Raw genomic sequence first — 104,874 nt, 5'->3', positions numbered from 1 at the left:
ACAAGGCCGACCTCCAACTAGAAGTCGCCAGCGCTCCTGCACCAACCCAGCACCATCGTCAAACCCGCTTGGCCGTGACTGTGAAGGTGACAACATCCAAACTGAAAACTGTGACCACCTGCCTCCCTGCTCAGGTACACCTGCTTGTCCATCTTAGTGTGTCCTCCAGGACTATAACCTTGAACATAACTAACATGCTCAGTTGTTCACGCAGAGCTAACACCAGAAAACTGCTCTTACTTGCTGAATGTGACTCTAAACTTCACACCAACTCTAAGTAAGACTAGCCATAACTCTGAGACTTCCACTAGGGACAACAGCTAAACCCAACTGACCAGGTGGACTCCTTACAGCTCCCAGCTGACAATGTCCACTTCCAGGTGTCCACACTGAGATGTTCACATGAAGACAGAGACTCCTCTGTGTTCATTGTTCTAAATCTCGCTCTTTTCCCCAGTGGATGGTAGTTGGGGTCCTTGGTCGCCCTACACTTCCTGTCCTGTTTCCTGTGGAGTCGGCCTCCAGGAGTCTATCAGGAGATGTGATAGTCCCACTCCCAAACATGGCGGCCAGCCATGTCGTGGAGACGACAGACGAACCTCCATCTGCTCAACCCAAGTCCACTGTCCAGGTAGATGATGTTAAAGCAAGTTTCCTGAAATCTGCAAAGTAAATTTTTGGAATCTTTCTCATTGATTGAATTATTTAGACACCAGTAAATCTGATGTAATGTAGGAAATTTTTTAAAGTAAAACTGCTTGGAAGTGTTCTGAGATGATCTCCACACCGTTTGACAACATTACCTGCTGTGGGATGGTTCTGTGTGTCTGCAGTCCATGGTGTGTGGTCCGAGTGGTCCGAGTGGGAAACGTGCAGGTATGCATATGGTACTAAAGACATTAGATGCCTGAAAATAGGTGGAAAGCAGAAAAGAGAGCGGCAGTGTCTCCATCGAGCTCATAATGGATCCTTTTGCGCTGGAGACAAACAGCTGGACAGCCGGGTCTGCTACGATGTTGACAAATGTTATGGTGAGTAGCTCTTATCCTCACCCCTCCAGGCTCACAAGTCTCCACACAAGCATTACTGACCAGATGTGTTTCAGTGAAAGGCAGCTGGGAAGGCTGGGGGGAATGGGGGTTTTGTAACCCACCCTGTGGACCAACTTCTAGACGTGTGAGGTCTCTGATCTGTGATCCTGATTACATGGCAGCCGGGTACAGGTTCGTATATGCACTGGAATTACATCAGGAATGAAAAACTTTTGCTTTTACAGGCTAACGAACCGTTATCTGCAGAAAGACAACATTAAAAGCTGCAATACCAAATCTACTAGCTAGCTTTTAAACACAAATTAACATTGAGCAGAGAACCTCCCACACCAGTGGTGTTCTGTTGCTAAATACGTGAGTGTGTAATGAGTGGAGGACCCGGGTATGTGGCAGTGTTGTGGTTCAATGAGATTGACTACCAGATGGTCCACAGGGAGCCTAATGCCCAGAACACACCAGCTGCGAAGCACAGTGAAGTGGATCCATCACGAAATTCACATGCCGCCCATTGCTCCTCTGTCCACATCAGGCGAGAATTTTCGACAAGCGCTTCTGCACACGCCTGTTTTCCAACTCCCCCGCCACCCCACCCCTGTGCCCTTGGTGTGTGTGTGTGTGTGTGTGTGTGTGTGTGTGTGTGTGTGTGTGTGTGTGTGTGTGTGTGTGTGTGTGTGTGTGTGTGTGTGTGTGTGTGTGTGTGTGTGTGTGCGTGTGTGTAACCAGTTTGCCCTGCTTGGTATCAGAAACTGCGCTGATCCTGCTTTTGTAGACCAGTTTATTTCTAAATAGTTAAGTAGTGTTTGTGGTAGTGCACAATACTGCTGTATATTTACCTTTGAAATAAACGTATTTGTTTGTATTCACATTTATTAAATCCATCTTTTGCTGTAAAAACTGCTTTTAAAATTGTGGAAACGCTTTGTTTCTCTGCAGGAGTGTGTGTGTGTGTGTGTGTGTGTGTGTGTGTGTGTGTGTGTGTGTGTGTGTGTGTGTGTGTGTGTGTGTGTGTGTGTGTGTTCATTTTCATCTCTCTAGTCTGTTTAGATACACAGAAATGATTGCATTTATCAACCGCAGTGTTTTATTTTCAAAATTTTCTTTATTCTGTAAAATTTACCTGCCTGTCTCTTCTGCTTTGGTTTGATTTCCTGCCAGAAATGGCGCGGTTCACTCACGGCTCACAAAAACTTTAGAGCTCACACCCAAACGATCGCTGCATGGTGCGCCTTCGCAGCACTTTGCAGCTGATGTGACCGAGAGTGTAGGTTAACAAGGGTGCCGATTAGAAGCGCTCATCGTTTCATGGCGCTTCGGTGTGCATGGTCGCCCGTCCGCGTCTGGTGTGTGCCGGGGCGTAAGTCTCCTCCCTTTCCGGTCGGCTCATGGGTCCCTGAAAGAACAAAAAATAAAGAATGCAAGTGAACGGGGCTAAAAGAGCTGTTTTCTAACCCACTTTGCATTAGGCCCTGGATCACACACATGCTGTATACTGTTATTTAAATGAAAAGTAATGGTGGGTGTTTCGACCACGCCTGTCATGTATTTGTAAAAGTTGGTAATTAGCATGACTATAAATCAGACAACAGCATGTCACATATGTGACGTCACCACACAAGCTCCTCCCCCAGCGTAGCTGCTACTTACCACATGTCAGATTTATGGTGGTTCTTTCCTCCTGAAGGAAGCATTGGAAGTTTCTTGAACTTACAGCCATTTTCCCTGTTTTCTCCATGTCTGGTTCGATGACGTCACTTTCATGAAGCACATTTGTAGTCCTGGACTTATTTTTACACAAAACCTAAAATAATGCTTCCCCCATTTAAAAAAAAAAGTGCTTTCTTGGCATCCACATGTGTCTTTAAAATTCACAAACATCATATGAGAAATCCACAGCACATAACAGGCGTAATTAAAAAATAGTGGTTTTAGCATCGTTGACTTGCATTCATCTTTTCGTTCTTCCGGGACCTGTGGTGCGGAAGTAGGTGGGTGTGACTTCGGCTCCCTATAGTTGGTTTGGGTACAAGCCGTGTTATTGGCAAAGGTTTTTAGACAAACTCCAGAGTTATTTTTTATCTCTGCAGCTCTACAGTATATTTATAGCTATACTATGCTAGAACTTTAAGAGGCATGAAAAAATGTTTTACACTAGCTTGTTCTGTAGATTTGCTATAGCAGCTTTAAATCACAGAAAGGAAATTGTTTTGTTGACGAGATTTTGCACTACAAAGGGACATTGTTCAGGGACTTTTGTTGATTTGTGTCTTTGTGGATTTACAGACCAACAATCGGCCGTCAAAAAGATAAGGCAACGTTTGTTGGAAAACCTTCTTATGACTGCGGCACCCTACCTGAAGGAATAGCAAAGAAGTACGAGATCCAAAGTTGCAAAAACGCTCCTCCCTGCCCCTGAGATGATGTTAACCAATGACCTCACCAACATGCTTCTATAAACATCTACGCCAACACTCAGCATGCTGGTGCAGGCTAAACGACGTGATGGAGTTTGGGCTTTGCTTGTGCTGCCATCCAGTGGACATTTTAATAACTGCTAACATGAAATCTGGTTTTTCAGACCTACATGACACTATATGCTGAGATAATTAAAAGTGTCCAATGCAACCGTTGTTTTTGGGTGGTTTATTCTTGCTTTTTTATCATTGCCTGATATTTTTAAATGAACATGTAGATTACTCCAGCTCACACAAACCTTCAGCCAGTCAATATTAGACTTAGGCTTTTAATTTCAAGTCATAATGAATTAATACTTTTTGTACTGATAATCTGTTGGTACGTTTAATAAGGTGAAATGTGAGAATAATTAGAGGGTTGATAACTCTTAATGTTTAAAGTTCATTATTATTTACATATGCACAATTTTTTATTGACCCGCATGGAAAGAGGTGTATGATAAATAAGACTAAAATATAGTTTTTCATTTAAATGTAAAGCGGTCAACAGTAATTAAGCATGTGATGATTTAATTAAGTCAAACATTGTAATCTTGGATCAAAGGAATGTCCTTTTGGGGCAACAGAATCTGACTGATGAGTAGTCACATATTCAGTTCTGGCTGTTTATTGTGGAGTCCTCAAATTTCAGGCAAGTGAACACATGGCCCTCCGTAATGTTTATCTAATGATAAAATGATAAATGACCCACACTCGTATAGCGCCTTTGAGGCCCTGTCCACACGTAGCCGGGGATCTGCCAAAACATAGATATTTTTCTACGTTTTGGCCTGTCATCCACACGAAAACGGAGTTTTTTCACACGAAAATGGATCCTTTTAAAAACTCCGGCCAAAGTGAAGATCTGCGTTTTCTCCGTTTTGGGTGTCTGCGTGTGGACGGACAAAACCGGAGTTTTAAGGTCCGCAACGTCACTTTCCGCAACAAAAAAATGCTGACATCACGTGTGCGACCTGTGTTTACACTAGCCGACAGCATGGATGCCCTCAGAGCTGCGCTCGCTTTATCAATTGTCCAAGTTGATTGTTTTTGCAAGCGGAATTACTGCACCTTGCGGAAGACCACAGACGAAGGACGAGGTTAAGAACGGGGGAAGTACTGCCGTCTACAGGTCTGGCATGTCCTTATCCGGGTACGCGTGGACAGAGTTTCTTTTTAAAACGAGGTGGTGTGGATGCAAGTTTTTGGAGGGGCGGATATTCGTTTAAAAAAAACGGCTACGTGCGGACTAGGCCTCAGAGTCAGGGGACTCCAAAGCGCTTTATACTACAGTGTTTCATTCATCCATTCATACACACACACTGGTGGTGATGAGCTGCAGTAGCCACAGCACAGAGGCAGCCTAGCATATACAATAGGCAGGGAGGGTTTAGTCTCTTGCTCAAGGACACAACAGCAGAATTCTGTCAGGAGCCGGGGTCGAACCTGCAACCCTGGTGTTGGTATTCAACTATAGGCAGTTAAATTCAACACTAAAAGTGTCTGTTGGTCTACTCTGGATTGAGATAAAACAGCACTTTTGAAAGTGTTGCTCATCAGTTTCCACGGTGGCAGAGTAGAAACTCTCGATAGTTTGAAGGAGTTTGTTCTATTTATAGTTTTAACTACAACGGAACATTGATTTTTGTTAATTTGTCTTCAGACCAACGATCGGCCATCAGAAAGATAACGAAAACCCAGTTCTGACTGAGGCACCACCCTAGCTGCAAGAATAACTTGAGCTGCCACCTAGTGGACGTTTTTATAACAGCTAAAATGAAATAGTGATTTTTCTAAGGTGCTGCCGCTACTTTAGAGCTCCGGACGTCACGTGGTTCTCAGAGAGTACTAGACACCATGTTGGCAGGCAACAAAGGAAAAAAAATGAACGGGATCGGCTTGGATTTTACTCCGTCGGAGTTTACTTCACACTTTAAAACCGAAGAAATCGTTTTATATAGTCAGAAATTAAATAGACTAAACATCTCCTACCCTTACCATTCCCCGGGATACTTTTTAAAAACGCCAGAAGCTGTCGGAGCGGACCTCTTACTGGATTTTAGATGCCGTGACATTTATAATTTATAAAACTGATTAAACAAAAACACAAATAACATAGATTTACATGTGAGAAGTTTAAATAGAGCGCTGTGCTGTTTGAATGTATAACCTGAATGCCAAGAGAAATAACTAGTCTGATTTTTTTTCCGTGAATAAAATAAATATGTCAGGCAGGAGCCTCAGGATCTGTCTGAGACCTGTCTCGGTCAGACAGATTATAGCAATCTAAAGTGCTTTTTATGTGTGATCTGACAATTGACCAACCATTGCTTAAAAATTAAATACAGCTTAGCCGGTGTTGGTACAGGATCTGCTCAGGTGCAAGATCGGCTCGGGGTCCTTCGACTGCCGATGACGTCAAAGTAGTTGATTGGCTGAACATGAACCTTATGGAAGTTATGTCATCACGTTATGTTGTTATCATGTTACGTTGGTCCAGGCAAATCTTTCTGTTGGAAAGATGGACAACTTTTACAAAGAAATCCATCATTACCTCTTTGAAAATACACTTTTAGCATAGAGCTGCATGTATATTAGGGCTGAACGATTTACTGCATGTGCAATTAAATTGCGATGTGACAAAGGGAGATTTTCTAATCGCAAAGGCTGCAATTTGGCAGCGAGTGGTTGGCGCAATGCTAATACACATGGAAAAACCCATAGGACTGCTGATGCTAATATCACCGATTATATTATTACAAATTATGAATTAGAAACGTGCCAAATGATTACATTTGGAGTCTAATAGAAAGTAAAACTACCATCAATCAAATAAGTACAGACAGGTATTTTAGTAAAGCCAGAAAGCTTTTGACCCCAGAGTTTTGGCTAGCAGCTATGAGTGTAACTATACGCATGGACAAGACGTCAAAAACTCTAAACACAAAATACTTCAATAAACGGGACACACTTCTTTCCTGCAAATACAATTTCACAGGGGTTGCTAATACCTATGATCCTTCAAGGGATGCTCAAAGAGGAGTTCAACATTATGAATACAATATAGTGTTTTATTTTACAAATGCCATTATAAACACAAACTTACGTCGTAAGAAACTTTATTTTAATAACGAAACTGCTAAATTCTTTCCAACAATATAAAGATGTGTAGTGTATTTTGTCCGAGTGGGTTTGCCATACTTTGACGTCATCGGCAGTCGAAGGACCCCGAGCCGATCTTGCACCCGAGCAGATCCTGTACTGACACCGGTTAATTGCTGTGATCATAAGAAACGTAAACGGCAGCACGCAGAAACACGAGGCAACGTTTTACGTGATATTTACTTGTTGCTATGAGTAATAAAACAGAAAAAGCCACGCCAAAATAAGTTTAGGAAGCCCACTAAGAATCGTAATAAATGCATTTTAAATAAATACCATATACTGTTGAGGAAACGTTGGTTTAAGTACCTGATATGAAGCGGTCGCTGCATATGCGAAAACCTTTACTCTCGGGATTCCACAGCTTCATTTTAGCCCGGTTACTAGTGCGTTTTATTGCAATGATCCAACGTTTGCGGCGTTCCGGATCTTGGGGAGTCCTGTAGATGGCTCATCCCTTATGTTGTCTGCGTCTGTTTTGGCATCCTAAGGCACAACAGGAATCTACCATATTTCTCGTTTGATTGAGTTTTCTGACAATAACAAATAGTCCAGCTGCGGGCTACTGCCTGCCAAGATGGCGCCGTTTCAATTTCAACTGCTGCATGCCGGGAGAAGTAACGTCAACTCCCGTGTCACACCCTGTCCTGTCTCTCCATTTGGTTCAGCCTGTGTTCCTGTTGATTGCTCCCACCTGCCTCTTGTTCCCCAATCACCCAAGCTCCCAGCCCTCCTGTATTTAAACCCCTCCAGTCCTTTGTCTCTTGTTGCTTCATTGTTTCCATGTCCTGCGTGCGTGAATCATTAAAACCCTTTCAGTTGTCCAGTTTGTCTGCCTGCCTGCTTTCTCCCCTGCATTTGGATCTTCACCTCCGCTCCACTCACCAGCGCACCCTGACAGAATGAAGCAACCAGTTGAAGGACCCAGCGGGGAGATTCTCCCGAGGGAGTACCTGCTCCAGTGGCTCGCTCCAAGCCACCACCCGGCTTCTCCAGCTCCAGCTCCAGCTCCGCCTCGCCGCGGACGACGGCGCCAGCGTGCACCCTCGGCCTTCCTCTCCACCCTCCCAGCGCCTGATGAGAGACCGGATCGAGAGACGCGTTCGGATCACTCCAGTTACGTGGGCACCCGTCTGGCTGTGTGCTCCCCCGGCGTTGGTCCACGGCGTGGGGAGAGACGCCGGGCTGCCCCGCAGTCCTGTGTACCGGGATGGAGCTGTGTGCCCGCCGCTGCCCCTGCTCTGCGCAGCAGTTTGGACAAGCCCCCGGCCAGACCAGCAGTTCCGGCTCCGACCCAATCGGCGCCTCCGTCATCTGCTGAGGGAGGAGCGTTGGCCGCAGCCCAGCTGACTGAGCTCGTCAGTCTCCAGGCAGCGCTTGGCCGGTTCCGCCAGCTCATCAGCTTCCAGGAATCCCGCCTGGACGCTCTATCCTCCTCATCTCAGGACCAGACGAGCGAGCCCGGTGTTCACCCAGCGGAGCTCGCCGATCTCCGGGCTAAGCTGGCCCAGCTCCATTGGACCCTCAGCCTTAAGGAGCGTCAGCTGGACAGTCTGTCCTCCCTGCTTTCACCGTTCTCAGCACCACCTGCTCTGTCGCAGCCAGCTCCAGCAGTGGTCCCGGTGGACGCTCCGCATCCAGGTCCAGCGGAGGTCCCGGAGGTCGCACCGCATCTGGTCCAGCCTGGCCAGGCAGCTCCTCCTGCAGCAGCTCTGCCTCCAGCCCAGAAGCTGATGATACCGGTCCGGAAGCAGGCGGTCCCGGCCCAGAAGCAGAAGGTTCGGGCCCCGAAGCAGACGGTTCCGGTTCCGGCCCAGAAGCAGAAGGTTCGGGCGTCGAAGCAGACGGTTCCGGTTCCGGCCCAGAAGCAGACGGTTCTGACCCCGAAGCAGATGGTTCTGGTTCCGGACCAGAAGTCGACGCCTCCGGACCCGAAGCCGACGCCCCCGGACCTGAAGTCGATGGAAGTCGACGCCCGTGCCTGTCCTGAAGTCGACGCCCGTGTCTGTCCTGAAGTCGACGCCCGTTCCTGTCCAGAAGTTGACACCCGTTCCTGTCCAGATGTCGACGCCCGTTCCTGTCCAGAAGTCGACGCCCGTTCCTGTCCAGAAGTCGACGCCCTTGATGACGTCCCCGAAGTCGGCTCGTCTGACGACGTCGCCGCCTCCTCTGATGACGTCGGCTCGTCTGACGACGTCGCCGCCTCCTCTGATGACGTCGGCTCGCCTGACGACGTCGCCTCCGAAGTCTGCTCGCCTGACGACGTCGCCTCCGAAGTCTGCTCGCAAGTTCTTGGGAACTATCATTTCCAGGGATCTGAAGTGGGAAACAAACCAACTCCATGGTCAAAAAGGCTCAGCAGAGGATGTATTTCTTACGGCAACTAAGGAAGTACGGCCTACCACAAGAGCTGCTGATCATCTTCTACACTGCTGCAGTCGAATCCATACTTTGCTCATCCATCACTGTCTGGTTTGGGTCAGCCACAAAAATGGACAAATGCAGACTACAGCGTATTATTAAAACAGCAGGAAAAATCATTGGTGCCCAACTGCCCTCTGTCCAGGAACTGTACATCAGCAGGACCAGGAAAAAGGCAGTGAATATTGTCCAAGATGCCACACATCCTGCATCTACTCTCTTCCATCTCCTCCCATCTGGCAGACGCTATAGATCACTGTACACAAAAACCACCAGACACAAGAACAGTTTCTTTCCTTCAGCCATTTCTCTCCTGAATCTGTAGATTCTTTTACCATCCTTTTACTATACTTTTTAATACTTAATCAGTATGTTTATGGATGTGTGTGTGTGTGTGTGTGTGTGTGTGTGTGTGTGTGTGTGTGTGTGTGTGTGTGTGTGTGTGTGTGTGTCTGTGTGTCTGTGAGTGAGTGTGTGTGTGTGTGTGTGTGTGTGTGTGTGTGTGTGTGTGTGTGTGTGTGTGTGTGTGTGTGTGTGTGTGTGTGTGTGTCTGTGAGTGTGTGTGTGTGTGTGTGTGTGTGTGTGTGTGTCTGTGAGTGTGTGTGTGTGTGTGTGTCTGTGTGTGTGTGTGTGTGTGTGTGTGTGTGTGTGTGTGTGTAAATGAACATGTGTGTGGGTATACATGTTCTTATGTGTTTTTAGGTATTTTTATTCTCATTTATTGTGGTTGTTGTATGTTTTAGAGAGCGAACATCTACCGAAGCCAAATTCCTTGTAAATGTAATTTTACTTGGCCAATAAATCTGAAATCTGAACACACTCCGTACCTGCTGGTGGCAGCCTGTTGCACCCGTGTCCAGCAGCCTTGGTTCCATCACTGCACCCCAGGACAGCTAAGGCTTTAATGTAGCCACCAGAGTGTGAATGTGTGTGTGCATGGGTGAATGAGTGATTGTGTTGTAAGGCACCTTGGGGGGTTACAGGACCCTAGATGGCACTATATAAAATTCAGGTTATTTAACCATGTTATACATGACTTGTTTGATAAGAACAAACTTATGCTGGCGGAATTTTTACAAAAACAACTTTAATGTTCTGCAGCTCCAGGATCACCTACAATGAACACAAAAGCAGTCGTGTGGTCAGGAGATGGCAGAGGTACGAGTCACATGAAGCTGAAATATTTTAGAGTCCATGTAAAACAGGAATCCTAGAACTGAATTAATCTATTTTAACTATGTCTAAAACACGCTTTACTAACACGACAGCATACGGCAGCCTTTTCTGGGGGGAGGGAGGGATACAGAGAAATGATCCATCCATGATGATGGCCCATCCCTCACCCAGGACAAACAATGTTATTCCTAATTAGACCAGATCAGTACCTGACTATCATCTTCAGTGTATCAGGAGATCAATAGTTCACATTTGATCACAACATGTGGAAGACTTTCACTCACTCTCCCCCTGCTTCTAGTCCTCCCCAAACTCTACTTTAACTTTATCTGTGATGCACAAACAGTAGCGATGGTCATTTCCTGTCTGCGTGTTTTAGATCATGTGATCAAATGCTGTATAAGTACAAATCACCTTCCTGGGTCTGTTGGTCCACATTCTCCTATAAAACACAAGAACAGTTAGAAGCTGCCATGTGCACAGGGTGCTGCAGAGAGCGTCATGTGGCTGTTAGAGAAACTGCAGTAAGGTCAATGACAGGACAGATGCATCATTGTTTACCAAATTTGTTTACTTGTTTACTACAGATTTAAACTCCTGAGTCAGAAGCAGAGAACCAGGCATGAACTGCTGACAGGTTTGATCTTTAAATATATATTTCCAGCTGCTAATTTAGCTTTTCTAGCGGCTAACTGAAGAAAACAACGTCCTCTTGAACGCACACGTCACATCACGCCGTCACAGGGTGTTACCGACCCAACTACTTCTAAATAAATGGAATGGCCGCCTCTACATGTAAGCACACCAAGAAGTACTTGTGACTCAGTCATATGGTCAGGGGATAATGTAGGTACGAGTCACATGAAGTTGAAATATTCTAGTAGGTTCACCAATTCTACAGTTTTTACTACGTCTAAAGTACATTTTACTACTAACATCACCCTAGCCCAGAACAAACTATATCTGTGGATTCCAATTAGACCAGATCAGTTCTTGACTGTCATGTGAACCTTCAGAGTATCCGTTCAATTCAATTCAAGTTTATTTATATAGCGCCAAATCACGACAAGCATCGTCTCAAGGCACTTCACATAATAAACATTCCAATACAGGTGAATTCATTAAGCCACTCAGAAAAGAAGTTTCCTATATAAGGGTTAACCCTAACCCTAACCCTAACCCAGCAAATTGCAGCAATCGTCATACTAAGCAAGCATTTAGCGACAGTGGAGAGGAAAACTCCCTTTTAACAGGAAGAAACCTCCAGAGGATCCATTCGCCACGACTCACTGGGGATCAAGAAGAAATAGCAGACACACACACACACACACACACACACACACACACCAAGTAGTGTTTTTATGGTTACATTGTGATTTCTTAGTAAATATTCTATTTGGTGAGAGATAAACAGTAGCACAGTAGTAGAAGGAGAGGGAGAATGATGAAATGGTTAGCAGCAGTGTTCAAGACTATGGCCCCCTCCATGAGGCCACCACAGCTCAGCAGAACATCATTGTAGCTTCTTCTGGGGAGAAAAATACTTAGAGAAAAAATAAAGTTAACAGCTGAAATTGCAGGAAATAATACAGTTAAAGAGCAGATTGTAGAAGAAAGTAGTAGAGTGTGGAAAGTGGTCAGTGTGTCCTCCAGCAGTCTAAGCCTATAGCAGCATAACTACACAGATAACTGGATAACCTAGCCTTTTAGATGGAGGCATGTTGGAGGCAGGACAAGGGAGAGCCGTCTTTACTGACTGTACACTCCACCTCCCTGTACTCCCCCACTTGTCCAGATTTAGGCTAACATCAGACTTTAACCATAGACCCTATCAAATTTAAATGTTTTAAGCCTATTCTTAAAAGTAGACAAAGTGTCTGCCTCACGGACTAAAGCTGGGAGCTGATTCCACAAGAGAGGAGCCTGATAACTAAAACATCTGCATCCCATCCTAATTTTAGATATTCTGGGAACCACCAGTAAACCTGCAGTCTGAGAGTGAAGTGCTCGGATAGAAACACATGGAACAATCAGGTCACTGATGTATGATGGAGCTTGATTATTAAGAGCTTTATATGTGAGAAGGAGGATCTTAAAATCTATTCTGAATTTAACAGGTAGCCAGTGTAGGGAAGCTAAGACAGGAGAGATATGATCTCTCTTCTTAATTCTCATCAGAACTCTAGCTGCAGCATTTTGGACAAGCTGAAGACTTGTAACTACATTCTGAGTACTACTGAGTGTCGTCAGCATAACAGTGGAAGTTTATCCCATGCTGTCTAATGATTTTACCAATTGGGAGCATATATATAGTAAAAAGAACTGGTCCAAGCCCTGAGCCCTGTGGTACTCCACAAGTAACCCTGGAGTATGAAGAAGATTTGTCATGTACTTTTACAAAATGATATCTATCAGACAGGTAGGATTTAAACCAGCCTAACGCTGCTTCTTTGATCCCTACAACATGTTCAAGTCTTTCTAAAAGAACATTGTGATCAACTGTGTCAAAAGCAGCACTGAGATCTAACAAGACTAGAACAGACAAGATTCTTATCTGAGGCCATGAGAATATCATTTATAACGTTCACTAATGCAGTTTCAGTGCTGTGATACTCTCTAAAACCAGATCAGGAGATCAACAGTTCACATTTGGTCATAACTAAACATTAGGAAGACCATCACTAAACTCACCCTCCTCCTGGCTGCCAGTCTCTGCCGCTCCTTCCTCCTCCTTACAATACTCCTCCTCTTCTTCCCCTCCATCAACATCATCATCCTGCCAAAATGCTCCTGCTGCTGCTGCTCCTACACCGAGGACTTATGTCTTGCAATTGTAGCGTTCAGCAATGGTCAGTTTAGGCACTGTTTGACCTTTCACCATCTATTCAACATCTGGTCAGAAAGGAGACACAACATTGCATGTGTTCCCTTTAAAAGTTCTGCCTTCACACCAGCTGGTATTCAGACTCTGCTAGTCTGAAAGATAAACAATAACTTTCTTTCCCCCAAGGTCGCATCTGCCTGGCTCCAGAAGAAAGAAGAACTCCAACGAATCAGTTGCTAAATTCAAGAATGATTTATTAAATCAATATAAATTACTTTTATGACTTATAATCTAGATAATCATGAAATAAACATTTGTTTATTGCTACTTATAATAATTATAGTACAATGAAATGCTCCATTAATCTGTGCACACTGAATGGATGTGATATCATGTTGTCTACTGAACCTGCAATGTGTTCACCATGTTTTGACGACAAGGTCCTCACACCTGCTCCACACAATAACAAGTCTATAAGAGCACATAAGGTGAGCAACACCACATATTATTATTGTTATTATTGTACACTGTCCTGGATTTGTTTTCTTTCTGCATCTCATCATTAGCCTGGCTGATCACCTGATAACTCCTGTCATCTGGTTATGACAGCATGAGGATGTCCTCACACACCTGTAACCTATCAGCTCATCTGGCAGAATAGAGAGAGAAGAGACAACATCACATCTTGACATGACTGAGGGGAGTTTCCTGACCCAAGACATGCAGAATGATTCGGAGACAGAGGTAGGAAAAAATAAGATACAATTTTATTTCTTTTAACTGAACTAAAGAGGCACCACAAAATGTGGAGATGGGTAGCAAAGGCGCAGAGCACTCTTTCCGGTGGCCGGGGTCTGTAGGATAGACAGAGGTGAGGATCTTGTGGCTGACGTGGAATAAATTCTTCGGAGGAGTCTTACTGTAGGAAGCTGGCTTTGATGTCTGGGCAGATCTGGGGTGAGCTGTGGCAGAGGTGTTGGTACTGGGGCATGATCCAAGAGGTGAGCGGAGGAGAGCGGTGGGGTCCACCAGGAGGAGGGAGATCTGTAGCACGGTTCCAGATTATGGCTGAGGTTGGATGAGGCAGGTCTGAAGATGATCCTGAGGAAAGCAGGGCGAATGATTACTACGCTCATTAAGAGCACAAACACCATCTGTAGCTACTAGGACTGAGATAACAATAACTGTAGCGATCTATAAACTGTGACAAGAACTGTAGCTTGTACTAAAGGCAAGACAGAACTACCCAAGTTGAGTAATCTTCCAGCGAGGTGAAGTGATCTCCCAGCTCCTTATAAACCCTAGCAGGTGATGGGAAACACACCGCAGCTGGCCACTCTCCGGCACCGCTCACCTGCAACGACTTGGTGGTAATTAGTTGAATGTGTAGACTCACCCCAGATCCTGACAGTACCCCCCCCCTCAACGGACGCCCCCTGGCGTCCCAGCAGAGGAAGAGGAGGCGGAGGAAGAAGACGAGGCCCTGGAAGCTTCAAAGTCCGCGATGAGAGAGGGGTCCACAATAAAAGACCCCGGAACCCAGGACCTGTCCTCGGGACCGAAACCCTCCCAGTCCACGAGGTACTGCCGACCCCGTCCCCGGGGACGAACGTCGAGGAGCCTCCTGACCGGGTAGACGAGACCACCTTCAAAGAAACGAGGAGGAGGAGGAGCAGGAAAGGGACACAGGGGACTAGACACAACAGGCTTGACGAGGGACACATGAAAAACAGGGTGGATCTTAAGGGAGGAAGGAAGGGTCAAACGAACAGTGGAGGGACCCGGGACTGCAGCAATGGTGTAGGGACCGATGAAGCGAGGGGAGAGCTTCCGGTTGGAGGACTTCAGGCGAATGTCCCTGGTGGACAGCCAGACCTGCTGTCCAGGGGCGTACAGAGGAGCAGGACGTCTGTGCCGGTCAGCAACCTTCCTGTTGCGCTCGGCCGTCCGTTCCAGGGCTGCAACGGTCTGAGTCCATGCGCGCCGAGCGCCACGGAGGAACTGCGGGACAGAGGAGGCGGACCGCACCTGGTCTGAGGGGAACAAGGGAGGTTGGAAAACCAGCGATGTCTCGAAGGGAGACCTGCCTGTGGACGAGGAGACATGAGCATTGTGCGCGTACTCCACCCAGGGGAGTTGGGCGCTCCAGGTAGAGGGATTCGTGGCACAGACACAACGCAGGGTGGCTTCCAACTCCTGGTTTAACCGCTCACACTGCCCATTAGTCTGGGGGTGAAACCCTGATGTGAGGGAGACCCTTGCCCCCAGGGCGGCAGCGAACTCCTTCCACAGCTGCGAGACAAACTGGGGACCTCTGTCAGACAGGATGTCCTGAGGGATGCCGTGAAGGCGGAACACATGTTTAACCAAAAGTTGGGCAGTGACTGAGGATGAAGGGAGCGACTTAAGGGGAACCAAGTGGCAGGCCTTAGAAAAACGATCAACTATGGACAAAATCACAGAAAACCCATGAGACGGGGGAAGACCAGTAACGAAATCCAGGGCAATGTGAGACCAGGGTTGTGAGGGTATAGGAAGAGGCTGGAGAAGACCAGCAGGTGGCTGGTTGGAGATCTTACCCCTGGCGCAGATGTGGCAGGCCGCAATATAGTCCTTCACGTCCTTGTACAGAGTTGGCCACCAAAACATGCGCCGGATGAGGGCCACAGTGCGTCCCACTCCTGGATGCATAGAAAAGCGTCCGGTGTGGGCCCAGTGGATGACGGAACCTCGGACCTGGTTGGGGACGAAGAGCAGGTCATGTGGGACATTACCTGGGCCTGGGTCAGACTTCTGGGCTTGGAGGACCTTATCACGGATGTCCCAGGTCAGGGATCCCACGACGCAGGAGGGGGGAATGATGGTCCCAGGTTCTTGTTCTCTGTCAGGAGAAAACTGTCGGGAGAGGGCGTCAGGCTTGATGTTCTTAGAGCCAGGTCTGTAGGAAATAATAAAGTTGAAACGGGAAAAGAACAGAGACCAACGATACTGTCGGGGGTTGAGTCTTCTGGCGTCCTTCAGATAGGCCAGATTCTTATGGTCTGTCCAGATGACCACCGGGAGCTCTGCTCCCTCGAGCCAGTGCCTCCATTCCTCCAAAGCCAACTTGACAGCGAGGAGTTCCCGGTCTCCGACATCATAATTCCTCTCAGCAGGGGTCAGCCGCCGGGAAAAGAAAGCACAGGGATGGAGAGCGTTATCGTGTGGGTTTACCTGGGACAGCACAGCACCCACCCCAGCGTCCGAGGCGTCTACCTCCATGGTAAACTGCCTGGTGGGGTCTGGTCGGGTAAGGACAGGAGCCTGGGTGAAGCTATGCTTCAGTCGGGCAAAGGCGTCATGGGCCTGGGGGGTCCAAACAAAAGGTCTAGAAACAGACGTCAAACTGGTTAGAGGGGCCGCTACCTGACTGTAGTTGCGGATGAAACGGCGATAAAAATTTGCGAAGCCCAGGAAACGCTGTAGTTGTTTCCTGGAGGTGGGCGTGGGCCAGTCCAGTATGGCCTGGGTCTTCTCTGGGTCTGCCCTCAAACGACCACTCTCCAGGATGAAGCCCAAGAACTTGACAGAGGGTACGTGGAACTCGCACTTCTCCGCCTTCACAAACAATCTGTTCTGGAGGAGGCGCTGTAGCACTGCCCTCACATGTTCCTTGTGCTCTGTAATGTTCTTAGAGAAAATCAGGATATCGTCTAAGTAGACAGAAACAAAACGGTTAATATAATCCCACAGCACAGAATTGATTAAAGCCTGGAAGACAGCCGGAGCATTGGTCAGACCAAAAGGCATTACCAAATATTCATAATGTCCAAGTGGAGTCTTAAAAGCAGTCTTCCACTCATCCCCCTCCTTAATCCTGACCAGGTGGTAAGCGTTTCTGAGGTCTAGTTTGGTGAAGACAGTGGAGCCCTGCACGGGTTCAAAAGTGGATGACAGGAGAGGCAGGGCATACTTATTCTTCACAGAAATGTTGTTGAGTCCCCGGTAGTCTATACACGGTCGCAGCGTGCCATCCTTCTTGGGGACAAAGAAAAACCCCGCTCCCAAAGGGGAGGTTGAGGGTCGAATCAGTCCAGCAGCCAAACTTTCGGATATGTATTTCTCCATACACTCCCGCTCAGGTTTGGAGAGGCAGTAAAGGCGACTGGTAGGAAGAGGAGCTCCTGGAAGTAGCTCAATACTACAGTCAAATGGTCTGTGAGGCGGAAGGGTGGCTGCATGTTCCTTACTAAAAACACTCCCAAGATCATGGTAACATTTGGGAACTTCTGAGAGGTCTGGAGGCACAGAAGTAGTCGGGCGGTCCCTAGTGGAGAAAGGGAGTGCGGACTTGAGGCACGATTCAGAGCAGCGGGGACTCCAGGTCTCGATGCAGTTTGACTGCCAGTTGATGTGCGGGTTGTGGACTGAGAGCCAGGAATGACCCAAAACTACAGGGGCGTTTTGTGATGGAAAAACAAAAAACGAGAGTTCTTCAGTGTGATTACCGGATATTCTGAGAGTGAGGGGAGCTGTGCGGTGAGTTATTGTGGTGAGAGAATTACCATCTAGAGACGAGACCGCTAGAGGCGTAGATAGAGGCACAGTGGAAAGTTCTAACTGTTTCACCAGCTCAGAGTCCATAAGGGACTGCTCACAGCCAGAATCTAAAAGGGCGTGACAGTCGAGGGCGTGAAGTCTAGAAATTACGGTACAGGGAATGATGCTACGAGAGGTTCCACTGGTTATACGGCCCATCATTACTCTCGTTCCTAACGATGGGCCCTGTCTTTTAGTGAAGGACACTTCGAGACATAATGGCCTGCGAGTCCACAATATAAACACAGACCTGACCTGTGGCGTTGCTGCTTCTCCTCTGGGTCCAGATGTGTACGACCCAGCTCCATGGGTTCCTCCCTCGGGCTCTGGTTTTTAGGTTGCGACGGAGACTGAGAAGGGTAATTAGGTGAAGGTGTACGAGTACCTGATTGTCTCTCCCGGTGTCTTTTATCAATGCGGATCGCCAGATCGATCAGTCCATTTAGAGTGGCGGGTTCAGCACAGAACGCCAGTTGGTCTTTAATCCTCTCAGACAAAGCCTTAGAAAAAAACCCTTTTAGAGCCTCCTCATTCCAGCTCGAGGAAGCCGCGTAGGTCCGGAAGTCTATGGCGAACTCAGCTACCGATCTCCGCCCCTGAGATAAATGAAGCAGCTTATGTGCCACGTCACCAGGTGTCTCCTCACATCCGAAGGTTAGTTTAAAATCCTTAACAAACTCAGAATAAGAGCCGGTTAAAAATGTTTCATCATGGCTCCTAGCCTCTGCCCAGCGGAGAGCTCGCCCGCGTAGCAGACCAACAACATATGAAATGCGAGCAGAGTCTGTAGTGAATGAATGAGGTGAACGTCCGAAGGCTAGCCTGCACTGAAGCAGGAAACCCTGGCATTCAGAGGACTCACCCTCAAACGTGTCGGCAGGCGGTGAGGGGGCAGCCCGGAAGTGTTGGAGAGCTGGGAGTTCCTGAGCAACGGCCCCGGGTGGAGCTCCTGGTTCCGGAGGTTCCGTAACTGGGGGCTGACTGCTGTGCAGGTTTTGAAGCAGGGCTTCCATACGGAGGAGACGTTGATTAGAGGCCGAAGTTTGTTCCATGAGGGCTTGTAAGGTCCGGTCGTGGAGAGCCAGCGTGTCGGAGATGGATGGGGAAGGGGGTTCTGCAGAGTCAGGAGTATGGCTGGAAGATTCTGACATGACTGAGGGGAGTTTCCTGACCCAAGACATGCAGAATGATTCGGAGACAGAGGTAGGAAAAAATAAGATACAATTTTATTTCTTTTAACTGAACTAAAGAGGCACCACAAAATGTGGAGATGGGTAGCAAAGGCGCAGAGCACTCTTTCCGGTGGCCGGGGTCTGTAGGATAGACAGAGGTGAGGATCTTGTGGCTGACGTGGAATAAATTCTTCGGAGGAGTCTTACTGTAGGAAGCTGGCTTTCATGTCTGGGCAGATCTGGGGTGAGCTGTGGCAGAGGTGTTGGTACTGGGGTGTGATCCAAGAGGTGAGCGGAGGAGAGCGGTGGGGTCCACCAGGAGGAGGGAGATCTGTAGCACAGTTCCAGATTATGGCTGAGGTTGGATGAGGCAGGTCTGAAGATGATCCTGAGGAAAGCAGGGCGAATGATTACTACGCTCATTAAGAGCACAAACACCATCTGTAGCTACTAGGACTGAGATAACAATAACTGTAGCGATCTATAAACTGTGACAAGAACTGTAGCTTGTACTAAAGGCAAGACAGAACTACCCAAGTTGAGTAATCTTCCAGCGAGGTGAAGTGATCTCCCAGCTCCTTATAAACCCTGGCAGGTGATGGGAAACACACCGCAGCTGGCCACTCTCCGGCACCGCTCACCTGCAACGACTTGGTGGTAATTAGTTGAATGTGTAGACTCACCCCAGATCCTGACAATCTCCTGTTCCTGGAAAGCCTTCAGCCATCCTTCGATGACTGAGAACCTCCATCAGCTCTGTCTCCTGTCTGCCTACAATTATTATAATAAATATTGTGTTTGACAGTTTTTTGTGCTGCCAAATGTCTCATTTTGATTCCATTTTTGACATTTTAATGGATATTTATAAATTACATTAATTGAATTATCACATTGTTGCATGTTTAACTAGCTCTATTGTGATGAATTAAACTAGCACCTCACTGTTAAAAACTCGTTTTAATTTCAAGCATGTTTAAGTATTTATGGACATGAACAAAAACAGGAAATATATAAATTGAGATTTATTTAATATAACAAATTACTTTAGAGGAAAGAGTCATTGAAAGGCACATTCTTCTGGAAGCTCCTGATCCTGACGACACCACCAGAGGAGACCAGCTGCAGACACCAGAGGATCACCTACGACCAAGAGAGCAGCTGGTATCAGTAAATAAATAATGAAATCAGGGCAGTTTTAGTGAGCTGTTTGGGATTGTGTAACATAAATGAACACATTGCAGAATAATTTTCTTATGGGGTATTTTCATAACTTTCTGCAACAATGTTGTTGCAACGTATTTTCTGACACCTTGTGATGTTGCAGGAACGTCGTATGTTACATAGTAGCGACTTCCAAAGTGAAATTCCGCTACGACGTTGTCAGAACGTCACAAAGGACGTTGCTGGAACGTTTTCACAACATATCCACAACTTTACTGCGACATTATGACAACGTTGCTATTGTGACGTTGTGACAACATACCAACTAAATGTTTGTGGCATGTTGCAGAGACGTTTTCAGGTAAACTTTTTTTTTGTCACCTTAATTCATTATGTAGACACCACAGGAAATTATATTGCAAATCTAATGGCAGATTAACAGCAAAAACAACCAGAATGGCAAAACAAATGTATAAAAACCTTAAAAACAGGTAATAAAGGACAGCGGCGTCTCGATTTCATTTAAAAAATAAGCTTTACTGCATATGTTTAGTAGTAGGCAGCAGGATCAGATGTAATCTCACAAAGGATGGACAATAAACTGACTTTTCAGCTTTTTATTACATAAAGGTTTGACATTTTCATACACAATTTAAACAAAACATTTTTATAGCACCTCTCAAAATAAAAATCACAAGGCGCTTCAAAAAATAAAAGATCAAAAATTATATATATATATATATATATATATATATATATATATATATATAAAGCAAAAATTTTGAAAAAAAGAAAAAAAAAAAGAAAAGAGAAAGAGTGCAGGCGGCACCTATGTTTTGCGGATTTTGCCGTATGACCCTCTGCTGGGTGTCAACCGGTGTCAACATGTTCAGATTGTTTTCCATACATTGCACATCTCCCTGTGGCTTGGATGAAAGAGATGAAAGGACAGATTGACTTCCTCCTCAGAAAAATGGGCCTTCATTTGTGTGGCCCAAAGCTGTGCTTCAGCCTGAAGGAAAAAAAAAAGGAGGTATAAATTAGTGAACAATTAGTTAGTTTGTTTGACTTTACATGAACAGACCGAATAAACTAGTGCGTAAGCAGGGGTGGATTTAGCAATTTGGGGGCCCAAGGCGAACACAGACATGGGGCCCCTCACACTAAATTTTCGACAGTCTTACCTTTAACTGGATTTGCGAAACTCTCCCCTCTTCTGACATGAGTTATTTTCCCTTTTAATTAGTCCTCCTCTTTTTCCTGTACTTCCCTCCCTTTGAGTGCCTTCAATATTTGCTCTGCTTTCTTCTTCCTGTCAGTGCTCCTGTGCTTTAGCCTTAGTTATTTTTTTTCTATTTTCCATTTTGGTCTATGTTTTCCTCCCTTGAAACATTTTCCATTGTCTTTCCTTTCTGCTTCCTTTTGATGTTTACATCGAAAAACTACGTCACTTTCAGAAGTGAAGATAAAAGCTTTTATGAAGCATGCTGCTTCTTTCTCTTATTGGAGCCACTAGGATAACTCCATTTCATGCTTAATGTTTTGACTATCGCTTTGCGTTTGTTACGAACGCTGCCGCCTCTCTTCTTATTATTATTTGTGGTCTTATGGGACTTGGCAAACAACAATTTGGTGCATTACCGCCACCAACTGGATTGGAGTGGAATGACTACCAATCACTTCCTGTTTGTGCATCGCCGTCTTAATAACCCTCTTATGACCATAATTATAACAGGGCCGCCTGGTATTTTTTTAATCTTATGGCTGTAAAATTGTAATAAAAACTGCAAAGTGTGTGTAACTCTTCTCCTTTTTTCAGAACAACCTCAGCTTTCAGTGTATGGTTTGTATTTCCAAACCACTTCAACATTTCACGAAAAGAAACGTGAAGCCACTTCTCCTCCAGCTTCACTGGCTGCCAGTCAACTTTAGGGTTCATTTCAAGATCCTGGTTCTGGTCTATAGGGCCTTACATGGACAAGCATCATCATGCATTGGTGATCTTCTTAGTCCCTACACCCCCAGCAGGTCCCTGAGGTCCAGTGACCAAAGCCTGCTGGTTGTGCAGCACCAGGCTAAAGACCAAAGGTGACAGATCATTTGCTGCTGTGGCCCCCAGACTCTGGAACTCTCTCCCCCTGAGCCTGAGATCAGTGTACTCAGTGGTCTCCTTCAAAAAGCAGCTGAAGACTCACTTGTTCAAGCTGGCTTTTGTATGTCCTTCTTCACCACTCTCTCTTTATTCTGCTCTCCCCACCTATCCCACCTTCCTCAGGATCCACTGATTTCCCTCCTTCCTGTTCACTCTCTCTCTCTTTTTTTAACATTTTTTCTTTTAAATCACAATTGCCTATTTTTTGCTCATTTTAAATATATTTTTAAACATTTTCTAAATGCTTTTTTATATATTTTTTGTTTATGTGAAGCGCCTTGTGATTTTTATCTTGAGGCGCTATAGAAATGATATTTTCTTCTTCTATTTAGAATTTATTTCTATTACAGCCTTTAAAAAATCAGCTTAAAAGTAAAAAAAGCAAAAAACGGATTTGAATTTTTTACATTTATTACTAAACAGGAACTTCAAAATGACTGGGCAAACAATTTAAACTTTGAACTGTAATGCATCTATTCTTTAAAAAGTTTGAACCGGTATCTTTTTTAGCAGTTTTTAAGACCATTTATTTTTGTAAACTTTCAGACGTTTTTATTTGATGTGGTAGACCTTGAAGCAGTTTCTCTCCAGTTGCAGGCAGAGCGCACCTCACACTGCCATGGGGTGCTTCTCTGGCACACTGTGCACTGTTATACCAAAAACTTTTGTTTTAGCAAAAATAATTATTTATTGTAAAAAGATAAATAATGCTGGAATGAAGCTGAATCTTACAATTAGCAAATAGTTGAGGGTTGTTCAAATAAAAAAATAAAATATAGAGACTGAACAAACATTCATATCCTGGTTCACCGGAGATCTGTCTTTCTTCATGGTCACTGTCTTCAGATATAAGCCTTCTGGGACACCTAACAGATCGTGTTGATTTTCTTTGAGACATTTCCATAATTTCATGCTGGTTTTTATGCTGATTAGCTTCCCCGTCCCGTTATCCGCTTTCACCACGGCGCTGCACTCCGCTGCGCTCCGTTTCAATCAGGCTGTACAGCAGGATTTCCCCTCGTAGCGATATTTTCCCTAACTCTGATTGCTTCATGCTATAGATCGTTGGAAAGCTGCTTTTATGTACTTGTAGGAACCGTTGGAATTTCTTGGATCAGATCAGCCATTCAAAAGTTATACACGAGAGCATTTTGGATGACTAACTCAGCACATCTCTGAATCTGTGTTGTGATTCGTTGCGCTCAAAACAGGGAATCCCGGTGGCTACCGTAATGTATTGTATATGCACGAAAAGCCCCATTTTTAATCTTTTCAGCACTTTTGGAATTTTAATGATATCTTTAACGGTTCAGGAATTATGGTAATGAGAAGTGCGCATGTCCAATCCCGTTTGCGGCCACAGGTTGGTAATAATGTTGTGGCATTAACAGAGGGGTGCCGGTGGTCAGGGCTAGGGGGCCCCCCAACACATGGGGGCCCCAGGCGGCCGCCTACCTATGCCTAATGGTAAAACCGCCTCTGTGCGTAAGCTACCATGAAATAGCTACCCATGCGGCATTGTTTGATGCTATTGCCTTTTGTAAACCAAAATTACAACTATAATAACAAGCACAGGATTTAAAGCTTTCTTACCTGAAGCAAGCGAACTAAAGAGTGAGTGGTTGACAAATAAATCAGACGGAGTAGCCAAACAGCAAAGAGCAACTAGAAATAAATCTTGTGGGAAAAAAACACGGGATAAAATAAGAACAAAAACAGAGGCAGATTAAGCTGATCGGAAGATGGTCGTGGAACATGTGATGACCATAACAAATCAGAGAACTGGCAGGAACATCAGTCACAGTAATTGGTTGATTTTCAGGGTTGTTACAACAAGCCATTCCATTGGAAGGCTGTGAGGGCAGTAACATGTAAATTAGCTTACATTTCTTTGCTGGTGGATTTTAGAAAGTAAACATTTGTAAACGGCAAAAATGAGTTTTTCAGTACACAACGTTTAAAAAAATATCCAATTTTTAGGTAGAAAAACTGCTATAGAAGCCACCAGATAGTTTTTATTTTTTAAATTGTTGTATTTGTAGTTTTATTTACACACTTTGTAAACAACAACAAAAAAAACGCACACACACCTTCATCATCATCAGTCCCCTCTTGCACAACATGTACCTTTGTTGGTGGTTTTCTGAAAGGTAACAAAGGGTACATAGGACAGTATACAGAATATGGTTTAAAGGCAATGCTCGTCTATACTGATGTCAGACAATGTCCATCCTCATTCAAGAATCTGAGCAGCAGCTCCTCCGCAAACATTCCTGAATATTCAGAACTTGTTTTTGGCAAATGCAAAACAGATTTTTTTTTCAGTAAACAAGTTCAAAAAGTCCAAGAATTTATTATTTTTATTAGAAAAATACTTCTTTAGCTATAAATGTGATTCAAATACTGCAACTAAAAATTGTTTAATTGTCAAAACTCCAAATACTAATTTAAAAGAAGCTTTCAAAAATAAAATAAATGACATGCAGTTGTAGAATACACCAGATGCAGATATCAGTTTTTACTTTTTATTTGTAGTGGTGTAATTTTTCTATATGATCGATCTAGTTAAGAGCACACTGTGTAGACAAATTTAACACACACACACACACACACACACACACACACACACACACACACACACACACACACACACACACACACACACACACACACACACACACACACACACACACACACACACACTAATCATCAACATTCACCTCTTGCACAACATGTACCTTTGTTGGTGGGTTTTTAAAGGTAACAAATGGTAGTAGACAGGATATGATTTAAATGCAAATCATCCCCTTCGAGCTGACGCCCATTATGCATCCTCATTCAAAAATCTAGTAGCTCCTCCTTAAACCTTTTGGTACATTCAGAACTTGTTTTTGCCAAATACAAACACTTTTTTTCCCCAGTAAACAAAGGTTAGAAAAGTTTTTTCATAAAATAAAAAGTCCCATTTTTTTTATTAGAAAGACATTTTAGCTATAAACATGATTCAAATAATGCAACTACTAATTGTTTATTTAATTATTGTCAAAATAATAATAAAAAAACAAAGCATTAAAAGACCAAATTAAATTATATCTTTGTGTGTTATTTTTCATGTGTGTTGAGGAAAACATTTTTAATTTGAACAAAATCCAAATTAGAATCACAGTGTGGACAAGCTGAAAATCTAATTTGATGATAAAATCTCTTTATTTATTCTGGAACTACAGTTATCACGTTGTAACAACGTAGCAGCAACGTTGTTATTCAAAGTGCCGAATAAGTTACAGAGGGGACATTTATCAGAGGTTGTAAAGCGACTTTCTGAGGACGTTGTAGTGTGACATTTCAGCAATGTACCAACAACGTCCCCTATGGAACGTGGTAACCTAAACGTAGCAGCTATGTTGTCACTACGTCACAAATGAAACGTCGCAAAATGCGACATTGTGGCGACTTTCTGTGTTAGTAGGGATGACTGTGCCTTGGCACCGACCTTTATCAGTAAAACTCCCTTGAGAAAGTCTAGCAATAGCTTTGTTTGATTTAGGGTGCACCTGGAGAAAGTTTAGACTCCCTTTCACAGCTTTCCTGCCTGAGAGTCTAAGGAATGTCAAAATGTGTGTGCGTTAATCTTTGTGTGTGCTTAATAAATACTCTCGGAAGACGTCAGTCGGATGAGAGTGAACTGCAACCCTTGACTGGTATGTATTCTTCCTCTCCACTTTGCAAAGTCTAAATTGATTGTTGATGATTGGTATTGGTGTTGATCAATTGATTACCATAACCCCCTGTGCTTTAAACTTTCCCTAAAGTAATCTTGGATTGATAAAATTACCCAACAATCAGCGTTTGTTCACAACCGTTTTCAGGTAAAGTAATTTTGTTTATTCTAGAAGCTTTCAAGACTTACATGTTAACTTTAGATCGTTTCATATATGTTTTAAGCTACAGAATGAACTGGTTAAATGTACACAGCACATTTCTACACAGTATCATTGCGTAGGTAATTAATATAAATCAAATGCATTAAAAATGTTGAATGCAGTAGGACATTTTCTAATGTTAGTTGGACCTTAAAACTTCTTATTTTGCATCAAATGAGGGTAAAACGTTTGTAAAAAACAGGCTTTTTAATAGAATAGCATTGAAGTGTTTTCAATGTGCATTTGTTTATTCAACTTAAGCCTAATAATGGTTAGATCTGTCTTAAAAATGTCAATTCTCTGTAGTTTTTATTTAACTATTCCCTGCTGCTTTTCTTTAAACTGAACAGAATCAGTGTACTGCAGGTTATGTTTTGTTTTACATTTTTCAATAAACAAAACTTTTTTAATCTATTACAGGTCAGCATGCACTGTGCTGCACATCTGCCTCTGTGCTGGTGAAGTTGCGGCCCTGGAGGATGAGCCTGAGGAGGATGTGTGTGGAGGTGGTTAGTGGTGCTCTGTCCTGGAGGAGGTACTAGCAGACCACCACTATTGTAAACAGGCAAGTCATTCATAGAAATGTAACAGCCGTCATCTGAGCCAGCCCAGCAGTCCCTGTAGATGGACAGTGAGAGGAAGCGTCCCAAAGCTCTCTCTGCAGACCGTCCTGTATGATGTTCCACCCTCTGGCCAGAAACTTTCAGCCACGTGTCTGTTCCAGCCCTCCATCCTGTCTGGATCCTCCTGCAGCAGATCCAGCTACACTGCCAAAGATTTCCTGTTCACTCAGTTTAAATAAATGATCCAGGAAGAGTCAGTCAGGTTAATCCTGCTTTAACCGTACATAACTGGTCCATACTGGTTTTTATCTGTAAATAGTTGTAATGAATTATAAATAATCTTGTCTCCTTACCATCTTTTTATTTTATGTTCTTGTAACATGTTCAAAAACATCTGAAATGAATAAAACTGATGATAAAATCAATGTCCAGAAAAAGTTATCAGTTAGTATTTTGTTTTAATAAATGTGTTCGAAAATCACACAACTAAATAACATTAACATGATGACAGTAGAAGGCTTCTCTCCCAGGAGGACCACCAGGTAAAGCCTCTCCTGACCCTGGACACCTGCAGTCCTAAACAGAGAAAATCAGAGACCACAGGTGACAAAATGCAATAAACACATTTTTACATTTATCCACATGAGAAGATAAGAATTATATTCTTCACGCAAACAATTTTTACTTCATTAAAACGTGTCAGCTGTGTAAATCCCTGAATGTAAAACTACTTTTCACAGCAGAACACAGAAGAACTACTGTACTCATGAGTAGACGGCTTCACTCTTCACCTCTAAGCTTAATAAAAACGCTCTGTTGTCCCTAATTAATTCACCACACACACACACACACACACACACACACACACACACACACACACACACACACACACACACACAGGAATAACTATGGGACCCGCAATACAAGCTCATTCTGGCTGATTTCTGCCTAAAATGTAATTTAAAAAATATACAAACGAAAAATGTCTATAAACAGAACCGCTTTAAGCTTTTTAGTTTTCTACCGCTAGTTTTCAATAGTGATGTGTCGGTCGCGAACGAACCGGCTCTTAGAGCCGGCTCTTTGAAGTGAACGACAGGAGCCGGCTCGTCATTGGGAGCCGTCCCCTCCCCTCCCCCCTCCCCACTTGCTTTGATGAAAGCTACAGGTGATTGGTCAACATGTGTAACTGCGTGTCCAGACTGTCCACACACAGAGCAGTAGGGAGTGGGGAAGAGGGAGAATCAGACTCAGACACACAGCAGAGCACATGCGGGTGGAGGGAGACGAGAGGGAGGGAGGAGGAAAAAGGCAAGCGAGAGAGGGGATAGTGCAATGAAGACGGTGAGAAATTGAGTGCCAGCAGTCGGAAAGTGGAGATTTCTTAAAGTGTTCAGTTATTAAATCCATAGAAATGATAAATATTTGATATATTGCTTTTTTTTACATTAGTAAATCATTTTACATATAGTCTTGCATTATTTTTGGTTATAAATGTACTCTACGCAACTGAAAATCTGAGGAGCCACTTGGGAGCCGAAAGACCCGGCTCTTTTTGGTGAGCTGAGCCAAAAGAACCAGCTCTCTAAAATGAGCCGGAATTCCCATCACATTTTTAAACAAACTTACGTTTAAAACGTCGTAGCTCTCCCCATTTTCTCTTCCCGTTGAAAGTCCACAGCCAGCGCGCAAAGCATGCAGGGATAGTTTTGTTCTATTACGGGGAAATCCAGGAAAACCAAACGATGTGGAAGGATTAACCAATGGTGTTGCAGGTCGCACCCACTGGCTTGACTGATAGACTGAGACATTCTGCTGTACAGCCTCATTATGAAATGAATCAGACATGGGAAAAAACACTATTAAGAAATAAAAGCTGGCTTTGTTAAAAAGACGTTATGTAATAAAAACTGAATGAATTAAATAAAAGTAGCTCAATATTAATTTGGATAATAATGAAAAAATGACTTTTGAAATACACTTTATATTAATAGACATTTTAAAAGAATGAAAAATATTTCATAATACTGAGCTTAGATTTTACATAACATTCTGTTATTTCATCATTTCATTGTCAGATTACATGATTGTCTAGTATTTCTTCAAAGTCAAAGTCAGTTTTATTGTCAATTCTACCACGTGTGCAAGACATACAGAGAAATGAAATTGAGTTTCAGTACACACAATTCAGAGATCAGACATACATGGGCAAGACACATGACAAGAATTGGTGATTGTGGTCCTTCGCAACACGAGTCGCGCTACCTTAAAAAGATGAAAAGGGAATTACATGAGGTGAAATTGGGGGAGGGAAAAAAAGGGATACCAGAGTTACTCCCGGCAGGGCGTAGCTTTACTATGCAAAAAAAAAAAAAAAGACATCTCAAACATATAAGCACGAACATCACAGTTCACAACATGAGACTCCGATAGGGAGGCGGGGGGGGGGGGGGGGGGGGGGGGGGGCTGGGATCCTGGTTCCCCAGTGGGAGCAGCCCTGTGTGGCGCTCAGCCTGCTGTATCCACAGGAGGGAGGGAGATTTGGAGGAGCACAGAGCACTTTTGAGTTCCTGCAGGTTGATGACCTCGCTAGGCAGAAGTCCACAATCTGAAGGTGGGGGGTAGGACGGGTCTCCACAGCATCTGTCTGCATTCTTTCCTTCATGGGGGTTGTTGTCAGCAGCTCAAGGCTGCCTTGGCGTCAGATTTGGATAACAAGACTGTGTTTGGGTCAGGCAGAGATAATTTTCCCCTCTGCCTTCAGTCTGTAACTGGTCATTCCAGTCCTTCAGTGAAGCCATTTTAGGTTATTAAACATCTCCACACCATCCGGTGACCCTCTCCGAGATGGCATCCATTTTGCGCACTAACACAGGTAACGCAGCTAGAACACTGTCCAGCTTACGATTCACCTCGAGTAACGTCCCAGTCTGTGAGGTCTCCACCCGGGCGGTGCTTCCCGTGGGTGCGGATCGCCCTCCAATTGCTCCCATCTTCCCAAATTTCCAGAAAACCAGATATCCTCCCACTCCAATCAGAAGAAATCCAGTGATCATCAGGCCAAATATCCACATATCTTCGACGTCCTCAATGGACAGCTGAGAGAGACAAACGATCCTCCACACCTTCCAGGAATCGAGCGCATATCCCGCTGCGTGTATTCCTTGCGGGCAAGTGGGAGCCCCCTCCTCCGTTCTCATCATAGAAAAAATCTTATCAATCGCGTTGAATGACCAATTAATTTAATCCATTTCTGAAAAATAGGGATTTCCAGAAGAGAAGCGCTCTCAATAAACAGACCTTGTCAACAAGAATGAATGAATGATGATACTAAATGTTTTCATGTTTCATAAATCCTGAAGTTCGTCTTTCTAAAACAGTCAGGAAAAAGTTACTTCTTGTTGATCTGCTGCATTAACCTGTGTGCCTCTACATATTTTCGTTGTTTATCTGGATAAGTAATCAGTTAATAGTTCTCTAAAGTTAATCCTGTTGTTTGTATATGAGATCATCAGCAGGAGGAACGCTTTGGCTGAGACAAGGGAAGAATGACCACGACTGGCCCTCAGAGCACAACACCGACCTTCATCCTCATCAGTCAAACTGATCATGTCTGGGTAGAAAAAGCTAAACCAAGTCAGAACTATTCACTGTTGTTGCTTTGTAGCCTTGGAAGTCCCCCAGTTCTAACTTCACAGTTTTTCTCGATTGGTTTGGCTCTATTCCTGAAACCGAGATGACATTCTCAAAACCATAAGGTCATTTGGCCAAACAGTCTGACAGTGCTGCCCAACATTATAGCTCACTAGCAAAATCAAATATCTTTCCCCAAACTCTTCGTCCATGCTTCAAAAGCAGATTCCTTTCCCATATAAAAGGTCAGTACAGTCAAAATAGCACAGATCCTTTTCAGTTGCCTTGGCACATGTGCATTCATTTAGTGCTTTTGTCAAAATAACCTGGATAGCTTAGCACAACACCATGGATCCCCTGCAAAAGCTCATCCCTCCCAAAAAAGTTTATCCATGTGTCAAAACTAAATATCCTTCCCATATGAATAGTCAATGCCCCCAAAATGCATTATACCTTTGGCATTGTTTAAGCACTGCAAGTCAAAATGCTCAGACGTTGTGTCACTGAGGCACAGGTCTAGCAACAGAATACCACTATGAATAAAACCAATAGATTTCACAGTAAAATCGGCCTCCAATTAACCACTCATACTCAACGAAACTGTAAACATTTTCATTTGTACAAAGAAATGTTAACATTAGAGAACATACTGTGAAAAGAAAACATACAGGATTCTGTAAATGTGAACAGTTATAAACACAAACAAAAAACAAAAACAACTCTAGCCTACCATACTGTAAATAAGGTTTCAGAACTATAGTACAGTAATATTTTCAGTGGTCGCCATCATCACCCTCTCTTTCCTGACCACCATCTTCATCCTCCTGGCCATCGACGCGCTGCTCTCTGTCAGGCCATAAATTCTCATCCACATCACGACAGATATTTTCTCGTGCGATGCAGCGAGGGAAGAAACGGCGTGAATGTCTCAACCATCCCCTACATTGATCCCCTGTGATGTCCTCACATGCAGCATCCATTGCATGCAGCAGGGCCCTCTGGTCTCGAGCCTGATGCTCATACACCCTCCACCTCCAAGCTGAAAAAAACTCCTCAGTTGGATTTAGGAAAGGAGAGTAAGGTGGAAGAAACTCCATTAGCATCCGGGGATGGGTGGTGAACCAGGTTCTGATGTGTGGGCCACGGTGGAAGTTCACATTATCCCACACAATGACATATTGTGGTAGCTGAGGTCCTTCTACACCTCTCTCATTTTCTGGGATCAGATCAGTATAAAGGTGGTCCAAAAAATTGAGGAGCTTTTGTGTATCGTAGGGCCCTAAACTGGGAATGTGTGTGGCCACACCTCTTTCTGATATAGCGGCACACATTGTTATATTTGCCCCTCGCTGGCCTGGGACATCCACAGTGGCTCGGTGGCCAATGATTTTCAAGATTCTTGAAAAATTGTTTAATAATCGACTCGAAATATTTTTGGATAAATACAAGATAATTTCAGACTGTCAGTATGGATTTAGACCGAATAGTTCAACATCACTAGCTCTGGTGCATTCTGTGGAAGAAATTGCAACGTCAATTGATCAGAAGAAACATGTTCTAGGGATATTTATTGATTTAAAAAAGGCTTTTGATACAGTTAATCATAAAATGTTACTTGAAAAGGTAGAGAGGTATGGGATTAGGGGTGTAGTGTTGAGCTGGTTGACAAGCTATCTACAACAGAGGAGACAGTTTGTGAAATTTGGAGAATGTTCATCTACATGGTTGGACATTGTTTGTGGAGTACCACAGGGGTCTGTGTTGGGTCCAAAATTATTTTTATTATATATTAATGATTTGAGTAATGTAACAAATACACTGACATTTGTTTTGTTTGCCGATGATACCACTATTTTCTGTGCAGGAGAGAATATTAGCGAGTTAGAAAGGATGGTCCAAATTGAAATGTGCGTCATTAAAGAGTGGTTTATTGAAAATAAGCTTACATTAAATATAGCAAAAACAAAATGTATGTTGTTTGGTATGGCTAATAAAACTGAGGTTAAGCTGCAAATAGATGGATGTGCAATTGAGCAAGTAACAGAACATAAGTTCCTTGGAATAGTAATTGATAATAAATTAAGTTGGAAACCACAAATTAAACATGTATACAATAAGGTTGTGAGAAGCATCTACATTATGAATAAAGCTCGGCAGTACTTGGATTATAAATCACTCCATGTCCTTTATTATTCATTGATTTATCCCTATCTTATTTACTGTGTAGAGGTATGGGGTAACACTTATAAAACATCTATTGTACCCTTGTCTATCATACAGAAAAGAGCCCTGAGAGTCGTTCACAATGTTAGATTTAGAGACCACACTAATCCGTTATTTATATATTCTAAAATACTAAAATTTAAAGATTTAATTCAGCTATATACAGCGACATTCATGTTTAAAGTGCATAGGAAATTAGTACCACACACATTATTAATGCTATTTATAAAACCAGATAACCTATATAATTTCAGATACAAACTTAACTTTAGGCATACATATTTTAGAACAACTATAAAGTCATTTTGTATTTCTGTTACGGGTGTAAGAGTTTGGAATAAGCTAAGTGAGGATCTAAAGCAAAGTCCCTCATTGCATAAGTTTAAAGAGAAGTATAAAAAAATTATACTAATCAATTACATGGAGGAGGAGGAAAAGTTGTAAGGGTGTTGCATTTGATTGTAATTGTCTATTGTTGGTGAACTGGGAGCTGTGAACATGGCGGGGGGGGGGGGGGGGGGGGGGGGACATGAGAAAATGTAAATTTGGTTTGTGTGATTGAGGATAAAACATGTTATAGGAAAATGGCAATGACACTCAGTGTAGGGAAAATATATATATTTTTTTTGTTTTGTCTTTCTTGAAATTTGATTTGGGGGGGATTATATAAGCTACCAGAGCTTCGTTCCCTTCCAATTGAACATGTTCTACATGTCTATGTGTATGTATATATATATGTATATATGTATATATATATATATGTATGTATGTATATGTGTATGTGTGTATGTGTATATATGCATATACATATGTGTGGGTTTCTTTTTGGAGACTTTTTGAATGCTTTGGGTTGTCTATTGATTTGCATGCATGTTCAATAAATAAATAAATAAATAAAAATAAAAATGATGTTACGGCCACGCCTTCGACCTTTGGCCAGGTTGAAGCCAGCTTCATCAACGAACACTAGGATGTGAGGGGTGTTGTTGCCTTCTAATGCCATTATTCTCTACAATAGAATAGAAATAAATCTAATCAGTCAAGTAGAGACAGATACTGCAGGGAGGATCTAAATTACTGTACAAACAGGGAGTGGGACACTGACGACAATTTCTAGGCAAAATGCTCTAGTCACACAAAGCTGCATTCTGTAGGTGAAAAGGATACCGCAAAACAAGAAAACAGTGGTAACCATGTCTTACTGCAATAGTGTTACAATGATAGACAACCAGTAGTTGACTTACATGCACATACTGGTACCGCAGCCCTTTCACTCTGTCAGAGTTTCTCTCAAATGATACCCTGTAAATCTGTTTCATGGTCATCTGATGTTTCTTCAATACCCGGTCTATTGTGGAGATGCTGATAGAGTTCATATTTTGGAAAATTACATTGTCTAGCAGGATTGCATTACCAATCTGTCTCAGTGTGATGGCATTATTTGCAATGACCATGTTGCATATTTCCCATTCTTGTTGTTCATTTAGAAGTTTTCTTCTGCCACCCACTTGAGGCTGTCGTCCAATCCTAGACATACAAGTCAAAGGTCAACACTGTAAATTTGTTACAAAATGAGTTACCACTGTAATTGTACTGCTGTCCTATGGTACTAGAAGTGTGATGCACTGCACAGTGACTGGAATACTATTCACAGTATTTTCTCCATTTTTCTGTCTTTGTCATTTTTATAGTATCATATAACATCACATGGCGATATTACAGTACACTAGGCCTACACTCACACCAACACTGAATAGTTCAATAGCATAGTTCTGTACCTGTTTTCCCTGCGAAAGGTTTGGATGATGGAGGAGACTGTAGACCGAGCCACATTAGGCTGCACTCGGCGACCTGCCTCTGCCATTGTGAGGCTATGGTTTATAATGTGGTCAATAAGGGTGGCCCGGATTTCATCTGGGACATCATGGTGCCTCCGTGCTCCTCAGCCTCTTCCCCCTATTCCTCCACGCATTCTCACTCCTCCTCTTCCTCTTCTTCTTCCTCCTCTTCCTCAAGCAGGAAGTTGCTGTTGTACTTGGCGAGGTGCTTCCATGTTCACTCTGCAAATGAAACTGGCCCCGGGCCAAGCTCTGTCTATATACTTTTGGCAGCAGTCATGATCATAGACAACACCTGTCAGGTATCTGAACAACCTGTTTGATTGGTCATCTGAGATGTGGGAGGCTGCTCCTTTGTTAGTTCTAATTTCACCTGATTGATTGTCAAGTACTGTCATAACTTTATCAAATGTTCCAAGATATTCTTTCATGGTATTATATCTTTGATTAATTTTGACAGTTGAACAGACAGTTGTGCATATGACTTACACAATGAAACCATGCTGATGTGTTGTGGAGTGAGTGACCATTTCACTGACAAATCAACTAATCCGTTTAGATCGGCAAGATCTATTTATTTGGGAAATGTGCTAAATGTGGGCTCATTGTGCTAACTGTAGCTACTTGTACATAATCATTTGAAAAGAAGCACAGAGTCACTTGAGACATGTACTAAAGCATTTGCAATTTGATTAAACCAATGAAAACTGACATTCTGTTGTGAACAATTGCAAGGTGGTTTGGAGATTTGTCCATGTTATTTTGTGAATGTCATCTCGGTTTCAGGAAATGCGCCAAACCAATCGAGAAAAACTGTAATAATAAAAACAAAAGCACTTAAAAGGTCTGAAATGCAAATTTGGACCGATGGTCAAAACATTATGAACACTAACATAATAAAATCCTTGTTTCACTGTAGCACTGTGTTCTGCTGGTTCTTTAGTTCTACATTCAAGATCAGATGTACAGTTCACTGTAGCAGCGGGTGTCTGATGTGTTCAGCTGACCTCTGACCCACAGAGAGACCCAAACCCATCAGACCTAAAGAAAACACCTCAGATATAATAATAATGATCAGGGCACCTCTGAAGCAGCTTAGATGTTTTTATTGTAAATGTTCTTAAAATTTCAAATCAAACCCACAGACCTGCAAAGCTTCATGCTGCAGTAGCCCACTAAAGCTCTTTACATGAAGGAAACATTCAGCATTACTGCTTCCTGTCCAACAGGCATTTCTGTACATTTGTGTCCAGGTCAGGTGGTCTATAAGGCACGAGTTTAAACGATGAAACAGAAATACAGCTTTCAGAGGACAAACTCTGCCTCAGAGAGGCAAACAAACAAGAAAACAGCTGGAAGAAAATAATAAAACATGTAAAATACTTTCTTAAATCTGAAGGTAAACGCAGCATAGCAACGGTCTATAAGCTGTGTTCAGGTCAAAGGTCAACTTAAATACCAGATATGAACACAACTGATGCTTCATGGCCATGTAACATCACATACAACATGCCCCATAGTCATACACAGAAATCCCTTATGAAGAAAATGTCAGTCATTTAGAGGCACAAACACACAAGAGCTGTTTAAACTTTTCTGAGTTCATTTTTACACGGATAAACTGTTAAAGTGGTGAATTGGAATAAAACATCCATTATCTGAACCCGCTTGTCCATGCAAGCGGGGTGCACCCTGGATAGATCTCCGGTCCATTGCAGGGCAACACACACAAGAATAATTCAGACAGACCAAACCACCGGAGGAAGCCGGAGGAACCTACGAGTGCACAGGGACAAAATGCTAACTAACTCCTTGCAGAAAGACCCCAGGCCAGGATGTGCAACCAGGGCCTTTTAGCTGCAGGGCAACAGTGCCAGCCACCGCGGCACTGTGCTGCCCAATACATTCACAATTTTATTTCAAATTACTTTATGATTAAAATAAGCAGTTTTAGTTCCTAAAGGCTGAATTTTGAATTAATGAAAACATTTATTTTAAATGGATGAACTCAGAAGAGAAATCATGAGTTATTTTTTATTTTACTAATTCATTTATGTTAAATATGTAAGCAACATAAATCATGTATAACCAGCTTGTATGAAGGAATAAATCATAGTTAATTGTTACAAAGCACACCTGTAGGTAAGGTTGCTGTGGTTTGGGGAAATCCTGAGAAATTAAATGAATTTACTGTTTTCTTGTGCTGCCACTTGAGGGCGCTAGATCTGAGTTTTACTTCAACTTGACTTCATTGTTTTAAAATAAAGGTTTTAACTATTTTAACAGATTTTAAACAAATAAATCTGAATTGGGAGTAAGAATCTGAGTTTATCCAGCTGATGCTTTTTAAATTAGATCTGTGTATTTTAAAGAAACCTGACTTGTCTCTGCACCTTTCAGTTTGGATTATTTCTTGTTTTATGCTCATGAACTCAATAAATGCAGGCAGCAGAACAGAAAAGGCTAACCTGCTAAAACAAAGGTGCTCTAATACTGAAGGATTGTATTTATTTTTAAAGAGCAAGTCATCCCCTACCAGATTCTTACTCAACTCCCACTTCCTGTTTGAAAAATGCAACACATGCTGTTGCCTATCAGACCGAGAGGGCAGAGCTGCTAACACACACACACACACACACACACACACACACACACACACACACACACACACACACACACACACACACACACACACACACACAGGCTCACAACGACATTGTGACATCGTATGGTACCAGCTAACGTTCTAGGGTACCTCTTAGCCAATAGAGATGGCAGATTTAAATTCAACTGCAGTGCTGAGTTTTTAACTGACAACAGCACAACACTGACAGTTTTAGGCAGAAATTTTAAATTTTTACTAACGTAAAAGTAAAGTACTAAAGTGCAAAACTATTCACTACACCTGTCTGCAGCACGATTAGACATGCATTTATGTGGTTTATCAGAAAAAATAAGTTGATTTGGGGGTGACTTGCTCTTTAAGGAACACCTGGCTGGCATCAGCAGCATAACTGTGGATATCTGGATCACCTTCTTTCAAATGCAGCTGATTATTCTGGAATAAAAATCCAAACCCTAAAGGAGTAATCTGAGATAACATGCAGACTGGACATGTCTAATCTAGATTTAATCTGATATTTGGTATTATAGCAAATGAAGCAGTTTTCCAAGCAGATTGTTCTTTCATAATTTAGAAATAACCATTATTATTAGCATTAATTATCCAGACTTTTGTCATTTTAGATAAAACATTTATTCTCCGAGTAGAAATACCAACATGTAAAATAAAATAATCACTTAAAAAGGTCTTTTGTTTCCTGTTTATTAAAAGAATGAAATTTTCTAGATGAATTTTCCTGTTAAACTCAGATAAAAACCAGGAAGGCTAACATTCAGTAAGGATGAATCCAACTCGTTAAACCAGATTCTAGTTGAGTTTTCCTCCTTTGGTTCAGAGTTTCTCCAGCGGTACGCCGGCGTGTCGTCGTGTTACCAAGACCACAAAAGCAAAAGCATCTAAAACTCCTCGTCTCTTTGGTGCGACTGCTCCTCGGTTCGGCTTCAGGAAACATTCAGAATGTTTGTCTTAAAAAATAAAAGACTTTAAATAAAAAAGATCAATCGGGTAAAACAACAGAATCCTTTGGCCGTAAGACACCACACCGCTCTGACACGGGCAGAGTCCAGTATCATTTTACAATATTTACACACTTCTAGAAACTTCTGCAGCAAAAATAACTACTATTATAGCTTCTACTATAAATATGGAATATAGACTTTATAGCAGAACTTTGGGTACAACATGTAATATTAAGTCTTTACATTTAGATCCTTTAGGTGATCTCGTCTTTAAGGGACACTCTGCCTCATGACTCGTGTGACTGGATTAGAGTCAAAGCTAACTCTCTTTATGAAGTTCTTTCAATATATATAGAAATGATCAAATCTGGACTGAAGAAAGGATGAAACCCGTGATGATGAAGAAGATTTTCTAGACTTGGGGCAGTTTGGGCTGACCGTCCTCAGAGAGATCAAACCTGCAGGACAAAGAGCTCCTGTTAGTGAGTTGATTATTAATAAAGTGACTCTGCAGCGCGGCTAAAACAATAAAAAACGTCTGAACCATCTGCCACTTTAAGGCCAGTTTAAGCAGAGAAAACCTGAAGTTCTGGGGGATTTTAACGTAATCAGATGTTTTAAGTAGAAAAAAGCCTGACCATGACGTCCATCCTTTGGTGATGTCATCATGAGTCAAATCCACCAGAACCTGGTGGGAAAAAAAAAAAAACACATCCTTCATGTTTTTAAACTCAAACGTGCAGATTGCTTCTGGAGAATGAAACAAAGTGTGCACCTTTCCCAGAAGACCTCTGTTCTTGGAGAGAAGACTTCCTCCGTTTTTGACAGCAACATCCAGAGTCCGTCTCTGGAGCTCCATGACGGAAACGTTGAACTCAAACCTGAGCAGAAAAACAAACATTCAGCTCCAACAGAAAAACCACAAAAATGTAGTGGAGCGTTCGGACTCACGTCTGATCGTAAACTGGATTAAGGGTTTTCTTAACGGTGGAAGTTTTCCTCCTTCCTGATCTGCGTTTGTCAGGAAGCAGGTAGAGTCGGACGTAGGGATCCGAGCCGTGGTCGGTGAAAGCGATCAGGTTTCTGTGGGCGTCGACACAAATGTGAAATAAGAAACAAGCTCCAGGACTAATGTGCTTATGGTTGGTGAAGAGGCCCATACCTGCAGGAGTGAACCACCACAATCAGCTTGTTCCTCTGTGAGCTGTGTCTGAGAGTCAGCTGGATCTCCCCCAGTGGGAAGTGGCTCGGTCCCGACCCGCTGCTCAAACAAAACGTTATGTTACAAAAACACACAAAACAAGATGGCGCGGTGGGTCCGTATCTCTTTATGTATTGCTGCTAAATGTAGTTGTTTAGTTCTGTCATGGTTGCTAGGCAACAGTACCTACTCTAAGGGAGGGGCGGGAATAAATATGAAGGCTAGACCGTCCACATTCACAGTCGCTCACTTAGCGGTCGGGGAAGGACCCGACCCTCGTGGCCCGGGTGGGACGGGTCCTCAGAAGTATGCTGCTCATGATTAAGAGGGGGGCATCCAGATGGCAGCAGTGTTTCTAGTTTTATATCGTCTCAGCCTCCTTTTTCAGAAAGCCCCACCTCCACCCAAACCCCTGCTGTGGTGCTTCTACATCAGGAACTATCTGGCTGGTATCTAATCAGTAATCTGTTACTGGTATCTGAACAGATACGTACTTCTGCAGCTGCTGGAGTCTCTGCTGCAGCTCCTGAGCAGCGTACGGGTTGGAGATATCGGAGGCGATGCTGGGCGTCGACTCCTTCCCTCCAGCCAGGTAAAGCTGGGAGCCTAAGATGTTCAGGTTAGACGTGCTCCTCCCAGTTTCTGCCAAGCTCTTTCCTCCCATTCCTCCCGTTGCTCCTCCCTCTTTTCCTCCACCTTGCTGAGTATGGTCTGAGGTTCCTGGAGATTTGATTATCTCCTCCGCTTCCTTCTTTCGGTTCAGTATGTCCTGAGCTGGAGCGGGTGTGGGTCGGGGGAACTCGGAGATGGCAGAGGGAGGTTTGGGGGACTCTGAGGAAACAGAAGGATGTGGGGCTGCATTGGAGGAACTGAATTTGCGGACCTGCACGGAGGAAGGGGCGGAGTTTGGTGGCACGGATGTGTCCTTTCCTAAATACAAGACCTGGAATGAGAGAAAAGGTGGAGTTTTAGCTGAGAGCCAAACATACAGACTACCGGGGTTTTATGTCTCAGCTCTCATGTTTCACCCGCAGAGCCATCTTCATTTTGAGAGAGCAGTTTGGTCCAGAGTTCTTGATCGGAAAGCGCTGACTCAGCGTCATATTTTCTGCTCCCAGCAGCTCCTTTAAAGGCTGTGTTATGGTTCCCAGTGAACATTCGTGTTTCTCATCCTTCACCTGAAAATCACAGAGTGTTAAAACCTGAGAATTGTCATGTCCGTCTTCCTAAGGAACACTAGAACCTTCTCACCTCGATCTCCAGGTTTTGTATTTTGGGGTTGTGGATGAGGAAGGTGAAGGTTTCCTCCCATAGAGGTTCGTTGGTTTTATATTTGGTCTGAAAATAGAGAAGATCTTCTTTCACCAACATGAAACTGTCAGCAGCAGAAGGTCAACCCAACAAGCTAGCTCCTCTGAAACTGAAGGATTATGTAACCTTAAAGGTCAGAAAAACAGTCCTCCAGCTGAGACCTGAGCTTTATTTCAGTTTGCCTTCACCAGTTTGGATTAGCGGGACCTAACAAAGGTACCATAAAGTTATTAAACCAAATCATTAAAATAGCAGGACAGAAAATGCTTTTGAACTCAAGAAGTCAGTTTTATTTTTAGGGTTGAACCCATTTGTCTTGTGTGCTCTCAACAGCACGTAAAGCGAGACGACATAATAAATCATCTACACTCCCAGTGTGACAAGACCCATCAAACTGGGTTAATTTAAGGGTCTGCTCATGTTGGACGCCATCCTCTCTGTGAAAACCCGGCTGAATAGGTTTAACCCTCCCACTGTCTTTATGGGTGACCCCGCGAGGAAAGTTGACCATTGAGCAGGATTGATGGTTTATCCCTTGAGGTCCACGTGGCAGGGGTGAGGTGGTGCTCACTCCTCACCCCTGCCACATGGACCCCAGGGATAAACCATCAATCCTGCTCAATGGTCAACTTTCCTCACGGGGTCACACCCATTAGGACATTGGGAGGGCTAAACATGAACACTGAGCCTCACCTTGCTCACTAAGGTCTTGTGTCCCACTGTGAACTGGACGAATGGGCTGGGCTCACTGGTGACTTTTTTACCAGACTGCAGGAGAACAACAGGTTTTAAAACAGGAAACAAGCCTGAACACGTTTTATTTAGTTTCATCTGCATCAATCCACAAAGATAAAATGCTTAGAGGTCAGGTAAAAGTTACAGCAGCTACCTCTGGCTGTTTAATACAGACACTTACATAATCAAAGAAAATACATTTGACTGCTCTCTGTGAAGGGCAGCAACACGTGAGCTCTTAAGGAGTCACATTTGGACTCAGAACAGAAAACACATCAAGTAAAAGTCCCAGATGACCCAGAAAGAGCAGAAAACACCAGATCGATTCTGGGAGGAAGTCAAAGAGGGATGTGCGTAAACAGCAACGCTGCTATGTACACAGATCGTTAGTCACCACAATGGTCATGGAGCTGATTGGATCTGGAAACGGCGCCCCTCTTGGGAACATCAGCTGTTACCCAGAGTGGAGCTTTAATATTTTCACACGAGCGGCTAAAAACAAAGGAAGAATAACGATTCCCTGGTTTAGCGGCTCACGCAGACTCCGCTCTGTTTCTGTAAAAGTCTTAAACTTGGAATCGTCTTTGTGCTGGCGGCTCGTTTGTAACGATGCAGCCGTTATTCATGAGTCGAGTCAATGGCGGTGTGTTTCAGTAACCACAGATAAGTTTACCAACAACAGTGAGAATCTTACGGTCAGAGGTTTGAGAGCTGAAACCTGTAGTTACATCATCGTTTACGGTGTTATTTATGTTGTTGTGTCAGACACCACTAGGTCCAGCCACAAATAAACAAGACTCTCCTTCTGGTTTCCTTGAGTCTAAAGGTGCAACAGTTGTGGCACGCCACTGGTAGGAGTCTCTGACCAGGTGAGTGACCAGTTCTTCCCACCGGTGTTTGAACATGTGGGATACATCAGGAAGGAGGAAGCTGTATCGTGGCTGTGTGGTTACCTTGATGGCCTTACTGACCGAGACCTTCCTCAGCCCCGCTGGGTTGAACTCTAACGGATTGCTCTTTGAGTTCGCCCCCAGTGAGCAGGCGGGAGAGAGAGAGTAACACACAAACACACACCAGGAGGTTATTTCAGTGAGGGGGGGGGGGGGGGGCATGCAGGGAGGAGGAGAAGATGACGACCACACACCAGCACCGCCACCAGCACCGCGGGATGAAGATGCACCAGTGAGACAAAAACAGAGACATGGATGATCACATGAATAAAGCCGTTTCTCAGGTAAACAGGGTCACAGGTAGAGCCCAACCAACATCTGATTCAGGCTGAAACCTGTGAAGAGAATTACATTTGATGTGGAAAGTGGAAACTCATGTAAATCTGTTTTTAATCCGCTGTACATGAGCGGTATCACAGATCAGCGGAATTTTAACATCCAATAACCAACAGATGTGGTTATGATTGAGTCCGGACCTCGCAGACTCACACCAACCACTGATGCGCAACATTTATGGAAATTTTTTTTTCCTGATCTCTATTAATTTTTGTCTTTTTTCAGCCAGAACATGTTGGTTGGACTCTGATTAAAACACCACAACATGAGATTAGTGTCAGTTTGACTCAAACAGACAAACTGAGGTGAGAGGAGGCTCAGATGGTTTGATTTGATGGTTATGAGTGAGAAAACAAAGCAGTCATGTTTCACTACTGGATGTGTAAAAAGTGGGACGCCACAGAAAATAAAACACCAGGAAGTCGCGTGGAGAACAAAGTCAACTCAAACACACCAAAGATGCTGTGAATCATTAGAAAGGTGTTTTAAAGACATCTGTTCCTCTGACTCCAGGTGTTTTACTACCAATCGTACCAAAACTTAAATATCAAAATTAAAGTTTAAAGATAAAAAAACTGCCTCTCTTTCTCAAAATGGAGCTTCTCTCTACACGTCTAAAAATGATGAAATACTCATAAATATTATAGATACTAATCTTAATTTCTCTTATAGTTCTTTTCTTTGTCAGGTTATTGAACTACGGTGGCTGGGCAGTGCCAAACACAACTACGTTAAAAACAAATTACATAAAAATTACATTTAAAACATTTCATATTTGTCTTCTAACAATTAATATTCTTTAAATATTTCCTAAATTATAAATTTATTTTTAAAAGTCACATTTTTTTTCATTTAAATGCATTTTTGAATTTACAGAATGACGAAAGTCCGACACTTTTCAGCCACCGTACTGAACAACGCGATCCGATTATCTTCATCCAGTATATAAGAAAAGACACGAGCTATCTCTGGGAAAATAACAACAATCATGTTATTAGCAGACTGGCTACAAATGCTGCGCCTGCTTTAACCTGCAGATAAATAAGAATCAAAAGATGTGCACGTGACACGTGCAGGATGGAAGGAGGCTTGTTTCATGCACTTTACGGTTTTTAGACTCAAACTCCACCAAAAACATTAATAAACAGATTATCTCAGGAACCAACAGGGATTCATGCAGATGATGCAAACCGTAAAAAATATTCTATTCTAATTTTTACCAGAAAAATCACTTTACGGCATTCTCCGTTCTAGTCTAGGATGCAGAAAACAGCCAGCAGACTCACAAAAATGGTCCTATAGAGAGAAGACGTGTTCTCACAGAACACGAGGTCGCCCGACCGCCTCTCTTTTAAGCAGCCAGAACCCAAGTTCCCCTCGAAGACGCTCTTCATCGAGGGGTAGGCAAGAAGGAAGGAGAGGAAGAAAAGAGCAGGCTGAGAGGCTAAAGTTCAACTCCAACAAATCTTCTTCTTACTACTAAAATGAAAACAATCCCGAGTAAATTTATCTTTAGAATAAGAACTAAATTTACACGTCTAAATAAGTCGGTTTTCTAATCACTTCAGCTCTAGAATGAAAAAAGAACCAGAAAGTTCAGAAAGCAGAAGAGTCGGAAACTGAAGCGACAGAAAAAGTTTTTCTCCTACAAAAAAAAATTCAAATGATAATAAAACGACCATTGAAAAGGAAAAAAAAGGGGGATATTTTGCTGATTTTTACCACTAACTACTCGTTTGGTGCGTTTTGAAGCTTTTAAACTTATAAAATGAAGTTTATAAAAACAAAAGGCTGCTTGCATCTTGGAAATGGATCAGAAGACGCTCACAGCTGCAGGTTGGCGATGCGGCGACTCACCGGCAGGCTCCTGGCTGAATCCAGGAAGATGATGAGAACCGCCGACGACAGGCCGTCGTTGGCGAGTCCACGATCGGCTTTGATCTCCGCCAGCACCTGTAGGAACAGTTCAGGTCAGCTTCAGGTGACAGCAAACAACATTTACTAAAAAACAAGACATTTGTTATAGCGAAGGTGAGCGGCTTCACCTGGTTGAGTTTCTCAGGTGTGGACAGCAGAGACAACCACTCTAGTTTCAGATGCAGCTTCCCACTGGCCACGTCGTCCAACACAAACCACTGAGGAACACATGTCAGTAACTTCAACAAGCTTTATTCGTTTTTCAGCTGAACGCTGACATTTCAACCAGCTTTTATCCACGTCTCTAAAACTTGATTTTATTTAAATACCATCTTATTCTGTCTTAAAGTTTGCAGAAACATCTCCAGGTTTTAGAACCTATTAGTTTTATTCAATAAAAACCACTGAAACAAAATAAAAAGATCTGGTCAGTGAAGAAGCATCACCTCGTCCACCTTCTGCTCTTTCTTCAGCTCGGCCAAGTTGATCATCAGACTGAAGCACAAATCAGAAAACAACAAAAACAAGCAACTCTTTAAAAGTCCATCAACATAAACCAAAGCAGGCATTTAAATCAGCTTCCTTTCTGTTTAATCATCCCACTTGAGCTAGAAAGTTTGAAGATACAAAATCAATCAGAATCAAGTAGAATTATTGATTAACTCAAGATGTGATACCAGAAACAGATCTGGTTATTTGAAAAGGCTTTTATTTTGTAAAGCTGCATTCATTTCTACAGAGAGCTGATCAGACCTCAGACCATCAAGCTTTAGTTCTGAATTTATTTTAAAGGGGCATTCTGGAAGTCTGACAGCCAAAACATGTATAGAAATAATAAATTTCTTCTTCATACATTCTCCTGCAAAGCCCTGGTCCTGTAGAATGAGCCCTGGCGTTTTTACTGTGATTGCCTGTTTTTCTGTAAAATCACAGAAAAAGAGAGCTGCTCGGGTCGAGCAGGCTGCTTCATGCGCGTTCACGCTCAGGCATAGCCCTCCGAACCGTTCTTTGAACGTTGTTCCAGCTGTCATCAAGGATATAAATGTTACAGATACAAAGGACGTCATTGGCGCTTTAGCTCGCCTAGAAAGACTTTCGTGCAGGAAACCTGGGTTCAATTCCGGATGTGAACATAGTTTATTTAGAGTTTTTTTTACATTAATGGTATATTTTTTTTACAGTAAGATGCTCAAATTTTTATTTGAGACTCGCCGAACGGCATTGAATTCACAGATAAAAAAGATGTGGGTTCAACTTTCATTTTGGAACAATTTTTTAAGCAAGGGAAGGGAATGATCTGAGCATGCAGGAGGACTGACCCATCATGAACCTTTGTTGGCTGTGCTGAAGAGAAAGGTACAGAACCAAATTATTTAATTAATTAGCTGTGCGTTCTCCTGTCCTCTGTCCTCCGGGCCACACACACACACACACACAAGGGACTGTCTCAGCTGTTATTTTCGTTAAGGAGTGTGCACGTACAGCATGCACACCTCGTGCACGAGCCTACTATTGAAGCTGCCGTTACGCTTTTGGCCTGAGGGGGCAATCGCGGGCATAAAAATTCAAAACTCCGTAAAGTCCCTTTAAACTGTAACAGGCTCTGCAGCTCAACATTTAATTACATTGATAAAAAGTTTTTTTCATTGATTTAAGCTTATTTACGCCAAAAAAAAAATCTTTCAGTTTTCTAATGACAAATATTTTTTTATTAACTAAAGTGAAATTCCAGATGATAAAAAATGTCAAATTATTAAAAATGACAACTTCTCAAAGACTTCACTTATATTTCTAATGGTTCTAAAGGTATTTTAGGGTACCGATGACACACACTCGATAAGCATCCATAACTCAGATCCATAATCAACTGCAGACAGGTAAAGGTGTTCTGGGTGTTTAGGCGGCTCAAGTACCTTCCTAAGAAGTCGTCTTTGTCTGTGTCTTCATCAAACAGCTCAACCTCCAAATTCTCTCCAGAGTTGCTGTAAATCAGTGACTGGAAAGCACACGTTACTAAACCATCACTTCCACAGACTCTTGATGCATCACAGATATGTTCCCCATGAGTGAAAGACCTTAAAAGTGAAATAACACAAAGGTATTCTCACCTCGTAAACTTCGTTCCACTTTGGGTTCAGGTTCTCTTTGATGACTTTGCTCTGGAACAGCTCCGTCCCGAGTTTGAGGACCCCGTACGGGTCCGACTTGCCTTTGATCAGCCCCCCCAGAATCTTGTCCTTACTCAGCAGCTCCTGAGCCTCGATGAAGTGGATCCTTAGGACGGCCTGAGGAGAGGGAGGAGCCACAGATAGGTGTGTGATGGGAAACTAGAACCAGTGAAGTCTCGGTTTGTGACTTCTTAACCCTAAAATAATACTGCTTATTAAAGCATTGGTATTTAGTGCCAGTAACAAACCCAGGAAGTCAATACACCGCCCCTCCCCCTGTTTTTAATACTAACAATAAATATTTTTTGAAATATGGAAACTTGAAACAAACTGGGGAAAAAAAAATGTAAAAGTATACTCTTACTAGTTCTGTAATAAAACATTTCTGAATATTTTATGTCTCTAGTGTCTCTAATGACTCTAGTGTCTAATGTCTCTAGAGTCTCTAATGACTCTGGTGTCTCTAATTACTCTAGTGTTTCTAATGACTCTAGTGTCTCTAATTGTCTCTAATGACTAGTGTCTCTGAAGTCTCTAGTGTCTCTAATGACTCTAGTGTCTCTAGTGTCTCTAATTTTCTCTAATGTCCCTAGTGTCTCTAATGTCTCTAGTGTCTCTAGTGTATCTAATGACTGTAGTGTCTCTAATGTCTCTAATTGTCTTTAATGACTAGTGTCTCTAATATCTCTAATTGTCTCTAATGACTCTAGTGTCTCTAATGACTCTAGTGTCTCTAATTGTCTCTATTGACTCCAGTGTCTTTAATTGTCTCTAATGACACTAGTGTCTCTAATTTTCTCTAATGTCTCTAGTGTCTCTAATGTCTCTAGTGTCTCTAATTGTCTTTAATTACTTTAGTGCCTCTAACTACTCTAGTGTCTCTAATATCTCTAATTGTCTCTAATGACTCTAGTGTCTCTAATTGTCTCTAATGACTCTAGTGTCTCTAGTGTCTCTAATGACTCTAGTGTCTCTAATTGTCTCTAATGTCTCTAGTGTCTCTAAATGTCTCTAATGCTCTGGTGTCTCTAGTGTCTCTAATTACTCTAGTGTTTCTAATTACTCTAGTGTCTCTAACTGTCTCTAATGACTCTAGTGTCTCTGAAGTCTCTAGTGTCTCTAATGACTCTAGTGTCTCTAATTTTCTCTAATGTCTCTAGTGTCTCTAATGTCTCTAGTGTATCTAATGACTGTAGTGTCTCTAATATCTCTAGTGTCTCTAATTGTCTTTAATGACTCTAGTGTCTCTAACTACTCTAGTGTCTCTAATATCTCTAATTGTCTCTAATGACTCTAATGTCTATTATGGTCTCTAGTGTCTCTAATTGTCACTAATTACTTTAGTGTCTCTAATTGTCTCTGATGACTCTAGTGTCTCTAATGCCTCTAGTGTCTCTAATGTCTCTAATTGTCTCTAATGTCTCTAATTGTCTCTAGTGTCTCTAGTCTCTAATTGTCTCTAGTGTCTCTAATGTCTCTAATTGTCTCTAATGTCTCTAATTGTCTCTAGTGTCTCTAATTGTCTCTAGTGTCTCTAATGTGTCTAGTGTCTCTAATGTGTCTAGTGTCTCTAATGTGTCTAATGTCTCTAATGACTCTAGTGTCTCTAATGTTTCTAGTATCTCTAATTGTCTCTAGTGTCTCTTACTGTCTCTAGTGTATCTAATGACTAATGACTAATGACTCTAGTGTCTCTAATTGTCAAGGTCAGAGTCAATTTTATTTATAGAGCACATTTACAGCAGCAAAGCTACACCCAAAGCGCTGTACAAGGTAAAACAAACCAAGGTACAACAAATCAACAATAAAAACCTAAAATAAGATGAGCACACAACAGTCACAATTTATAATAAAAACTGTTAAAAACTATTAAGATGCTCAAGTCAACCTGCATTAAAAGCCAGATCAAAAAAGTGCGTCTTAAGAAACAATTTAAAATGCTCTACATTCTATGTGGTCCTGATGTCGAGTGGTAGCTTTTTCCACAGTTTGGGACCAACCACAGAAAAAGCTCTGTCGCCGCTAGTCTTAAGGCGGGTTTTTGGAACTGTCGAAAAAGCTTGAGAGCTGGACCTCATGGTTCTGGCAGGGACATAAGCAGACAGCAGCTCAGAGATGGGGCCAGGCCATGAAGGGATTTAAAAACAAAAAGTAAAATTTTTAAATGGATCCTGTAAGAGACAGGAAGCCAATGGAGAGAGGTCAGAACCGGGGTTATGCATTTTGGACCAGCTGAAGCAGGTGTAGGGAAGACTGGTCCAGGCCAGAATACAGGGAGTTGCAGTAGTCCAATCGGCAGGACACAAACAGATGGATGACATGTTCCAGGACATTAGCAGGAAGGTATGGACTCAGCTTCGCTAACTGCCTTAAATAATAAAAGCCTGATTGGACCACTGCACCCACATCTGTCTGTGAAGATTAAAAGAACCATCTAAAAACACACCAAGGTTTTTAACACAGGGTTTTAGAAAACCAGAACAAGGACCAAGATGACTAACAATGTGGTTTAAAAGATTAGGACTGCCAAGTAGTAAAAATTCTGTTTTTTGGTTGTTGAGTTTAAGAAAATTAATGGACATCCATTGTTTGATGCTTTTTAAGCACTCCAGTAATGAGTCAACTGACCTGGCATCACTAAGTGGAAAATAGATTTGAAGGTCATCAGCGAAACAGTGAAAAGTAATTTTATACTTCTCAAAAATAGAGCCTAAGGGGAGCATATACAAAGAAAAATGTGCTGGACCCAAAATGGAGCCCTGAGGCACGCCACATGTCAGACCCAAATTAACAGAAAATGACCTCTTGTGAAGGTAGGATTTAAACCACTGGAGAACAGTAAATCGGAGGCCAATGCATGACTCTAGGCGGGACAACAAAATGCCGTGATCAGCTGTGTCAAAAGCAGTCGACAGATCTAGTAAAACCAGAGCTGCTGACTGGCCCCTGAATCAGCAATTAAAAGAAGGTAATTAAAAACTCGTAAAAGAGCACTTTCAGTGCTATGACGAGGCTTAAAACCTGACTGAAATTTTTCTGAAATGTTGTTAAGGGATAAGTAGTCCTGGAGCTGAGAGTAAACAACTTTTTCAAGAACCTTATATAGAAAAGTCAGTTTTGAAACTGGCCTAAAATTTGAGAGAGCAGTCTGGTCAAGATTTGGCTTTTTGAGAAGAGGCTGAACAATGGCCTGCTTAAAACACTGGGGAACACAACCTAAGGGAAAGGGAAGTATTAATTAACTTCAGGATGAAGGAACCAACACTGTCAAATGCTTTTTTTTTTCAGCATAAAAGATGGAAGACAGTCCAAGAGGCAATAAGAAGATCTCAAGTGATGAACAATATCTGATCATTCCTCTAAAGAGACAAGTTCAAATTGGCACCAGGAGGAAAAGCACTGAGGAAAATAACTAAGGTCCGAAACAGAAAGAAATGAAATAGAGGGCCTAATCTCCTGGGGCCTCATTTATCAAGCTTGCTTACGCACAAAACGGGATCGGAAAACTGCGTAAGCAACTTTCTATGCAAACTTTGGGATTTATGAAAGAAAACTTAGCGGAAAAATGTGCGCAACTTTAAATTGACTAAGGACCTGGCTTATGCACATTTTGGACATGGAGAGCACCTGCAGTGCTGCTGCTGAGAAGGATAAAATTATGAAATCCTGCAGCATTATCACTTGTACTGCTTCGTTTTCACACAGAACAAGACTCCCCACATACACACACGCGCACACACACACATGACCGCGCACACTCACACACATGCACACACACGCACGCACGCACACACATGCACACACACATGCACACACACACACACACACACACACACACACACACACACAGCCACACACACACACAGCCTGAAGTGCAGAATACGGAATGCAGAATATCAGCAGGGGGACAGATTGAGACAAAATGTCATGCGTCTGTGACAGTGTGTGTCCTGTCACTGTGACCCGATTGATCATACGCCCTGGCTTCTTGAACAAGGTAGATCTCCGTTTGGCTGACTGGTTCCCGATTGGACCTTTTTTTTTTTTATATCCGCCACAGATCTCTCTGAAGAATTCACAACATTGACAGCTTCAGCAACGCTGTGTCACTCCGTGGATTTTCTCTCATTTGTTTTGCAAAAGCACTTCCTTTCATTTCTCCACCCCACCCACAGGTACTTCAATTTCTGCTTCTGTGAAATTGCGCCTCCTTGATCTGCCTTGATCTACGGTCGCCATGTCAATGGCGGAGCACTGCAACAGTCGGCTTGTGTATTTGCATGAGATCCACAAGGCACTTTGCATTGACTATTTATGGCAGTAAGTGGGCGTGTGAGGGCGGGATGTGACTAAAATGCAGCTGAGGAACATTCTCGTTAGTCTCCGATTTATGAAGCAGAGATTGCGTGCAGCTGTGTGTACTCCATGTTTGATAGATCACAAACCTACTTGGCGTAAGTACATTTTTTTTGCTGAACTTAAGTACAGTTTTAGTAGGGATTCTACGCAATTTTTGATAAATGAGACCCCTGAACTTTAAGAAAAAAGCCTGGAATTTGTCAGATAAATTTTGTGAGGGAGCAACACCACTGTCATTTCTAGGATTAACAATACCGTTAAAAACTTTAAAAAGAACCTGGGGTCTATGGCTGCTCGCGGATACCAGGTTACACATAAACTGAGATTTAGCTGATTTTACAGATTTGAAAAGCAGACAGACATTCCCGCAGCGAATGCAGACACACACACGCAACCCACCCTTTTTCTACTTCCTTTCAGCGCGTCGACACTCACGCCTGAGTGCACGGGTGGCATCATTCAGCCATGGCTCAGATTTTGATTTAGAGCACATCGCTTTAAGTGGAGCTACAGAATTTAAAATGTCAGAACATGTCCTATTAAAAAAGTCTGCCAGATCTACAATCCGACCAAGAATCAGTTACTCCAGAATTAATAAAAGCAGCAGAAAAATCCGACACAGCCGTATCATCTAGAATTCTTCTCCACACAGGAGCAGGGGTCTTCACCACAGGGCAATGCAGTTAAACAGTAAAAAGAACGGGAAAGCGGTCAGAGATCCCAAATTCTGTTATATCAGCAATGTTGATGTCCAAACCATTTGATAATACCAAGTCCTGTGACCTTTCTCGTGTCGGTTAAGTGACCCACTGAACCAGATTAAAAGACTGTAAAAAATTAAAAAATTCCTTGACCAAGGGTCTTTTATCATAGCACAGATGAAGATTAAAATCACCAACAATTAAAAACGAATCAGATTTAAGAGCTATCCCTGCCACAAAGTCAGAGAACTCTTTGATGAAGTTTCTGTTTATCTTTGGAGGCCGGTAGATGAGCGCACAGAGCACTGGTTGAGCCAGACACAGCTCAAAAAGCTGGTATTCAAAAGTTGTAAAGGACTCCGTCTGTGGCGTTGTATTGCAGGGAAAATTATTATGAATAGTAACCAAACCTCCACCCCACCAAAGATCCGAGGGGTGTTAAAGAAGGAACAGTTAGGAGGGGCAAGTTCGGAGAGAGGCATAGACTCACCGCTCCAGATTGTCTCTAATTGTCTCTTATTGTCTCTAGTGTTTCTAATTGTCTCTCATTGTCTCTAATTGTCTACTATTGTCTATAATTGTCTCTAACTGATTCTAGTGTCTCTCTCTAATGTCTCTATTGTCTCTAGTGTCTCTAATTGTCTCTAGTGTCTCTAATTGTCTCTTATTGTCTCTAGTGTCTCTAATTGTCTCTAGTGTCTCTAATTGTCTCTTATTGGCTCTAACCACGGGTTTCCACGGGAGCCGTCAGCAGCACGTTACTGCAGCAGCACGTCTAGCTGCTGCTTGGCTCTTCCCACGAGACGCGAAGCAACAGGGGAGCAGCTGTCACCGAGAGAGCACGAAGTCACACGAGTGACTTCGTCAGTAAACACAACAACAAGCAGGAGAAAATTACAACATGGCTCCAAAATGTTTGTGTTTTATGTTCTGTCCATTTTATAATCGCCAATACGGACCTAAAAAACAAAGGAGACCGCTAGCTAGGTGATAACTTCTCACAGGGACGCACAGTTAGTAACTTTTTTTAAAGTAAAGCAACCGGAAGGCAGTACGTTCTTTATACTGAAAATCTGGGGAGCTTCTCTCCATTTCCGCGTCCGATTTCCTGTCGTTCCTTCCCCAAAAATGTCGAACTTGACCCGTTTCAGAGGCATCGCGCGTAGAAAATAGAACCGGCGCGTAAAGGCCGCGACATGCTGCTCCTGAGACGCGGCCGACTCGCTTGGCTGACGGCTCCAGTGGAAAAGGTTCTGTTGACCACAGCGGTTCCTATCAGCAGCTATGACGTGCTGCTGACGGTTCCTGTGGAAAGCCGGGGTGACTGTCTCTAGTGTCTCTAATGTCTCTAATTGTCTCTAAATGTCTCTAGTGTCTCTATTATCTCTTATTGTCTCTAATTGTCTCTAGTGTCTCCAATTGTCTCTAGTGTCTCTAATTGTCTCTAGTGTCTCTAACTGTCTCTAGTGTATCCATTGTCTCTAGTGTCTCTAACGTCTCTAGTGTCTAATTTTCTCTAGTGTATCTAATGTCTCTAGTGTCTCTAATTGTCTCTATTGTCTCTAATTGTTTCTATTGTCTCTAATTGTTTCTATTGTCTCTAGTGTTTCTGTCTCTAGTGTCTCTAGTGTATCTAATGTCTCTACTGTCTCTAATTGTCTCTAGTGTCTCTAATTGTCTCTAGTGTCTCTAACTGTCTCTAATTTTCTCTAGTGTCTCTAATTCTCTCTAGTGTCTCTAGTGTATCTAGCGATGGGTACCGAATTGGGTACTTTTTAAGGTACCGACCAAATTCCACAGTACCGACTGAGCACCGATTCACGCCATTTGAAACGGTGCCTCGTTTCGGTACCCGTCCTCCATAACGAGAACTTGCCTAGACAGCTGCGCATGCGCAAGATCGTTATGTCGTCGGTTGCTGCGAGGCAGCTCTAAACAGAGCAGCATGGTAGAAAGAATGCACGCTAAAGCTTGGGTTTACTTCACTAAATGTGATGGGTAACTGGGTGATGATGAAACCAGCGACAACGAACTAAGTGAGACATCCTCATCTTAATCAGCTCCGGTAGGTAAATAAAATGTTTAAGATAACGTTAGCTTGATATGTTAGCTTCCGTTTCGCTAATGGAGCGTTCGCTTTCTCCTCGGAACTCCGAATTTCCGACAAGAAGAACATGAATGCGCTCTAAAGTTTGACTTCACTTTACTAAATGCGACGGGTAACTGGGTGAAGATGAAACCAGTGACAACAATCTAAGTGTGAGGCATCATTATTTTAATCTGCTCCAGCAGCTAAATAAACTGTTTAAGATAACGTTAGCTCGATATGTTAGCTTCCGTTGCCATCATTGTTATCAGCTAATGGTGCGTTCGCTTTCTCCTCGGAAATTCTAAATTCCCAGTAGGAAAAATCAAATGAAAAAGGACGGCAAAAGGAATAAAGATACACAGTAAATTTAGTTCACAGTAAAGATGTTTGCTTCAGTTTAATTATCAGCTTATAAAACTACAAGGACGATGTTAAAATAAAAACAGTTGTATTTATTGTGATATTTATCAAATATGGTTATATATTGAGAAAAATATATATTTAATTATAAAAGAGAATTAAAATTTTAAACACTCAAAAGTATCGAAAATTGGTACCGTTAAGTACCGGTATCGATTCCTAGGTACCGGGAATTGGTACCAAATCGATTCAAATGTCAAAGGTACCCATCCCTAAGTGTATCTAATGTCTCTAGTGTCTCTAATTGTCTCTAGTGTCTAACTGTCTCTAGTGTATCTATTGTCTCTAATCGTCTCTAGTGTCTCCAATTGTCTCTGTCTCTAATTGTCTCTAGTGTCTCTAATTGTCTCTAGTGTCAAATATGGATACATTTCAGACCAGTGAATAAAATACAGGCTAGTTTCTGCCATGATATAAATTATGTGTATTTTACAGTTTTTAAAGTTATATGATATTAAATGGTAATTATAAAGTTACTGGAATCATGAATATGATAACATGTGGATATAAAAAAAGTCTAAAGAGTACTTTAGTAATAATAAGCAGGCGCCGCGGTCATCAGAACAATGTGGACCCAGATCCAGGTCTGAGTTAAACCAGTTTGCTTCAGGGTCTACCACATTTAAATCCCTTTAGAACTCTGCTGGTTTGATGCTGAAGCTCCAGCTTTACCATCTAGTTAAGTCTTTAGCTGAAAGAGGGGCCAACTGCTGAGCTCAAATTTACAGAACAGCTTAAGTTAAAGAGTTTAAGAAAATAAAGCTAAATTCATAAAACCAACATGGCCGCTGCCCACTGTGAGGACAATTGACAACAGCATCTTGTGCGTGGTGGTACCTTGGGGATGGGGAAGCGGAGCTTGGCCAGCTGATCCTCTGCTACCAGAGGAATGTTGAGGCGGTTCGGCAGCACCAGGTAGCTGTAGATGATGTCCTGAAGGAGGCTGTCGCACAAACCACTGAGAAACAAAACAGCAAACAAAACAATAAAAGATCAAGAACCTTCCCTAAAAACTGTCAACAAGAACAAAACATCAGCTGATAAACTCACAGCCATCACTCACTGATTCCTTCCTGTAAAGGAAACCTGTAAAGAGCATAACGACTGAAAAACAAAGGTTTTCCCGTCCAGGGAGGAAACAACAGGAGGGTGTAAATTAACACCAAGACCCAACTGCTGATCACAAACAGTGACATCACACACGTATGTCTCTAAACACCGCTAAATCCTGGCAATGAAACTTCTGAACCCTAAAAGTAAAGTTCAGGTCATCTCCAGAGTTTTTTAGACCATATATTTTCTTAAATATATGGTATATATATAAATATATATATCGTCTTCGTCTTCCTCCGCTTATCCGGGTCCGGGTTGCGGGGGCAGCATCCCAACTAGGGAGCTCCAGGCCGTCCTCTCCCCGGCCTTGTCCACCAGCTCCTCCGGCAGGACCCCAAGGCGTTCCCGGACCAGATTGGAGATGTAACCTCTCCAACGTGTCCTGGGTCGACCCGGGGGCCTTCTGCCGGCAGGACATGCCCGAAACACCTCCCCGGGGAGGCGTCCAGGAGGCATCCTGACCAGATGCCCAAACCACCTCAACTGGCTCCTTTCGATCCGGAGGAGCAGCGGTTCTACTCCGAGTCCCTCCCGAATGTCCGAGCTCCTCACCCTATCTCTAAGGCTGAGCCCGGCCACCCTACGGAGGAAACTCATTTCGGCCGCTTGTATCCGCGATCTCATTCTTTCGGTCATTACCCAAAGCTCATGACCATAGGTGAGGATTGGGACGTAGATCGACCGGTAGATCGAGAGCCTGGCTTTCTGGCTCAGCTCCCTCTTCCCCACGACAGATCGGCTCAGCGTCCGCATCACTGCAGACGCCGAACCAATCCACCTGTCGATCTCCCGATCCCTCCTACCCTCACTCGTGAACAAGACCCCGAGATACTTAAACTCCTCCACTTGAGGTAGGACCTCCCCCCGACCCGGAGGTGGCAAGCCACCCTTTTCCGGTCGAGATATATATATTCTCACTTTTTGTGCTCTAATTCCTCTTAATTAACCTGTTTTTTCCTGTCACTGATCTCTGGATTTTGTGATTTTGTTGGAACTTTGTTTATTTGTTGGATTTTTTTCACTTCTTGGACCTTTATTTGGAATACAAATCTTTCGGATCCAACAGAGGCAGCTCAGCTAAAGTGTAAGCAACCTTGAAGCTATCTTGAATGTCTGTCCTCCCGTTCATTCTGCCCCACAATGATGCCTTTATGCTTTCTAAAGCAAATAAAACAATTGAAAACCTTACAGAGGATATACGACGACTCTGCTGAACTGCAAAAGAAGGAAATGGTGCTGGATAGTTTTAGATCTCGTTTTCCTGTACTGTCTGAGACCATTGTCAGTTAGTTTGAAGATAAAACATCTGTGCAAAACTCTCTACTCCAAGACACCATTGCTTGGGATCCCTCTGCACCACGAAATCTGCTTTCCAGCTTTACTCCTGACCAATTTTCATCTTGGTCAGAGGTTGTGGTACGTGGCCGTAAGAGAGCCCCTGTGGTTGATCCCAATTCCACACCTGACCTCAGTCTTCAAACTGCTTCTCTCCACTTGCTGAGGAACAACCAGCTGATTCCTCCAGGCCTCCTCTTCCCTCCCAACCATCTGATCCCATCCAGCAGGAGCCTGTAGTCCGGAAGAAGCAACCTCAGCAGCCGCCCCCCCCTTCAAACCTCTGATGCCCGACGCAAAATACTAAAGGATGCCGTGCATCGACACTCTGCTAGACCTCCTGCACTAGCTCAGGAGGTGAGCTCCTCCATGGCAAACCCTCCACCTTAAACCCTCCAGTTCCACGACACCACAGAAACCCAAACCCAGAATCCTCCACTACTCCACCGGAACACAAATCTAGAGCCCTCTACACCTCATCCACTGTTTTCACCTACCACTTTGCTGGTAAGTGATTCAATAATCAAGAATGTCCGCTTTTTTAACGTCATGACGAGATGTTTTCCATCAGCCACCTTACCTGCTCTCCTGGATAAACTTCCTGGTCTGCTGTACTCCATCCCAGCTTCAGTTAAAAGAGTGATCATTCATATGGGATCAAACGATGTTACACGCCGGGAGTCTGTCATCACTCAACAGCATTTTAACCATCTCTTTGACATTCTGATGAGCAGTGGAATGTCTGTTTTCATCTCCGGCCCGATCCCCAGTTTCTCATGGATATGGACATTTTAGCCGTCTGCTCGCTCTCCACTCCTGGCTTCAGTCTGCTTGCAGGTCCCACAGTTTTGGTTTCATCGATAATTTTAACCTGTTTTGGAACCGTTTCTCCTTTTTCAGGCGAGATGGTATTCACCCTAACTGACAGGGTTCAAGCATGCTAACCGCTAACATCCGGTATGCTGTGCAGTCTTCGTCTTCCTCCGCTTATCCGGGTCCGGGTCGCGGGGGCAGCATCCCAATTAGGGAGCTCCAGGCCGTCCTCTCCCCGGCCTTGTCCACCAGCTCCTCCGGCAGGACCCCAAGGCGTTCCCGGACCAGATTGGAGATGTAACCTCTCCAACGTGTCCTGGGTCGACCCGGGGGCCTTCTGCCGGCAGGACATGCCCGAAACACCTCCCCGGGGAGGCGTCCAGGAGGCATCCTGACCAGATGCCCAAACCACCTCAACTGGCTCCTTTCGATCCGGAGGAGCAGCGGTTCTACTCCGAGTCCCTCCCGAATGTCCGAGCTCCTCACCCTATCTCTAAGGCTGAGCCCGGCCACCCTACGGAGGAAACTCATTTCGGCCGCTTGTATCCGCGATCTCGTTCTTTCGGTCATTACCCAAAGCTCATGACCATAGGTGAGGATTGGGACGTAGATCGACCGGTAAATCGAGAGCCTGGCTTTCTGGCTCAGCTCCCTCTTCCCCACGACAGATCGGCTCAGCGTCCGCATCACTGCAGACGCCGAACCAATCCGCCTGTCGATCTCCCGATCCCTCCTACCCTCACTCGTGAACAAGACCCCGAGATACTTAAACTCCTCCACTTGAGGTAGGACCTCTCCCCCGACCCGGAGGTGGCAAGCCACCCTTTTCCGGTCGAGAACCATGGTCTCAGATTTGGAGGTGCTGATCCTCATCCCAGCCGCTTCACATTCGGCCGCGAACCTACCCAGCAAGAGCTGAAGGTCAGAGCTGGATGAAGCTAGGAGGACCACATCATCCGCAAAAAGCAGAGACGAGATTCTCCTGCCACCAAACTCGACACACTCCACACCACGGCTGCGTCTAGAAATTCTGTCCATAAAAGTGATGAACAGAACCGGTGACAAAGGGCAGCCCTGACGGAGTCCAACCCTCACTGGGAACAGGTCCGACTTACTACCGGCTATGCGGACCAAACTCACGCTCCTCTGGTAAAGGGACTGAATGGCCCTTAACAGAAAGCCACCCACCCCATACTCCTGGAGCGTCCCCCACAGGGTGCCCCTGGGGACACGGTCATAAGCCTTCTCCAAATCCACAAAGCACATGTGGATTGGTTGGGCAAACTCCCGTGCCCCCTCCATCACCCTTGCAAGGGTATAGAGCTGGTCCACAGTTCCACAGCCAGGACGAAAACCACATTGCTCCTCCTCTATCTGAGATTCAACTATCGATCGGACCCTCCTCTCCAGTACCTTGGCGTAGACCTTTCCAGGGAGGCTGAGGAGTGTGATCCCCCTATAGTTGGAACACACCCTCAGGTCACCCTTCTTAAAGATGGGGACCACCACCCCGGTCTGCCACTCCCTAGGAACTGCCCCCGATGACCACGCAATGTTGTAGAGACGTGTCAACCATGACAGCCCTACAACATCCATAGCCTTGAGATACCCAGGACGAACCTCATCCGCCCCCGGGGCTCCGCCGCTGTGTAGTTGTTTGACTACCTCAGCAACTTCTGCCCCCGAGATCGGGCAGTCCATCCCCAGGCCTCCCAGCTCTGGTTCCTCCTCGGAATGCGCATTGGTGGGATTGAGGAGCTCCTCAAAGTATTCCTTCCACCGTCCGACTATAGCCTCAGTTGACGTCAGCAGCTCCCCATCCCCACTGTAAACAGTGTGAGCGAGTTGCTGCCTTCCTCTCCTGAGGCGCCGGACAGTTTGCCAGAACCTCTTTGGAGCCGATCGATAGTCTTTCTCCATGGCCTCACCAAACTCCTCCCACGCCCGAGATTTTGCCTCGGCAACTGCCACTGCTGCACCCCGCTTGGCTATCCGGTACCTGTCTGCTGCCTCCGGAGACCCACAGACCAGCCACGCCCTGTAGGCCTCCTTCTTCAGCCTGACGGCTCCCCGAACCTCTGGTGTCCACCAGCGGGTACGGGGGTTGCCACCACGACTGGCACCGGCCACCTTACGACCACAGCTAGCAAAAGCCGCCTCGACAATCGCAGAGTGGAACAAGGTCCACTCGGACTCAATGTCCCCCACTGCTCTCGGGACGTGGTCAAAGCTCTGCCGGAGGTGGGAGTTGAAGACCGTCTTGACAGGTTCTTCTGCCAGGCGTTCCCAGCAGACCCTCACTATGCGTTTGGGTCTGCCAGGTCTACGCGGCATGTTCCCTTGCCATCTGATCCAACTCACCACCAGGTGGTGATCAGTTGACAGCTCCGCCCCTCTCTTCACTCGGGTGTCCAAAACATACGGCCGCAGGTCAGATGATACGACTACAAAATCTATCATCGACCTGTGACCTAGGCTGCCCTGGTACCAAGTGTACCGGTGGGCATCCTTATGTTCGAACATGGTGTTCGTTATGGCCAAACTGCGGCTTGCACAGAAGTCCAATAACAAAACACCGCTCGAGTTCAGATTAGGTGGGCCGTTCCTCCCAATCACACCCCTCCAGGTCAAGCTGTCATTGCCCACGTGAGCATTGAAGTCCCCCAGCAGGACAATGGAGTCCCCTGATGGAGCACTATCTAGCACCCGTCCCAGGGACTCCAAAAAGGGTGGGTACTCTGAACTGATATTTGGCCCATAAGCACAAACAACAGTCAGGACCCGTTCCCTGACCCGAAGGCGCAAGGAAGCTACCCTCTTGTCCCCCGGGGTAAACCCCAACACACAGGCAGAGAGTCTCGGGGCTAACAAAAAGCCAACCCCAGCCCTCCGCCTCTCACCCGGAGCAACTCCAGCAAAGTAGAGTGTCCAACCCCTCTCCAGGTCTCGGGCTCCAGAGCCAATGCAATGTGTCGAGGTGAGTCCGACTATATCTAGCCAGTACCGCTCAACCTCTGCCACAAGCTCCGGCTCCTTCCCCGCCAGCGAGGTGACGTTCCATGTCCCAAAAACTAGTTTTCTTGTCCGGGGATTGGACCGCCAAGGCTCCCGCCTTGGTCTGCCACCCGATTCGCATTGCACCTGACCCTTCATGTTCCTCCTGCGGGTGGTGGGTCCACAGTTGGACGAGCCCATGTATCCGGTTCGGGCTGGGCCCGGCCGGGCCCCATGGGCGAAAGCCCGGCCACCAGGCGCTCGCTTACGGGCCCCAACCCCAGGCCTGGCTCCAGGGTGGGACCCCGGTAACCCTCCGGGCCGGGTACTCCGACTCTTCGTTTTAACCGCCATGGAAGATCCTTCGAACCGTTCTTTGTCTCACCCTTCACCTAACATCCGGTATGCTGTGCAGTCCCATAGATATACATCTATGGTGGATTCCCTTTCACAGACATGACGGTTTACATCTCAGGGATCTTCACCTTCTTTGGCCTTTACTCAAACCTCCACTTAAAATAACATCACTCCCTACAGTCCTCCCATGATGCAACAGCCTTCTGTGTGTCTTCCAAAGGTCACAGTTCCCAAAATGTTGTCTCCTGTTGACAAACCCAAAAGTTTCCCTATTCCAGTTCATTTATCAACCAGCAAAGACATTAACTGTATTCATGGCTGGAGAACCCAGAACGCCAGATGTTTACGGCCCATCCCTCTCCAACAGGTTAAGAAGACAAATGTTCTCCAGGATTCAGTTCAATGTGCCCTGTTAAATGCTCGCTCCATCTCAAACAAATCCTTTATTTTGACCCTTCCACTGTCTTTATGGGTGACCCCGTGAGGAAAGGTGACCATTAAGCAGGATTGATGGTTTATCCCTTGAGGTCCATGTGGCAGGGGTGAGGTGGTGCTCACTCCTTACTCCCGCCAGATGGACCCAAGAGATGAACCATCAACCCTGCTCAGTGGTCAACTTTCCTCACGGGGTCACCCCCATTAGGACAGTGGGAGGGTTAAATGAGCTGTTCGCCAGAGAAAAGTTGGACTATTTATTTCTTACGGAGACGTGGCAGCAAGATGGCTATTTTGTACATTTCAATTAAATATGTCCACCAAACTGCTCTGTGTTTACCACACCACGCCCGACATGTCGTGGTGGAGGTCTTGCTGTGGTCTATAAAGACAAACATGTCTGTAATCTGGTGAAAAATGGCCCTTTTACAACTTTTGAATGTCAGATCATCAAAGCAGGCTTACAAAATGTATTTCACTGTATTTTTATCTACCGACCTCCCGGTCCAGCTGGCCCTTTCTCTCTGAATTTGCAGAATTTCTATCATCAATTATCAAACTAGAAAAAGTTTTAATCCTTGGTGACTTTAACTTACACATTAATTATCCTAATTGTAGCACAGCAGTGGGGTTCATGTCTATTATAGTCTTTTAACTTAGAGCAGCACGTTTCCGGCCCCACACACAAAATGGTCCACACTCTAGATCTTGTTTTCTCTTTCAGACTAAAAATCAATCATTTACATGTCGAAGAGGTTCATGTGAGTGAACACAGCTGCATTTTCTTTAATGTCCTATCTAATGTTGAATCTGTCCCTCACAACCTAAAATCAAAGAGACGTACCATTAATCAGTCAGCAGTGGATGGATTTTCTAGATCATTTGACAGCAGCTCAGTTCAGGGTGATGATCCAAGCTTGTTCATCCAGTCATTGGATAAACAATGCTGCAGTATCTTAGATAAAGTAGCTCCTGTTAAGTAGGTTACTTTTTCTAGCAAGAGAAAAAGTCCCTGGATTAATCAAAACATTTACAGTCTCAGGAGGACATGCCGCAGAGCTGAGAGACGTTAGAAGTCAACTAGATTAGAAAGTCACGGACTGTACTTTAAAGAACTGATAACATCTCTGAATGAGATGGTGAAAACTTCCAGGGCCACTTACTTTGCTCAGCTGATTGATGTAAACAAAAATAACTCTTAAGTCCTGTTTGACACGATAAACCAGATTGTTTCACCTCACGCCCCTCTTATGCCAGTTTACTCAAGGTCTAACTGTAACAACTTTCTAGCATTCTTTGAGAATAAAATCAGAAATATCAGGGCAAGTTTTTCACCCCCAATCTACTTCCTACCCCCGCCATCCAACCCCCTCCCTCTCAATCATGGTCTGTGTCAGTTTTGACTGGCGGCGGCACGTGGTTTGAAGGAGAGGCAAACAAATAAATCAGGTTGAGGTGGCTTTATTGCAACATGTTAAGACATGGTAACTGAATCTTCACAAACTACTAACTTCAGAATACAATAAATGTAGTAAAAGCTTAATTTTTACATTTTTCCTCTTCACGTGCGAACTAAGAAGTCTTAAAACAATTTTAAAAAATGTAACTGCACACATGTAATAACTGAATATATATTTAGGTTAATGTTTTCCACATTTCTACTTAGTGAGAGAAGTGAGCCGATTCATGCTTCTCCGTCTGCGTCAGTGCGGAGACACGCAACGTCCTTGCGGACCTGCCGGAGAGCTCCGCAAGGATGGATGGAGTCGAGCTCTCTTTTCTAAACATCCTTCAGTTGAGATGGACAACACAAGCTTGTGATTGGTCAGGACGCCGCTGTTGTTTACAGCGCCGCCATTGCTCCCTCAAAAACATAAAGAGAGCCGAGGATAACAAGCGGCAGACATGGAGAAGCTTGAAGAATACCTCGCGACAAAACTCTAAAATATGAACCTCGTGAAAAAACTTGAAAATATGAATGTTAAATTCAGTCACGACTGGAGGAGTGAAAAGATGCGCAGCAAGCGTTTTATTTGCGGCAGTCTCGGAGAAGCTTGAAGAATACCTCGCGAAAAAACACTAAAAACATGAACGTTTAATTCCCCGTGACTGGAGGAGTGAAAAGATGCGCAGCAAGCGTTTTATTTGATAAATCTCTAAAACATGCTGAATACTAGCTCTCTAGGACCGTGGAGCCAAACCCTGCAGCTAATCTAATGCTGTGGCTAACGGCTACTTACCATTCAGAGCTGGTTCTGTTGGGTCGGTTCCGGTAGTTTCAGGCAACTCACAAGCTCAAAACAATAAGACTCAGGTCCGCTTGTCTCCTCCAAATAGACTTGGTTCCTTTCTTCTCGAGTGTCTGAGTAAGGAGGGGGAGAAACGTCCTCCACTTCTAATAACTGCTCAGAGTAAAGGGAGCTAGCTTCGTCTAGTTACTAATCGTCTTCGTCATTGCCGCGGCTCCGCCCTCTCGGTCCGCCAGGCAACGCCTACTAATGTTGCAGTTTTTAAAATTGATACGTGGGTGGAGAAGGACTCTGAGGCACACTTGACCCACTCTTTAAAGCTGCTTTTACCTAAATCTTTTGTTTTCTTATTTTTAACTCACATTTTTAATCTTTCATCTGTTTATGAAAATATATAATTTTAGGGCTTCATTTTTTCTGATGTTAATCTAATTCTGTTTTGAGAGCATTTTGATTTTATGATGTTAATCTGTTTATGGTTTTATTTTGTTTTGATCTATGTGAAGCACTTTGTGATTCTATGTAAGTGATAAGTGCTACATAAATAAAATTTACCAACTTACTTAAAGAAGACGAAAAGATATTTTCTATAGCGCCTCTCAAGATAAAAATCATGAGGCGCTTCACAAAAACAAAAAATGTAAAACAGAAAAGGGATTTAGAAAATTCTAAAAAAATATATATTTAAAATGAGCAAAAAATAGACAATTGTGATTCCATTGTTGGTTCTTTTTTAAAACACAGAAAAGGTTTCTTTTTACCTTGCTTGCTGACAGTTTCGTTCACGGCTGCAAACTTCCTCAGAGCTGGCGCTGATGGTGGCCTCACTTCCTACTCCGTTTATCCGCGGGCAGCAGAGGACGTTGTCGCCCTCTGCTGCCCGCTCTCCCCTCTCCGATGATGCAGTCCCATGCACGATCCAATATGTAAACCCCATTGTCTCTGTTCATGGTCCCACATCCACGTCTCCTTATCTCTATAGCTTCCTTTATCCATCTTTTGTATTTCTGTTGTTCGCTGTTTATGATCCTTGTGTTGTCCCAGGCAACAGAGGGCGACAACATCCTCTGCTGCCCGCAGATAAACGGAGTAGGAAGTGACGCCACCATCAGCATCAGCTCTGAGGAAGTTTGCTGCCGCAAACGAAACTGTCAGCAAGCAAGGTAAAAAGAAACCTTTTCTGTGTTTTAAAAAAGAACCAAAAATGGAATAAGAAATCAGACACAGCAAGAACCTACCAAAGATAGACAATTGTGATAAAAAAATGTAAAGAGAGCGAGAGTTAATAGGAAAGAGGGAAATCACTTAAAAGTCACAAAGGATTTAATATTTCACACAAGATACTCTAATAGATTAAATTCAAATTCATGCAAACAGGAGAAATATAATCCTGTTCAAGGATTTTAAAGATCACTAAAAGTCAGTAAAGAAACAGAGTTCACAGCTGTTCCACTAGATGGCTGCAAAGTCCTGCTTCAGCTTTCTGCTGAAGCGGATTCTGGGCCAGATTTTCCTTTAGTTTCGAGCCTATATTACCATAAAATGCTGAATGATTAACAAAAATTATTGAGGAGGAAATGAGTCCAGGTGAGAGTCAGATGGAGCATTTCCTCGTTATATCTACAGATTAAAACTCCCACAAAGATTTAAGAACATCCCACTGGACGCCAATAAAAGCAGCAAATTTGTGTGTGTGTGTGAGTGTGTGAGTGTGAGAGAGGAGGAGAGAGGAGAGAGAGAAAGAGAAAGAGAAAGAGAAAGAGAAAGAGAAAGAGAAAGAGAGAGAGAGAGAGAGAGAGAGAGAGAGAGAGAGAGAGAGAGAGAGAGAGATTCCAAAAGAAGGCATCTAAGCCTTGGGTTTCCTGCTGTTTTGAGGCAAAATGCTAATTGTAACAGGAAATACAAATTAACACACACACACACACACACACACACACACACACACACACACACACAAGTTTCTTCGAACTAGTTGAACAAGCGGAGCTGCATTTCACCGGGTGGAGTCTTTAAAACCACAGCTGAGAGAAAACCCACAGGGAACATTTTAAGGTGGAATGACACAATTAACAGCTCTCTGGGTAGGGACAGGGGTGTTTGCTCTCTTTAAGGTTTCTGTGAGTGTTTTGTTTGTAAAATTTGTAAAATTCATCACTAACAAACAAAGCATGAAAACAGGAAACCAGACCAAAACAAACCCTCCACATGCACAACGAGCCCCTGTGTGTTTGGAAGTTTCCCCACTCCTACGTTGACATTTTTCTTTCTTTAACCATGGAATATTACCTGTGTGAGTGGGTGTGGCCACTCCTAAACAGAGCTGTCAGGCCTCTTCAAGTCTCAAACAAAAACAACAAAAAAAAAACCCACAGATGATTTAGTTTCAGTTTAAAATCTGTAAAAGGAATGTCCCATTCTCCAGAAGCCAGACGCATGATGGGATGTATGAATAAATGAGGCAGCAGCATTTTAATGTTCATCATAATCAGGATAAACCTGCCCAACACCATCAGACACCTGAGATTTCAGGTGAAGCTGCTTTTATTCAAAACCTGGCATATGGAAGCTCACAGGAGCCATTTCCGGTTTATTGTTTGAAAATAAATATAAATATCAGGATGTGACAGAAACGCAATAATTTGCTTGTATGAACATTAAAACATTAAAAGTGGTGTCTAAATGAGGTCAATTAAATTCAGTTGAATTAAACACAAAAAAAGCTTTTTGACAAATACCAAACTTAAAAAAAACATAGATTTTAAGACGATTTTTAATTTTTTCCATTTTTTCATGAGAACAAATCTAAAAGAGACAACGTGTAGTTTTTACTGTTCTGGAAACAGCCATCAACATGTTGTTGGATGAATGAAATGATGCTCAGTTGTTGAAAACTATTGGCAAATTCAGAGCATACAACCATAAAAATCGGGTCTAAAATACATGGGAGCGGGTCCAAGGCTGTGTCCAAATTCAGGGGTCATGAGGTCAGATTTAAGACCAGTGACATCACAGCTTTGCAACAAAAACTGTCCAAATTCAAAGAGTGCTCAGAATGCGATCTTGAAATCCGTTCTTCTTTTCCCCGGTTCCTCCTCACCTCTAGAAATCCTGAGATGCACTGCGGGCTATCACACGCATGGATATGAAATACAGCAGCTTTTCATGTTTTTCAGTACCCCAATTTACTCATGTCATGAAGCTAGCTTATGGTGACATGAAATTGAGCTTTTAGACTTAAAAAAAGGCTTATAATACTATTCCAGCGTATCACTGCGTTTCAGCCTGACATACTAAATATGCCGGTGGAGCACAGAAATGAAATATTTAACAAAAGTAAACAAACTGAACTGATTTTGGTTCTGAAGACGAACAGAATCCTCCTCGATGTCCAAATCGGGTCGCGGGTCTTCTGAGTGAAACGGTCTAAAATATGTCTGAACCGCCGGTAGTGATATCCAGCTACAGGGGTTGGAGTTTGGTTGAACTTCTCTGGTAATCCAATGTCCGTTCTCATTGCCGTATCCCAGAGAAAAACAAGTCTGACCGACGAGCAGAGGCTTCAGAAGCTTCATATGACTGATGACACATTGTTCTGCTACAATGCTAACGCTAACACCGGAGTCGGGGTTGTTTACTATAGCTGAAGCTGCAGACCTCCTTGTGAAACGTCACCGGCTGCCCAAGAGTTTCTGTTTTTCCCGTGCCGGTCACAAACATCAGGTTTTCTTAAAATTCCAGCTTTTTCATCTGAGGTTTTATACTTCTTTACACATGCCATTCAAAGGAGTTTCTGAAAAAGCATCACCTGCTTTTGCCAGAAGCAAAAATTCCACCATTCTTAAACTGCAGTGGAGAACCACAACAACAACAACAACAACAAGAGACAAAAATCCTGCTGGTTGCCCTTTGAACAACCCTCGTTTGAATGCTAAGATGATGGCAGCGTGTTATTTCAGTTATTGATATTTTTGTTGTTCTGAGAAACAAAGTCCAGTCTGCCTAACGGAGGTGAAAATAGGGACACAAAACACCTCCAGGCTGTAAAACCTCTTTTCTGATATCTGCATGGGGAGCTTGTAATCACCGTCTTATCTCGGTTTTACTTTTCTTCTTAATCACAACAACAACAAAAAAACGATAAAATTCTGATGTACAGTTACAGAAAACTATTCTCCTAAAAATGTATCTGCTGCTGAAATGAAAACTGCAGGATTTAGTTTCTGTTTGGGAAACTTTTCAACCCAAATCACGCTAACCAACCTTGGCCAACACAAAACTCTCTTAACTTTACAAAAATTGAGACGACGTATGATGTGGTAGCAGCGAAAAGGCATTCACTTTCAGGGAAGAGGGAGATTTTCTGCATTTAACCACAATAAATAACTATCATTCCTCAGTTGAAAACGCTGGCATGACAAAAGTTAGATTTTAAACAAATGTTTTTTTGTTTTGACAAAAATTAGCTGCTACTTTTTTCTTATGTGGTAAAGTTTAAAATGTTACAAGAGACTTGTTTTCCTTTCAGTCCAGCAGTGCAAAACCATCCTTTCAAAACCAAAAGATTCTGTCCCAACATTACCACTGTGTCTGCTGCAGGTCTCTACTTTTATAATGACACTCCTAAAATACTGATGGAACTGTTTCAACCCATTCTCTCACCTGGCTGCTGTAGTGTCTAAGCAGCAGATTCTTAAACTGTGTTTCTCCTTCACAATAAAACAGAAAAGACCAGACGACTGATCTGGTTTCCCTTCTGAACGGTGTGTGAATTTGCTCCTCTTTCCTGCTTTAGAAGCTCTTAGACAAGTTTATTTTTAATTAACTCATTCACTGCCAGCCGTTTCCTGATCGACAAAGCCCTTCGCTACCAGTGTTTCTCACCGTTTTTATTGTTTTTTTTAAAGAGTCAGAACGTTGCGCGCTAGGATGATGTTGACGCCAAAACTACCAAAACAAAGAGGAGACTCACCTCTTAGAAGAATCTGCGCATTTTGAGCTTTATCCTTTCTTTCATAAATCGTTGTTGAATTGTAATCGGCAGCAGCTTTTCCGGTTCGCGCCTCAATTTTTTTTTACAGCAGCGGCCCAAAACGATCTCCTAACACAGACCTGGGCATTTTACGGCCCGCGGGCCGCATACGGCCCTTTGGTTGACTTTGACTGGCCTGCGTAAGGTTAATTGGAAATTACAAAATAAATGTATTTTCTCATTTTACCTCATGCATGGGCTAAGGCTGCATTGCTTTTATTTTGAAGTTGTTTTTTACGTGCACAATGACGCAATACGTATAGCAACAAGTGCCCGCGGTCGACATGGTGAATGTAGCCCCAGAAATGTCCGCTCACGCAAAAAAAAAAATAAAATAAAAAGAAAAAAGAAAGAAAGATGCCAAATACAGGATTTTCAACAAAAATTGGACTGCTAAGTATTTTATTTTTACTGAAGTCAGAGGTAAAGCCGTGTGTTTGGTTTGCGGGGAGGAGATTGCCGTGTTTAAGGACTACAATTTGAGTCGGCATTACGACAAGAAACACTCGGAAAAATACAAGAACTCACCTGATGCTGAGAGGGCACGGACATCCGAAGCTTTGCTAGCAAAGTTGCAAAAGCAGCAAGGCTGTTTTACTAAGCTTCACACATCCAGGGATGCAGCAACCAGGACCAGCTTTGTGATATCCCACAAAATAGCTAAAGACAGCAAGCTGTTTTCAGAGGGAGAGTTTGTCAAAGAGTGCATGGTGGACTCTGCCGCACTAATATGCCCTGAAAAAAAAGGCGCATTTGAGCAAACCCTGCTGTCCAGGCGAACCGTGGGGAACCTGGAGCTTCAGCTGCAACGTGAAGTGGCAAGTTTAGACTTTTTCTCATTGGCCTTAGACGAGAGCTGTGATGTCCGGGGGATAACGGAGCTCACAGAGGAGCTGGCAGCAATGCGGTCGATGAAAGGGATAACGACAGGGAGTGATCTTTTTACAGAGGTAAATGCGTGCACGGACACTCTGGGATTGAAATGGGAGAGACTGTCAGGTGTCACAACAGACGGTTGTCCAAATCTTACAGGGAAAAATGTCGGACTTTTGAAACGCATGTAAGATAAAGTGACAGAAATCGATGCAGATCAAAAATTGGTGTTTTTGCATTGAATTATACACCAACATGTGTTGTGCAAGTCAGTGCTAAAAATCAACCATGTTACTGATGTTGTTACTAAAATAATAAACTTCATCAGGGCGCGGGCAATGAATCACAGACAGTTTGTCGCTCTTTTGGAGGACTCCACACAGCTGTCAGATGGCTCAGCCTGGGGAAAGTGCTGAAGAGGGTTTGGGACTTGAAAGCAGAGATTCAGGATCTCTGCTGGATTTCTACTCTTCTCTTAAGGAGGAGAACTTTCCAAACCTGAGGAGACATGCTCAGAAGATGTTGGTTTTCTTCGGCTCTACCTACATTTGTGAACAAACATTTTCAATGATGAAGTTTACAAAATCCAGGTAAAGATCCTCTCTCACTGATGATCATTTGTCAGCTGTGCTTCGCATCTCCACCTCAGACATTCAACCTGACTTTGATGCACTCGTTAAAGCCCAGCAGAGACTAGATTTATCTCATTGAATAAGAAAAAAATCGCTTAAAAACACAAAATAAGGTGTTTGGACCACAAATGTAGGCAACTAGCAGTGAACTGGGACACTTTTTTAAACCTCTTTCTCAAGATCACAGTTCAGTGATTTTATTTTACAGACCATACTGTGTGTCTGTAGAATGCTAAGAACCTCTTTCCAACAATATTTGAAACTCAAAATGTGTTTTGGAGTGAATGTGACTAAAACTGTTAACTAATATAAGTCACAAATGTTTAACAAAAACCAAATGCGCACTTTGTTTACCATTGCCTTGGGAAATTTGAATAAATCACATTTTTGTAAGCCAACCTCACTTTTTCCTTTTTGCTCATTTATAACATATAGTCTACTCTTACCAGCTTGAAAAAACGATAGTATTTACTGCTTTTTATAAAGAAATACCATTAATATTATGCATAATTGACTTCAGCCTTTTGGCCTGGCCCTCCACAATATTTTCTATTTCTCATGTGGCCCCATGGAAAAAATAATTGCCCACCCCTGTCCTAACACATGGATTTTCAGCTTCCTGATCACGTGACGTGTTCGGATGAAGATCGGCTTTAGAGCTGAGATGTTTGTTCTCACGGTGCGGGGGGTTGTTCCAACGCCCACACAGTAAAAACATGCAAATGACGACTTTAGTCATCATTGGCAGTGAATGAGTTAAAAGCTGATTTTCAGTGAATTAAGACATTAAAATCAAGAAAATGTTAATCTGTGAATTCTAGCGACCAATACAAACTAAAGTAAAGAAAGTAAATCAATTCACATCCAGCAGAAACATGTGTTAGTTACTGTTGCAAACAGACAATTTTAATATATGATGTGTTTGCATGAATACTATCGGCAAATATTTGTCAGTAATTAAAAAAACTTTAGAAATTATTTTTCTGAAAATACAAAAAGCATGCTTAGTCAAACTGGTGAGAACTAAAAAATAAGACCTAGAACCAACAGATTTACTTATTTATGTTCCTTTAATGGTTCATAGTGTCACGACACCAGCAGAATACAAAAGACAGGATGCAATTAATATCCTGCAGAAATCCGTATTTTGTTAGATTAGGTAGCAAATTTAAGATTAATGATCATTTTTAATCACTTTCAACACCTCAGTGCATATGGATGAACACAAAACATGGAAAAACCACAAATGAACTAACTTTATTATGAAACTCCTCAAAGTTTCCTTCTAGCTGATACAAGCAGCAGGTACTTACTTAACACCAGGGATATCCAGCATGTTTGTGAGTCCTGTCCAGTTGATGTCCAGCATCTGGGAGACAAAGAGGAAGAGGGGCTTAAATCAAACATAAATAACTAATGAAGGGACAAGCAGTGCAACACAAACCAAACGAGCCTCATAAATGTAAAGCAAACAAGCGTTACGGACAATGAAGACAGGAAGCCATTCGAGTCATGCAAAGCAACAATTAGAGGTTTCTAATAAAATGTAAGCTAAAGTTAATCTTTTTTTAAAGCAAGTGTGTTATTAAAATGTCAAACTAAGTTCAGCAGACATGAGTTTCTGCTGCTTACCTACAGAAAAACTCTTATTTGAGCTAAAATCTGGTAAACGTGAGCTGAACTGAGCCAGACTGCACCATGAGTCAGCAGCTGCAGAGAACCTGAGCTTTTCATCGATCTGATGATCAGTCCTGCAGATTGGGTTAACATCAGTGCAGACAGTAGGCACAGCCCGAAAACAATGAGATTGTGGGAACTAAACGATGAGATTCAGTTAGTTTAAACTCAAATTGTGTAATTATGAGGAGAACTGAGGAATTTTAGCCTAATTATCTTTTATAAAAGAGTCTCGTCTCTTTCTCTGGATTTCCTCTAAACAAAATAGTCGAAGGTTTCAGACCATCCAGTAAAACTCAGAATTTGTGTTGATTTATGAGTTTAATGCACAAAAACCTCAGACGGGCAGCTCTTTTTTGGATTTCCAACTAAATGATTTATCCTAAACCTGACTGGAGAAACTTTTTTGGTCTGTTACCAAAACAAACTAAAAAGCTGCTGTTTTCTGATGAAGTAAAAACCCAATTTCTCCATGAACTCCTGCCATAGAAAGTGAAGCTAAAATATGATTTTTTTAACAGGAAGTTGTATTATTGTAACCCGAGTCCCGCCTACTCCTCTGCACACAATCATGGTGTTTTTAAGCATTAAATAATTACAGTTAATCATATAAAAACTGTAATATTTGAACATGCAGCAGCAAGGTAAGAACAAGTGAACCAACACAGGTTAGAGGTTAGAGGTAGGAGGGTCCCTTCGTTCAGAATCCTTCCCCTTAGGCCACGCCTCCAGAATACAGGACGCAGGACAGAACGGATGTTATTGATACCTTTTCTGCCATTATCCTTACCATAACGCGCCATTATAACCCAATAACTATTTATTATGCTAGCTTATATACTATAGCTAACCCAGCCCTGCTTCACTTCGTGTTCTGCCGAGATTGCAGGATTCCTGAGCACAGAGCGGAGGAAAGGGACAATCAGAGGGCAGTCTGATGGATGGATCAGGACCCAGTCATTAAGAACGAGACATTCATAATGATCAGACGAGGTTTTCCCAGGACTGTACAGTTCAGAGGTGGTTAAAAGTTATTTTCTGACAAAACATTTAATTTATTGTTTCTTACTGATATATGAAGTAAATATTAAATAATACAACAAATGCTGCAGAAAAAACATCTGCAACACCTTCTTCACATAAGTTAAATGATCTGAGGTATAATTTTATACAAATGTCATTTTATTCACATGGGGGGAATAAAGCTCATACTGAATCCAGCCACCAGGGGGCGCTTGTTCTGGTTGCAAGCTTAGCCCACGAGTTTATTAAACCACAATATGATTTTCTGTCCAGATTCAACATTACTAACAGCATTTCACAGGTGGAGGTGTAGTTCCAGCTTGTTCTTGTTGCTTATAAGAAATCAAACCCTGACGCAACAACATGCCCCCACGTCACAAAACAAAGGTGTGTTCAACAGGACGATCATGTTCATAGGAGGGGAATTAACCTGGTTTTCTAACCCACTTATGGACTCTGCATGCTGGACTTAAAACTGGGTCACCTGAGGAACAACTCAAATCTGGGGACAACCAAAAATATCTACAGATACTTTAAAAACATTCACCCATTTTCTCTCTGCTAACGCTCCACCTTTTTTCCAAGAACTAAGTCCTACTTGGCAAGTTTGTGAAGTCTTGCAAACAACCAAACAACAGCCATCACAACTTTGCCTCAGGTGCCTTGGCTGAAGACCAGCTGAATTACAGCATGCAGCATTTCAGACACACCCTCATATTCACTAAATACCACCACAACAGAACATGGCAGCTTTTACTACGGCTGCAGTTCAACAGTTAAGAGAGGTCATGAAGGAAAACAATCTGTAGAAAACAAATAGGTGTCAAAACATGGAAACTATCATTTACCATTAACCTGCTTCAACATGATGGGTAAATCGTTAAGCTGCAGTGTCGAGAGTTTTAGCTCGTGTTCAGATCAAACTTGTTGGCTCCAGATCTACTGATCTGAAACAGAAACTATGAGAAACGTCTAGCAGAGACTCTAGACCGTCATTTCCTGAAATTAAATAAGTTAGCTTTGCATGTGGATCTAGTAACGCTCCACTAGAACCTCCGCAGCCCCGGCCAGAATGTGGCTGGCCAATCGCAGCCCGTTGAATTAGAAAAAGGGTGTATTTTCATCTTTTTCCACGATGTATGGCGGACTGTGCTGTTGATTGACACCTGCAGCGGTCCAATCACAGCGATCTATTGATTTGGTGGGCCAATCACAGCACTCTGTTGGTGGGCGGGATGACGGCTCATTTGGAACAGCTTTGGCATTGGGCTATTTAGATTTGGGCTTTTGTTTGAGTCAAGAGTAGATGGAGGTTCTTAAGTTTATTTAGTAAAAGGATGTTTTTGCATCTTCTTTGTCAGAGTATGGCGAACTGCACCGCTGACTGACATCTGCAGCGGTGAGTACATCATAATGTTTGTTATCCAATAGCATGCATAGACAGTCTGAAAGTCAACCACAAATCCCGCCCCACGACTGAGTCGTCAATGGACTGTGGCCAGACTATATAATCCCATATACATAGGATGGTTTGTCATGCTATAAAAAGTCAGTAAAAATGTATAATTTGATGTCTGAGCTGAACCAAAAGTCACAATTACGTCATGATCATCACCTAAAATCATGAAAATGGATCAAGACCAAATGAACATGATTCTGGATACAAGTGGCTGAAGAGATCTTCCTCCAATGGGTTTCCCCATGCCTGGGTGAGTTTTCTCTGGGTGCTCCATCCTCCCACAGACCCAAACACGCATGTCAGGTTAAGACTCTAAGGTGAGTGTGTGTGTGACTCGTTTGTTTCAGTGATGGATTGGTGACATGTCCACGGTGTCCCCTCCTCCTGCTGGAGACACCAGCTCTCCAAGGCTCCCCGAGTGTACATGACGAGTGCTGAGCGACCAGCACTCTGTCAGTAGGGTTGAATATCACAGATATGTGATATTTGGTAAACAATACCATAAAAACACAGAACAGCTAATCTGCTATGATGGATTTGGTTAATAGTCTTAGAACAAAAATGTACACAGATGCACATCTCATTATCATGCAGCAGTAACTTCAACCAACAGCTTATTTTATCAAACATCAACATGTGGCACCAAATCACTGAACTCTGCCAACAAGAATGATGAAATCTGTGCCCCTGTGTTGTTGGGTCACAGAACGAGGGAATGTTAGGGTGAAAAACGTCAGACAGACTTTAGGAGGAAATCTGGAAAAAATGTGAAATTTCTGCTAAACTGTAAACACTAAACTGAACTGATGTAGAATTTTTCTTCAGGAAGCTGAAAGTTCCCCAACTCACCTAAAGAAATGCAAATCCCAATGAAACTGTTAATAGGAGTTCCTTGTTAAGTGTAACGATGTCAGTTAGGCGTTTCCATGGCAGCACTTCCTCTCCCGGTTCAAAGTCGAGACACATACTAAAACTATTTTAAACAGACAGTTGATTAACAGTTTTCACTTAGTATACATTTTAATGAAGCTTTATTAGAAAGCATTATTTTATTTTTGCCGTTTTGCATAAGTAAACTTTTTTAACTTGTGCAAATATTCACTGAAATGTAATAAAAGTGTGCAGGTGACGGTTGGAGCTTTGAGTTTATTTCATTATAATTTACAGTGAGAAAAGGTGGATTTAGACACACCTTTAGTGGAGCTGAAACAACTCAGCAACAACAAAACAGGAAATTCCTGATTTCAGAATCACTAAGACAATAAACAAAACACACAGTTATGACTCAGCTCAGTGCTGCAGCTGTTTCACAAAACTTTACACACAACAGCACGTGTCGTGTGTGTTTATCATATGTTAAAACCCTAACCCTAATACTAATGGGACTACACTGGGGGCTCAGAGGTTTGGATCATCAGAAGAAGCTAGCTCCAATCTTTTAAATTTTCATCTTATTTCTGAATAATTTATTGACATATTTTATTTAGAGACCCTTTATGTTCTTATTACTGAACATCTGGAATGTTCTCAGAGCCGACAGGACCAGAAGACCAGTTAAAATGTCCCAAAATGATCCGTCTGGGTGTCATTTTATCACGTAAAACCACATTTTTGAGCCTTAATCAGACATCAGATGAAAGCAAAAGGCCAGACACGCTACGGCGGAGGATAAAAGACCGAGATAAGCTGGCGGATGCCACGTGGCACCAGCACACCACTTCCTGGTGAGTGGGTTTGACAGCCGCCATGCTGATCAGCATCCTGTCAAACACGACTGTGGCTCAGACAGAAACAACCAGAGACCCACAAACCATCAACTGTGAGAGGCTCTAGATAAGCACATGTATGGAAAGAGGTGCATTTTTAAATCAACTGGCAATGAAATGGCTTAAAATGTTTTATTTTCTCTATTAAAAATGAATTTCTGGCACATAGAAATGTTTATTATCTGGTGTTGGCTAAGAAACTCCTGATGAAAACTTTTCTGTCTTCATGTTAGAACAAGCTTCAGTTCCCACCGTATCCCGTTTCAGATGATAAACTAAATGTATTGAAGAATAATTTCCTGTTAGTTTTAAATCTGTGATAAGGACCGTTTTCCTCTCCATCAAAGCCTGGATCTGGGAGATGAATCGGGCTGCAGCTCAGGAAGGAAGAGACACAGATAAAGAAAAGATGGATCTCAGCATCATTTAGACAGACTAAAGTACAATTGTTCAGTTCAACATGCACCAGAAGCAGGATCTCCTCACACAGCTTAGACGTGATTCCCTAAAGAGGTAAAACCAGCAGAAACAGCTTCACCGTGAATGAAGCTGGAACTGGAGTCGGCCTGACAGGATTAATCACAGTACTCACAGGTCTCTTCAGGAAAAAGACAGACAGGGCTCCGATTAGAGGCATGTCCCCCAGCAGAGGCTCCATCACCACCCTCAACACGCCATGGAGCTGTACACAAAAGAAGCAACATCATGAATAAAACTGCTTTGAGTTTTACCACCTGTCATACTTCTGGAGCAGAACAGAAACATAAAAGCTGCTGCAGTGACTCAAACATTCGACACACAGCCCTCTTGTCTGCATGACCAAATTTGGACATGTTGAGCTCTGAGTGATCAAACAGCAGCTCATCAAAACTCAGTGCAGTGGAACAGATTGAGGATAAGTGTTTGTTTGTGCCCGCATCCTTCCTGCTGCAGCGCTGTCCTGCCTATAAATCACAGCCAGCTGATAATGCCCCATTAGGGCTCCGCCGGGAAGGAGGAGACCTCCATAAATGAAAGACATGATAGCAATAAAAATAATGATTGATGATTGGTGCTCCACATCAACATCTTCAGCATCTGAACTAGTCTCTTCTCTGACAGACTGTAAAGCGTGTACACGCAGCAGCTGTGGAATGAAAGCAGGAGGTAAATATTGATGGAGATTCGTAAAAGCAGCGGTTCCTCTCAGTTCCCCCACCCTGACCCCTGATCTCTGAACAACAAATATGGCCTGATGGTGTGCCAGCAGCTGAGTGGATAACTTCTCCTTTATCAGCTTTGAGCCAACACATTATGTAGAAATGTCTCTGCAGAGGTCAAAGGTTAAAGCAGTGATCAGGGCAGAAGGAAAGTTTTCTGGAGTACGACGGTGGACATAGTCCACCGGTTTGTTACGTACTGTGTTAGAATAAGAACCATTGGGCGTACGATACAATGTACTGCGATAAAAGCCAGACGATATTTCTGTGACTTTATTTAAGTCAGCCCAGACGCTTTGTCTTATCGCGAGATCTCGTTGTCCTTTCAGAACAAAGGTGGTAGGAGCTTCCGCCACCTAGCGATCAGTTGGAATTGCACCCCATGAAAGACATACAGCAAATGTTTGCTAGTAAATTTTAAATAAAAAATCAATACACTGTTTTAAATGTGTATTAGGGCTGCACGATATTAGGAAAACCTGCGATATTCGATAACAGTGCTTAATATTGCGATATCGATATTACTCGCGATAAATGAACAAATACTAAAGTATGCAGTGTTGATGTCGTCTGGCGTGTGACGTCTGCTCTGGGTTCAAAGCAAACAAAAACTAATGCATGAATTCTATTACAACATAACATTTTTATTGCTAAATCATGCAGCTGCACCTGCTATTGTATTAGCAGCAAAACAACAAACTGCATGCATGCAGTTTCTCAGTGACTTTAAAACATCACCTCCACCATAAAACTTTTTCTGATGCTCCAAATACGGAAAAACATCCCTTACCAGGGTTTTTTTTTGAATAAATAAAAAAATCTGAAAACAAGTTTAAAAGTTAAATAATAGTTAACATCACTTAAATGCAACAGCACATTCTCTCATTGCTACTGAACATTTTCTCCACTTATGTGGTTATGATATAAGGCTGTTGCTGCTATTGGGAAGTGATCTGTGCTGGGCCAAACTAGGAGAATATTAAGATTTTCTGAGGGAAAGAGAAAAACAATTGTCTACCTTTCAGAAGAGGAACTGGCAAAAAACTACATGGAAAATATGTGAAAACGTTTGTTTTTAACCCCAAATTGAACAAGTTTACCTAGATCTTAAAAGGCAGCTCAGATGATGAAACTGCAACTATGATTCTGATAACAAGCTAACAAATTGAACTAGCTCCTCTAAGATAACCAGCTAGCAGTGCTTCTGACTGACAGTTTATGTGCAGCAGCAAATCAACTATCCTGATTAACAAGGTTATAAAAGCTCATAAATGAAAAATCACTTTGATGTGTGGGGGGACTTTTCCAGGCCCTCTTTAGCAGGGTGGGACTGGGAGGAGAGTGCTGTAGCCTTTTAGCTGGAAGCTAACCGGAGCCTGGGGCTAACATCACCACCCGGTGGAACACTAGCGACATGAAGGTGGGTTGGTTAACCGGCACGTGTCGGAGTCAGCCCGGTTATTATCAGCTTAACGACACCGAGCGGACTCACGTTCACGTTTGAAAGCAGTGCTGATTCCAGAAACCTCAGCACAAAGTGCGTTCGTTAATCTGAGCCAGCATGACGAACAAGGGAACGGCGCCGCTAACTCAGTTCGGGTGTTACTTTCCATCCTAAGGGTCTTACCTACGTAGTGGGTGGGCGTATTACGTGAACGGACCCATCTGATTGGCCGCATATCAGAAGGACTACATTTGATTGGTCAAATAATACTTCCGCGTAAAAAACAGAGCTGGTTTACAAAAAGTTGATGTATGACACGGATGGAAATGTTTGAACCAAACATTTATCACTGTTTTTGACGTGCTTTGCGATGGGCCTATCGCACGTCCGGTTATCGCGATGACGATAATTTTCCGATATATTGTGCAGCCCTAATGTGTATTTATTTGGCAGACGCTTTTATTCAAAGCAAAGTACAATTTTCAACCTATAGGGCATGTTGTGATCTGTGGAGTACCCGGAGGAAACCCACGCATGCATGGGGAGAACACGCAACTCCACGCACAAAGGTCGCAGCCAAGTGTTGAACCTGCAGCCTTCTTACTGCGAGGCAACAGTGCTAACAACAGCGCCATCATGCAGCCCGTGGATAAATGATCATCCCTAGTGTGCAGCTGTATATACATATGAGTTCTCTTTTTGAGTGATAAATCATTTACTGGCACGTCTCTGGTCAGTTATCTTTTCCTCCTAATAACCTTTTTTAAAAATCGTACAAAAACAGAAGGAAAAAGAACTCTCAATCAATTCTAGCCTCTAAAACAGGGAGGGATCTGCAATCAGTGGCTCTGGAACCACATCTGGCCCTTCAGCCTCCCTGATGTGGCTCCAAGAATGACAGGAACTGATGTTTACATTTAAAGAGCAAGTCACCCCTACCAGAGTCTCAACTAACTCAATTCCCACTTCCTGTTTGAAAAATGCAACAAATACTGTTACCTAGCAGACCGAGAGGATGGAGCCGCTAACAAATACACACACTCACGACATTGTGACATCACAATATACCATCTAACATCATAGCATGCCTCTTAGCCAATAGCGACGGCAGATTTAAATTCAAATGCAGTGCTGAGTTTTTACCTGACGACGGTGCATCACTGACAGTTTTAGGCAGATTATTTAAATTTTAACTAAGATGCACTAAAGTGCCGAATTATTGACTACACGTGTCTGCAGCACGATCAGACACTCATTTATATAATTTATCAGCAAAAAATGTTGATTTGGAGTGGATGATTGTGCATCACTGACAGTTTTAGGCAGAATATTTAAAGAGCAAGTCACCCCTACCAGAGTATTACTCCACTCCCACTTCCTGTTTGAAAAATGCAACAAATGCTGTTGCCTAGCAGACCGAGAGGGCGGAGCCGCTAACAAATACCCACACACACAGGCTCACAACAACATTGTGACATCATATCATACCAGCTAACATTCTAGGGTTAGCCAATAGCAATGGCAGATTTAAATTCAAATGCAGTGCAGTTTTTACCCGACAACGGCACAACACTGACAGTTTTAGGCAGAAAATTAAAACTAAAATGCACTAAAATCCAAAACTACTAACTACACGTGTCTGCAGCACGATCGGACACTCATTTATAGTTTATCAGCAAAAAAATGTTGATCTGGAGTGACTTGCTCTTTAAATAGACAATGGAATCTGGACTTTTAGCAGATTTGCTGTTCACATTTTTTACTAACTAAAGATAAATAAAAATACAAGAAGTTGGACTTTTTCACTCCTTTCACACAAAGTCAGTCATTTCTTTTAAATGGTAAATAGCCTGTATTTGTACAGTGCATTCTTAGATCCTGCAAACCCCAAAGCACTTCACAACACAATCAGTCATCCACCCATTCACACACTGGTGATGATGAATCTGGGATTTGAATTAGGCTTATAAAACAAAGCAAGCATGTATTTTCACCAACACACCTGGATGCTTTTGATTCCTGCCGTGCAGTAGTACTTCTTGATGTTCACGTCGATTTCTGTGTTTCCTACAAAGCTAAGACCAGGAAGGAGGAAAAAACAGGTGAAGAGTCATTTCTGCAGGAGCATTTATGCATTTTTACAAAAACATGCAAAATGAAAACAACTGCTAGTCAATAAAGGTTTGAACGGTAAATGGCCTGTATTTGATAAAGCGCCTTCTAGAGTCCTGGAACCCCCCAAGGCGCTTTACAACACAATCAAAACAAACAAAACCACTGTTTGTTGTGGTGAGTTAATCCTTCAGACCAGATGTGACACAGATTTTACTTTCATAAATAAAGAGCACGTCTATATAAGCCACTAAATAACAAAACATTCCACTGACTGTTGGGAGAAACTAAAGGAGCTAATTTTACACATAATGGAAAATGTATATTTGAAAAGATCTAAATCCATAAACTCCTCCTTTAGCTTGTGGAGCTTTACCTGATCTGCAGGTCCATGATGACCTGCCTCTTGTCTATATTTTCTGTGTAAACTTTCACTCCGTTCACTCTCAGCGGCTGCAGACACAAACACATCGAGAAGAAAGAAGCAAACTTTTACTTAAACTGAGCCAGAAGCTTTAACATTTCATTTTAAACTCATTTACTCTGGGAGTCCTAAAGGGTCAGTGAGAGAAAAATCCAAGATCCAAAAGATTTGACTGAATCTTTGTTTTAACCCTCCCACTGTCCTAATGGGTGTGGCAGGGGTGAGGAGTGAGCACCACCTCACCCCTGCCACGTGGACCTCAAGGGATAAACCATCAATCCTGCTCAATGGTCAACTTTCCTCACAAGGTCACCCATAAAGACAGTGGGAGGGTCAAACTAATCAAACGAAACCATCCTATTACCTCCACTTACAAATGTCAGTTACACTCCTCACCACCTAAATCACTGTTTCACTCACCTACTCTCGAGTCTGAGCAGACATCCAGGATTTTAAATTAAATATTAGAAGATCTGATCCCAGGTCAAATTTAAACTTTTTTGTAAGACCACTGATGAGGCCAACAGCCTTTAATTTAAGGTGGTATCACTTGTTCCAAAGACAAATGACTGTTGCTGGTGATGAAGAGGCAGAGCAGCAAAAGCTAAATGGACTGATGGATTCGCTCTAATGCAGCATGTGAAGGAAAGCGAGCAGAGGCCCAGCATCACCTTGTCGCCCATGTCGATCTTGGTGAAGCTGAAGGTGCTGAGGTGGGCGTTGGCCCCCTGCACCGCCGGCTCGATGGTCTCTCTGAACAACTTGTCCACAAACTGGCAGATGAACGGCCACATCTGCTTCACGGTCTGATGGAGGACGGGGAGAGAAGAGAGAGAGAGGGTGAATATTTCACTTTTAGGTAGATGGGTGAGTTTTCCTCAACAGCTTGTGTTTATAATTGACACAGCAGCAGGTTTTATAAAACATACAAATATGGTTTCTGCACCATTGGTCCTTAACTCGTTCACTGCCAATGATGACTAAAGTCGTCATTTGTATTTTCTTACCGTTTGGGCATCGGAACGAGCCCCCGCGCTGAGAGAACAAACATCTCAGCTCTAAAGTCGATCTTCATACACGTACGTCACACGTCACATGATCAGGAAGCAGAAAATCCATGTGTTAGGAGATTGTTTTGGGCCATTCCTGAAAAAAAAGTGAGGCGCGAACCGGAAAAGCGTCTGCCGATCACAATTCAACAACGGATTATGAAAGAACGGACACTGCTCGAAACACACGGATTCTTCCTGATGTAAGAGGTGAGTTGTTGGGTAATTTTATCAATCCAGGATTACCCCAGAGAGAGTTCAAAGCACAGGGGGTTATGGTAATTAATTTATCAAAACCAATACCAATAATCAACAATCAATTTAGACTTTGCAAAGTGGAGAGGAAATGGGATACACACCACACAACGGTCGCCAGTTTCACTCTCATCAGACAGAGTCCTCCGAAAGTATTTATTCAGCAGACACACAAAAAGATTACGCACATACATTTACACACACACACATTCGAGGTTCTCAGGCAAGAAGCCATAAAAAGGCAGACTAAGCTCCAGGTGCATTTCTAAATCAACCAAAGCAGTCTGGACTCCACTTTGTTTTGGTTGTTTTGGCGTCGACATCATCCTAGCGCGCAACGTTCTGTGACTCTTAAAAAAACTATAAAAACGGTGAGAAACGCTGGCAGCTAAGGGCTTTAACGATCAGGAAACGGCTGGCAGTGAATGAGTTAAAAGGATGACTCATAGGATACGCATTAGCCTTCTGACTGGCCTCAGTCTGGGGAAACAGTGTTCACGTCCTTCAGGACTGGTGAGCTAATGGTTTGTCTAAGTGTCTGCCGTCTTAAATCAGCTCCAGTCACTTCTTCATTCATGGGTGTGTTTAAATATCAGCAGCTGAAGCAGGTTTTAGCTCTTCCAGGGGTCAAGTCGAGCAGGACTTCAATATTTCTGCCAGAAAAATCTCATAATGTGGAACTGATGGCTCATGAAGAGTAATCAGATATAAGGCTGATTCTGATGATGAAACCAGCTCATCCACACTTCTAACGGCAGCAAAATCATTTAAACTGCTGAAGCATTTAAATAATAACTAACCTGAGATTATTTATAGCAGCATAGTAATTACTAATATAAAGAACTGAAAAACAAAATATAAAATAAAAATTTTCCTCATATTTTTGGGGATATCTAAAAAACATTTTTTCCTAAAATTTCATTTGTTTTTGCTTGTATAAAATCTAATAAATTAACAATAAAATGTGTCCAAAGTTAGCTTTAGCTAATGCTCCAGGCTTGATGGGTTTAGTTTCATTCCTGCTTTTAATCTGGGCTTTACTGTGTAAAACACACACACACACACACACACACGCGCACACACATACACACACACACACACGCGCACGCACGCGCACGCACGCACACACACACACACACCCTAAAACTCGAAATGTCACTCGCTTCATCCCCGAACAGACATAAAGTTGTGCTGTCCTCAGACAACCCATCAGCACTCAACAGGTAAATTATGGTCACTCGGTTTTTTAAAGGAGCATCAGCGTGGGCCTTGAAACTCAGAGTACACCATTCATAATTTAAAACACTACGGCTGTAAACATTGATTTGCATGTGTAGGTAGTGAGAAGCTGTTCTTTTTGGCTCACATTCATCCATTAATGTTATACTGGAAGTACCAGAGAACTTTTACCGTTAAGTGATGCTCTTCCTGAAGCTATCTCACTACACCCACACCTGTCTCGCCACACTGGGACAGGGTCTCCCCGAGCTCCAGATTCAGCTCCTATTTATAAAACCTACCTGCCTGCTTCCGAACGGGCTTCTGTGGATGACGAGGAGCAGTGGGCGAGTTTTTCTGTAAGCAGGTCAGGTGTGTGTGTGTGTGTGTGTGTGTGTGTGTGTATGTGTGTGTGTGTGTGTGTGTGTGTGTGTGTGTGTGTGTGTGTGTGTGTGTGTGTGTGTGTGTGTGTGTGTGTGTGCGTGTGCGTGTGCGTGTGTGTGTACCTTATTGAGCCACTCCACTCTCTCCACATCTGGATAATGGACCTGCAATACAACACAAAACCATTCTGGGTTTGAGAGCTGTACTGGTTTCTGGTTTCTGCACAGTTCTGACCTGCTGATCCTGATTTACTTCAAAAACTGTAATTAACAAACACTTTCTTAAAATTTCCGATCAAGTGGAACTGAGTGATTCTGGAAGTAAGAACCACCACATCACCGTTCTGTTATCGCTCGCCAGAATTCTTCTGAGTAGTTTTGGGTAAATGATGCATTCAAGGACTAAATAATAACAGTATTTTTTTACATTTGAACTGATCCTGCTGGATATTGGGCCATTCTGATCCCCAGATGATTTCAGAGCATCATTCAACTCTGGGATTATCTGCCTTTTAATCTTTTACAGGGTTGAACTTCGAGCTTCTTCGCTGCTGCCTGAAAAGCCAAAACCCAACGATACTCCAGTAACAGTTTTCAGAGTCTTCTTTGGCACGCTTACCTTTAAATAAAGCATAATATCAATAATATTTATTCATAAAGCACATTTTAAAGTAGGACCAAAGTGCTGTGAAAAAAATCATCACTAAGACGATTAAAACAAATGTAAATTAGGAACTAAATAAGTGTTCAGTTTAAAACAATACCAGAATAAAATTCACACAATTACATCAGGATGTAAACAAAATCTCCACAAGATAAAAGCCAAAAACAAAAACAAACACGTTTTCTCCCGGTATTAAAGGTATACACCACCCAAAGTGAAATTTTGTCTATTTCCATATTCACCAGAGACGGTTACAGTGGTGATTTGTCGTAACGTAGTCCCAAGTCTAAGGCGGTTCCTGGAAATGCTTCGTGTTACGTCTCACTTTTCATGTGCAGTGGGCATGACTCACCAGGAATAATTGGTATCATTGCTGAGAAATTTAAATCACTTTGCACACAAAATGCTAGTTCCTGCTACTCATGTCCATTGTTTATGCTAAGCTAAAGCAGATGGGCTGCTGCCAGACCAGGAGAATTACTGCGCTGGTTACAAAATGTTTTTTTCTTACTTATCTAACTCCGGGAATACGGAAATAAATTACATTTCACTTAAAGCTGGAATATCCTTTAAATGAAATAGCAGAGTAACTAGACGTGTTGTTCTTTTATATTCTCTGATGTAAAACTCTGATAAATTACCCTGATGAAGGGAAAAAGCAGAAATTGATGTTTCTTCTCCTGGGAACTTGTTAATTTCATATTTTAATTTTTCCAAGAAAATGAATCATAGTAAATTGAATTAGAAAATGTTATTACTTTTAGTCTGATGAGGTCAAATTCTGTTCTTGTGAATATCTCAGAAACCAGGAGCTCAAATTGAGTCCAATGTGTACCAACGTCACCACGGTGTGTTTGTATAACTAATGTTAAATAAAAACATCAAAGAGGGAAAATAAAGAAATGGTGGAAAGATGTTTTAATTTGGATTGTTTTCATCTTGGATGGAAGCAGAAATGTGATGAAAGTATTGTATGAATGGATTAAAACATCCAATCAGACTGGACCTGGATGCTAGAGATGAATCAACACTTGTTATGGCCGTTAAAGCTTATATTGCATTCTTATTTCTCTACACGTGTGACAGAGACTACACCAACTCCTCTGTCTCTGCTCCAGTTAAACACTCCCACAATCCATTGCTGCATCACTATCACATGACCAACCAAACATCACATGTATAGCACTTTGGGCCACCATGACTGGCGGTGTAAAGCTGCTCTACAAATAAATAAACGATGATAATGATGATGATGATGATGGATATAGAACCAGAACACAAAATAATGCCATATCTGTGTATCAATATTTTCTACTTATAACCCCCGTTAAAAATATGACACCACTCTCAGAGATGAGACCATGTAGAACCAGAAATTTAAATGTTACTTTTTCTAAAAGCAGTTACTTTTGAATTTAGCTCTTAATCCATTTAATGCTAAAGTAAGTCAGAATAATAATCTGCAGAGCCGTTTCAGCACAGAGAAGAACCTCGTAAACCCGTGGATGTGCTGCATAAACAAGCCCTCTTGGATCACATTTCGTCTGCCTGCAGCTAGACAACACCCACGGCAGCACAGAGCTCCACATGTCCTGATATGCAGAACTGTTTTACATCTTCTTAACTCCTGGAACACCTCAAAAGGAGAACAGACCTAAAGAAAGACATTGACGGGGCCTTTAACAGACAGATGAAGGGAGACTTGTTCTGATCCGAGACCCGTAATAGCTGGAGCATCGCAGTTTGTTCTTCTGATGGTGAAACTCACACCTCTCTCCAGCCCCAACCAACACTAACTGTCCGAAAAAAGTGAAAATCAGCTCATCCTTCTTGTTATCAGCTTAAAACGCCTTTCAGCAAAACATCAACAGATTCCAGCGTGATGATGACAGCGACTCGACACATGACAACAAAAACATTTTTGCTTCAAGCTTCAGAAAAGGCTCAAATGTGCAAAAGAACAGAAAAGCTAAACAAAGAGCTGCAGCTTCAAGCAGGTTTAGCCTGAGGAAATGTCCTTTTTGGTCCTGTTCTCCTCTAATGCTTTAAGATGTTTGTTTAAAACAAAGCTCGTATTAATCCTAAACAGCTGCATATCAGAGGACATGTTCCACTTTTGAAAATAAATCTTTAAAATAAAAAACAACCTGATATCCTCAAATCTCAAAAATACCAAGGAACCACAGAGATTTGGTTTTTATTTTGATGTAAATCGACGGAGATGAAAGATTTTTTCATGATGGGATTTTATTCCATATCGTTCAATCCTACGTACATCCACAGAACAACAAGGGGGTTCTGGAAACTCACTCTGACATCCACGCTGCCTTTCCCACACAACACAGCAACCCTCGTCCTTTTCTCAGCAAACCTGCATGTGACAGAAGATTTTCATCAGAGCCTAGACTTAGTTTGAATGGATTTAAATGGAAGCCACCTCCCAGTAAAGCTCATCAGCCCTCCAGGACAAACAGCTACAGGACTCCAGCGTGAACACAAAAGGACATCTGTCTGACGAGGACGGAGCTACTAACGAGGGTTAAACAGACGTGTCAAAACCCAAACTAAATAGGATGAAATCATGTTTCACAAATAAAAACAGCCTCAGCTCTTGTGTAAAGCTGTTTGTTCCTCCCTCCCCTGCAGCAGAACACAACATGAAGGGAAGAGGGGTGAAAACTGCCTGCTGCTGGAACGGCTGAACACAGCCAGCTTGTTTCCTTTGAGGCTGTTTCAGTAAGAAAACTATGATGGAAAAACAGCCTCGTTGAGTTTAACCTAAACTTTTCCACCAACTCACTTCAGACCTAAAACAACCCCGTCTAACCAAACTCCTCCAACTCCACATGCCAGACCTCAACAGCAGTTTACAGAAACAATCAAACCATTCAGATCCCAAACTCTGACATGAATCCATTTCAGTTTTCATTAGTCAAAACTGTGTTACTAAAACCTTCTTCAGTAGAAAAGAACAAATATACAAGGATGTAAGTGAAGATTATGCAGGTGGAATAAAAAGGACTTCTCTTCTGGCACTCGCAGAGTACAGACGCTTCCCTTTTTGCTCCCTTATCTTTTTTTCCCAAGGCTCTTTGTCCTGTCTGCCCACAGAGCGCTTCTCTGCACTTCTCCTGAAAATCCCCCCTTTTTTTTTTTTAGAAATGAATTTAATTAATTGGTCATTCTACGCAATTGATAAGATTTTTTCAATGATGAGAACGGAGCAGGGGGCTCCTACTTGCCCGCAAGGGACACACCTATTGGGGTATATGCTCGATTCCTGGAAAGAATGGAGGATCGTATGCCTCTCCCAGTTGTCCATTGAGGACATCGAATATGTGTGGATATTTGGCCTGATGATCACTGGATTTCTTCTGATTGGAGTGGGAGGATATCTGGTTTTCTGGAAATTTGGGAAGACGGGAGCGATTGGAGGGCGACCCGCACCCACGGAAAGCACCGTTCGTGTAGAGACCTCACAGACTGGGACGACTCGAGGTGAATCGTAAGCTGGACAGTGTTCTAGCTGCGCTACCGGTATTAGTGCGTAAAATGGAGGTCATCTTGGAGAGGGTCACCGGACGTTGTGGAGATGTTTAAAACCTGAATTGGCTTCACTGGAGGACTTGAATGATCAGTTACAGACTTGAAGGCAGAGAGAAAAATTATCTCTGCCTGACCCAAACAAAGTCTTGTTATCCGAATCTGACGGCATGGCAGCCTTGTGAATGCCAACAACAAAACCCCCACCAAGGAATGCAGACAGATGCTGTGAAAACCCGACCTACCCCCCACCCCCCACCCCCACCCCCTGCCTTCGGATTGGTGGACTTCAGCCTGGCGAGGTCATCATACTGCAGGTGTCAATGTGCTCTGGATGAGCGCCGTATAGGGCTGCTCTCGCTGGGGAAACAGGATCTCAGACACCCCCCCCCCCCCCCCCCTGCAGGTATCGCGTCGATGATATATTTGCGATATATTGTGCAGCCCTAGGCAAGACAATTAACCCGCCTTGCCTGCTGGTGGTGGTCGGACGAACCAGTGATGCCAGTGCTTGGAAGCCTTGCCTCTGTCAGTACGACCCAGGGCAGCTGTGGCTACACCATAGCTCATCACCACCAGTGTGTGTGTGTGTGTGTGTGTGTGTGTGTGTGTGTGTGTGTGTGTGTGTGTGTGTGTGTGTGTGTGTGTGTGTGTGTGTGTGTGTGTGTGTGTGTGTGTGTGTGTGAATGGGTAAATGATACACTGTAGTGTAAAGCACTTTGGAGTCCTCTGACTCTGAAAGGCGCTACACAAGTGCGGTGGTTTAGCATTTATCATTTGTAAAGCTGATTTAAAGTCAGACGCATTCCTGGGAAGCCCGTGCTGCTGCAGAATTTAATTTAAATGAATTTATGTTCCTGAATAACATCATAAAATAAATGCTCACAAATATTTTCAACAAATTTTGTTTTACCAGTTTTTAATCATTTATAATTGGTCAGTTGATTTGACTTCTTTGATTGACTTTAAGTCTGATTTTAATATTGAGCAGTGCACAAAATTAAGATTACAAAGGTGTTTAAAGTCAGTGTTTACATTTGTGCATCAGCTGATATTATTAGTGACATTTTATCCTGCAAATAAGGTGGAAAACATTTAGATTTCAGCTATGAAAATTGGCCCAAAAACCGAGCAGCACATATCGGCCATTTGCTGACCATCATCTATCAGCGTTGGCATTTGCAAAAGAACAGCCAGCGTGTGCCTGCTTTTTAAAGTTGACTTTTACTATTTAGGAATATGATGACTTCTTGTTTTTCTAAATGCCACGAAAGAAGCAACAAAGTAGAAGTGAAATCTAAAGGCTTTTTGTTTCTGGTTAGGTTTAGGAATTCAACAGTTAGTTACTCAGACTATTTCCTGCGTGCCATTACCTCCACCCTTCTTGGCCTCCAAACCAGGAGCTGCTGCCCACACGGCCTATCAAGCCTCGTTCCAGGAATATTTACTGAGAGCCGAGCCAGGAGGAGAGAATAACCCTTCCACCCAAATCCATTTCAGATATGAGTGCTGCAGATTCACTGCAGACATTTTTCAGGTTAGCTTTCCAGACGGAGTACAAATTGGTTTATAAGCTAGCCAGCGATCCATTAGGTAGGACTGGGCTTATTACACAGGAAAACCCCTCCGCGATGTAACCGCATGAGAATTTAATAAACAAGAATTTCAGAAACAATTAGAATTGTTCCTTTTTGATAAAACACTTAATTTATTGGTTGTCATTATTGTGTGAAGCACATTTAATGCAACATGGCAAAAATGCTCCAGATAACATCTCCCGTGCCACCTTTATTACTGCACATAAGTATCTGGATAGCTCATCAGCTCATCAGTAATTACTGATCAGAATGCAAACTAGTGAGATACAAATTCTGAATAATTTTAAAATCAAAACGAGTAACTCCCTTTCACATCAAATGCTCCACATGAGCAGGCTGGAGGATACAGCACAGAGGTTGGCATCAGTTTAAAGCTGCTGCATGATGACTGCAGGAGGTTTTAGGAGCGCTTTGAGGTCAGTGTCACAGAGGTGAAGCAGATAGAAGATCTTGTGCAAAGACAGCAACAAAATGACAGCTATGGAGTGTGTTTACATCTAAAGTTCACTGCAGACTGTTTCACACTGGTGCATTAGGAGGACATTTTATTGCTCTGACATCATTTGACCGCTTATTTCATCGCTACCCTTTATGTAAGGTAAACATTCAGATGTTAATTTTACCTGCTTTGTTTGAATATCAGCAGGTTACGAACAAGGATGGAGACAAAAGATGAGGTTTCTCTAGTTCTCTGTGACAGCTGCAGATTCTGAAGATGTGTGTTTATGTGCTTCTGAGTGATGAGAGAAGGACACTGGTGTTATAACCGAGGACAGAAAAGGTGATGCAAGAACAGCAGCCTCATCTAGCTGAAGGGGGACTGAGTACAGCCTGTGGCCCTCAGAATCGTTTTGAGAGACGAGACTCCATAAATATCCCGTCAGCATTGACTGTTGATGCAGCGCACCAGACTAAAACCAAAGGTGACAGATCATCTGCTGCTGTGGCCCCCGGACTCTGGACATCTCTCCTCCTGGGCCTGAGACCAGTGGACTCAGGGGTCTCCTTTAAAAAGCAGCTGAAGACTCACCGGTTCAGGCTTTGGTGTGACCTTCATCACCACCCTCTCCTTATTCTGCCCTTTCTACCAACTCTGTCTTTCCCAGGATCCACTGATTACCTCTTTATCCATTTTCTCTTTCCCTTTCCTTACATTTTAATCACTATTTTTTTTCTCATTTTGATATTTTTAAAATCTTTTTTAAAAATATATATTTTTGTTCTTGTGATTTTTATCTTGAGAAGCATTGTAAGAACGATCATTTTCTTTCTTTTTTCGGATATCTGTTTTGAAATATGTTAAGATGACATTTTTCTACAGTTTAAAGCTACTGCGTTGTTCAGAGCAGATGAAGAGACCTGTGTTTATCTTGTTGGTGGTGATCAGAGTTAGGTGGTCATTTGGCAAAAAAGTATCATTTTTTACGGTCTGTTTGTACTTTGAGTTGTGTCAAAAGGGACATTTCTGTGATGCCCTTGGGGCACAGACAATAAGGTTTTATCTATCTATCTATCATCTATCTATCTATCTATCCATCATCCATCCATCCATCTATCCACCTAGTACCTACCTATCAATCCATCCATCCATCCATCCATCTACCTATCCATCCATCTATCATCTATCAATCAATCTATCTATCTATCTACCTACCTAGTATCCACGTACCTACCTACCTACCTACCTACCTATCTATCTATCCATCCATCCATCTATCCATCTAACTACCTACCTACCTTCCTATCCATCCATCCATCTATCCACCTAGTATCTACCTACCTACCTACCTACCTACCTATCATCTACCTATCTATCTATCTATCTATCTATCTATCTATCTATCTATCTATCTATCTATCTATCTATCTATCTATCTATCTATCTATCTATCTACCTACCTACCTACCTACCTACCTACCTATCTATCTATCTATCTATCTATCTATCATCTATCTATCTATCTATCTATCTATCCATCTATCTATCTATCTATCCATCTATCCATCGATCCATCCATCCATCCATCCATCCATCCACCTATCTACCTACCTATCCACTTATCTACCTACGTATCTACCTATCCACCTACCTATCTACCTATCCACCTACCTATCTACCTATCTACGTACCTACCTATCCACCTACCTATCTACCTATCCACCTACCAATCCACCTACCTACCTACCTACCTATCTACCTATCCACCTACCAATCCACCTACCTACCTACCTACCTACCTATCTACCTATCCACCTACCTACCTACCTACCTACCTATCTACCTATCCACCTACCTATCTACGTACCTACCTATCCACCTACCTATCTACGTACCTACCTATCCACCTACCTATCTACCTATCTACGTACCTACCTATCCACCTACCTAACTACCTATCCACCTACCAATCCACCTACCTACCTACCTACCTACCTACCTATCCACCTACCTACATACCTACCTACGTACCTACCTATCCACCTACCTATCTACCTATCCACCTACCAATCCACCTACCTACCTACCTACCTATCTACCTATCCACCTATCCACCTACCTACCTACCTACCTACCTATCTACCTATCCACCTATCTACGTACCTACCTATCCACCTACCTATCTACCTATCCACCTACCTACCTATCTACCTATCCACCTACCTACCTACCTACCTATCTACCTATCCACCTATCTACGTACCTACCTATCTACCTATCCACCTACCAATCCACCTACCTACCTACCTACCTACCTACCTATCCACCCACCTATCTACCTACCTACGTACCTACCTATCCACCTACCTATCTACCTATCCACCTACCAATCCACCTACCTACCTATCCACCTACCTACCTACCTACCTATCCACTTACCTATCTACCTACCTACCTACCTACCTACCTACCTATCTATCTACCCATCCATCCATCTAACTGCCCATCCATCTATCTATCTACCTACCCATCTACCCATCTACCCACTTACCCATTTACCTATCTATCTATCAATCTATCTATCTGCCTATTAGGGTTGTCACAGTGTAAAAATTTAACCTCACGGTTATTGTGACCAAAATTACCACGGTTTTCAGTATTATCGCGGTATTTTTTTAAACGTGCTACATTTTCACACAATTAAATAAACCATGTATGTCAGGAAATATTGTCCTCAGTTTGTGTCTTAATTTTGCCTAAAATGTGTTATTTTGTAATTATGTTGTTTATTTGTTTACATTTTTTCCCTTTAGTCTTTAAAATACCAATATTTGCCCATAACTTCTTATTTTTTGTCTGTTTGATGTCATCATTTAAAAATATTAGATCAGATGATACTCAGTACTCAAGTAGCCTTCTAATCAGATACTTTTTTACCCTTACTTGAGTAAGAATCCCTATATCAGGAAAATATTGTCCTCGGTTTGTGTCCTTCCAGTGAGCTTTGCAGATTTGGGAAAATGTCATAAATTCATAATTATTCTCGGAGAGAGACCAACTCTTATCTGCCCCTGGGAGCCCCGTAATGCATAGAGTCATTTCAACATGGGGGTGTCCGCGACACGTTTTATATGCAGGTAGTGGCGCTGCGGCTGCTTTATATAGCGACTCGTTGCATTCTCCCTCAACCCAAATCCTCGGATCACGCATTTTAACTAAAACGCTAACGTTAGCTTGCCTTGCGTTGACTGTAGAGTTGTGGGTGATGGTCACGCAGATGTGTCATGAGATTTGAAGCGTTGCTGCCTTTCACAGACACTTTTTCTGCACGTACTGCAAACAGGATAGCCGGCTGTCGCGGTAACCGCAAAAATGAAATATCGCAATATGAAGAAGCCCACCGCGCTGCATCATGGGCCACCGCGATTACTGAACTTGGTTCAACTCAATGATGCATGTTGAGAAGGATGGCTGCACTGGTATCAAAACGAAACGTTACTTCGCTCCTTTGGGAGCACTTTGGTTTTCAGTACGTCAGCTGCTGCGCATCCAGAGTCCTTGGCCGAGACAGAGCTGCCACCAGCGGCAAAAAAATAATAATAAACGCTCGGAGACCTGCTGAAGTCCCGGACAAGCACTGCTTCTGCAACCGTCCCGAAGAGAGTTTGAGCCGAGCTGGAGCTCACTTGCTACCTGCAGGAGGAATGCATCCACCCTAAAGAAACCCCCCTGACATGGTGGAGACACAACCGGGAGAGATTCCCTTTGCTCGCCAGTCGCACGCAAGTACGTGTGCATTAGTGCAACGAGCGCACCATCCGAGAGGGTTTTCAGTGTTGCTGGAAATGTTGCCACGCCTCTCAGATCCTCTCTCAAAGCATATATGGTTAACATGCTGGCTTTCCTTGTGGGTAACAAGGACGTGACCGAGCTATAAATCACCGTCATTCGTGTGTGTGAAAGTGAAATGATAGTGCGCCCGCCCCCCGGCGCGCGCGCGCCCGGTACATGTAATTTTTTATGCTTGATTTTAAACAACTAAACAAAATGGGGACTTGTTTCTTATTTGTTAGATGCTGCAGCCAAATTTGCATTTAAAAGTTTAACCTTCTCCTGAATTTTGTTGTTTTTAAGTTCAGTCGGACTCCGACTGTCGGAGAAAATAAACTTTACTGCGATCTGTGTTGTTACTGCCCTTTGATCTGCATTCAGTAAAGTGTTATTAAAGAAGGCACGGCAATTTTTATCCTTTTTTAAATGTGTAAACATTATGTTTAGATAGTACTGCAATAAAAAAGGGCTGCAATAATATCGCACACCGCAATATTAAGCCACCCTGAATCACCGCAGGGGGAATTCCTCAACCGCGACAGGCCTAGTCTTCTATCAACTGTCCCTCGGCATTCTTCAAATATCCAAAAAATGCCCGTACTTCCCACTTTGTCTTCTTTGAGGGATAAAAAAATGTCCTGAGCCCTGCCGTCTCCTCCTTTGGCCATTATTTCAGCTTTAGCTTCAAGAAAGTTTTGGTTGTAAAAAACAAAGTGCGCATGTGCCGCCGGCAACTTCAGCAGGTGATATGGTGGCTGGTAAGGGTCACCGTGCCAACACCGCAGCCACGGTAAACCCACCGAGATAATATAGTTTTTTTTTTAAACAAGACGGTTATTATTATTGTCAACTTTTTTACCGGGGTTTACCGCTACACCGGTTACCGTAACAACCCTACTGCCTATCCATCTATCCAGCTTGAGAATCCATAAATAGCAACAACTTTTCTTTTGATTCTGATTTTTAAAGCTCTGTTGCTACTTTAATATTCTCTTTGCACAAAATGAGTTTACATCTAACTTAGGTTTGTGTATGAAGAGTAGCCTAGCAACCCATCCTACATGGTAAATGGTATGTGACCTGTATCTGTACGCTGGTGGTGATGTGCTTCAGTGTAGCCACAGCTGCCCTGGGGCGCACTGACAGAGTTGAGCCTGCCGAACACAGGCACCACTGGTCCCTCCTACCATGTATACGTATGTAAATATAAAGTCTGGCCACCACCCATAGACAGTTCAGTCATGGGGTGAAATCTACGGTTGTCTGGCAAACTTGTTTCCACAGGCAACTGGATAGCACCATGACCGATCAGCGCAACGAACAAGTATTCAACGCTACAGGAAACAGTCAACAAGCCGTCCACCATATACTGCTGAAGAAGAAAATACATCATTTTTGGAAATAAAGGACCTAAGTTCAATGTTTAAAGAAAAAAACAAGTCTAAATTGTCCAGAGTTGATGCCAAAGCCATTTCAGACAGGCTGGACCAACAAAAGACCTGCTGAAGCTAGACAGAAGCGTGGCTAAACCCACCTACAGAACAAAATATTCAGCTATTTCTATGGATGGTCTCGATTTCTAGGCCATATCCTGTTAGCTCTTCTTCTGCTGCCATTCCTGAAGCTCTACATGTTTCTCTATAGCAGCTCCTGAAGACTTACGGGCATCGCATGAATCGAGGGATTTCAGTAAAAATAGAACCTGTCAGGTTGAGTGCACATCACAACATGCCCTATAGGTTAAAAAAAAAATTGTAAGTCGCTTTGGGTAAAAGCGTCTGCTAAGCACATAAAAACATAAAAACAAAAAAACAAATGGGTCATAAAACTACAAGGTCTGGTTTCTCAATAGCACAAAAATGTCTTCTGAATCTTTTTAGGGATGAAACTTTAACAACGCCGTCGGACAAATCTGTCATAACAGTCCCTGCTTTTATAACTGAGAGTGCAGCTGCCATCAGGAGAAGGAGGAATTCTAAAACTGTTGTGGTGGAGACATCTGGACACAAAACAAAAAGAGCAGAACCACAGCTGGAACACAGACTCGGTCTTTAGGACGCGTTAATCTTAAGAACTCTTTAAAATAATATTTTTCCTCCAACATGAAGGCAACATTTTAAAACTTTGGTTTCTAAACCGGTCCTAGATGTACTGATAAAATAATATTTGTGTTTTGTATTGTGAATATAACAAACAAGGTTGAAATGTATAATTTAAACCTTTAAATATTATTATATGCATTAATAAGTCAAAATCCCAAGTTGTACTAGCAGACAGATTTTGTTTTATTCTGATTTTTCCCACAGAGCTACAATCATCAACTTCTGCTTAAATTAAAAATTATGACTAGAAGTAACAGTTTCCACAAGGAAACACTTTGATTAATAAAATAAATTAGCATTTACTAATGATGAGTTCACAGAGATTTGATGATGCTTGGTAATGGTGCCTTCAGGGACTGAGAGAACTATAAAAATTCTGATTTTTGAGCTTTAGACTGGCTGATCATGTTGGACTATTATCTAACTCTGATCAACAGCAGCTCTGTATTTAAAATTTAATCTCACAAAAGTAAACTTTAAAGAGTACGTCACCCCCCAAATCAACATTTTTTGCTGATAAAACTATATGAATAAGTGTCTAATCATGCTGTAAACATGTGAAGGCAATAATTTTGCACTTATGTGCATCTTAGTTAAAATTTTGAATTTGTGCCTAAAACTGTAATGGGCTCGACACACGGGAGGCGACATCGCCTCTCCTCCATTCATTTTCAATGAGACTTGCACAACAAAGCGATAATCGCGGGTCTCCCTCCTACCAAGCGAAACGCGAAAAACGTGCGTGTGAAATTTTGCACTTGTGCACGTGTCGTGCACAGGCAACCCAGCGACGCGATCCCAGAAAGTTGAAACATTTTCAACTTTTCATCGCAGTCGCTCGGACGAGGACCAATCAACGGAGGTTTCATTCACTGACCAATGAGCGGACAGGATGCTCCGTACACCTCCGAGCAAACATGAAGGAGAAGTCGATTATTATTACGTTTTATATAGTAAAATCAGAAGTAAGATTTCATATAACTTTAGCAGCACCTTGTGAAACATCATATCTACCACTTTTTAAACTCTGAACCGCTTAAATAACCTTAATTCCCTCCAACCTGACACAGCCAAACAAATTAACGGAAGTTTCGATTTCGCCATGGAACAGAACGCGTAGATGGCTTTGCCGCTGGCCGCTGCCGCGGATCACCTCCCGTGTGTCAGGTAATAAAAGCGACAGCGCCAAATTTCGCTGATCGCGGTAGTTTGTCGCCTCCCGTGTGTCGAGCCCATAAGTGTTGTGCCGTTGTCAGGTAAAATCTGTGCACTGCATTTAAATTTAATCTGCCATCGCTACTGGCCAAGAGGTACACTATGATGTTAGCTGCTACATTATGATGTCACAATGTCGTTGTGTGTGTGTGTGTGTGTGTGTGTGTGTGTGTGTGTGTGTGTGTGTGTGTGTGTGTGTGTGTGTGTGTGTGTGTGTGTGTGTGTGTGTGTGTGTGTGTGTGTGTGTGTGTGTGTGTATTTGTTAGCAGTTTTGCCCTCTCGGTCTGCTAGGCAACAGCATTTGTTGCATTTTTCAAACAGGAAGTGTGAGTGGAGTAAGACTCTGGTAGGGGATGACTTGCTCTTTAAAGAGATAACAAATAAAACTTAAGTCAATGCAAGGAAAACAGTTCAGTATAAATCTCTGTAATTGCTTCGATACACAAATGTATAAACTAGTAATGGTAAACCGTCGGCTCTCTGGAGGTGGAATGCATTCCCTTGATCAGGGGCAAACTGGCCATCTGTGGATTCTGGAGAATCACAGAACGGCCGGTGGGCCGGCCCACGACTCTCCACGCACGCTTTCAACACCTGTCCCCCCCCCCCCCCCCCCCCCCCCCCCAAAAAGCTCTTTCACGCTCCAGCACTCTAGGTGGCAGCACTGCACCTCTAAGTTGGATGCCAGCTACATTGGCTGTGGCCGCCAGGCAAGGAGAAGAAGAAGCTGAAGCGGAGAGGAGGCAAAGGCAGTAGAAAAAACGATGCAAAACCCGGCCGCTAGTAAAAAAAAAAGGGGGGGGAGAAAAGGGTGGGGCTGAGAAGGCAAGAGAAAAAAGATTGCGGGCATTAGATGCTGAAGCCTCTAAATGTCACAAATTAACCGACATATTTAGCAACACAGCCAGCAGCAGCACCTCACAGCAGGTTCACAGCAGTGAAGAAGTCAGGCAGATAGCTACACAGCAACATGCCAGCAGTAACGAGGGACAGAAAGATGTGCTGGTTCCACAGGCAGATCCAGGGGAAGTAAGTATGGAATGTAAGAGGAGAAACATTTGCAAGGATAGATGTTAGGAATTCATGTTTAGGTTGCAATTTTATTTTATGATAACAGCTAAATTTCAACATTTTAGCTGTAAAAGGCCTCATGCAGTGGGTAATAAATATGTTGTGGTTTTACATAAAAAGGTTGGTAGTAGTGTTACAGTTAATGCTCACAAACTGTGAAAATCTTAAATACAGAAGTTACATTTGTAATGCTGCATTTTCATTTAGATGTGGTATTATTTGTGCAGTAAGAAGATTAATTACTGCATAAATTATTAAGCTTATCAGTAATACAGCTTTTAATACAACATACCGTAAATCCTCTAATACAGGCCCGGGCCTGTATTTGACTCAAGCTCATCAAGCTCCAGGCCTTTATTGGAAGGAGGGCCAGTATTAGAGGCAGGCCTCTATTTCTATTTGAGCAAAATGAGCTAATGGTTCGCTGGAGTTTTTGACAATTAAAATTGCGCCCACATTTTCAAAGTTAAACACAATTCTTTTAACAACGGTAGTTTCTGCTTCAGCCCTCTCCCCCCTCCCCCTGCGCAGCAGCCGCAAACTAAATGATGCGCCTGCAGCCTCTCAGAGTTCCTGCTGCTCTAAACATTAAAATAATTATTTCATTTTCTGTTCCTCACTTCTGATTACCTTCAATGGTGTCTGTTTGTTGCAACAGCAGGTACAAAAACTAACTTGTTTTTATTTGACTATTTTTCTGTCCTGTCTGTTTATTATCTTCCTGCATCTCCTCTCAATCCTAAAGAAAAACTGCTGCCTGGGTTCATATATATTCACCTTATGAGTTACCTTTGAACTGCAGTTCTAAAAGATCTACCGACCGCAAAAACAGCGGAGCGCTTGCTGTTTGGCGGCTGTATCAGTGATCAGTGCGTCGGAGGACAAGGTGATGCCCGCAGCGCCCCGATCCACAGCATGCAGCGAAACGCATCAGGCGCAAATAAAAGACAGAAAACATTAAAGGAAATGAACTGACATGAACGATCGCGTGTTAAATTAGTTTTTGAGGTGGCGACACCTGATTGTTACTGTGGCCGTGCTCAGGAGGCAGATCTACCGACCGCGAAAACAGCTGAGCGCTCCCTGCTTGCCGGCCGCATCAGTGATCTGTGCATCGGAGGACAAGTTGATGCGCCCCGCTCCACAGCAGCGATACACATCAGGCGCAAATAAAAAACAGAAAACATTAAAGGAAATGAACCGACATGAACGATCGCGTGTCAGTACCTACGGTCCGGCACAGCGCGTTGCTGATCACAGAGAATGTGATCATACGATAATTCAATAGGGAGCGTGGTTTCACAGACGCGGAAGTGATAGCGTCGGTGAAACGCCGGCTGCTCTAGGAAACCCCCGAGCGTTCGAGCGTCAACGAAGTGACACGGAAATGCCGGGCTTTCCAGAAGTAAGTAAGATAACTTACTATGAGCTGATAGTTCGTTGGATTGATCGGTAGGTTGGAAACTCTGATCATGAATCTGAAGAAACGATGACTAAGTGGTGAGCTGGAAAGGCGACTTCCGTTTATAGCTGCGGTTTGTGACGTAGGTGCGATGTGGAGGGAATCCCCGCGAGGGGCATGCTGGGAGTCCCTACTTCGCGGATTTTCACCTATCGCGGCCAGGTCTGGAACGCATCTACCGCGATAAACGAGGGATTACTGTAGTTCATACACCCCCTACTGCTGCTCCCCAGAGTGTTCTGCAGCATAATCAGCACGTTCTCTTTGAACTTGATAGTGTAATGACCTTGCTGGGGTTGTAAGCCAGGTGCATTCTGGGTATTGTGTTATATGTGTTTCCTATCATTCTGCTAGTTCCTATGTGCTGATTTGCGTGTTGTGTGAGTGTTATGTAAGCCACAGGGAAGGTGATGTGTGTTCTGTGGAGCGGGTTGAATTAGCATGGTTAACTGACACCGTGACTCTGTGTGGTAGGAGCGTGATAGAGCATCGTGTCTGTAGCCTTACAAAGCGTTGAAGATAAAGCCTAATAAAAGTCTGCGTGAACCCCTACTGCCTCCTGCTGGTTGATTTGGGGACCATAACCCTGCCGCTGGGACGCTTATACTTGCTTGTTACCACATTCCATCCGGCCACAATAAGAGACCGGCCATTATTTACCTCTGCTGACTCCGACACCGGCCAAAATTGGAGACCCGGCCTTTAATTGAATACCGGCCTGTATTAGAGGATTTACGGTATTGTCAACATTTGCGCTGTTGCTACAATTTTGATGGTTTGACCACATATTTTTGCTGCCGAATTTCCGCGCGCCGATTACTTTGGGCCGGGCCTAGTCAAAGTCCAGGGCTGTTTTTTAGTCCCAGTCCGTCCCTGCCCTTGATGGCATTCTCATGTAAACACACGGTCTCTACGGACAACACCTCCCAAAGCCACATGACCACATGAGTTAGCACCAGCTCCTTCACATGACTGAGCTTCTGTGGACACGCCCAACTGGGATCTACATTCCCATCATGCAAGAAACCGGTGATGTAAACTGGTGGAGGATGCCATGAGTCATTACCACAGAGCATGAAAAATGGCAGATATGTGCAAGTCAAGAGGATGGTCTTCTTCTTCGTCCATGTTGCAAGCCTGACTGCAGTCAGACCACATGAAACATCCTGGGAATTAATGCAGATGAAATCTGTGCCAGTTTCAGGATATCTGAAGGCATTCCTTCTGAATGATTCACTGAAAACCGCTTTGGGCGAATAGAAGGAATGAAAATAGAGTGGTCTTAATTAAATCCAGGAAAAGATTGTGATCTCAGTTTACAAAAGTACAGAAGGCCTGACCTTTCTGATGGCTAAGAGAACCCCACCAATGAGCACCATCTACTGTTTTCCTTATTGGAGCATCTGATGTCAGAAATATTTCTGTCTTTATTCCACGTTGTCTTTGTCCCAACACAAATCCTCTAGTGGGACATCTAGTGGGAAGTCCTCCCAGACCAGTGTGAATAATTTAAACCACAAACTAAACGTGTTCAAGTTCAGGACAAAGACGCCATCGAAGGAAACAAGGAGGACACCGTTTGGATAAAAATTGGCTTTGCGCTCAAACAAAATCCCTGACATAAGCTATGATTTTCACTATTTACTGGAAGATAAACTGGAGTAATCCATGAGATTAGAGATAAAAAAGGCGGATAGTTTCAGCTGGCCAGTCTCCCTCCAACACAAACATTTAGGAATGTCTGACCTCTAACCTAGACGAGTAAATGACAGCGTACTCCCAGGCAGGGCAGTTCTTTTTGTGTATCTGTGATTAACTTTCATGTCAGTTCTGGGTGAAATGACTGGAGAGAATGTGTGTGACTACCTGACAGATCAAGATGATGACACAAATAAAACCAGGAATGAAACAAAGCTGCAGGACTCACCCACAGCGGCAGTTCAGTCATCGGCACATTTTGCTTCACGGCTTTGTCCTCGTGGTCCAGGTATGCTAACAAGCGGTTTATCCTGAAGTCCCGGTCGGAATAGTTCTTCCTCCAATAAAATAGCACGGCCAGTCCAATCAGAATCCAGCTGAAGCTAAACTCAAAGTATCCCAGCACATAAATGGGGAAAATGATGGCAAATGTTTTGGCAAACTTAATCCACATTTGAATGACCTCAGCAAGAGATGACTGCTGTTCTTCCTGTGGTTCTCCTGAGGTCACACCTGGGCTTGGTGGTGGCGGCGCCGGGCTGCTGGATGCACCAGCCTGTCCATTCGCCTTCGTACCTGGCCCAGCAGAACCATCCATCTTGTTACTCATTTCCTCTCTGGAAAGACATTATGACAGCAAATGTCAGTGTTGGTAAACAGAAACCTTGAACTGTCTCATCATAACAATGATGGCGCTTTGGCACAAAGAGCCTGACGGATGTCTGAGTGTGTCTGAGCGAAGCTGCAACAGATACTAAACACTGCATAGTTACAACAGACAGGCTGACGGTTTAAATGGCTGAATAAACTTTACAATAAAGGTAACTTCATTAAAGTTACATTAGGCATTAATAAACTATTAAATAAAGTATTAACAACTGCTAAACCATATTATGTAATCCATTAATAAGCAGACACGTCCGCTGGCCCTTTGTCCTAAACTGAAGAGCACTTAATAAGTAACAGTAATGATAACGTTAATAAAGGGACCCTTTGTTTACTAATGCTTAATAATGCACCAAGTAACATTAATGAAGGGACCCTTGGTTTATTAATGCTTAATAATGCACCAAGTAACGTTAATAAAGGGACCATTGGTTTATTAACGCTTACCAATGCACCAAGTAATGTTAATAAAGGGACACTTTGTTTATTAATGCTTAATAATGCACCAAGTAACTTAATAAAGGGACCCTTGGTTTATTAATGCTTAATAATGCACCAAGTAACATTAATAAAGGGACCCTTTATTTATTAATGCTTAATAATGCACCAAGTAACGTTAATGAAAGGGCCTTTACTGTAAAGTGTTACTGAAACTTTAATCAAATATCTTGGCTGATGCATAAAGCAAAAGGATAGTACTGCTAATATGCACAAATACTGAGTTAATTCTCAGGTTATTTTCTTTATTTCATGGAAAAGCAGGTGAACACAAGCAGAGCACCGCCAGAGTCGATAATAACAATAATAATAATGCTGTCACACCTGTCTGTCCCTGTGCTTCATGTGTGCACAGCATGTGTTACTACACACTAATTATTTTGTTAGAATAATGCAATGATAAAGACACTTGGGAGATAAATGTACATTATGTGCTCTTAAACCACAAAAACGTTTTTTTTCATGAATGAAACTAAAATTAGAGGTTTGTGCAAAATAAATTAAGTCAAGATTCAGAATGCATCACTGTGACACATCAAATGATGCAAATGACCAAAAAATATTTTAGAGGAGTTCAATAAACAATTTAAAGATGATCCAACAGATAGAAATGTATAATTTATTTATAATTGGTTAAAAAGACGGGTACTTTTAGCCTTTATGTGTGTTTTCTGGTTTTTCCACATAGTGGATATTTTATACAGAAATAATCCCAAAAGTTTTCAGCTTCAGACCTTTGATACCAGATTTGTCTGGTGTGCTGAAATAAACATTTTAGAAACAAAGACATAATGCACAAACAGCATTAGAACACACTTTTCTAATTTACTTGATTTCCGCTGATCATCCCAGACTGGATGCAGCCCAGCTGAACAAACCCCTACAGGTCAAATGCTAGGGACATATGAGGAGACAGTAAAACCGTTGGGGGTTAACGTCAAACACATCGTGAACATAGTCTCCAATCATTATTTTAACTTTTAAAAGCACCTCGCTTCATTCTTTTGCTGCGGGAGTTTGGGGCTGTAGCGAAAGCAGAGATTTTACCAACAAATGAGGAGTGATGTTTAGTTATGTGTACCCCGAATACAAAATCACCACCTAGTCCTTCCGAATTGACATTAAAATATCACTTTTCACGTGTATTTAACTAAAACAAAGTGACACGACGTTTAATTGTCCGATTTTTAAAATGAAGTCCGCCGTGACGACACAGTGACACGTATGAAGCTTCACCAGCAGACCAAACAAACTACTTGTTCCTCAACGGTTACCGTCGAGAGCGCGAGACACTCACCGGTGTCCAACAGCCACATCCGTTCTCTCCTGAAGAATAAAGTGAAACTGACTCGAGCTGCTGCTTCCCCCGCATGCCCACCAACTCCTTCAGTTTATCCCCGCGACTGTGAAGGAGATCCGTCCGTCTCTGTGTCAGCAGCTCTGCAGGAAACTGTCATCGCTGGAAAGAGGTCACTCCCCGGCGGGGAGGGACGGGGCTTTCAACCGCTGTAGCACTACCCGTGCAGGGGCGCCACCTGGCGGCGACAACACACTTTCCTTGACGTGCTCTCTTGTTAACCCTTCTGAAGAGGCCTTGCTTATGTTCTTTTGACCGGAAGTCAGAAGTACGTTTCAAACGAATCGTCTTTCAATTTAAATTGTATTCAAAATATAATAGAAAAGCTTATTTTTATATTGAAGTGAAAAACTCATACGAGGTCCGTGATGGGTGAACAGACACGGAGACAAACATAGGCTACACACCCCAGCCAGGTCCGTTGCCTGTGCCCAGCATCATTGTGGGTTGTGCCTTATATGGTAGTTATTAGTCTGTTAATAATACATAATCAATGGTAAATTAAAAAAATACATAGAGGTGATGAAAATAGCACAATTAAAGGGGGGTCTGTCAACAACAACAAGAAAAAGAAGAAGAATATTGACAGAATTAATTACAAAGTAACTGTAGCAGAAGTATAAATAAATAAATACATAACAGGTAAATAAAAAAAGGAATTCTTCTAATTCAGATTTTCTTTAACACTTGGAAGTAGATACCCCAGAATATGCGTCTGGGTACTTTTTAAAACAGGATTTTTAAAAATCCTGTGAGCAATTTTACTCGGTAAAATTGTTTTACACACACAAAAG

The 104,874-nt window shown here is 42.9% G+C and overlaps 2 protein-coding genes across 5 annotated transcripts in view; one reads left to right on the top strand and one right to left on the bottom strand.

The window, feature by feature from the left end:
- Positions 1-3,679, top strand: part of LOC107395531 (properdin) — a 7,124-nt gene extending 3,445 nt beyond the window's left edge. Inside the window, exons 7-11 of the mRNA XM_015974923.3 lie at positions 1-134; positions 458-631; positions 834-1,031; positions 1,106-1,223; positions 3,333-3,679. The exon at positions 1-134 is cut by the window's left edge and continues 58 nt beyond it. Coding sequence (XP_015830409.1) covers positions 1-134; positions 458-631; positions 834-1,031; positions 1,106-1,223; positions 3,333-3,465 — 757 coding nt within the window. The 3' untranslated portion in view covers positions 3,466-3,679. The remainder of the gene's footprint in view (positions 135-457; positions 632-833; positions 1,032-1,105; positions 1,224-3,332) is intronic.
- A 33,958-nt stretch (positions 3,680-37,637) lies between these two features.
- esyt2a (extended synaptotagmin-like protein 2a) lies at positions 37,638-104,159 on the bottom strand. 4 transcript variants are annotated; one of them, XM_015956009.3, is made up of 25 exons: positions 104,021-104,159; positions 101,789-102,176; positions 84,060-84,101; positions 81,703-81,837; positions 80,984-81,060; positions 80,498-80,570; positions 76,445-76,534; positions 71,241-71,296; positions 54,935-55,055; positions 46,469-46,645; positions 46,274-46,356; positions 44,807-44,855; positions 44,489-44,578; positions 44,301-44,396; positions 43,730-43,831; positions 42,111-42,173; positions 41,116-41,190; positions 40,363-40,449; positions 40,140-40,289; positions 39,606-40,054; positions 39,073-39,171; positions 38,862-38,993; positions 38,686-38,791; positions 38,549-38,598; positions 37,638-38,368 (listed from the first exon to the last, which is right to left on the bottom strand). In XM_015956009.3, exons 2-25 carry the CDS (start codon positions 102,167-102,169, stop codon positions 38,323-38,325), a joined length of 2,829 nt encoding a protein of 942 aa, XP_015811495.3. In that variant the 5' UTR covers positions 102,170-102,176; positions 104,021-104,159; the 3' UTR covers positions 37,638-38,322. The 4 variants fall into 4 exon arrangements, with proteins under 4 accessions (XP_015811495.3, XP_070397639.1, XP_015811496.3 ...); XM_070541538.1 differs by lacking the exon at positions 42,111-42,173; XM_015956010.3 differs by lacking the exon at positions 43,730-43,831.
- Positions 104,160-104,874: the final 715 nt, after the last annotated feature.

Source organism: Nothobranchius furzeri, chromosome 11, assembly GCF_043380555.1.
Source record: "Nothobranchius furzeri strain GRZ-AD chromosome 11, NfurGRZ-RIMD1, whole genome shotgun sequence".
Lineage (NCBI taxonomy): Eukaryota > Metazoa > Chordata > Actinopteri > Cyprinodontiformes > Nothobranchiidae > Nothobranchius > Nothobranchius furzeri.
The sequence above is the reverse complement of the archived record's forward strand: the minus strand, read 5'-3'. Positions and strand labels throughout refer to the sequence as shown.

Coding starts and splice junctions, on each gene's coding strand:
- esyt2a (XM_015956009.3), bottom strand. CDS start 102,169: ATGAGTAACAAGATGGATGGTTCTGCTGGGCCAGGTACGAAGGCGAAT. Junction 71,297..76,444: donor TCTTTTTCCTGAAGAGACCT/GTGAGTACTGTG, acceptor TTTGTCTCCCAG/ATGCTGGACATCAACTGGAC. Junction 55,056..71,240: donor CTGGATATCCCTGGTGTTAA/GTAAGTACCTGC, acceptor TTTGTTTCTCAG/TGGTTTGTGCGACAGCCTCC.